The 144,179-nt window shown below is 43.9% G+C and overlaps 3 protein-coding genes across 5 annotated transcripts; 2 read left to right on the top strand and 1 right to left on the bottom strand.

Moving 5' to 3' along the window:
- Positions 1 to 6,267: 6,267 nt before the first annotated feature.
- Positions 6,268 to 25,879, bottom strand: LOC311146549 (uncharacterized protein). Of its 3 annotated transcripts, none has more exons than XM_084183067.1 (5): positions 25,137 to 25,879; positions 16,932 to 17,027; positions 16,344 to 16,449; positions 8,591 to 8,690; positions 6,268 to 8,407 (listed from the first exon to the last, which is right to left on the bottom strand). In XM_084183067.1, exons 1-4 carry the CDS (start codon positions 25,651 to 25,653, stop codon positions 8,633 to 8,635), a joined length of 777 nt encoding a protein of 258 aa, XP_084039193.1. In that variant the 5' UTR covers positions 25,654 to 25,879; the 3' UTR covers positions 6,268 to 8,407; positions 8,591 to 8,632. The 3 variants fall into 3 exon arrangements, with proteins under 3 accessions (XP_084039193.1, XP_084039192.1, XP_084039191.1); XM_084183066.1 differs by having other exon boundaries at positions 6,268 to 8,431; positions 25,137 to 25,858; XM_084183065.1 differs by lacking the exons at positions 6,268 to 8,407; positions 8,591 to 8,690 and adding an exon at positions 12,264 to 14,090 and having other exon boundaries at positions 25,137 to 25,858.
- A 7,299-nt stretch (positions 25,880 to 33,178) lies between these two features.
- On the top strand, positions 33,179 to 80,064 carry LOC311146665 (uncharacterized protein). Its single transcript, XM_084183196.1, has 21 exons — positions 33,179 to 33,210; positions 33,428 to 33,484; positions 64,968 to 65,039; positions 65,137 to 65,190; positions 65,273 to 65,344; positions 65,608 to 65,685; positions 65,771 to 65,842; positions 65,988 to 66,062; positions 72,782 to 72,832; positions 72,958 to 73,035; positions 73,295 to 73,372; positions 73,453 to 73,512; positions 73,633 to 73,722; positions 74,014 to 74,067; positions 75,320 to 75,400; positions 75,596 to 75,655; positions 77,761 to 77,823; positions 78,438 to 78,512; positions 78,699 to 78,741; positions 78,816 to 78,867; positions 79,009 to 80,064. The coding sequence occupies exons 1-21, from the start codon at positions 33,208 to 33,210 to the stop codon at positions 80,045 to 80,047; spliced, it is 2,307 nt and encodes a 768-aa protein (XP_084039322.1). The 5' UTR covers positions 33,179 to 33,207; the 3' UTR covers positions 80,048 to 80,064.
- A 15,111-nt stretch (positions 80,065 to 95,175) lies between these two features.
- On the top strand, positions 95,176 to 124,802 carry LOC311146779 (uncharacterized protein). Its single transcript, XM_084183359.1, has 38 exons — positions 95,176 to 95,330; positions 103,932 to 103,991; positions 104,101 to 104,187; positions 104,363 to 104,422; positions 104,530 to 104,574; positions 104,745 to 104,810; positions 104,938 to 105,033; positions 105,160 to 105,231; positions 105,340 to 105,399; positions 105,654 to 105,722; positions 105,818 to 105,892; positions 106,363 to 106,431; positions 106,508 to 106,579; positions 106,730 to 106,786; positions 106,875 to 106,946; positions 107,199 to 107,267; positions 107,391 to 107,462; positions 107,566 to 107,634; positions 107,779 to 107,850; positions 107,936 to 108,001; positions 108,119 to 108,193; positions 108,307 to 108,375; positions 108,475 to 108,546; positions 108,655 to 108,723; positions 108,815 to 108,883; positions 118,325 to 118,372; positions 118,457 to 118,540; positions 118,636 to 118,704; positions 118,800 to 118,871; positions 118,973 to 119,032; positions 119,187 to 119,261; positions 119,453 to 119,512; positions 119,643 to 119,705; positions 119,793 to 119,876; positions 119,954 to 119,993; positions 120,112 to 120,163; positions 120,282 to 120,696; positions 120,829 to 124,802. The coding sequence occupies exons 2-38, from the start codon at positions 103,977 to 103,979 to the stop codon at positions 122,575 to 122,577; spliced, it is 4,488 nt and encodes a 1,495-aa protein (XP_084039485.1). The 5' UTR covers positions 95,176 to 95,330; positions 103,932 to 103,976; the 3' UTR covers positions 122,578 to 124,802.
- Positions 124,803 to 144,179: the final 19,377 nt, after the last annotated feature.

The raw sequence follows: 144,179 nt of genomic DNA, 5'->3' as shown, positions 1-144,179 counted from the left end.
CAATAAGAAAGTAGGTCAAACCACTGGGACAAACTGAATTCAGAACTTAAAATATCTTTCCTGCTAAAAATATTATAATTTTATTTTTTATTTACAAATGACAACTGGAAAACTAACCCAAAAAGGTGAAATCACTTATTTTACTGTAGCATTCATACACAATTAAATCAAATGTTTGCGTTGTCCAATTCATCATCAGATGGATCTTATTTCATTATTTTGTCCAAACTGGCACATCATCCGCAACAACTGGAGATTTTTGACAACCCCAAAATTCTGTCATCTTAGTTCCGTCAATGAAGTAGTAGACGAATTAGGAGATGACTAACTGAGCACTTACCTTCTTTATACCTGGGTTTCACTTGTGCTGAACTTCAATTCCCACACTGTACTTCCTGTGTAGTGGAGTGATGATCAAGCGGCTAGCCTACACACAGACTGGCACTTTGCTGTTTGACTCAGACTGAGAAACTGGAACTTCTAACTTCACCTTTAGAAGCCTGTGCCCTTTTGGGTTATTTCCAGAACTGAACTGTCCCTGACAGTGATGGTGAACTAAAGCCTTGTTCTCACTGCAGGCCTAATGCTCAAATCAATTTTGTTTTTCAAATCCATTTTGGACTACTCACTGTCCAAACAGCAAGTTACAAGTGACCAAATAGGATTTGTGTGTGTTCAGATAGCATTAATTTGCTGACAAGGCTACGCTAGTTGTCATAATAACGACAGGTGTGTGTGCAGTGGGGTAGGCTGACTGGTGGTGGTGACTTGTGCTTCCTATCACTCAGAAGTTATGTAGCAAACAAAGGTGACAACAATGCCTGCCATGGATGTTCCCCAGTTGCTTTGAATGTTCAAAATCATAGGGTAAGAACACTTTTAAAGCCTCAAAGGATAAGATGATCCAACTTTCAAAACAAGTCTTTTTTGGCTAGCCACAGCAGTCAACTAGCTAGCTAGGTAGCTAGCTGTTTAGCTTTCTAGCACATTCACTAATTTGTTTGTAAACCATTCAGACTTCAGGATGAAGAACAGATTTGAATCGGATATGCAAATATATAGGATTTGAGTCACTGCCAATGTGAACATGGCTTAAGTGATAGATCAAACTAACATCCAGTGCCTTCAGAAAGTATTCATACCCCTTGACTTATTCTACATTTTGTTGTGTTACAGTCTGAATTCAAAATTGATTAAATTATTTTTTTTCTCTCACCCATCTACACACAATACATCATAATGATAAAGTGAAAACATGTAAGACATTTTTGCAAATGTATTCAATGAAATACAGAAATATCTCATTTACATATGTATTCCTGTAGAAGCACCTTTGGCAGTGATTACAGCTGTGAGTCTTTTTGAGTAAGTATTTCTGGTGACTGAGCCTTCCACACCTGGATTGTGCAACATTTGTCTATTATTATTATTTTTTAATTCTTCAAGCTCTGTCAAATTGGTTGTTGATCATTGCTACACAACCCTTTTTTACATAGATTTTCAAGTAGATTTAAGTCAAAGCTCCAGTGTAGATTTGGCCTTGTGTTTTAGGTTATTGTCCTACTGAAAGGGGAATTCATCTCCCAGTGTCTGGTGGAAAGGAGACAACCAGGTTTTCCTCAAGGGTTTTGCCTGTGTTTAGCTCCATTTAGTTTCTTTTTTATCCTGAAAAACTCCCCAGTCCTTAACGATTACAAGCATACCCATATAACATGATGCAGCCACCAAAAAGTAAATTCCTTTGCAAATCTTTTTGCAGTATTACTTTAGTGCCTTGTTGAAAACAGGATGCATGTTTTGGAGTATTTTTATTCTGTACAGGCTTCCTTTTCACTCTGTCTATTTGGTTAGTATTGTGGAGTTACTACAATGTTGTTGATCCATCCTCCGTTTTCTCTTATCACAGCCATTAAACTCTGTAACTGTTTTAAAGTCACCATTGGCCTCATGGTGAAATCCCTGAGCGGTTTTCTTCCTCTCCGGCAACTGAGTTAGGAAGGACGCCTGTATCTTTGTAGTGACTGGGTGTTTTGATACACCACCTAAGTGTAATTAATAACTTCACCATGCTCAAAGGGATATTCAATGTATGCTTTTTTTTACCAATAGGTGCCCTTCTTTGCGAGGCATTGGGAAACCTCCCTGGTCTTTGTGGTTGAATCTGCGTTTGAAATTCACTACTCGACTGAGGGACCTTACAGATAATTGTATTTGCGGGGTATAGAGATGAGGTAGTCATTCAAAAATACTTGTTAAGTACATTTGTACTCCTGAAGTTATTTAGGCTTGCCATAACAAAGGCTTTGAATACTTATTGACTCAAAACATTTCAGCTTTTCATTTGTAAAAATGTCTAAAAACATAATTCCACTTTGACATTATGGGGTATTGTGTGTAGGCCAGTAACAAAACATCTCAATGATCTGTAATCATTTTAAATTCAGGCTGCTTGAGGCGAAGTGGAAAAATGGAAAACCAGTTTCTCCACTTTTCTTTTTCACAAATGTAATCAGAAGAGCATGTAGCCTACTTGAATTGTTGATTTTGTTTGTACATCACTTGTAGTTTCTAGCAAAGTGGTGTACTAAATAGGCCTAAAAAAGATCAACAGGATATGCAATAACATAATCGGGTGCTTGTAAAGGCTCAGACACACCAAGAGCCTGCCGAGAGTACTTAGCACCTCTGAACAGATTGCTGGCTGTAATTTGCAAACCGATTTTACATGTAGAATCGTGCGAAAATGTCGGCAGTCAGACGGCAACAGCATGCTGAACGATCGGTAGGCAAACAGGAGATCCACATTTGGTACAATGTGTGCAACAAACAATTTTGCTCAAAACAGTGTTTTACCCTTTTTGTGTGTATTTTACTTTATTTATACTTGATTGCTTTTCAACAGGAAAAGTTTTAGTTTTTTTTTATCACCAGAGGACATCTTTAAAGGATTGAGTAACCAGTACCATATTTTGTAAATCTAATGAATGCAGGAAGGAATACAAAATGTCACATGGTTGCAAAAAAATAAAAATGCTTGTTTTCCATGTAGGCTAGTCGTTTATCGTAGATAACTTAACTGTAGAAATCAGTATATCAAAATGTGAATCTGTCACAGCAGTCAGCATTGCCTCTTTGGCAAAATCCATTAATAACAAACATGCCATAAAACACGTATTAACAGTGCTCAAACACCTAAACAAGGACATTGACAAACAGGGCTTAAAAGTATATTTATTGTAAAAAATACATATAAAAACAACTTTGAGACATAGAAAAGATTGGAGCTTAGAAACAGTATAATGAACAGACAAAGACCAAGCTAGTTTGAATTGCAATACATATTTACACTTTAATAAATAAACATAATTGTTCTATTATACCAAAGAGGAGGCAGATTGTCCATATCTTGGGATGCAGATATCGCTGTGGTGACCTTAAACATTCTCATTGAATATATCAGCATAACCATCACAAAGCTCAGGGTCTAGGAGGAGCAGAACCCTGTGATTAAATGCCAAGAATGCAATACATAGAAAATATCATCCTTGGAGAATAGCTATGCTGCCAAGTAATAGCGTTTGTAAAAATTGAGGTATTGCACCTCACAGTTAAAAAGGGAGAGTAGTAAAGTAACATAGGGCTTCAGATTGTCCAGATTTCCACTGACAACCCCTCCACTCCCCGCTCAAAGTTCACAACATAAATTATTCATCATATTCACCACACATTTTTTTTTTTTACATTTAGGTCTAATGATCCATTTCTATTTTCCACACACATCCCCTACCACTGTTTCATGTACACAGACATACATACTTTTGGCGTAATAGTTTCTTTTTTGAAGTCGAAAGAGTAACATGCACAGGGCTGCCAGGGCACGACAGGTCGTAGCACCTCGGAATGCAGGATGTGGTGCAAGATCATTCAATAGGAATGCTGAACAGGGCTGATCCTCATGCTGGTCTACAGCAGTCTGGCCGTGCTTTGATAAACTCACTGTAGCGTCACCACTGATCCCCAGACTAGACTACACCAGATAAGCCTGGACAGACAAACCTCTCACCAGGCAAAGGCAGCCAACAAAGGCAACGGTAGCTGTTTAACACATTTAGTAATAATAATGGCAATAATACAATGTCTAAAAATCCTCTTATGGGGAAGGGTGGTGGGTTAATACAGCTGTTCATTGCCTCCAGCGATGGGAATCATGTGATAGGCGAGGCAGCTGCCTCATGGCGTAATCATGCCCTAAAATACATCATCCCTCACATTGACATGAATGCAGGCAGATGGCCAGACAAGTGCACAGGGTCTGGTCAAACATTCTGGACTACACCCCAGACAGAGCGAGAGAGGGGGACGATGACCCCCACACACCACCACGTGCCTTCAGCACGACAGGCAGGGTTGGTCTCACTGAGGGGAGGGCCATGTCTTCGTAGCAGTATGTTCCTAAAGTAGTGTGATAAAACAAAGTTGCACTATGGGGTCGTTCCACCTCAAAAGGCAGAAGGAGGAGGGTTGACACCAACCATCATAGATTGTTCTGAAATCGTTTCTGTTAGAAACATCAGATTAGCATTCCTGCAACATTATCTTTTTGAAAGCTAATTGATTGCATCCAAATTGGGCACTATAATTTATAGGATTCATATAATATTTATTAAATATAGTACCTAACATCCGAATTGGGCCAACATTTTTTCTAACAATGTGTTACACATGAGGAATCCAAAGGAATGGTCAAAAGCCACCCACTGACCCCACACACCCCACGCCAGTCCCACCCCAACAACGAGTATATACAGTGCCTTCGGAAAGTATTCAGACCCCTTGACATTTTATAATAATATAATATGCCATTTAGCAGACATTTTCCACATTGTTAGGTTACAGCCTTATTCTAAAATTGATTTTTTTTTAAAGAATCCTCAATCTACACACAATACTCCATAATGACAAAGCAAAAATAGGGTTGTAGAAATTTTTGATAATTTATAAAAAAAAAAAAAAACGGAAATATATAATTTACATAAGTATTCAGACCTTTTACTCACTACTTTGTTGAAGCACCTTTGGCAGCAATTACAGCCTCGAGTCTTCTTGGGTATGACACTACAAGCTTGGCACACCGGTATTTGGAGAGTTGCTCCCATTCTTCTCTGCAGATCTTCTCAAGCTCTGTCAGTTTGGATGGGGAGCGTTGCTGCACAGTTATTTTCAGATCTCTCCAGAGATGTTCGATCGGGTTCAAGTCCGGGCTCTGGCTGGGCCACTCAAGGACATTCAGACACTTGTCCCGAAGCCACTCCTGCATTGTCTTGGCTGTGTGCTTAGGGTTGTTGTCCTGTTGGAAGGTGCACCTTCTCCCCAGTCTGAAGTCCTGAGTGCTCTGGAGCAGGTTTTCATCAAAGATCTCTGTACTTTGCTCCGTTCATCTTTGCCTCAATCCTGACTAGTCTCCCAGTCCCTGAAAAACATCCCCACAGCATGATGCTGCTACCACCATGCTTCACCGTAGTTATGGTGCCAGGTTTCCTCCAGACGTGATGCTTGGCATTCAGGCCAACGAGCTGAATCTTGATTTCATCAGACCAGAGAATCTTGTTTCTCATGGTCTGAGAGTCTTTAGGTGCCTTTTGGCAAACTCCAAGCAGGCTGTCATTTGCCTTTTACTGAGGAGTGGCTTCTGTCTGGCCACTCTACCATAAAGGCCTGATTGGTGGAGTGCTGCAGAGATGGTTGTCCTTCTGGAAGGTTCTCCCATCTCCACAGAGGAACTCTAGAGCTCTGTCAGAGTGACCATCGGGTTCTTGGTCACCTCCCTGACCAAGGCCCTTCTCCCCCGATTGCTCAGTTTGGCCAGGCTGCCAGCTCTAGGAAGAGTCTTGGTGGTTCCAAACTTCTTCCATTTAAGAATGATGGCGGCCACTGTGTTCTTAGGGACCTTCAATGCTGCAGACATTTTTTGGTACCCTTCCCCAGATCTGTGCCTCGACACAATCCTGTCTTGGAGCTCTTCAGACAATTCCTTCGACCTCATGCCTTTGTTTTTGCTCTGACATGCAACTGTGGGACCTTATATAGACAGGTGTGTGCCTTTCCAAATCATGTCCAATCAATTGATTTTTACCACAGGTGGACTCCAATCAAGTTGTAGAAACATCAAGGATGATCAATGGAAACAGGATGCACCTGAGCTCAATTTCGAGTCTCATAGCAAAGGGTCTGAACACTTACCTTATTTACGTATGTTTTTTTTTTTTTGAATAAATTCGCAAACATTTCTAAACCTGTTTTTGCTTTGTCATTATGGGGTATTGTGTGTAGATTGCTAAGGATTTGTTTTTTAAAAATCCATTTTAGAACAAGGCTGTAACGTAACAAAATGTGGAAAAAGTGAAGGGGTCTGAATACTTTCCGAATGCACTGTAGTATCAGTTCTCTTTGTCTGACAAGTAGAGTATGGAGCTGTGGCTCGGAGTATTGTTTATTCATCCTATGTAATGTGTTCCCAGTGAATTTGGTAAATGGGTTTTTTCCCCCTGTTCAGAGAAAATAGTCATTGAAGTTGTTAGGATTATGTCCCATCCTACATTCTGATATTACAAGGTTCTGACCCCTAGATGGTGCTGTTACTGCTATTAGGTGAAAAAAGTTTGAAGTTTATCCCCTCAATGTTAGCGGGATAGTTCACCCAAATTACAAAATGACATTGGCTTCCTTACCCTGTAAGCAGTCTATTGACAAGGTATGACTGCAATCCATGCTTTGTTTTTGTTTACCTGGCCACTGTTTCAAATGCTAACTTTTTTGCATTTGTGGGACAAATCCAATGAAAGTCAAATGGTACAAATATTAGCACTTTCACGCTTCATGTTCAAATGATCCTAAAGTATAAAAAAATGGATTGTGTAACTCAATGATGTTACTTACAGATGATTTGGATATGAAGCGCAAAAATGCTAATATAGGCACCATTGGATTGGATTGCATTGGATTTGTGCCACAAATGCTAAAAGGTTAGTGTTTGAAACAGTGGCCAGGTAAACAAAACCAAAGCATGGGTTGCTGTCATACCTTGTCAATAACCTGCCTGCAGGGTAAGGAAACCGTTGTTGCTGGGTTGGGATTGGTTTGGGGGATCCGTGGGTGGCTTTTGACAATGTCCTACTCATTGTTAGAAAAAGGCTTGGTACTATATTTATTGAATATATGAATCCTATACATTTAAATGGCCAATTTGCGTGCAATCAATTCGCTTAATTTCTCAGAGATCAAATTATATTTCAACAAAATGTGTCAGGAATGCTTCTTATCTGTTTCTAACTACAGAAACAATTTCAGAACAATCTGAGATGGTGGGTGTCATGGCTTGCTGAAATGACATGTAATGACCCTATAATTAAAACTCTCTCACCCAGACGGTATCAGGGCACTAAGAACACACACACACCTCTCATTTACACAGCCAGTGAGAAGTCTGCAGTTCGCCTCTGCTGTCCAGAGACGGGCGCTGTCATCAGGACATTAATCCGCACCGCTATCACACACACACACACACACAACTGTTGTTACTAAATTAGCAACTGTGGTTCAATCAAGCAGACCTTATCTGAGAAGGTTCAGCCTTGAGGTTAAAAGTGCTCAGTATGGGCATGACACCAGTACTATGGCCTGGTAAATACCAACAACCTGCTTAAGCTGCGGTAAAGGCGTTAACACAGCGGGTTCAGCACCATCCAACCACACAAACTGACATAATCAGTTTTTAACTCAACAATCAACTCACACCCACCATCCCTCTCCTGAAATGTATCATGGTGACAATAGAAAAAACACCTACAATCACTACTACAGCAACCCCATTCACAAAATACAGCCCTGCTTTCCAACATCAGGCTATTAAAAACAATGCACTGCAATATTTACGCATGAACAGTTAACATTTTCAGAGCTGGGTTGTTTTTTATGGACAGAAACATTTATTCACTGGAACGTGAATCTCTGCACAATATTGTTGTGCTGCATCATGAAAGATAAAATGAGCTATCCCATATGGAAGGTCCACATTAGAGGTGGAGGAATGCATGGGCAACAGAAATACACATTTTTCCTCTCCTCCTCAAGTTAAAGGTCTTTCAGGGGACTGTCAACCTGGTATGATAATATATTGATTTACCTTTGATGTTTTTCTGAGTGCAGCAGTTTATAGTTTGGGCTATGTTCACAGAGGAGAGGTGGCCGTCTATTCCAGCAGTAGTTATAGTGGTCTGAGTTGAGCTCAAATGGACAACCAGGTCGAAGAGGGAAAAGTGGCCTGCGGTCCCATCCTTTTGGGGCTGTGTCTGGTTCAGTAAAATTAGGAGGCTTGCCTCTGGTATTTTTCATTGCCGTAATATATTTGCTGCAATTATAGAAACAATGCAGTCTGAGGGGGAAAAAAGTACATAAAATATTTATACTTTCCTCACATGTGGAATGTAATCCTTCATATTTTACATAATATTTTGTCCACACTAACTTCTACCCAGTTGGCTAGTGTGACATCATGGGGTTGGAATAAATGGGGTCATGAACACATACGTACCCAAGTCAGGTGTATCACTGAGCAGGACATGTGACCCATGAGTCAATCAAAAGGGTGTTCGGGACAGCAGGGCTTCACCTTGGACCAGGAGTCAATACAGCTGGACAGAGAAATAGAGAGACACAAAGACATGTAATGACACATACAGAAATGTAATGGCTATTTTCCCTTTTGATTATCACTTATTCACTTATTTTGGACCATGTATTACAGCAGTTTTAGTTACATAACTCAATCCCATCTGTGGTCCCAGGGTGGGATTTAACTACGACCATGGTGCAGGCAGCTGACTGACTCACTGTGAGACACCCAGATTAGAAACACTTGTTGTGGTTACTGTATTTCTTGCAAAATATGTTCACACCTTAAAATACTTCTTAGTCAAACAGAGGTGAATGACTTGCGATAAGGTTAGGTCATTCTGGTAAAGAAATTGAGGTTATAGCCGCTGGCTGTTTGATGCTCCCACAAGTGTTCTTCAAAATCAAAAATCAAATAAACTGTGAAATGGGCCCTTTCCAATAATGCAGAGAGAAATAGAAAAATAAGAAATATAATAACACGAGGAATAAATAACAATAACTTGGCTATACACAGAGTATACCAAACATTAGGAACTCCTTCCTAATATTTAGTTGCACGCACCCCCCAGAAATGTTCCATACGCACAAAAAGCTTATGGTCTCAAATTTTGTGCATTAATTTGTTTATATCCCTGTTAGTGAGCATTTCTCCTTTGCCAATATAATCCATCCACCTGACAGATGTGGCATATCAAGAACAGCATGATCATTAAACAGCATGATCATTACACAGGTGCACCTTGTGCTGGAGACAATAAAAGGCCACTAAAATGTGCAGATTTGTCACACAACACAATGCCACAGATGTCTCAAGTTGAGGGAGTGTGCAATTGGCATGCTGACTGCAGGAATGTCCACCACAGCTGTTGCCAGAAAATTGAATGTTCCTTTCTCTACCATAAGCCGCCTCCAACGTCATTTTAGAGAATTTGGCAGTACGTCCAACCGGCCTCACAACCGCAGACCACGTGTAACCACCCCAGCCCAGGACCTCCACATCCTGCTTCTTCACCTGCGGGATCGTCTGAGACCAGCCACCAGGACAGCTGATGAAACTGAGAATAATTTCTGTCTGTAATAAAGCCCTTTTGTAGGGGAAAAACTCATTCTGATTGACAAGTCCTGGCTCCCCAGTGGGTTGGCCTGGCTCCCAAGTGGGTGGGCCTATGCCCTCCCTGGCCCATCCATGGCTGCGCCCATGTCCAGCCATGTGAAACCCATAGATTAGGTCCTAATGAATTAATTTCAATTGACTGATTTCCTTATGAATTGTAACTCAGTAAAATCATTGAAATTGTTGCATGTTGTTGTGTTTATATTTTTGTTCAGTATACATATGGGAAGGGGTAAAGTGACAGGAAACAGGATAGATAATAAGCAGTACCAGCAGCGCATGTGATTATTTAAAATAGTTAGTGCAAAGGGGTTCAATGCAAATAACCAAATAGCTACCCAGACTAACTATTTAGCAGACTTATGGCTTGGGGGTAGAAGCTGTTCAGAGTCCTGTTGGTTCCAGAATTGGTTCATCGGTACCACTTTCCGTGCCGTGGCAGAGAAAAGAGTCTATGACTTGGTTGGCTGGAGTCTTTGATCATTTTAATTTTAAGGCTAAACCCCACCTATTTCTACAATTTCTCTTTTTAAAATCTGATTTTAAACCTAACCTTAGCCAAAAGGTTTATGAATTTTTACAATATAGCCAATTCTGACTGTGGCAACCTGCGTGTTGTTGTTGCTTTCCTTTCGCTATCATTGTTTTGGTCTCACATGCTGAGTGCTCATTGGCTATTAGCAGTGGTCCTTGTCCAATCGCATTGTAGCACCGCTCAGACTACAAGATGGACAACCAACACATTTTCGGGACATCCAATAGGGAGATTTAATCTGGAGAACTGAACAGTCATCATCGGTGCGGCCTTGACCCGCTCAAACTATGCTAGTCCAGACGTACTGATCCTAGCCAAGATCATAAGATTTCACCCTGATCATGAAAATTTGTCTGGGACGGCAAAAACGTAGCAAAATCGTGTAGTGTATGCACGGCATTAGAGATGTGGACACTGAGGAACTTGAAGCTCTCGACCCGCTCCACTACAGCCCCGTCGATGTGGATGGGGTGTCCTCGGCCCTCCGTTTCCTGTTGTCCACCATCAGCTTCTTTGTCTTGCTGACGTTGAGGAAAAGGTTGTTGTGCTGGCACCACACTGCCAGGTCTCTGACCTCCTCCCTGTAGGCTGTCTCATCATCGTTGTTGATCAGGCCTACCACAATCTTGTCGTCAGGAAACCTAATGAGGGTGTTGGAGTCGTGCTCGGCCACGCAGTCATGGGTAAACAGGGAGTACAGGAGGGGACTAAGCATGCACCCCTGAGAGGCCCCCGTGTTGAGGGTCAGCGTGGCGGATGTGTTGCCTAACCTCATCACCTGGGGGCAGCGCGTCAGGAAGTCCAGGATCCAGTTGCAGAGGGAAGTGTTCAGTCCCAGGGTCCTGAGCTTAGTGATGAGCTTGGAGGGCACTATGGTGTTGAACGCTGAGCTGTAGTCAATGAACAACATTCTAAATGATTAAATTGAGCTTTTAGTGATATCAAAGATGACTTGCGGGAGGAGAAAAACATTACTGTTTTTTTTTGGCAGTAAGCAGTGACAAAATAACCATAACATTTCACATAGACCGGAAGGCATATTACTAAATGAGAGTTCCAAAGAATGCAACTCATGATTGCATCACAACTTTTTTGCACAGATCTGTGCTTTGTTCACCCTTTGTCTCCTGCGCCACATGTACAGTGCTTTCAGAAAGTATTCACAACCCTTTACTTTTTCCACATTTTGTTGTGTTACAGCCTCATTTTAAAATGGATTAAATTGAGATTGTGTCACTAGCCTATACACAATAACCCATCATGTCAAAGTGGAATTATGTTTTTCTACATTTTTACAAATTATTTAAAAATGAAAAGCTGAAATGTCTTCAGTCAATAAGTATTCAACCCTTTGTTATGGCAAGCCTAAATAAGTTCAGGAGTAAATATTTGCTTAACAAGTCACATAATAAGTTGCATGGACTCACTCTGTGCAATAATAGTGTTTAACATGATTTTTGAATACCTCATCTCTGTACTCCATACATACAATTATCTGTAAGGTCCCTCAGTCAAGCAGTGAATTTCAAACACATATTCAACCACAAAGACCAGGGAGGCTTTCCAATGCCTCGCAAAGAAGGACACCTAAAGCAGATGTTAAATATCCCTTTGAGCATGGTGAAGTTATTAATTACACTTTGGATTGTGTATCAATACACACAGTCACTACAAAGATACAGGTGTCCTTCCTAACTCAGTTGCCGGAGAGGAAGGAAACCGCTCAGGGATTTCACCATGAGGCCAATGGTGACTATAAAAACAGTTACAGAGTTTAATGGCTGTGATAAGAGAAAACTGAGGATGGATCAACAACATTGTAGTTACTCCATAATACTAACCTAAATGACAGAGTGAAAAGAAGGAAGCCTGTACAGATTAAAACAATCCAAAACATGCATCCTGTTTGCAATTAGGCACTAAAGTAAAACTGCAAAAAATGTGGGTAAGAAATGAACTTTATGTCCTCAATACAAAGCATTATGTTTGGGGCAAATCCAACACAACACATCACTGAGTACCACTTCATATTTTCAAGCATGGTGGTGGCTGCATCATGTTATGAGTATGCTTGTCATCGGCAAGGACTAGGGAGTTTTTTTTAGGATAAAAAGAAACGGAATAGAGCTAAGCAAAGGCAAAATCCTTGAGGAAAACCTGGTTTAGTCTGCTTTCCAACAGACACTGGGAGACAAATTCACCTTTCAGCAGGACAAAACTAAAACACAAGGCCAAATATACACTGGAGTTGCTTACCAAGATGATACTGAATGTTCCTGAGTGGCCTAGTTACAGTTTTGACTTAAATCGGCTTAAATCTATGGCAAGACATGTCTAGCAATGATCAACCACCAACTTAACAGTGCTTGAATAATTTAAATAATAAATGTGCAAATGTTGCACAATCCAGGTGTGCAAAGCTCTTAGAGATTTACCCAGAAAGACTCACAGCTGTAATCGCTGCCAAACGTGATTCTAACATGTATTGACTCAGGGGTGTGAATACCTATGTAACTGAGATATTTCTGTATTTCTTTTTTAAAAATACATTTGCAGAAATGACTTTGTCATTATGGGGTATTGTGGTCGATTGATAAAAAAATACAATATGTAATCCATTTTGAATTCACACTAACAAAACAAAATGTGAAGTAAGTCAAAGGGTATGAATATTTTCTGAAGGCACAAAATCCTCAGTAGGCGTGTATTAAAATCTCAGTAGGCCCGTTCACACTGCACATTAGCCCAGGGCTAAAGGGTTTATCATAGTCCAAAAAACATGTACTCGTACACACAGCAGCATTCTGGAATATCATTTTACATTTACATTTTAGTCATTTAGCAGACGCTCTTATCCAGAGCGACTTACAGTTAGTGAGTGCATACTTTTCATTTTTATTTATTTTTTCATACTGGCCCCCCGTGGGAATTGAACCCAAAACCCTGGTGTTGCAAACACCATGCTCTACCAACTGAGCTACATCCCTGCTGGCCATTCCCTCCCCTACCCTGGACGACACTGGGCCAATTGTGCGCCGCCCCATGGGTCTCCCGGTCGCGGCCGGCTACGACAGAGCCTGGAATATTGTACCATTGGCTTTCATACTATTCGAATTGTCAGTGCAGCTCAAGCAATTTCTCAAATTTCTGTCAACACATTCAAATGAATAGAGGATGCGTACCGGAGACGACTATCGCGTCTCAGGACTATGATTTACACTTAAGAGCCTCCTTAGCCCTGCCCTTATGAAAAAAGATTGCAGTCAGAGTGCAGTATAACTGCAGTATACAACTGCATTATGCTGCAAATTCTGCGTCCAAGAGAAAGAAAATACACTACCGGTCAAAGGTTTTACAACACCTACTCATTCAAGGGGTTTTTCTTTATTTTTACTATTTTCTACATTGTAGAATAATAGTGAAGACATCAAAACTATGAAATAACAGATATGGAATCATGTAGTAACCCAAAAAGTGTTAAACAAGTCAAAATATATTTTGCCTTGATGACAGCTTTGCACAGTCTTGGCATTCTCTCAACCAGCTTCACCTGGAATGCTTTTCCAACAGTCTTGAAGGAGTTCCCACATAAGCTGAGCACTTGTTGGCTGCTTTTCCTTCACTCTGCAGTCATACTCATCCCAAACCATCTCAATTGGGTTGAGGTCGGGTGATTGTGGAGGCCAGGTCATCTGATGCAGCACTCCATCACTCTCCTTCTTGGTCAAATAGCTCTTACACAGCCTGGAGGTGTGTTGGGTCATTGTCCTGTTGAAAAACAAATGATAGTCCCACTAAGCGCAAACCAGATGGGATGGCGTATCGCTGCAGAATGCTGTGGTAGCCATGCTGGTTAAGTGTGCCTTGAATTCTAAATAAATCACAAACAGTGTCACCAGCAAAGCACCCTCACACCTGCTCCTCCATGCTTCACGGTGGGAACCACACATGCAGAGATCATCCGTTCACCTACTCTGCGTCTCACAAAGACACGGCTGTTGGAACCAAAAATCGCAAATTTCTTATTGGTGTCCTTTAGTAGTGGTTTCTTTGCAGCAATTGGACCATGAAGGCCTGATTCACGCAGTCTCCTCTGAACAGTTGATGTTGAGATGTCTATTACTTGAACTCTGTGAAGCATTTATTTGGGCTGCAATTTCTGAGGCTGGTAACTCTAATGAACTTATCCTCTGCAGCAGAGGTAACTCTGGGTCTTCCTTTCCTGTGGCGGTCCTCATGAGAGCCAGTTTCATCATAGCGCTTGGTGGTTTTTGCGACTGCACTTGAAGAAACTTTTAAAGTTCTGGATTGACCTTCATGTCTTAAAGTAATTATGGACTGTCGTTTCTCTTTGCTTATTTGAGCTGTTCTTGCCATAATATGGACTTGGTCTTTTACCAATTAGGGCTATCGTCTGTATACCCCCCTACCTTGTCACAACACAACTCATTGTCTCAAACGCATTAAGAAGAAAATAAATTCCACAAATGTACTTTTAACAAGGCACACCTGTTAATTGAAATGCATTCCAGGTGACTACCTCATGAAGTTGGTAGAGAGAATGCCAAGAGTGTTCAAAGCTGTCATCAAGGCAAAGGGTGGCTACTTTGAAGAATCTAAAATAAACACTTTGTTTTTGGTTACTACATGATTCCATGTGTTATTTCATCGTTTTGATGTCTTCACTATTATTCTACAATGTAGAAAATTGTACAAATAGAAAAACCCTTTAATGAGTAGGTGTGTCCAAACTTTTGACTGGTACTGTATATATTCTTTTAAATATATTTTCCTTCATTATTTTCCCCTAACCCTACCATCCCTCCCCTAATTGGAGTAAACTAAATGGGCAACAACTCTTAGGCTTCTACTTCCAGCTTATACATACTATTTACATTTTACGGACACAGTATAGTTTACAATAGTTATCTTTTGTTTGTTTTTAGTCCCATCCTTCAGCTCCATTCAACCTGTCCCATCTATCTCTGAACACCATCCAGTTTTGATTTCTATTTGCCATATATTTTTCAACTGTGCTGTGATGTTTAAAAAAAGTTCTGAACCTTTCTATTCTCATAGATTCTATATATTGTAAATTAAAGATAAACATTTTTGCGAAGAGTATTATGAATCGATTGACTATGACTTTTTAAGTCACCCAGCAGTGCTAGTGGCAGTGTTAGCTCCAGGTAAATGTTACAATTCAAACCATCACTGTTGGAAATACAATTATAGTTAATGCATGCCTTATTGCTTATAACATTGGTCGCGTGGCTGAGATGGGTACAAGCACTGTCCATGACACAAACGGTTCACACCCCTGGTTGGCGGAGAGAATATTTTGCAGGTTTAACGGCACTGTCCATGACACAAACTGTTCACACCCCTCGTTTGCGGAGAGAACATTTTGCAGGTTTAACGGCACTGTCGATTGACACAAACTGTTCACATCCCTCTTATTGGCGGAGAGAACATTTCAGGTTTAACACTTGTTTCCTGCTATTCTATACATTTCCCCATGGGGTGGAGATACAATTTTGCACTTTTAAAGCTAATTTCCTGCAATTCTACAAACTTTGCCATGTCTTATGTGTGTTCATGTGATATCTGAGTGACTAAAAAATTACAACAAAATCAATGGGCTAAAAAACGTTAGCTGACATGGGCTAGTTGATCTGGACATTTCTGACAAGTTATAAATAGCTCTCTAAGGTCTGTAATGACAAGAGGAAAACTGCTGATTTGAAATTGCACCTTGTGCATTGTAATATTACAACTTTCAGGAGTAAGTTGAAAGCCTGACTGAGTTCCTTACAAAAAAATTGATGAAAAAAAATGTTTACTCCTCACGCCCAGTTTGGGAACCACTGGCCCAGGGCTTTGAGAAGTGTGAATCCTTAGCCCTGAGCTAAAGATTAGCCCATGTTAACAAATGCTTGGTGAACACAGGATAAGCTATCCCAGGGCCAGTCATAGCCTGAGGCTAAGAACAATGCGTGTGAAAAGGCCTAGTGCTATTACCTCTTGTGGTAGACACATAGGCAGGCCAGCCGGGCAATGGTCTCTCCCTGCTGCAGCTCCTCCAGACAGATGGAACACTCACCGCTGTCCTTACTGAGCACATCCGCTGAGAACACCACACACACCACAGCATGACAGTTAGACGTTAAAGTGTCGTCACAAACCAAGGGAAGGGACTTTTAACATACATACTTTCAACACACATTATGCCTGAACTTTCATATAGGCTACTGTTTGTGTAAAACACTGTAATAATAATAATAATAATAATGTGGTGGGTGCTTATATTTGTCCTATTTCAAACATGTACAAGTGTGTATTAATATGTGCGAATTGGAAATGCGTTTTCTTGCATATCCCTCGGAGAGTGGGGTCACAGCCAGGGTCTGCCATTCAAAGGCAACCCTGGAGCAATTAGGATTAAGTGCCTTGTGCAAGGGCACAGACATATTTTTCACCTTGTCGGCTTGGGGATTTGAACTAGCAACGCTCTAACCGCTAGGCTACCTGCCACCATTATAACACCACTGTTTACCATACAATGTCAACCCTCTCTCTGCTCTGAGTTTTTGTTGCACTCATACTCACTGTTGTAAGGGAGAGGTGGAGATGTGAGGCAGCTCAACAGGTGATCCTCAATCTTGCCCCCTGGGAAAGGCTTGGAGCAGAACGGACAGCGGATATCTGGGGATGACATGACAAAAACAACGAAACATAAGAAAAACAAAAGCGGGGAGAAGATCTAATCAACTTGTCCATCATGCATGCCATGGGTCTTTAGTAGATGTTGACATTTGCATTTGTGTGATCTGAGTATCATCCTGACAATGATGAAGTCAGGTCAACTAACTCGTGCTTAGTTTTCCAGTCATCATCATTCCACCAGACCAGACAAGCCAACACGCATAACAAGAGGAGTCCAGCCTCAGGGATGGGACGACATGGGGGAGAGCGTGCCCAGTTGGCCTACATTTCCCCTCCCTCTCTGGCCCTGCTGTCAGCTGTGCCAGCGTGAGGACTTTGACCCATTTCCTAGACTTGCTTGGGGGCTTGGTTTGGGTAGGGGTCTCACTGACATACAACCACTTCTGTCCATCTGTCTGATAAATAATGGAGGCCTACACAGAGATTCTTCCTTGTCAGTCAGGACCTGGCCATTCAAAGAAAGCTTCTTTTAAAAAATAGCTGTGGATTGTTTCAGATCACAAGCTCGTAGGCCTACAGTGAGGGAAAAAAGTATTTGATCCCGTGCTGATTTTGTAAGTTTGCCCACTGACAAAGAAATGATCAGTCTATAATTTTAATGGTAGGTTTATTTGAACAGTGAGAGACAGAATAACAACAAGAAAATCCAGAAAAACGCATGTCAAAAACGTTATAAATTGATTTGCATTTTAATGAGGGAAATAAGTATTTGACCCCTCTGCAAAACATGACTTCGTACTTGGTGGCAAAACCCTTGTTGGCAATCACAGAGGTCAGCTGTTTCTTGTAGTTGGCCACCAGGTTTGCACACATCTCAGGAGGGATTTTGTCCCACTCCTCTTTGCAGATCTTCTCCAAGTCATCAAGGTTTCGAGGCTGATGTTTGTCAACTCAAACCTTCAGGTCCCTCCACAGATTTTCTATTGGATTAAGGTCTGGAGTCTGGCTAGGCCACTCCAGGACCTTAATGTCCGTCTTCGTGAACCACTCCTTTGTTGCCTTGGCCGTGTGTTTTGGGTCATTGTCATGCTGGAATACCCATCCACGACCCATTTTCAATGCCCTGGCTGAGGGAAGGAGGTTCTCACCCAAGATTTGACGGTACATGGCCCCGTCCATCGTCCCCTTGATGCGGTGAAGTTGTCCTGTCCCCTTAGCAGAAAAACACCCCCAAAGCATAATGTTTCCACCTCCATGTTTGACAGTGGGGATGGTGTTCTTGGGGTCATAGGCAGCATTCCTCCTCCTCCAAACACAGTGAATTGAGTTGATGCCAAAGAGCTCCATTTTGGTCTCATCTGACCACAACACTTTCACCCAATTCTCCTCTGAATCATTCAGATGTTCATTGGCCAACTTCAGACGGCCCTGTATATGTGCTTTCTTGAGCAGGGGGACCTTGCGGGCGCTGCAGGATTTCAGTCCTTCACGGCGTAGTGCATTACCAATTGTTTTCTTGGTGACTATGGTCCCAGCTGCCTTGAGATCATTGACAAGATCCTCCCGTGTAGTTCTGGGCTGATTCCTCACCGTTCTCATGATCATTGCAACTCCACGAGGCCGAGGGAGATTGACTGTTGTCACCTTCTCACCAAGCTGCTTGGCGATGGTCTTGTAGCCCATTCCAGCCTTGTGTAGGTCTACAATCTTGTCCCTGACAACCTTGGAGAGCTCTTTGGTCTTGGCCATGGTGGAGAGTTTGGAATCTGATTGATTGATTGCTTCTGTGGACAGGTGTCTTTTATACAGGTAACAAACTGCCTTTAAGAGTGTGCTCCTAATCTCAGCTCGTTACCTGTATAAAAGACACCTGGGAGCCAGAAATCTTTCTGATTGAGAGGGGGTCAAATACTTATTTCCCTCATTAAAATGCTAATCAATTTATAAAATTTTTCTGGATTTTTGTTGTTGTTATTCTGTCTCTCACTGTTCAAATAAACCTACCATTAAAATTATAGACTGATCATTTCTTTGACAGTGGGCAAACATATAAAATCAGCAGGGGATCAAATACTTTTTTCCCCTCACTGTATGCCTATTTGGGAAGCTCGCAATTTGGGCAGCGCGCATGGCAATAGGCCTAGATGATTATTGCGTTTCGGCTGTCAGTGAAAAGCATCTAAAATATGTGTGAAGATGTATAATTTTAAAATGTTGACTCAAGACACAAGAAGAACGGAGGGGTGTTTCGAAGAAAAAGGCGAGACTCTTTCCAGAATGGCTCAGCTGTCTCCCGTCAATTCTTGAGCATTCATTGTTTTATTGTGTGAACTGTTTGCCCTTTGATTGTTTATTTTGATCAATTCCCCATTACATGTCACCAGTAGTAAATGTACAGTTAATCCCCATAATTTAGTTACACTAATTTCTGTTACAGTCATTTACCGATCTCATTCTCGGAGTGGAAACGTTTTTGCAGAGTTCACAACCTGCTACACAACCTGAAACACGTTTTGGTTTATTTCATAATCGAGAAGTTGCCAATTTTCATTGTCTTTTGTTTGGAGTGTCCTGTTAATGTTGAGGGAGCCTTACGTTACAGCCTTATTCTAAAATTGATTAAATTGTTTTTTTCCCCCTCATCAATCTACACACAATACCCCATAACGCCAAAGCAAAAATAGGTTTTTAGACATTTTTGCAAATGTATGAAATTTAAAACTGAAATATCACATTTGCTTAAGTGTAATTAGAGCCTTGAGTTTTCTTGGGTAGGACGCTACAAGCTTGGCAAACCTGTATTTGGGGAGTTTCTCTCATTCTTCTCTGCAGATCCTCTCAAGCTGTCAGGTTGGATGGGGAGCGTCGCTGCACAGCTATTTTCAGGTCTCTCCAGAGATGTTCGATAAGTTCAAGTCTGCAGTTCTGGCCGGGTTACTCAAGGACATTCAGAGACTTGTCCCAAAGCCCCTCCTGCGTTGTCTTGGCTGTGTGCTTAGGGTCGTTTTCCTGTTGGAAGGTGAACCATCGCCCCAGTCTGAGGTCCTGAGCGCTCTGGAGAAGGTTTTCATCAAGGATCTCTCTGTACTTTGCTCCGTTCATCTTTCCCTCGATCCTGACTAGTCTACCAGTCCCTGCCGCTGAAAAACATTCCCACAGCATGATGCTGCCACCACCATGCTTCACCGTAGGGGTGGTGCCAGGTTTCCTCCAGCCGTGACGCTTAACATTCAGGCCAAAGAGTTCAATCTTGGTTTCATCAGATCAGATAATCTTGTTTATCATGGTCTGAGAGTCCTTTAGTGCCTTTTGGCAAACTCCAAGCGGGCTTGGAGTGGCTTCCGTCTGGCCACTGAGGAGTGGCTTCCGTCTGGCCACTCTACCATAAAGGCCTGATTGGTGGAGTGCTGCAGAGATGGTTGTCCTTCTGGAAGGTTCTCCCATCTCCACAGAGGAACTCTGGAGGAATTCTGGAGCTTTGTCAGAGTGACCATCGGCTTCTTGATCACCTCCCTGACCAAGGCCCTTCTCCCCTATTGCTCAGTTTGGCCGGGCGGCCAGCTCTAGGAAGAGTCTTGATGGTTCCAAACGTCTTCCCTTTAAGAATGATGGATGCCACTGTGTTTTTGGGGACCTTAAACGCTGCATAAATGTTTTGGTACCCTTCTCCAGATCTGTGCCTCGACACAATCCTGTCTCGGAGCTCTACGGACAGTTCCTTCGACCTCATGGCTTGGTTTTTGCTCTGACATGCACTGTCAACTGTGGGACCTTCTATAGACAGGTATGTGCCTTTCCAAATCATGTCCAATCAATTGAATTTACCACAGGTGGACTCCAATCAAGTTGTAGATACATCTCAAGGATGATCAATGGAAACAGGATGCACCTGAGCTCAATTTCGAGTCTCATAGCAAAGGGTCTGAATACTTATCTAAATAAGGTATTTGGTTTTTTATGAATTTGCAAGAATTTCTAAAAACCTGTTTTTGCTTTGTTATTATGGGGTATTGTGTGTAGATTGATGAGGAATGTATTTTATCTATTTTAGAATAAGGCTGTAATGTAACAAAATGTGGAAAAAGGGAATGGGTCTGAATACTTTCCGAATGCACTGTATATTCAGTGGAAACACTTTTCCCTTGGGCAAAACAGCTGTCTGTCCCGAGCTCACTGGCGCAGGAAACTCTAAGGAATAGGCTAGTTGATAAGATGTTGCAAGTTCGCTAGCGAAAGCTTCGGGCCGGACACAGTTGATTGATTTGATACAAATGTTGCATTTCACTATAGCGATAGTTCAAGTCAAGACAGATCGCAAGGGAGGCAGACAGGCTGAATAGAGAGATGAATGCGATTGAAAGAAACTGAAATTATTATATTTTCTACTGTTTTTATTTGTCTGCTTTATGTATTTTGACTTAGTTGACAATTGAAGTTATAGGCCTACTGCTGCATTGGCCTATAGGCTATGAGTTCCCTGCGCTCATTTCTAGCCAATTGATCACGGTGTATCAATGTGTCCATATGGCAGAGGTTAGTGCTCTTGCATTAGTTTCATTTAAACTTTTAGATTATCATTTTAATTCAGATTTGTATGATTAACCATGTGACACTGATTTTAAGAAAGGAAAAGGTTATTATTGAAATGTTCCACGTAAATGTGCATACGAAAATCATAACTGGCACCCAGATCGGTAGAAATGGTAGGATAAATTGTGTGCTTTCCCAAACTTGAAACTCACGCGCTGCCTATTAACTATTTATAAAATAATTGTCTCCATGTTTGCATGGTCGGATTTTGCCTATAGGCTACTTTGAAGCAAGGTAAGACATGCCTCATAATATGAAGTAAAACACGCAGGTTTCAAACAATTAAGTGCATTTTCAAAATGCATACTGCCTCCAGCTCACATGATATCCTGTTGCCTGCACTTAAAATGGTGAATGGGAGGCTCGCTTTAATTACCAGTTGAGAAATAAAAATATAGTAGCCATTTTTAAATTGTGCACCAAAACTGTTTTTAACACGATTACATTTAGAATTGTTGCGCAATTCTTATAAAAGCAAGTTTTACTCCAGAATCAACCAGCTGAGGAGCTGCAGGAGAAATCCTGATAAAACAGGCTATGTATGCTCTGCGCGTGTGATAACGGTGTTGAATACATGAAAAAATACATGAAAAAATACACACGGCAATTTAATTACACTAAATTATGCAAATTAACCTATAGATGGATAAGCATGACGGTCAAATGTATTTCCATCAACTGGTATTTCCATGAATTATTTTGCAATGGGATTTTTTTCCCCTTCCGTTCATTTTGGCCGGCAACGGTTTTATTTATCGTCTTTTCATATTATTATTTTTTTGGGGGGGGGACAAAAACCGGCAAGAAACCCTGCTTTGCCTATTTTATCTGGTTCTAATATAGGCTTACAATACTGTTATTGTAAAAAAAATCTCATCTTTGCTTCAGAACAAAAAAAATGCACGTCTTGATTGTTGACCAATGACCAGTCATCAAGATTTGCACGCAAAGGCGGGCGCTTATATCCAAAGATTAGTGACCAGAAAGCACTTGCTTCATTTTCTCCAGATTTGCCTGACAAAACAGAGCTGGCCTACGTTTACATTATCCATATAAAATACAGTTTAGAAATCTACTACAAAGGCATCTTTTCCAAAACAATAATAGGCTGCCTGGCGATTTCATTTATCATTTTCTATATTTCTAAAGATAGCTGTAACATTGCACTGCCTTCAATATTACGGGATGAAGATGTAACATATTCTGGCAAATTAATCACAGTATTTGTGAGGAAGAAAAGGGCTACCCAGATGGCAACAAGTATTCTGCAGGCAGGCGGCCCTCCAAAGTGATAGCGTACGGTGCAGACAGACCATGCTTTCCACCGTATCCTGCAACCTCCACATAATATAGTGTATTCGGAAAGTATTCAGACCCCTTCCCTTTTTCCACATTTTGTGACATTACTGCCTTATTCTAAAATGGATTGAATACATTTTTTCCTTAATCAATCTACACACAATACCCCATAATGACAAAGTGAAAACAGATTTGAGATTTTTGCAAATAAAAAATAAACATATATATATCTATATACCTTATTTACATAAGTATTCAGCCCCTTTGAAATGAGACTCGAAATTGAGCTCAGGTGCATCCTGTTTCCATTGATCATCCTTGAGATGTTTCTACAACTTGATTGGAGTTCACCTGTGGTAAATTCAATTGATTGGACATGATTTGGAAAGGCACACACCTGTCTATATAAGGTCCCACAGTTGACAGTGTATGTCAGAGCAAAAACCAAGCCATGAGGTCGAAGGAATTGTCTGTAGAGCTCCGAGACAGGATTGTGTCGAGGCACAGATGTAAGGATGGGCACCAAAAAATGTCTGCAGCATTGAAGGTCCACAAGAACACAATGGCCTCAATCATTCTTAAATGGAAGAAGTTTGGAATCACCAAGACTATTTCTAGAGCTTGTCGCCCGGCCAAACTGAGCAATCGGGGGAGAAGGGCCTTGGTCAGGGAGGTGACCATGAACCTGATGGTCACTCTGACAGAGCTCCAGAGTTCATCTGTGGAGATGGGATAATCTTCCATCTTCCAGAAGGACAACCATCTCTGCAGCACTCCACCATTTTATGGTAGAGTGGCCAGATGGAAGCCACTCCTCAGTAAAAGGCACATGACAGCCCGCTTGGAGTTTGCCAAAAGGCACCTAAAGGACTCTCAGACCATGAGAAACAAGATTCTCTGGTCTGATGAAACAAGAGTGAACTCTTTGGCCTGAATGCCAAGCGTCACATCTGGAGGAAACCTGGCGCCATCCCTACGGTGAAGCATGGTGGTGGCAGCATCATACTGTGGGGATGTTTTTCAGGGACTGGGAGACAAGTCAGGATCGAGGGAAAGATGAACAGAGCAAAGTACAGAGAGATCCTTGATGAAAACCTGCTCCAGAGCGCTCAGGATCTCAGACTGGGGCGAAGGTTCACCTTCCAGCAGGACAACGACCCTTAGCACACAGCCAAGACAACGCAGGAGTGGCTTCGGGACAAGTCTCTGAATGTCCTTGAGTGGCCCAGCCAGAGCCCGGACTTGAACCCGATCGAACATCTCTCGAGAGACCTGGAAATAGCTGTGCAGCGACGCTCCCCATCCAACCTGACAGAGCTTGAGAGGATCTGCAGAGAAGAATAGGATAAACTCCCCAAATACAGGTGTGCCAAGCTTGTAGCGTCATACCCAAGAAGACTCGAGGCTGTAATCACTGCCAAAGGTGCTTCAACAAAGTACTGAGTAAAGGGTTTGAATACTTATGTAAATGTGATATTATTTTATAGATTTTCAAAAATGTCTAAACCTGTTTTTGCCTTGTCAAACATTGAGTCACCATCAGTCGATTTTTGTAAAATTGGCTATTCTGAAAATGCTTCACTGTACCTGTTTGTTCTGTACAACTGCGGTCCTTCTGCAGGGTGCTGAAATTCATACTTCTAATAAAAACTTTTAGCGAACATTTACCGACTTTTTCCTTGTACTATGTAAACTGAGATTAAATTGGGCCCGTGCTATCCCGAATCCTTGGTATGTCCCGACCATAAACCCTAACCAAACCTTAACCATAACCCTTAACGTAACCATTTAAAATGTCAACTTCAATGGGGTAGGGACATCCCAAGCATCCCATCCTCTGTCTCTTTCTAACTACAGAAAACATTTCAGCACAATCTGAGATGGTGGGTGCCGAAATCCTCTTGTGCTTTTTGAGGTGGAACGACGCAGCAGCCTGATTGTCACAACTTAATACAATGGGTTCAGCTGCAAGTCAAGTAGCTTGTATGCACGAGAAGATCATCCCTCCAAGAATTCCGGTTCAGTAGTAAGCCTGGCCAATTTGTGTCACGTCTCACATATTAGCGTACTAATTATTTTTGCGCCCCAGTCAAATAACGTTACTACCTAGGGGACATTTTAGTGTTTTTGTTCGACCTGACTGTCTGTCTCTGTGATGCAGTGTATGGGAGTCAAATCTGCCAAAAGTGAATAGGAACTGCAACTTAATAAAACAATACATAAAAAAAACACAAAAAGGGTGGTCACTCATAAACTTACTGCCATGTCGGTTGTTGACACGGTAGAGGCCAATCCAAGCCTCCGATACCGGGCGCTGATTGATGCCTCTCATCCGTGCAACTCTTGCGCTGACGTTGCGCCCGGAAGAGTGTCGATTACCGGGTAAACGTTCAGAGAAAGTGCGGTGAGGCACGCGGCCTGTCTCCTCTCCAGGCAGATGTTCCCCGTTGACAGCACCCTCGGGACTGCTATTACTGTCTTCCTCGCGCTTGCATTCGCTGTTGTCTTCCGCTGGTGATGCCTGGCTGATGGATGGGTGGCTGTTGTGGTCGGCGGGGCTTCCATCGGCGCTCGCCTGTTGCCCTATGTCCGAATCGCTGCCCTCTTCCGATCGGCTACGGTTGGTCTCCGAATCGTCAAAACTCCCCAAAAAGTCTATCATAAGACTGGTGGGCCTACTGCAGCGGGGTCGTTGATAGGAATCCCGCTTTATGCCATCTTTGACGAAAGCCGAAGACACTGGGTCCTCTTGTAAACGACTAGCTCTTGTCCCCATCTCATTCGTTGAAAGCAATTACCCACAAAACAGGAGATTTCGCTAAAAATGTGTTATTTTCGAAACGTGTATTTAAATTCTTTCCACGATCTCTTAAATTATCTTTGTTCTATAAATAGAGTATTGTCAAACGGTTCCTTTCCTGTTTCTGAATCGGCTCTAATCTCCACATTCTCCTTTCTTGACGTCCAGGACGTCTGACTGCTCTTTGCAGCAGCTGCCAGCTGAAGTTAATTCAGTTTCTTCTTCTTCGTCAATGGGGTTTATCAGCGATTGGCACCCAACGTTGTGGTGCATTACCGCCACCTACTGTACTGGAGTGTGGGCCAGAGACGGATAAACTAAATCCTACCTGCCAGCCCCGTTGCTCTTAAAAAAGATAACAAAATATTTTAGACTATATCTAACGACGTTCTACTCAATATACTCTTTAAACTAATTTCCTGTATCCCCTTCTCCCTCATACTAGACATCATCCTCTCTCTTTCCCGCTGATACTGCCCACACTGTAGCAAAACATGCTCCACGGTCTCTGTTTCCTAACAATAATCATACTTTCCTGTTGGATGCTTTCCTATCACATTTAATGTCTTATTCAACTGGCTGTGTCCCACCCTTAATCTAGTAAAAATAGCCTCCTCTCTTCTGTCCCTTCCTGCCATCCTCCCCTCCCCGACTTTCTTCTGTACTTGAAATAAATGCCTTCCCTTATTATCTCTATTCCACTGCTCCTGCCATCTCTGCACCATCACTGTATATATCAGTCTTTTTGCCTCTGCCTTGCTCATTGAAACTTCAACATCAACATCCCCACTACTAAGTGCTTGTTTAGCCAATTCATCTACCGCCTCGTTCCCCTCGTAAATCTTATCTGTATACCCATCTGTTTAATCCTGCCATGGGTTTGTAGCACCTCATTACATTTACATTTTAGTTATTTAGCAGACGCTCTTATCCAGAGCGACTTACAGTTAGTGCATACATCATTTAAAAAAAAAATCATACTGGCCCCCCGTGGGAATCGAACCCACAACCCTGCCGTTGCAAATGCCATGCTCTACCAACTGAGCTACATCCCTGCCGGCCATTCCCTACCCTACCCTGGACGACGCTGGGCCAATTGTGCGCCGCCCCATGGGTCTCCCGGTCGCGGCTGGCTACGACAGAGCCTGGATTCAAACCAGGATTTCTAGTGGCACAGCTAGCACTGCGATGCAGTGCCTTAGACCACTGCGCCACTCATAAAGCAGGTCTTGTCTACTACGTGAGCTAAAGGACTGGAGATTCATCTTCTTCTTTGTCTTCTTTCGGTTTTATTGCGAACTACGCGCAAAAAGGTGTATCGTCGCTTCAAACTGGACGGGGGTGAAGAAATTCACAAAAGAAAAGTAAATTCCATTATGGGGAAGAGAAAATGTTAATTCATCCACACAAACTACAAAATAATTTGAAAAATAATAATAATATACACTACCAGTCACAAGTTTGGACACACCTACTCAGTCAAGGTTTTTTCTTTATTTTTACTATTTATTACATTGTAGAATGTCATCAACTCGAGTGAGGCCCAACACATGTTCCTTCTGATCAGCAGAAACACAAGAAATCAAAACATGCGTGCTCCTCGTAATCTTCACTGATGGTACTTTACCCAAAGCTTTCATCACCATTTTTTATATTTTCAACGTATTCATCAAGTTGGGGACCAATACTCCCAGAAAACATAGGCTACTAGATACTGTACAATGGGGTATTATCAACACTGGACGTTTTCTCTCCCACAACAATTTTGTTTATTTTTCCATTATTTTGGACAAAAGTCTATTCATCCTTATTTCCACCGCCATCAGATTCAAACTCCATATCCACTTCTGCCATTGACTCATCGCCCGCTGAATGTCAAATGCTAATGCTCTGCCGCCCAGAGTTCAGTTTCCATTTGCGCTTTTAGAATTACATTTACTGTAGGGCAGGCCCCGTTTGAATACTTTTAAGCACACCCTTCCTTCTCCCCTACCTTGAAATATCACTGGTCTGATGACTGGACAGTAAATTTGATTTAAATTGTATACCCTCTCCATATCCCTCTCATCTCTGCTAGTTGATGAGAGAGGTCGAAGGAGAATGGCAAGAATCGTGCAAGCTAACAGGCGGGCCACAAACAGACAAATAACGGTGCAGTACAACAGTGGTGTGCAGAACGGCATCTCGGAACGCACAACTCGTTGATCCTTGTCACGGATGGGCTATTGCAGCAGACGACCACACCAGGTTCCACTCCTATCAGCTAAAAATAAGAAGAAGCGGCTTCAGTGGGCACGCGATCACCAACACTGGACAATTAAGAAGTGGAAAAACATCACCTGGAACATGACAGCGAGGGGGGTCCATTTCAATATACTGTTGAGGAGCCCCTCCACCCCACAAAAGGGGACATTTTCCCATGGACATTACATGCTGATTGATTATTATTATCCCATTATTGAAAATATTTATTTCATGTACGTTTTCATTTCAGGAAATTATGAAATATATAGGCCATATAAAGTTGGTTTTAAAGCTATAATCCTTAGTTCAAACAATAACGAAGCGGGCCCTGTCAGCCCCTGTTTTGGTAAAAAGCTGAGGGATGTGCCTGGAGAAATGTAACCACTCTCAAATTCATTGACAGAGCTATGGATGCAAGGACTGACCATCCATGATATAAAAATTATAGTTTTAACCATGTTTTGAGGCTATACAGTGTTTGTTTACATTTACATTGTTTACATTGGAGAAAAACAAGCGTATATTTTGGGTTCTGATGGGGTACGACAGTTGAACTAATTAAGCTCATGAGGCATTTATAAGTTATATTCTTTAAGAATCAATAGGTATATATCATTAAGATTGATGTAGCAATTAAGGAATCTAGATTTAACACGTGCGTTAAAAATCTGTCAGTGTGGGTCCCCTGGGCAGCTGGGGCCCGTTTCAATTGAAATCCCTGAAACATATCAAAGCCAGCCCATGGAAATATAGGGCAGGCCTAGTTCTATCACATTATTTTGTCATTTTCTTACCGTTATTAGGAGAGTTGGGAGACTCAACTCTCTTATTGTGACCTATTTATTATATGTTAAAACTTTGATGTCCTCTATTGACAAGATACAGATCTTTATGTCTCCAGGGTTGAATCTCAATATAGCTTCCTCTCCACTTCCGCTTTAATAATGTACACTGATTGAAATAACTGAACAGGTGAAACCAAAATCCCAGTATCCACCATATTGCTTTCACCTGTCCAGTGTTTTCAGGTCTGCGCAGCTGAAGGGAAGGAGCCAAGGAGATGAATCCAAGAGTATTGAGATGCACCCAGTTTTAATACAATGTTTCTGAAAAATATGCTCTTCCCAGTGTAAGTGTATGAAAAGGACTCAAATGAAGTAGGCTTAGTATGCTGCCTGCCAATTATTCTTATCAGCAGTTCATAGATAAATACCAACTTCAGTTTGCAGGTGACGAACGCGCCCTATTTCAGCCAACCTTTCTTGGTGAGGTAAGAGGAACCCACCTTACTGGTTTGATCGCTTGCTTATGTTCTTCAAGAGAAATAGTCAATAAAGGGAGGTGAGGGAAGTAGATTACGTTTTACAGCCTAGCTCAAATAATCAATGGTTAGTGCTATCTGGGACATCCCTACCTTAAACCCTAACCCCTACCCTAACCCTAACCCTAACCTTAACCTTAACCATAACCCTTACCTAAACCTAACCTTAACCGTTCTAAATGTCAGCTTCAATTGAGTTTGGACGTCCCAAGGATCCCGTTTAGACTTTTCAAAGAATCAAGTCCAGACAAAAAAACAACTATTCGGCACACCCTCCCTTTCAGCAACAACAGCAACTGCTTTTACAATCGGTTCAAAGACGCTTTTACAAAAAAGTTCAAAGACAAACAACCACCGCAGGCAGTCCTAATGGTAAGAGGTGGAGCGCTGCTCTCGCTCGATGCATAGCCGCGGGAAGTAGTTTGGGAGTGGGGGTGCTGCGATTTTTTGAGGGGGAATGAAGAAAAAAAAAAGCCCATGCTGAAGATATCTATTTTGGTCTCTAATACAGGACTAGTAAAGGCCCAGTGCACTACTTTTGTGAACAAATTTAAACTAAATGTATTTAAATGTTTACCAGCATTTGGAACTTGAGTCTGATCATTATCTGTACAAAAAAGTGAATATGATAATAGTTGTGGAATATAAAAATACTTGCTTGATATATGGTTTCCAGTTTCTTTAAATACTTTGCAAATGCAGCTTATTTCTCTGTGAAAACTGAAATGGTCTATTCAATCCTTTTCCATTTTAGTAGACACTTTTATCCAGAACAACTTACAGTAGTGAGTGCATACATTATCATATTTTTTCGAACTGGTCCCCCATGTGACTTCAACCCACAACCCTAGCATTGCAAGCACCATGCTCTACCAACTGAGCCACATCATCACATCACATCACATCATCACATCACATCACATCATCACATCACATCACATCATCACATCACATCACATCACATCATCACATCACATCACATCATCACATCACATCATCACATCATCACATCACATCATCACATCACATCATCACATCACATCACATCATCACATCACATCATCACATCACATCACATCATCACATCACATCATCACATCATCACATCACATCACATCACATCATCACATCACATCACATCACATCATCACAAACTAACTTTGCACCGTTTGATGTAGCCTAAATGTTTGAGGACAGGGTTTTGTTCTTTCTGGATTCCATTATAATGACAATCGCAGAGAAGGGGACAAGGCAACAACTCTTACAATTCCAACTATTGAATCGTGCAAGATACTGTTCTTAATTATGCAACTACCTTTTCTGCCAAAGCTGAGATGCGGAAAGATGACAGCGCTACAGATGTATATATCGTCCGCTAATACTAGTAAAGGCAAAGTGCACTACTATTGGAATGTTTTTAATATATATATATATATATATATTTTTTTTATAAGCACCCTCAGCACCCCTACTTCCCGCGGCTATGGCTCGAAGGGATGTTGTTGTGAATATTGGAACTATTTTGGTTATAAGTTTAAGTGATGTTTTGATCTGTGGTGTCAGCCGAGATGGATTATTGATTGGGGGAAATACAATGCTGTAAATTGTAAACTGATGGTAAATTGCTCTTGCGTTATTATGGGAGATTAATAACATTGGTTAACATTTGTCTTGACAGGATCAGAAAGGGCAATATGATGCCATGGTGGATTTGGAGTGTGAGAGAGAAGTTATGGTGACACTTGTGCTGTTGAATAGCATCATTATATTCTAATCTGAGTAGACTTCATATGTTTTCTTGAATCCAAGAGCCAGGACCAATCCTTCTGTGTAATTTTATAAATCCTCTGTGAATGAATGCACATAGGCTACCTAGCCCAAGAATGTACTGTTAAGAAGTGTAGCCTACCCTTCCCAGTGGGCAAAACCTGATTTGAATTATGACATATCATCTTGGACATAAAAAAAAAAAAAATACTGACCATAATATGACTTACACTATATGACCAAAAGTCTAGAATGTCATTGTATGCTGTAGCATTAAGATTTCCCTTCACTGGAACTAAGGGGCCTAGCCCGAACCATGAAAAACAGCCCCAGACCATTATTCCTCCTCCACCAAACGTTACAGTTGGCACTATGCATTGGGGCAGGTAGCGTTCTCCTGGCATCCGCCAAACCCAGATTCGTCCGTCGGACTGCCAGATGTTGAAGGAGGTGAGGGCTCTGGGAGTGTGGTGCCAGGAAAATAACCTCTCACTCAACATTAACAAAACAAAGGAGATTATCGTGGACTTCAGGAAACAGCAGAGGGTGCACCCCCCTATCCTCATCGACGGGACCGCAGTGGAGAAGGTGGAAACGCAGACAGTGTGGTGAAGAAGGCGCAACAGAGTCTCTTCAACCTCAGGAGGCTGAAGAAATCCGGCTTAGCACCTAAAACCCTCACAAACTTTTACAGATGCACAATTGAGAGCATCCTGTCGGGCTGTATCACCGTCTGGTACGGCAACTGCACCGACCGCAACCGCAGGGCTCTCCAGAGGGTGGTGCGGTCTGCCGAACGCATTACCGGGGGCAGACTACCCGCCCTCCAAAACACATACAGCACCCGATGTCACAGGAAGGCCAAAAAGATCATCAAGGACATCAACCACCCGAGCCACTGCCTGTTCACCCCGTTATCATCCAGAAGGTGAGGTCAGTACAGGTGCATCAAAGCTGGGACCAAGAGAATGAAAAACAGCTTCTATCTCAAGGCCATCAGACTGTTAAATAGCCATCGCTAGCACATTAGAGGCTGCTGCTGCCTATTGAAATCACTGGCCACTTTAAGAAATGGAACACTAGTCACTTTAATATTGTTTACATATCTTGCACTACTCATCTCATATGTATACACTGCATTCTATTCTATAATATTCTTCTGTATCTTAGTCCATGTCGCTCTGTCATTGCTTGTCCATATATGTATATATTCTTAAATCCCATTCCTTACTAGTTTTGTGTGTATTAGGTATATGTTGTGAAATTATTAGATACTACTTGTTAGATATTACTGCACTGTCGGAGCTAGAAGCACAAGCATTTCACTACACCCGCTATAACATCTGCTAAACACGTGTATGTGACAAATACAATTTGATTTGATTTGATTTGCAGCGTGTTTCATCACTCCAGAGAACGCGTTTACACTCCAGCCGACGCTTGGCATTGCACATGGTGATTTTAGGCTTGTGTGCGGCTGCTCAGCCATGGAAACCCATTTAATGAAGCTCTCAACGAACAGTTATTGTGCTGACTTTGCTTCCAGATGCAGTTTGAAACTCAGTAGTGAGTGTTGCAACCGAGGACAGACGATTTTTACGCGCTACACGCTTCGGCACTCGGATGTCCCGTTCTGTGAGCTTGTGTGGCCTACCACTTCGCGGCTAAGCCGTTGTTGCTCCTAGACGTTTCCACTTCACAATAACAGCACTGACAGTTGACCGGGGTAGATCTAGCAGGGCAGAAATTTGACGAACTGACTTGTTGGAAAGGTGGCATCCTATGACGGTGCCACGTTGAAAGTCACTGAGCTCTTCAGTAAGGCCATTCTACTGCCAATGTTTGTCAATGGAGATTGCATGGCTGTGTGCTCGATTTTATACACCTGTCAGCAACAGGTGTGGCTGAAATAGCCGAATCCACTAATTTGATGGCGTGTCCACATACTTTTGTATATATAGTGTATTTTTCTGACCACCATACGACCTGTGCTGTTTGTGCTGTATTTTGTAGCCTACTGGGCATAGGGGTGACGTCAGAGTTTGGACGTCCCAAGGATCCCGTTTAGACTTTTCAAAGAATCAAGTCCAGACAAATAAACTATTCCGCACACCCTCCCTTTCAGCAACAACAGGCTAGGCTGGCAAATCGTATATTGCCACTAGTTCACAGACAAACAACCACCGCAGGCAGTCGTAATGGTAAGCGGCGGAGCGCTGTTCTTGCTCGAAGCGATTCATGTCATTGTGAATATTGGAACTATTATGGTTATACATTTAAGTGATGTTTTGATCTGTAGTGTCAGCCGAGATGTATTATTGGTTAGGGGAAATACAATGCTGTAAATTGTAAACTGATGGTAAATTGCTCTTGTGTTATGGGAGATAGCCTGACATTGGTTAACATTTGTCTTGACAGGATCAGAAACGGCAATATGATGCCATGGTGGATTTGGAGTGTGAGGGAGAAGTTATGGTGAGACTTGCACTGTTGAATAATATAATTATATTCTAATCTGAGTAGACTACATCTGTTTTCTTTAATCCAAGAGCCAGGACCAATCCTCTGAATGAATGCACATAGGCTACCTAGACCAATAATGTACTGTTAAGGTGTGTAGCCTACCCTTCCCAGTTGGCAAAACCTGATTGAATTATGACGTATTATTATTATTCTGGTTGCAAACTGGTTGAATTTAAATTAGATTTTTTTCAGCTGGTCATAATTCTGATTTTCAAGGAGAAAAAGGTGTTGATTCACGCGCAGAGCGCGGTAGGTGTTTATTTCGCCTTCGCAGAAGGCAGGAATCGTGGTCACAGGCAGGCAATGGTCATACGCAAACAGGCAGGTGAATCAAAACTAGGACTGAAGACTATAACTGGGTCTCACAAACGAGCTAGGAAAAGGCTTAGTAGAGTAAAAACGAACAATACCTCACAAGGCACAAACAGAATGAACTGAACTAAATAAGGAGCTGATGAGACCAGGTGAGTAACACAGGTGAAATCAATGAACAAAAATGAAAGACAGGGCTACGTTCAAGAACACAAAGAAACAAGGCTACGTTCAAGAACACAAGGTTGACTAAGAAAATAAATACAGAACCTTACACCCATAGACTTCCAGTCATTGCGCTAACCCTAGTCTGACTCTGGGGAAATATATAAAGGGCCTGAAGTATCATTTGAAAAAGAAAAGGTAAAGAGGCAATAAAGCGACAAAATATAATATTTTTCAAAAGTTATGTGTCTGTCATATCATTCCTGCAACAAACATTGTCAGAAATGGGTGTAATTGGAAAATCTCTTCCTCTTCTCTTCAACTGCACGTGTGTGAGTTTGAGTGAGCGAAAGGGAGAATGAGCTAGAGAGAAATGGGATACATTTTACATGACTTACCAAGGGAGGTGTCTGTTGAATCAAGACACAAGGGTTTTGCACCTGAAAAAAAAAAAAAGGCGAGTTAAAATAGGATTTTATTTGCTTTACAAACGTATATTATTAGAAGCGGTGCTATTTCAATTGGATCTACTTACACTACACTCTTATATAAAAGGGTTCCAAAAGGGTTCTAAAGCTGTCCCCATAGGAGAACCCTTTTGGGTTCCATGTTGAACTTTCTGTGGAAAGGGTTCTACATGGAACCAAAAAGGGTTCTTCAAAGGGTTCTCCTTTTTTTTTTAGAGCGTAAGATCAGGCAATCATGGGCAGCTGAATAGCATGTCTCTTGGGAAATCCAGTCTCAGTGAGACCTGATGCAGAGAAAAAACATTAGTGATCCTCAGCATAGCTAGTAAAAACGTAGCTCTTACAAAGCTGGTTAGTAGGAATTAATACACATTGAAGATCAGAGTATCAAACAGAAAAAAACACAATATTGCACAAAAAAACACTGTCAATGACTATGGATTTAAGGAGTAGTGGTGCTGCTCTCTCCTTTCCCTAAGAAGTGGCAGAATAGGTCACTGGTAACTGAGTGTGTGGCCAAGCATTGCTGTAGAGGCCATGCATCAGGTCATTGACATGTTTGAGGAACTGTAAAGACAGAGACAAAACATGACTAACCATTACCTAAGGTCTTCACTAAGTTAGACTTAGCCTACAAGTACATTGAATATGTTGCCCCTCAGCAATCTGGCAGTCAGGCAGACATACGGAGAGAAAAAAAAAAAAAAAAAAATATATATATATATATATATATATATATATATATATATATATATATATATATATATATATATATAAATATACAGTGAGGGAAAAAAGTATTTGATCTCAAGAGACATATTCCAACATCTGTAAAATGTAATACTTCTACCCAAAAAACAAATCCTCCTCCAAATATGGTATTTTACAGATGTATGTTTGCCCACTGACAAAGAAATGATCAGTCTATAATTTTAATGGTAGGTTTATTTGAACAGTGAGAGACAGAATAACAACAACAAAATACAGAAAAACGCATGTCAAAATTTTTATAAATTGATTTGCATTTTAATGAGGGAAATAAGTATTTGACCCCCTCTCAATCAGAAAGATTTCTGGCCTCCAGGTGTCTTTTATACAGGTAACGAGCTGAGATTAGGAGCACACTCTTAAAGGGAGTGCTCCTAATCTCAGTTTGTTACCTATATAAAAGACACCTGTCAACAGAAGCAATCAATCAATCAGATTCCAAACTCTCCACCATGGCCAAGACCAAAGAGCTCTCCAAGGATGTCAGGGACAAGATTGTAGACCTACACAAGGCTGGAATGGGCTACAAGACCATCGCCAAGCAGCTTGGTGAGAAGGTGACAACAGTTGGTGCGATTATTCGCAAATGGAAGAAACACAAAATAACTGTCAATCTCCCTCGGCCTGGGGCTCCATGCAAGATCTCACCTCGTGGAGTTGCAATGATCATGAGAAGGGTGAGGAATCAGCCCAGAACTACACGGGAGGATCTTGTCAATGATCTCAAGGCAGCTGGGACCATAGTCACCAAGAAAACAATTGGTAACACACTACGCCGTGAAGGATAGAAATCCTGCAGCGCCCGCAAGGTCCCCCTGCTCAAGAAAGCACATATACAGGGCCGTCTGAAGTTTGCCAATGAACATCTGAATGATTCAGAGGAGAACTGGGTGAAAGTGTTGTGGTCAGATGAGACCAAAATCGAGCTCTTTAGCATCAACTCAACTCGCTGTGTTTGGAGGACGAGGAATGCTGCCTATGACCCCAAGAACACCATCCCCACCGTCAACCATGGAGGTGGAAACATTATGCTTTGGGGGTGTTTTTCTGCTAAGGGGACAGGACAACTTCACATTTTACATTTACATTTTAGTCATTTAGCAGACGCTCTTATCCAGAGCGACTTACAGGAGCAATTAGGGTTAAGTGCCTTGCTCAAGGGCACATTTGCGTCATTTAGCAGACGCTCTTATCCAGAGCGACTTACAAATTGGTGCATTCACCCTATAGCCAGTGGGAAAACCAATTTACACTTTTTTTTTTTGGGGGGGGGGGGGGGGGGGGGGTTAGAAGGATTACTTTATCCTATCCCAGGTATTCCTTAAAGAGGTGGGGTTTCAAATGTCTCCGGAAGGTGGTGAGTGACTCCGCTGTCCTGGCGTCGTGAGGGAGCTTGTTCCACCATTGGGGTGCCAGAGCAGCGAACAGTTTTGACTGGGCTGAGCGGGAACTATGCTTCCGCAGAGGAAGGGGAGCCAGCAGGCCAGAGGTGGATGAACGCAATGCCCTCGTTTGGGTGTAGGGACTGATCAGAGCCCGAAGGTACGGAGGTAACGTTCCCCTCACTGCTCCATAGGCAAGCACCATGGTCTTGTAACGGATGCGAGCTTCAACTGGAAGCCAGTGGAGTGTGCGGAGGAGGGGGGTGACGTGAGAGAACTTGGGAAGGTTGAACACCAGACGGGCTGCGGCATTCTGGATGAGTTGTAGGGGTTTAATGGCACAGGCAGGGAGGCCAGCCAACAGCGAGTTGCAGTAATCCAGACGGGAGATGACAAGTGCCTGGATTAGGACCTGTGCCGCTTCCTGTGTAAGGCAGGGTCGTACTCTCTGAATGTTGTAGAGCATGAACCTGCAGGATCGGGTCACCGCCTTGATGTTAGCGGAGAACGACAGGGTGTTGTCCAGGGTCATGTCAAGGCTCTTCGCACTCTGGGAGGAGGACACAACGGAGTTGTCAACCGTGATGGCGAGATCATGGAACGGGCAGTCCTTCCCCGGGAGGAAGAGCAGCTCCGTCTTGCCAGGGTTCAGCTTGAGGTGGTGATCCGTCATCCATACTGATATGTCTGCCAGACATGCAGAGATGCGATTCGCCACCTGGTTATCAGAAGGGGGAAAGGAGAAGATTAGTTGTGTATCGTCAGCGTAGCAATGATAGGAGAGGCCATGTGAGGATATGACAGAGCCAAGTGACTTGGTGTATAGGGAGAATAGGAGAGGGCCTAGAACTGAGCCCTGGGGGACACCAGTGGTGAGTGCATGTGGTGCGGAGACAGCTTCTCGCCAGGCCACTTGGTAGGAGCGACCGGTCAGGTAGGACGCAATCCAGGAGTGAGCCGCGCCGGAGATGCCCAGCTCGGAGAGGGTGGAGAGGAGGATCTGATGGTTCACAGTATCAAAGGCAGCAGACAGATCTAGAAGGACAAGAGCAGAGGAGAGAGAGTTAGCTTTAGCAGTGCGGAGAGCCTCCGTGACACAGAGAAGAGCAGTCTCAGTTGAATGACCAGTCCTGAAACCTGACTGGTTTGGATCAAGAAGGTCATTCTGAGAGAGATAGCAAGAGAGTTGGCTAAAGACGGCACGCTCAATAGTTTTGGAAAGAAAAGAAAGAAGGGATACTGGTCTGTAGTTGTTGACATCAGTGGAATCGAGTGTTGGTTTTTTGAGAAGGGGTGCAACTCTCGCTCTCTTGAAGACGGAAGGGACATGGCCAGCGGTCAAGGATGAGTTGATCAGCGAGGTGAGGTAGGGGAGAAGGTCACCGGAGATGGTCTGGAGAAGAGAGGAGGGGATGGGGTCAAGCGGGCAGGTTGTTGGGCGGCCTGCAGTCACAAGTCGCAGGATTTTATCTGGAGAGAGAGGGGAGAAAGAAGTCAAAGCATAGGGTAGGGCAGTGTGAGTAGGACCAGCAGTGTCATTAGACTTAACAAACGAGGATCGGATGTCGTCAACCTTCTTTTCAAAGTGGTTGACGAAGTCATCCACAGAGAGAGGGGGGGGGGGGGGGGGGGGATTCAGCAGGGAGGAAAATGTGGCAAAGAGCTTCCTAGGGTTAGAGGCAGATGCTTGGAATTTAGAGTGGTAGAAAGTGGCCTTAGCAGCAGAAACAGATGAAGAAAATGTAGAGAGGAGGGAGTGAAAAGATGCCAGGTCGGCAGGGAGTTTAGTTTTCTTCCATTTCCGCTCCGCTGCCCGGAGCTCTGTTCTGTGAGCTCGCAATGAGTCATCAAGCCACGGAGCTGGAGGGGAGGACCGAGCCGGCCGGGAGGATAGGGGACACAGAGAGTCAAAGGATGCAGAAAGGGAGGAGAGGAGGGTTGAGGAGGCAGAATCAGGAGATTGGAGGGAGAAGGATTGAGCAGAGGGAAGAGATGATAGGATGGAAGAGGAGAGAGTAGTGGGATAGAGAGAGCGAAGGTTGCGGCGGCGCATTACCATCTGTGTAGGGGCAGAGTGAGTAGTGTTGGAGGAGAGCGAGAGAGAAAAGGAAACAAAGTAGTGGTCGGAGACATGGAGGGGAGTTGCAGTGAGATTAGTAGAAGAGCAGCATCTAGTAAAGATGAGGTCAAGCGTATTGCCTGCCTTGTGAGTAGGGGGGGACGGTGAGAGGGTGAGGTCAAAAGAGGAGAGGAGTGGAAAGAAGGAGGCAGAGAGAAATGAGTCAAATGTGGACGTAGGGAGGTTGAAATCCCCCAAAACTGTGAGGGGTGAGCCATCCTCAGGAAAGGAACTTATCAAGGCGTCAAGCTCATTGATGAACTCTCCAAGGGAACCTGGAGGGCGATAGATGACAAGGATATTAAGCTTAAATGGGCTAGTGACTGTGACAGCATGGAATTCAAATGAGGAGATAGACAGATGGGTTAGGGGAAAAATTGAGAATGTCCACTTGGGAGAGATGAGGATTCCTGTGCCACCACCCCTCTGACCAGATGCTCTCGGGGTATGCGAGAACACATGGTCAGACGAGGAGAGAGCAGTAGGAGTAGCAGTGTTTTCAGTGGTAATCCATGTTTCCGTCAGCGCCAGGAAGTCGAGGGACTGGAGGTTAGCATAGGCTGGGATGAAGTCAGCTTTGTTGGCAGCAGAACGGCAGTTCCAGAGGCTGCCTGAGACCTGGAACTCCAGGTGTGGGGTGCGTGCAGGGACCACCAGGTTAGAGAGGCAGCAGCCACGCGGTGTGAGGCGTTTGTGTAGCCTGTGCAGAGAGGAGAGAACAGGGATAGGCAGAGGCATAGTTGACAGGCTGTAGCAAATGGCTACAATAATGCAGAGGAGATCGGAATGAAATGAGCTAAACATCTGGGAGAGGAGAGAGCAGGGCCTCCCTCACCAAAACTTCCACCTCAGAAACTATAATTGTTTCACTGAACCACCCGAGCAAAAACTCTCCCAACTTCCACCTTTAGAAATCAGAATTGTTGTGAACCACAGCGGTTCAATGTTTCAAGGAATAGACTCAACCCACTTTATTCAGCTAGCTAACTATGACACCATAGCTAACTAGCATGCTAGCATCCAATAACACACAGTTTAGCACCAACACTTGGTCACAACAAACCACCAATAGTGTGTTAACACACTAAACAGATAATTCGTGTCCGTGTCTAGTTCCTTTCATAACGCAGCAATAATTAAACGTTGGCTAGCTAGCACAAATAAATTGTATTTAGCTGCCACAGTACAGCACACAATGGCTACTGTGTTGACTCTGTTCGAAAAACGGCTAGCTAGCTAGCTTCGTGCTACACCCGGCACCGCCGAAAACAATGCTAACCTACAATAACTACCCACAACAGCCCACAATGCCTAACTATGACACCATAGCTAACTAGCATGCTAGCATCCAATAACACACAGTTTAGCACCAATACTTGGTTACAACAAACTACCAATAGTGTGTTAACACACTAAACAGATAATTCGTGTCCGTGTCTAGTTCCTTTCATAACGCAGCAATAATTAAACGTTGGCTAGCTAGCACAAGTATATTGTATTTAGCTACTACAGTACAGTTAGCTGGTCGTGTTGGCTAGCTAGCAATGGCTACTGTGTTGACTTTGTTTGAAAAACGGCTAGCTAGCTAGCTTCGTGCTACACCCGGCACCGCCGAAAACAATGCTAACCTACAATAACTACCCACAACAGCCCACGATGCCTAACTATGACGCCATAGCTAACTAGCATGCTAGCATCCAATAACACACAGTTTAGCACCAATACTTGGTTACAACAAACTACCAATAGTGTGTTAACACATTAAACAGATAATTCGTGTCCGTGTCTAGTTCCTTTCATAACGCAGCAAAAATTAAACGTTGGCTAGCTAGCACAAATATATTGTATTTAGCTACTGCAGTACAGTTAGCTGGTCGTGTTGGCTAGCTAGCAATGGCTACTGTGTTGACCGCATCAAAGGGACGATGGACGGGGCCATGTACCGTCAAATCTTGGGTGAGAACCTCCTTCCCTCAGCCAGGGCATTGAAAATGGGTTGTGGATGGGTATTTCAGCATGACAATGACCCAAAAAACACGGCCAAGTGGCCTAGCCAGTCTCCAGACCTTAATCCCATAGAAAATCTGTGGAGGGAGCTGAAGGTTCGAGTTGCCAAACGTCAGGCTCGAAACCTTAATGACTTGGAGAAGATCTGCAAAGAGGAGTGGGACAAAATCCCTCCTGAGATGTGTGCAAACCTGGTGGCCAACTACAAGAAACGTCTGACCTCTGTGATTGCCAACAAGGGTTTTTGCCACCAAGTACTAAGTCACTGTTCTGTGAAGGGAGTAGTACACAGCGTTGTATGAGATCTTCAGTTTCTTGGCAATTTCTCGCATGGAATAGCCTTCATTTCTCAGAACAAGAATAGACTGACGAGTTTCAGAAGAAAGTTATTTGTTTCTGGCCATTTTGAGCCTGTAATCGAACCCACAATTGCTGATGCTCCAGATACTCAACTAGTCTCAAGAAGGCCAGTTTTGTTGCTTCTTTAATCAGCACAACAGTTTTCAGCTGTGCTAACATAATTGCAAAAGGGTTTTCTAATGATCAATTAGCCTTTTAAAATGATAAACCTGGATTAGCAAACACAACGTGCCATTGGAACACAGGAATGATGGTTGCTGATAATGGGCCTCTGTACGCCTATGTAGATATTCCATTAGAAATCAGCCGTTTCCAGCTACAATAGCCATTTACAACATTAACAATGTCTACACTGTATTTCTGATCAATTTGATGTTAAAAAATTGCTTTTCTTTCGAAAACAAGGAAAGTGACCCCAATCTTTTGAACGGTAGTGTATGTGTATACAGTGAGGGAAAAAAGTATTTGATCCCCTGCTGATTTTGTACGTTTGCCCACTGACAAAGAAATGATCCGTCTATAATTTTAATGGTAGGTTTATGTGAACAGTGAGAGACAGAATAACAACAAAAAAATCCAGAAAAACGCATGTCAAAAATGTTATAAATTGATTTGCATTTTAATGAGGGAAATAAGTATTTGACCCCTCTGCAAAACATGACTTAGTACTTAGTGGCAAAACCCTTGTTGGCAATCACAGAGGTCAGATGTTTCTTGTAGTTGGCCACCAGGTTTGCACACATCTCAAGAGGGATTTTGTCCCACTCCTCTTTACAGATCTTCTCCAAGTCATTAAGGTTTCGAGGCTGACGTTTGGCAACTCGAACCTTCAGCTCCCTCCACAGATTTTCTATGGGATTAAGGTCTGGAGACTGGCTAGGCCACTCCAGGACCTTAATGTGCTTCTTCTTGAGCCACTCATTTGTTGCCTTGGCCGTGTGTTTTGGGTCATTGTCATGCTGGAATACCCATCCACGACCCATTTTCAATGCCCTGGCTGAGGGAAGGAGGTTCTCACCCAAGATTTGATGGTACATGGCCCCGTCCATCGTCCCTTTGATGCGGTGAAGTTGTCATGTCCCCTTAGCAGAAAAACACCCCCAAAGCATAATGTTTCCACCTCCATGTTTGACGGTGGGGATGGTATTCTTGGGGTCATAGGCAGCATTCCTCCTCCTCTGTCACGGATTCAGCCGAGGCTGCTCCTCCTCCTTGCTCGGGCAGGCTTCAGCGTTCGTCGTCCCCGGAATACTAGCTGCTACCGATCTATGTGTCGGTGGTTGTCTTCTCTGGTCTTTATTGTTTACACCTGTTTCCAATTATGTTGTATTTTATTCCCTTTATAACCCTCTGTCTCACATTGTGTTTTGTGTGTGATTGTTTTTCGTCATTTTTGGCTGTTGCTATTTTGTGTGCGGGTTAGTTGTTCCTCTCTGTTTGGAGGTTTGTTTTGTTACTTTGTATTTACTGTGTACAGTAAAGTACGTGCCAGTAGCTCGGTGTCCTGCTCTTGACTTCACCCACCGCATACACGTCGCACTGACAGAATCACACACCAAGACATGGAGTCAGCAGGAGCGGCGGTGCCAGCTGGATCAATGGAAGAACGAGTAGAACAACAAGCGGCCATGATCCAGGCTCTCGGCACCGCCATGGAACGGGTGGTGAGCACCATGGAGCGATGGGAAAGAGGAGGTTTGCCTTCACCTCCTCCGACGATACCATCACCATCAGCGATGCCCATCGCTTCACCTCCGGGGTCCAGTGGGATTCGGCTCTCGCTCCCGAGGGCTTATGATGGCACAGCTACCGGGTGTCAGGGTTTCCTGCTCCAGGTCGAACTCTACCTGGCAACCATCCACCCGGTGCCCTCGGGATACGAGAGCGTGTCCGCCCTCATCTCCTGTCTGTCCGGCAAGGCGCTGGAGTGGGCCAACGCCGAGTGGGGGGGAATAGACGCCGCTACTGTCAAATATGCAGAGTTCACCCGCCGCTTCAGGGCAGTATTCAATCATCCACCAGAGGGTAAAGCGGCGGGTGAGCGTCTATTCCACCTCAGACAGGGGAGGAGGAGCGCGCAGGAGTTTGCACTGGACTTCCGGACGCTGGCTGCCAACGCGGGATGGAATGAGAGGGCCCTCATCGACCACTACAGATGTAGCCTGAGGGAGGACGTGCGTTGGGAATTGGCCTGCAGGGACACCAACCTTCGACCAACTGGTGGATATGTCGATTCGCCTGGATACCCTGTTGGCTACCCGCGGACGTCCGGACTCGGGGCCGTCCATTCCATCCCCCAGCACCTCCGAGCCGACCCCTATGGAGCTCAGAGGTGCTGGTACTAGGAGAGAAACCGGAGAGAGGCCGTCCCCTGCACCAACTGTGGCCGCAGAGGACACACTGCTGGTCGGTGCTGGGGAGGGTCTCCTAGGAATTGAGGCAGTAGGCAGCGCACTGAGGAGTCATTCCAGGTGAGTAGGCACCCAACTCACCCAGAGCTCCCTGTTGCGCATATGTGTATTAAAGTTGTGTTTCCCGAGGTTTCTCCTCATTCCCAGCATAAGGCGCTAGTAGATTCAGGCGCAGCTGGGAATTTTATCGATCGCCAGTTCACCTATAAGTTAGGGATTCCTATTGTTCCAGTTGATGTGCCCTTCCCTATCCATGCCCTAGATAGCCGCCCTTTGGGGTCTGGGTTGATTAGGGAGGTCACGGCGCCTCTCAGGATGAAAATGCAGGAGGGCCATGAGGAGATAATTTGTTTGTATTTGATTGATTCTCCTGCGTTTTCAGTGGTGTTGGGGCTTCCCTGGTTAACTTCTCATGACCCCAACATTTCATGGCAACAGAGGGCTCTCAAGGGATGGTCTGATCAGTGTTTTGGGAGGTGTGTAGGTGTTTCCGTAGGGGCAACGACGGTGGAAAGTCCGAACCAAGTTCCCACCATGCACATTCCACCTGAATATGCCGATTTGGCTCTCGCCTTCTGTAAAAAGAAGGCGACTCAATTACCACCCCATCGACAGGGGGATTGTGCGATAAACCTCCAAGTAGGCGCTGCACTTCCCCGAAGTCATGTGTATCCTCTGTCTCAGGAGGAGACGGCGGCTATAGAGACATATGTCACCGAATCTCTGAGACAGGGATACATACGGCCATCCACTTCCCCTGCGTCATCGAGTTTCTTTTTTGTGAAGAAGGATGGGGGTTTACGCCCGTGTATTGACTACCGTGGTCTCAACCAGATCACAATCAAATACAGCTATCCTCTCCCTCTGATTGCTAGTATGACGGAGTCATTACACGGGGCGCGATTCTTCACAAAATTGGATCTCAGGAGCGCGTACAACCTGGTGCGCATTAGGGAGGGAGATGAGTGGAAGACAGCATTCAGTACCACCTCGGGTCACTATGAGTACCTCGTCATGCCATATGGGTTAATGAATGCTCCTGCAGTCTTCCAATCGTTTGTGGATGAGATTTTCCGGGACTTGCATGGACAGGGTGTAGTGGTGTATATTGATGACATTATAATATACTCCGCTACACGAGCCGAGCATGTGTCCCTGGTTCGTCGGGTGCTTGGTAGACTGTTGGAGCATGACCTGTATGTGAAGGCGGAGAAATGTATGTTCTTCCAGGAGTCCATCTCCTTCCTGGGACACCGGTTGTCCGCATCAGGGGTGGAGATTGACCGCATTTCAGCCGTGCGCAATTGGCAGACTCCCACCACGGTGAAGGAGGTGCAGCGGTTCTTGGGTTTTTCCAATTACTACCAGAGGTTTATCCGGGGCTTTGGGCAGGTAGCAGCTCCCATTACCTCCCTGCTAAAGGGGGGTCTGGTGCGTCTGCAGTGGTCGGCTGAGGCGGACAGAGCTTTTAGGCATCTGAAGGACCTGTTTACCTCGGCTCCAGTGCTGGCACATCCGGATCCCTCTTTGGCATTCCAAGTCGAAGTGGATGCGTCCGAGGCTGGGATCGGTGCAGTACTGTCTCAGCGCTCGGGGACGCCACCTAAACTCCGCCCCTGTGCTTTCTTTTCTAAGAAGCTCAGTCCGGCGGAGCACAATTATGATGTGGGGGACAGGGAGCTGTTAGCTGTGGTTCAAGCCCTGAAGGTGTGGAGACATTGGCTTGAGGTGGCTAAACACCCTTTTCTCATTTTGACTGACCATCGTAACCTGGAGTACATCCGGGCGGCGAGGAGGAAGAACCCTCGCCAAGCAAGGTGGGCTATGTTTTTCACTCGATTTGTATTTACGCTCACCTATAGACCAGGGTCACAGAACGCTAAGGCAGACGCCCTGTCCCGACTATATGACACAGAGGAGAGGTCCATTGAGCCCACTCCTATACTTCCGGAGTCTTGTCTGGTGGCACCGGTGGTATGGGAGGTTGATGCGGACATCGAGCGGGCGTTACGTACCGATCCTACTCCCCCACAGTGTCCAGAGGGTCGGAAGTACGTGCAGCTCGAGGTTCGTGATCGATTGATATATTGGGGTCACACGTCACCCTCCTCTGGTCATCCTGGGATTGGTCGGACAGTGCACTGCCTTAGTGGGAAGTACTGGTGGCCCACTTTAGCTAAGGACGTGAGGGTTTATGTTTCCTCCTGCTTGGTGTGCGCCCAGTGTAAGGCGCCTAGACACCTGCCCAGAGGGAAATGACAACCCCTACCCGTTCCACAACAGCCGTGGTCTCACCTATCGGTGGATTTTGTCACGGACCTTCCCCCCTCCCAGGGGAACACAACGATCTTGGTCGTCTCATTCCTATGCCTGGTCTCCCTACAGCCCTACAAACTGCTGACGCCCTGTTTACACACGTCTTCCGGCACTACGGGGTACCTGAGGATATAGTGTCTGATCGGGGTCCCCAGTTCACCTCTAGAGTCTGGAGGGCGTTTATGGAACGTCTGGGGGTCTCGATTAGCCTTACCTCAGGCTTTCACCCCGAGAGTAATGGGCAGGTGGAGAGAGTGAACCAGGATGTAGGTAGGTTTCTGAGGTCCTATTGCCAGGACCGGCAGGGGGAGTGGTCGGGATATATATCCCCTGGGCAGAGATAGCCAAAAACTCACTCTGCCACTCCTCAACTAACCTTATGCCTTTCCAGTGTGTGCTAGGTTATCAGCCGGTCCTGGCACCTTGGCATCAGAGCCAGATCGAAGCCACTGCGGTGGGGACGAGTGGTTTCGGCGCTCGGAAGAAACCTGGAACGCTGCGCATGTCCATCTGCAGCGGGCCATCAGGCGGCAAAAGGCGAGCGCCGATCGCCACCGCAGTGAGGCTCCGGTGTATGCACCGGGAGATCGGGTCTGGCTCTCAACCCGAAACCTGCCCCTTCGCCTGCCCTGCCGGAAGCTGGGTCGGCGATTTGTGGGGCCATTTAAAGTCCTGAGGAGATTGAATGAGGTATGCTATAGGTTACAACTGCCCATTAATTACTGCATTAACCCCTCGTTCCATGTGTCTCTCCTCAGGCCGGTAGTAGCTGGTCCACTCCAGGAGAGTGAGGTACGAGAGGCTCCTCCGCCCCCACTGGACATCGAGGGGGCTCCGGCGTACTCAGTCCGTTCCATCTTGGATTCGAGGCGTCGGATGGGGGGCATGCAGTATCTCGTGGAGTGGGAGGGGTACGGTCCGGAGGAACAATGCTGGGTCCCTAGGAGGGACATCCTAGATCTCCATGTTGAAGCATTTCCACCGGAGTCATCCGACTCGCCCTGCTCCGCGTCCTCCTGGCCGTCCCCGAGGCCGGGGTCGGCGCACGGCTGGAGCCGCACGTCAAGGGGGGGATACTGTCACAGATTCAGCCGAGGCTGCTCCTCCTCCTTGCTCGGGAAGGCTTCGGCGTTCGTCGTCCCCGGAGTACTAGCTGCTACCGATCTATGTTTCGGTGGTTGTCTTGTCTGGTCTTTATTGTTTACACCTGTTTCCAATTATGTTGTATTTTATTCCCTTTATAACCCTCTGTCTCACATTGTGTTTTGTGTGTGATTGTTTTTTTCGTCATTTTCGGCTGTTGCTATTTTGTGTGCGGGTTAGTTGTTTCTCTCTGTTTGGAGGTTTGTTTTGTTACTTTGTATTTCCTGTGTACAGTAAAGTACGTGCCAGTAGCTCGGTGTCCTGCTCTTGACTTCACCCACCGCATACACGTCGCACTGACATCCTCCAAACACGGCGAGTTGAGTTGATGCCAAAGAGCACCATTTTGGTCTCATCTGACCACAACACTTTCACCCAGTTCTCCTCTGAATCATTCAGATGTTCATTGGCCAACTTCAGACGGGCCTGTATATGTGCTTTCTTGAGCAGGGGGACCTTGCGGGCGCTGTAGGATTTCAGTCCTTCATGGGGTAGTGTGTTACTAATTGTTTTCTTGGTGACTATGGTCCCAGCTGCCTTGAGATCATTGACAAGATCCTCCCATGTAGTTCTGGGCTGATTCCTCACCGTTCTCATGATCATTGCAACTCCACGAGTTGAGATCTTGCATGGAGCCCCAGGCCGAGGGAGATTGACAGTTCTTTTGTGTTTCTTCCATTTGCGAATAATCGTACCAACTGTTGTCACCTTCTCACCAAGCTGCTTGGCAATGGTCTTGTAGCCCATTCCAGCCTTGTGTAGGTCTACAATCTTGTCCCTGACATCCTTGGAGAGCTCTTTGGTCTTGGCCATGGTGGAGAGTTTGGAATCTGATTGATTGATTGCTTCTGTGGACAGGTGTCTTTTATACAGGTAACAAGCTGAGATTAGGAGCACTCCCTTTAAGAGCGTGCTCCTAATCTCAGCTCGTTACCTGTATAAAAGACACCTGGGAGCCAAAAATATTTCCCTCATTAAAATACAAATCAATTTATAGCATTTTTGATATGCGTTTTTCTGGATTTTTTTGTTGTTATTCTGTCTCTCACTGTTCAAATAAACCTACCATTAAAATTATAGACTGATCATTTCTTTGTCAGTGGGCAAACGTACAAAATCAGCAGGGGATCAAATACTTTCTTCCCTCACTGTATATATATATATATATATATAGCGAGAGAGAGAAAGACATCAAAACATAGGCTATTTAAAAAAAATTGTCAGCAGGCTGGATAACTTTTGTACTTCCCTTTGTTCCCTCCTCCATCCTTCCATCCAAGCTAGAAGATTCCTGCAAAAACAGAGAATCAAGAATTGAAAAAAGCAGTTGAGAGTTGTAACGTTAGAATGAGTGTTGAGGGGGAGCAGGGATAGGCAAATTGTATCCTATTGTCAAATACAAAATTAACAAAAATACAAGGATCCCTGATGAATCAAGAAAAACTTCATATTGGGGGTTACACGTTTCAAGAATAAGGCTAGTTTACAATGTCTCTCTCACACACACACACAATCAAGGTTTCCAGTATGTATATTCATCAGGAACTGATATGCATACCTCCTTATTTATCTACTGAAATGTAAATAAAATTACTGCACGTATTATGTTAATTGCTTAAAATCTTTAAGGGAAAATATAATAGTCATATTTTCAGGGTCAAATTCAGGTGCAATCATTTTTGACTGATTATTGATGGAAATAAATGTGATTTAAAATAGGGTTTTGTAAATCCTGGTGGATTGTAGTAGGATGTTGAAATAAAAGACATAGGCCTACGTGTTATTTATAAATGGCATATTATTTATTTGTTCAATTCTGAAAACAAATTTAGATAGTCATATTAGAACATCAAAACAGCATTCAGTGGAACAGAAGAAAAGGTACAGCACTATAAACAGTGCAATTAGCTAACACTGACAAAATATTACCATTAGAAGCCAACACACACAGCAAGCTACCAGATATCATTAATTAAACAACCATTATTTAATTGTACTGCAGTTTTACTGCATTTTAATGGCAGTGATTTTTTTGTAAGGGTATCCTGTATTATTGTACATGTTTATCTTACATGCTGGTAGCCTAGAACAAATGTTATGGAAGTGAATGTGCACTTTTCAATTGGGTGGACTGAAGTTATGAAAAACACTGCCATAGCCTGTAGTAAAAGTAAAAGCATTTATAGCATCAGAGATTTTCTAAATTAGGGACCCTTTCTGATAGCTATAGGATCACACAGACTGTCACAAATGTTTGCTTTTTATTAACTATCAAATGCGATGATTTGTAGGTGAAATATCACATTTCTTTGTTTTTCGAAATAGTATTTCATCACCTGCCGAATGAAAACCTAAAATGGCCCTACTCCTGAAAATATTAATCTGTCCGGATAAGCTGAAGTGGACTCGGCCTGAGTTCAATTATCAAATCAAATCAAATTTTATTTGTCACATGAACCGAATACAACAGGTGTAGACCTTAGCGTGAAATGCTTACTTACAGGCCCTTAACCAACAATGCACTTGTTGGCACAAATAAGAGTTAAGAAAATATTTACTAAATAAACTAAAGTATATTTTAAAAAAGTCACACAATAAAATAACAATAACAAGGCTATGTACAGGTGGTACCGGTACTGAGTCAATGTGCGGGGGTACAGGTTAGACGAGGTAATTGATGTAATATGTACATGTAGGTATGGGTAAAGTGACTATGCATAGATAATAAACAGCAAGTAGCAGGGGTCAATGCAAATAGTCCAGGTAGCCATTCGATGAACTGTTCAGCATTCTTATGGCTTGGGGTAGAAGCTGTTAAGGAGCCTTTTGAACCTAGACTTGGCGCTCTGGTACCGCTTGCCGTGCAGTAGCAGAGAGAACAGTCTATGACTAGGGTGGCTGGAGTCTTTGACAATTTTTAGGGCCTTCCTCATACACCGCCTAGTATAGAGGTCCTGGATGGCAGGAAGCTTGGCCACAATGATGTACTGGGCCATACGCACTACCCTCTGTAGCGCCTTGCGATCGGATTCCGAGCAGTTGCCATACCAGGCGGTGATGCAACCAGTCAGGATGCTCTCGATGGTGCAGCTGTATAACTTCTTGAGGATCTGAGGACCCATGCCAAATCTTTTCAGTCTCCTGAGGGGGAATAGCCATTGTTGTGCCCTCTTCACGACTGTCTTGGTGTGTTTGGACCATGACAGTTTGTTGGTGATGTGGACATTTACATTGTTGACACTGGAGCACCTGTCAGTACATCAGGAGTAAATGTCACTTGGCTTTTCATAGCCGGGCATTTAAAGGTTGAAATAGCAGGTGCGGTAGAGAAAGAGAGTTGAAAACAGGAGGTCTGATTGTGAAGTCGTATTTTTGTAGTTGAAGGATCATTCTCTGTAGCCTTGGTGTAGCTGCGGCTAGCAGTTTTCTCATGATTGACTCGAGGGGCTTGTGGTCGTATTCTACAATTACTTGTCATCCATAGACATACTGATGGAAACGGTTACATCCAAACAGAATGGCGTACAGCTCCTTTTCGATTTTAGTGTAGTTGTTTTCACAATCTGTGAGAGATTTGGAAGCGTAGCCGATGGGCTTTCCTTCTTGCAGTAGCACTGCACCTACTTGGGGTCGTAGTAGGCAAGGATTCATCCTGGTTCTCTCGTGAACAAGTCTTACACTTTCTGGAAAGCCATGTTGTGTTGCTTGCCCCAGAGAAACTTGTTGGACTGCTTTAGCAGCTGACGCAGGGGTGCGTTGGCATTGGAGAGGCTGGGTGCGAACTTGGCTAAGCAGTTGACGATGCCAAGCACTGTTTCCAGCTCTGCGTGGTTCTTTGGTGGCTCCATCTCCTTTATGGCTGAGATCTTCTGTGGATCTGGCTTGATTCCATTCACTGTGAGACGATGTCCAAAGTAGCTGACCTCTGTAGCGCCGACTGTGCTCTTCTCGGGGTTGAGCCGGACTCCTCTCTCGCGGGACCTTTGCAGCATCGCGACCATAGACAAGAATGTCGTCCACAATTGCCACAACTCCGTCGAGTCTTTCGTACATCTTATCGATCTTTTGCTGAAACTCGTCTTGGGCTGAGATAATCCCAAAAGCCAGGCGACGAAACCTGTAGCGTCCAAACGGTGTGTTGAACGTTGTGAGCTTAGATTACTCTTCTGTGAGCATGAAAGCCCAGTAGCCTGATTTGGCGTCCATGACACTGAAATAGCGTGCTCCCGCTAGCTTGTGTGTGATGTCATCTAGTGTCAGTAAGGGATAATAGGGGTGTTTGATAGCCTTGTTCAAGTCTCTTGGATCGAGACGTACTCTGAGCTTGCCTGTGCGTGGTTTCTCCATCACCACTAACGCGTTGACCTAATCCGTCGGTTCAGTAACCTTGGTGCTCCATGCTTTCCAACTCTTTCTTCAGACGGGCACGGAGAGCAAGGGGAATCTTTCTCTGTGGGTAGACCACAGGGGTTGCGTCTGGGTCAAGGTGAATGGTATATTCTCCTGGGAATAGTCCTATTCCTGTAAAAACATTTGCAAACTCCTCCATGACCTTCTTTGTCTCCACTGGTGCTGTCACTGATAGCACTAGCTTGATGAGGTCCATGTCGAAACATGCTTTAAGCCCTAGCACTGCAGGTGCTCCAGTGTCAACAATGTAAATGTCCAACATCATGTCACTTTCCTTGTATTTGCATTTGAAAGTGCATGTGCCTTTTACTGTGAGCTGTTCACCACCATAACCAGTCAGTGTGCGAGTGGTGGGTTTTAGCTCGCACTCAGATGTCAAGCTGCAGTACTCATTCAATAACGTTTACTTGTGCACCAGTGTCTAGTTTGAACTTTAGATCTGTGCCTTGTGTTCCTATCTCAATGTCAGCAAAGGCTTGCTCCGTCTCTGATATCTGACTTTTCTGTGTCACTGAACTAATAAACAGTTCATCAGCATTTGACTCTTTGATTTCATCTTCATTCACTGTGTGTACTGTTTTCCCATGGTGAGCTCTGCACACCTTTGCAAAGTGATTCCATTTTCCACATTTAGTACACTGTTTGCCTTTAGCTGGGCAATTTTCCTGTTCGTCATGCTCTTTGTATCCACAATATCCACATGGTTTGGGGCGTTTTGAGTCTCTGTCACTGTTTTGGAGTTCTGTCTCTCTCCGTTCTGAAGCGCGCTCTCTGGGCACCCGAGGTGTGCTTTTATGTCTGCCTGACTGCTTGCACTGTTTGTTCATGTGATGCGCTCGTGCTGCCGCCCAAAATGGTTTTCATCTGAGCCTGTGCTAGCTCGTGAGATCTGGCTATGTCGATAGCTTTGTCCAGCGTTAGCTCAGACCAATCATTCAAAAATGTCTCTCTCACTCGCGGTGAGTGTATTCCAAATACAATACGGTCCCTGACCATCTCATCTTTGTTTGCATAATCACAGTCTTTCACATGCAGACGCAGCTCAGTCACAAACTGTTCAGATGATTCGCAAGCTCTCTGTACTTTCTCATGGAATTTGTACCTAGCAAAAATCATGGCCCGAGACCTCTGTTTCAGGAAGTGATGTCACTGAGTACTGCCCCTATATATAGAACCTTCCACCCCCACCTGGGATATGGATGCCTGGTGAATACCTAAGGGTCGAAACGTTCTTAGAAATAAAATCACCTGGAAGCATGAGCAGCACTGTGCGGCATTTCCCAATCTGTTTTCCATGAATTTGCCTACAACTCCAGCACCTGCGGAAAGTACCAGGATGTGCTACGACTGCGGAATCTTCAGCTTTTGGCTTTGAGACAGCTGTCGGCTAATTGTGATTTTGGACAATATCTTGGAGATGCACTGAGAGATTAGCTTGTAAGTAGGACTCTGCTCTGAATCTTTACCGCACAAGATGCTAGCAGAGAAGGATCTAACATTCAGAAAGGCATGTGAGATGGTTTTGTCAATGGAGTTAGCTTCTAAGAACACCAGGGAGTTTTCAGGGAAAACAAAAGAGGCTCAATCAGTAAATGCAGTGAACAAAAATGCAAAAACATTTCCCATGAGAGGAAAAGGTCAGTTCAAGCGCAGCAATGACACTGGCAAGGAACAGTATCAGAGAAATGACAAGGCAAGAGAATGCAGGTCAGCAACCATGCTACAGGTGCAGAGAAAACATTCTGCTGGTGATTGCAGATTGAACAATTTGAAATGCCATGTCTGTTCTAAAGTTGGACAGATAGCCTGTGCATGTAGGAACCACAGAGCGGGACAGATACAGTATGTTGAAACTACTGAGAAAAATGACAACAAGAAAAACGAGGATGATTTAGAGCTGTTTGGGGTGTATACAGTTTACACTACCTACAATGGGAAAAAGGGCATTACAGTGAATGTCACTTTGTATGGAAAGGAGTTGCATATGCAGTTAGACACAGGGGCCGCTGTCTCTCTGATCTCAGAAGTGTGTTACCAGGATGCTCTGTCTCACCTCCCGTTAAAGAAAACGCAGTTACAGCTGAATACCTACTCAGGTGAGAAAATCCCTTCGCTAGACAACCTAGACCTACTCCAATTCCCATACCGCCCCAACAGATCCACAGGTGATGCAATCTCTATTGCACTCCACACTGCCCTTTCCTACCTGGACAAAAGGAACACCTACGTGAGAATGCTGTTCATTGACTACAGCTCAGCGTTCAACACCATACTGCTCTCCAAGCTCATTAGTAAGCTAAGGACCCTGGGATTAAACACCTCCCTCTGCAACTGGATCCTGGACTTCCTGACGATGGGCCGCCCCCGGGTAGGCAACAACACATCCGCCACATTGACCGCCAACACGGGGGGTGTTGCTTAGTCCCCTCCTGTACTCCCTGTTCACCCACGACTACGTGGCCGCACACAACTCCAACACCATCATTAAGTTTGCAGATGACACAACGGTGGTAGGCCTGATCACCGACGATGATGAGACAGCCTACAGGGAGGAGGTCAGAGACCTGGCAGTGTGGTGCCAGCACAACAACCTCTGCCTCAACGTCAGTAAGACCAAGGAGTTGATTGTGGACTACAGGAAACAGAGGGCATAGAAAGCCCCCATTCACATCCACGGGGCTGTAGTGGAGCAGGTTGAAAGCTTCAAGTTCCTCGGTGTCCACATCACTAAGGTCCTATCATGGTCCAAACACACCAACACAGTCATGAAGAGGACAACGCCTCTTCCCCCTCAGGAGGCTGAAAAGATTTGGCATGGGCCCTCAGATTCTCAAAAAGTTATTTAGCTGCACCATTGAGAGCATCTTGACTGGCTGCCTCACCGCTTGGTATGGCAAGTATGGCCCAGTATATCACTGGGGCCAAGCTCCCTCCCACCCAGGACATCTATACCAGGCAGTGTCAGAGGAAGGCCCTAAAAAAGGCATCTTGACTGGCTGCCTCACCGCTTGGTATGGCAAGTATGGCCCAGTATATCACTGGGGCCAAGCTCCCTCCCACCCAGGACATCTATACCAGGCAGTGTCAGAGGAAGGCCCTAACAAAGGCTCCAGCCAAGTCAAAGACTGTTCTCTCTGCTACCACATGGCAAGCGGTACCGGAGAGCCAAGTCTGGGACCAAAAGGCTCCTGAACAGCTTCTATACCCAAGCCATAAGACTGCAGAACAGTTCATCAAATGGCTACCCAGACTATTAGCATTGACCCCCTTTTTTTTTTTCACTGACTCTCTTGCACTGGCTCTCTGCACACTCACTGGACTCTACCCCACACCCTCACACATACTACACTGACACTCCAACACACACATACACATACACACACGCTCACACACACACACACACACACAGACACACTTTTACACTCTTCACACGCTGCTGCTACTCTGTTTATTATCTCTCCTGATTGCCTAAGTCACTTTTACCCCTACTTCTATGTACATATTATTTCAAATTAATTGTGTGTCGTCTGCGTAGCAATGATAGGAGAGACCATGTGAGGATATGACAGAGCCAAGTGACTTGGTGTATAGAGAGAATAGGAGAGGGCCTAGAACTGAGCCCTGGGGGACACCAGTGGTGAGCGCACGTGGTGCAGAGACAGATTCTCGCCACGCCACCTGGTAGGAGCGACCTGTCAGGTAGGACGCAATCCAAGAGTGAGCAGCGCCGGAGATGCCCAAATCGGAGAGGGTGGAGAGGAGGATCTGATGGTTCACAGTATCAAAGGCAGCAGATAGGTCTAGAAGGATAAGAGCAGAGGAGAGAGAGTTAGCTTTAGCAGTGCGGAGAGCCTCCGTGATACAGAGAAGAGCAGTCTCAGATGAATGACCAGTCTTGAAACCTGACTGGTTTGGATCAAGAAGGTCATTCTGAGAGAGATAGCAGGAGAGTTGGCTAGAGACGGCACGCTCAAGAGTTTTGGAGAGAAAAGAAAGAAGGGATACTGGTCTGTAGTTGTTGACATCGGAGGGATCGAGTGTAGGTTTTTTGAGGAGGGGTGCAACTCTCGCTCTCTTGAAGACGGAAGGGACATAGCCAGCAGTCAAGAATGAGTTGATGAGCGAGGTGAGGTAAGGGAGAAGGTCTCCGGAAATGGTCTGGAGAAGAGAGGAGGGGATAGGGTCAAGCGGGCAGGTTGTTGGGCGGCCGGCCATCACAAGTCGCAAGATTTCATCTGGAGAGAGAGGGAAGAAGTCAAAGCATAGGGTAGGGCAGTGTGAGCAGGACCAGTGGTGTCATTTGACTTAATAAATGAGGATCGGATGTCGTCAACCTTCTTTTCAAAATGGTTGACGAAGTCATCCACAGAGAGGGAGGAGGATTCAGCAGGGAGGAGAAGGTGGCAAAGAGCTTCCTAGGGTTAGAGGCAGAGGCTTGAAATTTAGAATGGTAGAAAGTGGCTTTAGCAGCAGAAACAGAGGAAGAAAATGTGGAGAGGAGGAAGTGAAAAGATGACAGGTCCGCAGGGAGTCTAGTTTTCCTCCATTTCCGCTCGGCTGCCCGGAGCCCTGTTCTGTGAGCTCGCAATGAGTCATCAAGCCAAGGAGCAGGAGGGGAGGTACGAGCTGGCCGGGAGGATAGGGGACATAGAGAGTCAAAAGATGCAGAAAGGGAGGAGAGGAGTGTTGAGGAGGCAAAATCAGGAGATCGGAGGGAGAAGGATTTAGCAGAGGGAAGAGATGATAGGATGGAAGAGGAGAGAGTAGCGGGAGAGAGAGAGCGAAGGTTGCGACGGCACATTACCATCTGAGTAGGGGCAGAGTGAGTAGTGTTGGAGGAGAGCAAGACAGAAAAGGATACAAAGTAGTGGTCGGAGACATGGAGGGGAGTTGCAGTGAGATTAGTAGAAGAACAGCATCTAGTAAAGATGAGGTCAAGCGTATTGCCTGCCTTGTGAGTAGGCGGGGACGGTGAGAGGGTGAGGTCAAAAGAGGAAAGGAGTGGAAAGAAGGAGGCAGAGAGAAATGAGTCAAAGGCAGACGTAGGGAGGTTAAAGTCACCCAGGACTGTGAGGGGTGAGCCATCCTCAGGAAAGGAACTTATCAAGGCGTCAAGCTCATTGATGAACTCTCCAAGGGAACCTGGAGGGCGATAAATGATAAGGATGTTAAGCTTGAATGGGCTAGTGACTGTGACAGCATGGAATTCAAATGAGGAGATAGACAGATGGGTCAGGGGGAAAAGAGAGAATGTCCACTTGGGAGAGATGAGGATTCCTGTGCCACCGCCGCGCTGTCCAGATGCTCTCGGGGTATGCGAGAACACATGATCAGACGAGGAAAGAGCAGTAGGAGTAGCAGTGTTTTCTGTGGTAATCCATGTTTCCGTCAGTGCCAAGAAGTCGAGGGACTGGAGGGTAGCATAGGCTGAGATGAACTCTGCCTTGTTGATCGCAGAACGGCAGTTCCAGAGGCTGCCGGAGACCTGGAACTCCACGTGGGTCGTGTGCGCAGGGACCACCAGATTAGAGTGGCAGCAGCCGCGGGGCGTGAAGCGTTTGTATGGCCTGTGCAGAGAGGAGAGAACAGGGATAGATAGACACATAGTTGACAGGCTACAGAAAAGGCTACAATAATGCAAAAGATATCGGAATAAAATGAACTAAACATCTGGGGAAGCGACAGAGCGGGGCCTCCCTCACTTACCCTTCACTGAAACACTCAAATATAACTCTCCCAACTTCCACTTAGAAATTATAATTGTTGTAAACTACAGTGGTTCAATGTTTTCTAGGGATAGACTCTAACTTAGTTTATTCAGCTAGCTAACTTGGTACAGTATTCTTCCGTGAAAACCGCCCAGGGCACCGTATCCTATGACGCCATAGCTAACTAGCATGCTAGCATCCAATAACACACGGTTTAGCACCAATACTTGGTTACAACAAACTACCAATAGTGTGTTAACACACTAAACAGATCATTTGTGTCCGTGTCTAGTTCCTTTCATAACGCATAAATAATTAAATGTTGGCTAGCTAGCACAAAGTCAGTCTTGCTAGCTACACAAGTGGACTACACATCTCGAATGTTCAGAAAGTGAAGTTTTACGTTGCAAAATTCTCATTGACTAAAATGATATTGTATTTAGTTGCTACAGTACTGCTAGATGGTAGTGTTGGCTAGCTAGCAATGGCTGCGGTGTTGACTTTGTTTGAAAAACGGCGTCGCTGCGAACGAATGTACCTGGCTAGCTAAACTCGATAGTTTCTCTATACTACACCTTTATCTTTGATACAAAGACAACTATGTAGCTAGCTAACATTACACTAATCAAATCGTTCCAATGTAATGTGTGTCATATTACCTGCGGAGTGAAGTACAGCATGACTACTCACTCCAACTCCAAAATCTCAACAAACAAAAAAAACATATATACCATGCACAATGCACATCCACTAATGATGACAACTTCTGGTAGCAGGTATTATAGAAAATTAACACAGGTCTCATAAATAATCTCTCAAGCACAAGCCCACAGCTAGTGAGTAGCCAGCTAATCTTTATATTTAAAGTCTAGCCAACTTGGATCTATTTGCTTGCTAACAAGGTAGAATAGTTGAACTGTTATGAATACACACTCCTGTCCATCTCCAACTGTTTGAACAACATAGCCTGTTCACTTTGTTTAGATGTTGAAAGCAAGTGGTCTACCTGGATAAGAATATGCTTATTTCTCAGAATGAGAATGACAGTTGTGGCTAGACAGAACATAAGTCTGTGGCTAAAATGCTGCTAGCGGTACATGGAACCGCAATGCCGCACACTACAGAAACTGAGCATAAATTTTCCACAATCAAGTTAATTGATACTCATTTTACATTTACATTTTAGTCATTTATCAGACGCTCTTATCCAGAGCGACTTACAGTTAGTGAGTGCATACATTATTTTTTTAATACTGGCCCCCCGTGGGAATCGAACCCACAACCCTGGCGTTGCAAACGCCATGCTCTACCAACTGAGCTACATCCCTGCTGGCCATTCCCTCCCCTACCTTGGACGACGCTGGGCCAATTGTGCGCCTCCCCATGGGTCTCCCGGTCACGGCCAGCTACGACAAAGCCTGGATTTGAACCAGGATCTCTAGTGGCACAGCTAGCACTGCGATGCAGTGCCTTAGACCACTGCGCCACTCGGGAGCTTATACTCCCGTCTGCTCTGTTAAAAATGTTGGGAGTTGAGACAAAAAGGGTATCGTTACAAAGGTTAGGTTCTCCTTTATTACAGTACAATAATGTCTCAATGTGTTTTGGTGTCCATATGACCGATTATGTCGTACCAAACCTCAAATGCAAATAGCGAGTTGAAACTGCTTGTTGTCAGAGAGGATGAAGGTGATCTTTCGTCTCTTTGTTGTTGTGAGTGGCAGGGGGAGGGGCTTGGTGTCTGTGTGCGAGTGGGAAGGTGCACAGTGCACACAGCACAGAAGGGTCGAAGGAGACGAGACCAAAAAGACAAACACTCATAAAAACTGAAAAAATTTAAACCTCGATTCTTGCGATACAGGCGTTTGGAACATAGCACAAAAACATTAATTCGAAATAATTAAATATATCGCCCAGCCCTACATCAAAGATTTCAAGTAACGATAAGGACACGCCCTGACACTCATTTTCCAGAAGGCAAGAACAGTGCCATACGCATTGAAGGAAGCTGTGGACAAAAGTTGGATATGTTCGAGGAGACAAAGATCATCACCAAATTGACTGTCGTTCCAAAGAGTGTAGCGATTATAAGGCCACCAACAACCAGTGTGGAAGAGGAGACTTATCCCTTACCAAACAGTGAGGACTTAATCGCTCAACTAGCTGTATGGACATCAGTCAGCAAGTTGGATCTCTCGCACGCCTACCAGCAGCTCCAGAAGGATGCAGATTCTGAGAAAAATCTGACAAACAACACTCACCGTGGGCTGTACAAGTATCATCGCCTTAGCTACAGTGTCTCAAGTGCTACTTACATTTTTCAGTTGGTCATGGACCTACAAGGAATCACTGTACGGTGTGGACACTGTGATCTCCCACATCATTGACAATTGAGAAGAAAAACCCATTGTGTTTGCTTCGCAGACACTATCAGACACAGAAATGAACTAGGCCCAGATTGAAAAAGAGGCCCTGCCCCAATCATCTTTGGAGTCAAGAAGTTATCTATACGGACGAAAGTTCACGTTGATCACATACCACAAGCCTTTTCTGGCTATCTTGGGACCCAAGTCTGCAGTTCCAACCTTAGCAGCATTGAGAATGCAAAGATGGGCACTCATACTCATGGCGAACAACTACGACATCGAATACAGAAAGTCAACTGATCACATTAACGCGGACGTGTTGTCAGGACTACCAAGAGAAGACAAAGACATCACAGCTGAGGAGGGAAGCATATTCTACTTCTCACATGTGGATGAGCTGCCAATTTGTTCAAAAGACATTGAGCAAAGTACAAGTAAATATCCTCTACTCAGCAAAGTGTGGATCACAGTAAATGGGTGACCGTGCTACGTGACCGATGAAACCATACTTCATGAGAAGAAACGAGTTGTCTAAAGACCAAGGCTGTGTACTCTGGCGCTTACAAGTGATCAACATTCTGGCACCTGTCGTATGAAGGCCTTAGCCCGTAGTTACATCTGATGGCCAGAGTTGGACAGTGACATTCGGAAGAAAGTGCAGAGTTGCCAAATCTGCCAAGCAGTACAGAAGATGCCAGCTGTCGCATCACTTCACCCTTGGAGATGGCCCAAGAGGGTGTGGCAGAGAATTCACATTGGTTTAGCTGAAAAAGACAAGCAGTACTTTTTAGTGATCATCGACAGCTATTCAAAGTGGTTGGAAGTTATTCACATGACTTCAATGACATCAGCGAACCTCATCGGAAATCTACGAAGCCTACTCGCATCCTATAGATTGTGCGAAGAAATCATCTCAGACAATGGACCCCAGCTGGTCTCTTCAAATTTCAAACAATTCATGAAAAACAATGGAATCAAGCAGACCCTTCTTCCCGCCTACCATCCTGCCTCGAACAGCCAGTGCTTAATTTGTGCCGGTGTAACAATATACACTGGGAGTCAGGAACCAGGTGCAGAAGGTGAGTTTAATGATAAGAATAAGGCAGATTCACAAAACAGGAGAAGTGTACTGAACGTGACCAAAACTGCCTGATGACTGAGGCTACTGAGGGCTAAATAAAGGGAGAGCAATCAAGGTGATGATGAGGTCCAGGTGTGCGTAACGATGGGGAGCAGGTGTGCATAATGATGGTAGCCAGGACCGGTGGTTAGTAGACCGGCGATGTCGAGCATTGGAGCGGGGGAGAGGGAGTAGAGCTCCCTAGGTCACCACCCTCTCGCGCTCACATTTTGCTCCGGCACCTCCCGATTTACAAATTAGGCACTGCGAACAGCGCAGCAGAAAGGTCAGTCCAGATACTCAACCGAGCTCTGATGAAAACGTCATGGAGGACAACTGACAATCTAATGTCGCTCTCAAGCATCGCCTAGACAACTTTCTTCTCAATAACCTTTTTTTCTTTTTTTTTTTCTTTTTTTCTTCAAGCTCTATCAAATTGATTGTTGATCATTGCTAGACAGCCATTCTCAAGTCTTGCCATAGATTTTCAAGCCAATTTAAGTCATAACTAAGCCACTCAGAAACATTCAACGTCGTCTTGGTAAGCGCTACATGATGGAAATGGTGGTCACACCAGATACTGACTGGTTTCCACGCCCCTACTTTTTTTTTAAAGGTACTATATCTGTGACCAACAGATGCATATCTGTATTCACAGTCATGTGAAATCCATAGATTAGGGCCTAATGAATTTATTTCAATTGACCGATTTCCTTATATGAACTGTAACTCAGTAAAATCTTTGAAAATGTTGCATGTTGCGTTTATGTTTTTGTTCAGTATATTTTCAAACCCTAGCGCCAGGATTGATAATGTACCTGTTTTATATGAGCTCACTTGCGCTGAGGTGAGAGGGGTGGCAATATCTGAGGTGTATCCTCAAAAACGTGTGCCAAAGTTCCAATTTCAGTATTCCTGGTGGGGATATTTAAAACCAACCGAAAGCTTGTCTTAGCGGTAACGTGGTTGGTTATGGCATGGATTTTGACAACGGAAGCGCAACCTTTCCAGACGTGACGCATAGTGCCCATATGCACATGGAGAGATGTGCTTTTTTATGCCCGTAAACATAAAACATTTCCCATTTCGTTTCATTTGATTAAAAACCAAGCATAGCCTCCCCTCCTCTCAGTGAAGGCTGTTTTTTTTGGTCATGGCCAATCCATTCGCCAAGTAGTCAAGACTATCAACAATAAAGTGTTTAGCTCAGTATACAACTTTGAAAGAAATCTTAATCACCAAAGCTTTATTAAAAGATCAAGTTTTGCAGCAGCCAAACATCCCCTTTTTATCTATGTAGGCTATTACATTATTGTAGGATGTGCGTAAAAACCTCCATGTTGGCCACAAGTGTCAAACTCATTCCACCTAGGGCCCGAGTGTCTGCGGGTTGTCGCTCCTCCCTTGTACTTGATTGATGAATTAAGGTCACTAATTAGTAAGGAACTCCCCTCACCTCGTTGTCTAGGGCTAGCCAAAAACCCACAGACACTAGGCCCTCCATGGAATGAGTTTGACACTCCTGATGTAGGCTATATGCCCATCATGGAACGAGATATGATATAATCTGGGGACAATGGTATTTGGAAACATTGAAGTTATTTTCCTGTAACAATTGTTTGTTTTCCATTTCGTTTGATTACAAAACAAGCCGTTAGTAGGCTACCCTTACCCCACTATAACGAAAGCTGGTTAAACAGCAATGCGTCTGGTGTCTTTCTTATCCTAGCCATGCATTAGCCAAATAGCCGATCCATAAAAGGTTTTTAAATGGTCTACTCGTGAGGCTTTTGCAGACATACTTTTGCATTATTGACAATTCACATAGGCCTACCTGCAGTGCATACTCCATTCGGCTTGAATCCATCCCCATTTCCAAAGAGCGCCTCTTGTCTTGGTTACCAAAGACACGCTTGTCCAAACATAGGCTATTCAAAATGTTCAGTCCTAAACGGCATATCAACGGTAGGCCTACTATATTTTGCTTATTGAGAACATGCCTCACACATACAATACAATTTACGGGAGCCTAGTATTTTTTATTTGAGGAGAAGTGCGATGTGTAAAGGTTTATTCTTGTTGAAATCAATTACAATAATGTTGACTGTCAACACTCCAAACATATTGAGCAAACACTGGATGTTTTTTTTTTTACTGTTGCTCTCACTCGTTACTGTAGCCTATGTGATTTAATAGACTGTAGTATCAATCCACAATGGACTAGGACGAGAATATTCCGTGCCCCCAGCCAAATTGGAGTTGATGACAACGCAAAGACTGTCAATAACCTACAGAACTTGATACAAACACATGCATTATTAAGCCATGGAATGCCTTGATTGGCCAGTGAGTGGCCAAGTCCTCCTCACACCTACAACTTGTTTATTAATCAAAACCCAGAGCTTTTGCACCACCGCCAGCTATTGCGCTCATAATAATGGCTGTGAAATGAGCAAAAATATTTCTGACACACCCCCGGACCTATAGCGCTACCGCCAGTGGTTAGATTTACCATTATGTTAGGGTTGTTAAAATAGAGCCCTATAGGTCATTAACCAATCACAGCCCTCCTTTAGAATTGCACATTCAGCAAATCACAAGCAGAGGGAGTTCCCTTTGAATCCATTTTCCCATTCAATGTGTTGGTGGTGCTCATAAAATGTATCATACCTTCAGAATTAGCCAAGAGCCAACTCTTGTAGAGTATATTGTTCCAAACAATCTTGAAAGTCTTAAAATGAACACAAAAAATAGTACATTTGAGATATTAATATTTTTTATGTTGAATAAATGAATGTGAAAAATTGTATTTCAGAATCAAGACATACTCCATATTTTAGAGCACACTATAAGGAGTATAATGACACCAAGATGTTGTTTGTATCATGTACAGTAAGGTTCAAATATCATAGGGTCTTACAGGAGGCACGTATAGGTCTAAAAACAGCCCAAAATGTCCACTTTCATCATGATTTCCTAAAAAATGCTGACACAATGTATATTTCTACCAGGGGACAACTACTGTCCCCTCTCATTGAAGCCATGGAAGTTGAAGGCTGACCGCGGTACTGCAGGTATTGTTAGCGGAAAACAGGATCCCTCATTATAGTGAATGGAAAAATGGCAATCTTCGTGAGAAAAAAAAGATGTATCAAAACAATCATGGTACCAATAATTGCTTGTAATACACCAGATGTATGTCCTTGAACGGATTATTTTAAAATTGCACACAGATGAAGTTATAAGGATAATTTAGTTGCTAATGGCAGCCTGCAGTACCCCGGTCGGTCTTCAACTTGAGTTATTCAATGAGAGGGTGCAGCACTGAGCTAGCCTGCAACGTCACTTCCTGGAGTAGCTCAAACTGAGCATGTTATGTCTCCATGAGACGCCATCTTACTATGCCATTTAGCAGACGCTTTTATCCAAAGCGACTTACAGTCATGCATGCATAAATTTTTTTTGTGTGTATGGGTGGTCCCGGTGAGCGAACCCACTACCCTGGCGTTACAAGCATCGTGCTCTACGACTTCATTTGGCTTCAATGCGCTATTGGCTGCAGTCCAAACGCAAAGTAGATAGCCCTCGGCCCCTGAATGACATTTTACATCGTCACATCCGAGTGTACTTCAAATGTCCCTTGCCCAAGAGAGGGAGATTGATGATCGGAGAGGCAATGTCCTTGGTGGAAATCTTGAAACTGAGTTTAAAAACAACCAACCTAAAGCTATTAATGTACCTAGCAAGCTAACGTAGCTAGCTACAGTTACCAATAGCTGGCTAGCTAGTTTTATAGTTTGGGTAATTTATTCCAATACATTTCAGAATTCCCCAAGATATGTTTATGAAGCTAGCTACTTTTTATAAGTTCCTCACTACGAGACTAAGCCAATTTGAGCATAATTCTCATTTGCCAATGCTAAAATCAATGTAATCTATATATATATATTATATATATATATATATATATTAGCAAGCTAGCTTCATAATTATGTCTCACATGCTGAAAATGCAGCGGTGTTGATTAAATTTCACACTTCGTGGGCACCGGAGTTTGACACGTGACTACTGTTTGCATTAAACTGTGAGTCATATCAACCCCACAAGTGATCAAAATTCTTCACTCGCTCCCTCTGTGGGCCGAGGGGGCAACGTTTGTGAATTGGACCTCCACTTAAGATGGCAATCAAACTGCATCCGGTTTCGACAGCGATCCCCCTGAGGGAAAGTAGCTAGCGCGACGGCTGAGGGGGTAAAATTAACGTGTTTAGACTGCAGCCATTGAGTCTTCGCATAGGAATGAATGGTGTCACGTGATCGATGGCTTTCTCCATTCATATATACAGTCATTGATTTCTACTCTTCCCCCACTCTTTCCCAGAAAAAAGGAGGAAAATTCAGTGGGATGTTCAAAAGATCCTCTAAACCAGCAGAACGCTCAGTACCTGTGCAGGTGATAGTGATGTCAATATATTAAACTATTACAATGTATCTACATCTTGATTTGATGAAGTCTGACTGTATTGACTTAACATACATCCTATTGATAGGATCATTTGTCTGTAAACACTGAGCTCTCAGCCAGCAATGACAACAACACTAAGGTGAGTATGAGGCTGGGGGAGACTTTCATCAATGCTCATTGATCAATGGGCATAATTATCAACTTACCTCCTACTTTGTTAGTTGTTGTTTTTTCAGGAAAAAGGCATTTTAAAGAAGTCTCCCAAGCCTTCCCAAGATGTAACACATGCTCAGGTGTGTGTGTCCATGTCTCAAGGCTTAGAAATAATTGTTTAACTGATTGAAGTGGATTTAACAAGTGACATCAATAAGGGATCATACAGTAGTTTTCACCTGGATTCACCTGGTCAGTCTATGTCATGGAAAGAGCAGGTGTCCTTAAGGTTTTGTATACTCAGTGTATATTATCATAACTGATATTTTTCAGTATTTGGAGGATATTGTATGAAAAATATTTATATGCAGAAGTATTTTTATAACACTTTACTGTGTCTCAGGATCATTTGTCAATAGACGGTGAGCTTTCATCCAGGCGAGGCAGTAATTACAGTCTCGTTGACAACATCAACACTAAGGTTAGTCTTCAGTCAACAGATTCCTAATTGGACTATTTCCAATGGTATACAGTAGGATCCCCACTGACCTGCCCTTGTTTTACAGGAGAAGGGAGGAGTGTTCAGTGGAATGTTTAGAAAATCCCCCAAGCCCCTGGGGACTAGGACACATTCTCAGGTGAGTGTGGTGTCTCTTCAGAGGTATACTTTACCTAACAGAAAAAGTAAACAACCTTGTAATGGAATACTATTGTTTTTAACATGGCAACATTGATAGTCACAGGTAAATCTAAAACGCATGTTATCATCTTTGTGTCTTTTAGGATAATCTGTATGACCTATCTACTCACAGTGGTCTCTCAGCCAGCACTGACAGTCTTTCGGAAAATACCTCAAAGGCGAGTCTTGCCCATAAACTTATCCCAGTCCTCATATTGCTTTTATAATTTCTACTTAACGTTGATTTATCCTATTTGCTTGTACCTGCACTAATTCTCTGTATAATTGTCTTTTAGGGTGGAAAGATGGGGAAGATAAAAAAAAATCAATTTAACTCTTCAACTCAGTTAGTCCATTACTATATGTAGGGTGTCCACCCACTCTATCCAAAGCGGGTGAAACCACGCTTTTATGATATTTTACTTCCTTATGTTATAAAATACCTTTTCCAAGACAAATATGATTATTCATGTTCTGAATCGTTCATTGGGGTCTTTCTCTAACATTTCATTAACATTATATCCCAAAATTAGGATTTCATAACCTAATAAATCGATATCTGATCTTTATGTGGTTTTATGTCCTGCAGATTTGAGAAGAAAGATTACGAGTTCAACGGGAAAGTAATGTGATCTGATTATAATAGACCAATGACTGTTCGTCTGGGTAAGGGGATGGGCTCTAGACCATCCTATCAGGGCTGTGTATGTAAATGTCTTCAAATTAGTTTCCTAATGCCCACACAATCAAATTGAGCATTTCAAGGGCCAAAGGAGGCTCAGGGAAATAAAATATTGCAAATATATTTTGGAATTATTTTAATTAAATAAACAAATACAGTGATTTATTAGACATACAGTGCATTCGCAAAGTATTCAGACCCCTTCACTATTTCCACATTTTGTTACATTACAGCCTTGATTAAATAGTTTTTTTCCCTCATCAATCTACAAACAATACCCCATAATGGTTTTTATAAATTTTTGCAAATGTATAAAAAATAATTAAACTGAAATATCACATTTACTTAAGTATTCAGACCCTTTACTCAGTACTTTGTTGAAGCACCTTTGGCAGCGATTACATCCTCGAGTCTTCTTGGGTATGACGCTACAGGCTTGGCACACCTGTATTTGGGGAGTTTCTCCCATTCTTCTCTGTAGATCCTCTCAAGTTCAGTCAGGTTGGATGGGGAGTGTCACTGCACAGCTATTTTCAGGTATCTCCAGAGATGTAAGTCCGGGCTCTGGCTGGGCCACTCAAGGACATTCAGAGACTTGTCCCGAAGCCAGTCCTGCGTTGTCTTGGCTGTGTGCTTAGGGTCATTGTCCTGTTGTAAGGTGAACCTTCGCCCCAGTCTGAGGTCCTGAGCGCTCTGTAGCAAATTTTCATCAATGATCTCTCTGTACTTTGCTCCGTTCATCTTTCCCTCGATCCTGACTAGTCTCCCAGTCCCTGCCACTGAAAAACATCCCCACAGCATAATGCTGCCACCACCATGCTTCACCGTAGGGATGGTGCCAGGTTTCCTCCAGACGTGACACTTGGCAATCAGGCCAAAGAGTTCTATCTTGGTTTCATCAGACCAGAAAATCTTGTTTCTCATGGTCTGAAAGTCCTTCAGGTGCCTTTTAGCAAACTCCAAGCGGGCTGTCATGTGCCTTTTACTGAGGAGTGGCTTCCGTCTGGCCACTCTACCATAAAGGCCTGATTGGTGGAGTGCTGCAGCGATTGTTGTCCTTCTGGAAGGTTCTCCCATTTTCCACAGAGGAACTCTGGAGCTCTGTCAGAGTGACCATCGGTTCTTGGTCACCTCCCTGACCAAGGCCCTTCTCCCCCGATTGCTCAGTTTCGCCGGGCGGCCAGCTCTAGGAAGAGTCTTGGTGGTTCCAAACTTTTTCCATTTAAGAATGGTGGAGGCCACTGTGTTCTTGGGGACCTTCAATGCTGCATACATTTTTGGTACCCTTCCCCAGATCTGTACCTCGACACAATCCTGTCTCGGAGCTCTACGGACAATTCCTTCGACCTCATGGCTTGGTTTTTGCTCTGACATACACTGTCAACTGTGGGACCTTATATAGACAGGTGTGTGCCTTTCCAAATCATGTCCAATCAATTGAATTTACCACAGGTGGACTTCAATCAAGTTGTAGAAACATGAGGGATGATCAATGGAAACATGATGCAACTGAGCTAAATTTAGAGTGTCATAGCAAAGGGTCTGAATCCTTATGTAAATAAGGTATTTCTGTTTTGTATTTTTTATAAATTTGCTAAAATTTCAAAAAACCTGTTTTTGCTTTGTCATTATGGGGAATTGTGTGTAGATTGATGATGATTTGTTTTTATTTAATCTATTTTGGAATAAGGCTGTAACGTAACAAACATTTTGAATGTGGAAAAGGTGAAGGGGTCTGAATACTTTCCGTGATGATTTAAAAAATACAATTACAAAGACTGCTTGGAGGTTTTAATTTTAGCTGACATAATGCTGTGCAATTTTCCTTATTTTTGACAACTTTTTTTCTGGCCTCCATTGATTTAGTCACCCTAATTGTGGCCATCCTCCAATAACTTTGGAACAAATTATGATATAGACATGAGGTTTGGACCATTGGTTTTCTTAGAGGAGTATCTACACCAGGGGTGTCAAACATCCGGCCCGTGGGCCGGATCAGGCCCGCAAACGGGTTTAATCCGGCCCGCGAGATGATTTTATAAAGTATAAAAATGAGCTGCAATTTTTCAATAAAAGAAACTGCTGTTCCAATTGTGTCCACTGGATGGCGCAATAGCAATTGTGTTAAGCAAGCAAACTGTTAATACCGGGGCAGAGCAAATAGGTCAAGCAAGTGCAGCCAGTCCGGATGAGCTACTTTGTTTTGCCCGCGATATTTATTACGGCTTCTACTTTTAACATTATGTGCTTTGGCACCCTCATTGCCCCAATATGTCTCTGTCAAAAAAGAGAAAAGTGGTGGCAGAGTGCAGAGTGTTCCAAGAAAAATTGTCATCCTTCTATTTATTCACGGAATTGAATGGGAAAGCTGTATGTTTGGTGTGTTCACAGCATGTTGCAGTGCTGAAAGAATATAACCTTCGTCGCCACTATGTGAGTCTTCATGCCGACAAATATGAAAACTTTCAAGGACAGCGGAGAAGAGAGAAGGTGAATGAACTGTTGGTGGGTCTGAAGAAACAGCAGTCTGTGTTTACTCACAGCCGAGACATCAGTGACGCTGCAGTGAAAGCTAGCTACCTCATTGCTAATGAAATCGCAGTGGCTTCAAAACCATTTAGTGAGGGTGAATTTGTAAAAACATGCATGATGAAGGCAGCAGAGATTGTGTGCCCTGAAAAGCACCAGGCTTTTGCAAATATCAGCCTGACAAGAAACACAGTTGCAGACAGGATTTCCGATCTTTCAGTGGATTTGGACAGCCAGTTGAAGCAAAAAGTAAAGTCATTTATTGCGTTTTCGGTTGCAATTGATGAAAGCACGGACATTACAGATGTTGCACAACTGGCCATTTTCATCCGCGGAGTTGATGACACATTGACCGTCACCGAGGAGTTCGTGGAGTTGGTGCCGATGACAGATACAACGACAGCAGCTGATATTTTCACTGCACTCGTCGGCGCGCTGGACAGGGTCGGAGTGGACTGGTCCCGCGCTGTCAGCCTGGCTACAGATGGTGCGCCCTCAATTATCGGGAAAAAAGCAGGCGTTGTGACAAAGTTCAGAGAGAAAGTGCAATCTGCAAATGGAGGACGTGATTTTTGGACTTTTCACTGTGTTTTGCACCAGGAGGCTTTGTGTTGCAAGTCATTAAAGATGGATAACGTCATGAATAAAACAAAGCTGCGCTCAAGGCTCACGCACAAGCACTTTAATCACATCCTGAAGTTGGCTGCCACTCAGGATGTGACGCCTGATATTGATGCGCTGGTGAAAGCTAAAAGATGCCAGGTATCAGGAGTCAAATAAACTATGCAACCCCACTTAAAGTGCTGCATGAGACACCCTGATATAGTTCTGTGATCTGTGATATACTTCTGTGAATCACTGAGGCATTGTGTGTTTGTGTGTTGTTTGTCCTCAGAATTTCAAATAACTTGAGGTGTTTTATGATTAATAGTGATGTTGTGCTTTTGGACACACTGTCCTCAGGCTCCAGCTTTATGTTTATATGTTTTTATGTTGATGTGCTATTGTTTTTAATTGATTTTATTTTATTTGTATATTTAACCTATTCTTGACTCTGTGGTTCTTGCACTTGTTTGGGGAACAGGATTTCATTATTTGTATCTACATTTCTGCCTGAGAAATGACACCCTGATATAGTTCTGTGATCTGTGAAACAGTTATGTGAATCACTGAGGCATTGTGTGTTTGTGTGTTCTTTTTCTTTAGAATTTTCAAATAAACTTCAGGTGTTTTATGATTAATAGTGATGTTGTGCTTGTACTATTTTGGACACACTGTCCTCAGGCTCCAGCTTTATGTTTTATGTTGATAGTATTAAAACAAAGAAAACAATCTGAAGTTGTTGTTTTTAAGTTATATATACCATGATTTTACTGGTCCGGCCCACTTGGGAATTTCCTCCATGTGGCCCCTGAGCTAAAATGAGTTTGACACCCCTGATCTACACAATTAACATACCCATTGGTCTAAATATACATTTTTGATTGGACACCCTACTATATGAAAAGGACAAGGCTTTCACTCCTTTAGATGCTTTTGATGTTGATGAGTGATGACATTTTATACTTTATTGCAGGATAAGGAAAGGGATGAAGACCTATCAGACTCTAGGGAGAAACTCACCTTTTATGACAAACGCTTTGAAGTCATGCAGTTGAGGATTTTGATGGGGTTTATTTTTGTACTATCTTTGGTACATTTACATGTACATTTAAGTCATTTAGCAGACGCTCTGGGTTTGGCGAATCTGGGTTTGGCGGATGCCAGGAGAACGCTACCTGCCCGAATGCATAGTGCCAACTGTAAAGTTTGGTGGAGGAGAAATAATGGTCTGGGGCTGTTTTTCATGGTTTGGGTTAAGGCCCCTTAGTTCCAGTGAAGGGAAATCTTAACGCTACAGCAAACAATGACATTCTAGACGATTCTGTGCTTCCAACTTTGTGGCAACAGTTTGCGGAACTTCAGTCCTCAAAATGTACTTAGTATTTCTTTTTCATATGGCAACCTTGGTGTTCAGGTCAAGTCTTAGGTACTTGTTCTCTCTCTGCTTGTGTCAGGACGACCTGTCTACAAATAGTGATCTCTCAGCCAGCAATGACAGTTTATCAGAAAAGACCTGCCCACCAACCTACACCAGTCCTTACATACACTATATATACAAAAGTATGTGTACACCCCTTCAAATTAGTCGATTCAACTATTTCAGCCACAGCTGTTGCTGACAGGTGTATAAAACTGAGCACACAGCCATGCAATCTCCATAGACAAACATTTGCAGTAGAATGGCCTTACTGAAGAGCTCAGTGACTTTCAACGTGACACCGTCGTAGGATGACACCTTTCCAACAAGTCAGTTCGTCAAATTTCTGCCATGCTAGAGCTGCCCCGTCAACTGTAAGTGCTGGTGTTGTGATGTGGAAACATCTAGGAGCGACAACGGCTCAGCGGTAGGCCACAAGCTCACAGAATGGGACCGCCAAGTGCTGAAGCGTGTAGCACTGTCCTAAGTTGCAATTTGTTTTTGATTTAACCTTTATTTAACTAGGCAGGTCAGTTAAGAACAAATTCTTATTTACAATGACGGCCTACCCCTGACAACGCTGGGCCAATTGCGCGCCACCCTATGGGACTCCCAATCACGGCCGGGTTGTGATACAGCCTGGAATCGAACCAGGATCTGTAGTGACGCCTCTAGCGCTGAGATGCTGTGCCTTAGACCACTGCGCCACTCGGCAGCCGCTCGGAAGCAACACTCACTACCGAGTTCCAAACTGTCTCTGGAAGCAACGTCAGCACAAGAGCTGTTCGTCAGGAGCTTCATGAAATGGGTTTCCATGGACGAGCAGCCGCACACAAGCCTAAGATCACCATGCGCAATGCCAAGCGTCGGCTGGAGTGGTGTAAAGCTCACCGCCATTGGACCCTGGAGCAGTGGAAACACGTTCTCTGGAGTGATGAATCACGCTTCACCATATGGCAGTTCAACAGATAAATCTGGGTTTGGCAGATGCCAGGAGAACGCTACCTGCCCGAATGCATTGTGCCAACTGTAAAGTTTGGTGGAGGAGGAATAATGGTCTGGGGCTGTTTTTCATGATTCGGATTAGGCCCCTTAGTTCCAGTGAAGGGAAATCTTAACACTACAGCATACAATGACATTCTAGACGATTCTGTGCTTCCAACTATGTGGCAACAGTTTGCGGAAGGCCCTTTCCTGTTTCAGCATGACAATGCCCCCATGCACAAAGCGAGGTCCATACAGAAATGGTTTGTCGAGATCGGTGTGGAAGAACTTGACTGGACTGCACAAAGCCCTGACCTCAACCCCATTGAACACCTTTGTGATGAATTGGAATGCCGACTGCGAGCCAGGCCTAATAGCCCAACATCAGTGCCCGACCTCACTAATGCTCTTGTGGCTGAATGGAAGCAAGTCACCACACAGAAGAGTGGAGGCTGTTATAGCAGCAAATGGGGGACCAATTCCATATTAATGCCCATTATTTTGGTATGAGATGTTTGACGAGCAGGTGTCCACATACTTTTGGTCATGTAATGTACCTTTATATAATTTAAATATATATAATAATAAATAATATTGATGTATCTTATTTGCTTAGAAACCCATGCAGATTTGAGGGAAGGATATACGTGTTTATATGGCTATTCAATCTTGTTCTGTTTTAGGGTGGCATAATGGGGAAGATGTTCAGGAATCCATTTAACTCCTCAACTCAGGTAATCAATCACTATATACAAATGACTAGACTGTATGACCCAGTAGGCTATCACTCTTCTGGATGCTTCGAGTAATGGTATTGATGATGATGATGAGATTGATAACATTCCTTCTTCAATCGCAGGATAAGGAGAGGACTGAAGACACATCAGGATCAAGGGACAAACTCACGTCGTCTGAAAAACATTCCAAAGCCAAAGATGTAAGCATTTTAGTGGAATGTCTTTCAGTACTCTTAAATTCTTCAATATGGAATCTCAATGCTGAATATATACTATTACTTACCTTTGATAGAGTATATTTCTCATGGCAATATAAACATTCAAAGGTAAAAAACAATGAGTTTGTTACATAATTTATACGACACACACACATACACATTCCCACCAGTCTTTGCTTCTCTCTATCTCCCACAAAGAGGCAGGACCAGAACAGTGAGTGATTGTGCATGTCATTGTCAGGTCAAAAGCAATCTGATCCAGAGAGAGAGGAAGGAGAGAACTGAAACACCGGCAGTTCCTCCTACACCCACTGAAGAGGTAGGCAGATGGATCAAACTGTATGTATGTCTAATTTTATAATATCTCTGCTAAGGTTGTCTGTCACCTCTCCTCCATAGGAGCTGAAGGGTACAGCCTTACATGACCGACTGAAGAAGAGAGAGACGGGCGACAATCAGGTACAGTTTACACCAATCATGTTAATTTGTTGATGTATGTGTAATAACCCCCTATATGTAGCGTACCGGTATCTCTGTAAATTAATGCACAGCTTAGAGTGACTATATTTGTCCTTCTAGCTAATTCAGGCTAACAGGAATATGATCCTGAGAGAGAGGACAGGGAAAACTGCTGAAACTCCAGTGGTTCCTCCCAGACCAACAGAAGAGGTAGGCTAGGAGTATTCTGACTGATCAGGATTGAAATTCATATCTAAATTATCTGTAGCTATCAGTTGTCCTGTGTAATGGTGGCTCATAGGCTGCGTTTAGACAGGCAGCCCAATTCTGATCTTTTTTTCACTAATTGCCTCTGGTCTTTTGACCATTCAGATCTGAAAAAGGTCTGATGTGAAAAGATCTGATGTGATTGGTCAAAAGACCAATTAGTGGAAAAAATATCAGAATTGGGTTGCCTGTCTAAATGCAGCAGTATAGGAGGATTTGGTCTTCTTATTCCAGGAAATGAACAGACCAGCCAGACGTGGTCAGCAAAAAATTCAAAAAGACAATCAGGTACACACACAACTATCCTTGTCGGAACCTACAATGTATTTCCATTCAAAATCCTATTTTCCTTAACCCCTAACCCTAACTCGTAACTCTAATTCTAACTGTGATGAGGCAGCCTTTGACTGGCCTCATCACCACTTTTAAATGTATTTCATGAAGTTAATATTATCTAAAATGCTTAAGTATATACATGTGTGGTTTGGATAAAGTGCACTAGTCCATTGCCATGCATACCGTAGTTATCCACCAGTTTAGGTGTGCCTGACCTTAATTATTTGCTAACGAGTTGATTGCGCTGGTTTAAGACAGGTGTGGTGGGTTAGATAATTAGTGCGTAGTTCACCCATGCTTTCAGTCTCCCTGATTAGTAGTTCTAATCATGTTCTATTTAATGTAGCTCTGTCTTTGAAACTAAAGTGTAGTTGACTAAATATGGTAATTTAAACTAATGAATGCAATTAACTTAAATCATGTTTTCCATAGTATTGCCCGGTCTAATTAACAAAGTAACATTCAGCTAATTAAATGTACAGTACATTCGCATTGGTTAATCGTTATGGGCAAAGTTTATGTGCAAATGCTGTTCTTTTCTCTCAACTTGGTTAGAACACCATTTTACAATATGCTCCTTAGCAGTTTGTTTGTTACATCCTGTACAGTCAGTTGAGTTTAGCTGTCCTGGTAGACTCTCTTTAGTCCCAGTAAGGGGGAGAGTAAGGCTCTGTTTAGAGCTAGAAAAGGGGTAATCCCTAGTTATGCTGTTTAACATTTAGGCCTCGTTTTAGCTGCAGTAGAAACCCTATTGAGGGGCTGAGCTTTAGACTCGCCATCATCCTTGTCAGTTTTCGTATCCTGAATGTTGCTGCTATGGACAACTGTTTGTCAAGCCAAGCCATGTTTCCTAAAATCGTTCATCTGCAATAAATCAAGTACTATTTTTCTACAACCATGGCTCCTCCTCATTCCCACCTATCACCTCCCTTGGCTACTCTGGGTCCACTATTCTACACTAACCCTAACCCTAATTGTAACCCTAAACCTAAGCCCTAAGCCTAAAATAGCCTTTGTCCTCGTGGAAACCTGGGAAATGTCCCCAAAAGGGAGAATTTTTTGTTTTACTAACTTTGTTGGTATTTCCAGTACCTACGATGATAGTAATACAAGCCCACACACATCACACACTCTGTCATATTTTCTGTAATATGATTTCGCCTGACAATCTATCGGAATGACATTTGTTTGTTGGTTATTTCAGGACCAATCTGATGAATGCCTTAAAGAGGGTGAATCTCTCCTCACTGGGGAGAAGGAGGAGGGAGAAGACAAGGACAGAGAGGTGGTGGTTAACCCTACGGATAGCACAGCTTCCACTAGACCAGTGTTCCTTACTATGGCCATGCAAATATCAGGGTTTCGCTTTAATTTAGTTGGTTATTATTCCATTGTAAAATGCTGGTACTTTCCAGATTTTCTCACAAGGTTTCTCACTTCCCCTTGCATTAATGTGTACTTTTTATTCTATTGTTCTTAGGCAAAGATTAAAAAACCTAAGAGACACAATCCGTTCATGCCACACGGTGCTGGAGGCAAGGTAACATACAAACCTCTATTTTCATATGTACAGTCGTATGAAAAAGTTTGGGCACCCGTGACAATTTCCATTTATAAATAATTGGGTGTTTGGATCAGCAATTTCATTTTGATCTATCAAATAACTGATGGACACAGTAACATTTCAGTAGTGAAATTAGGTTTATTGGATTAACAGAAAATGTGCAATGTGCATCAAAAACGAAATTAGACAGGTGCATACATTTGGGCACCCCAACAGAAAAATCACATCAATATTTAGTAGAGCCTCCTTTTGCTAAAATAACAGCCTCTAGACGCTTCCTATAGCCTCTAATGAGTGTCTGGATTCTGGATGAAGGTATTTTGGACCATTCCTCCTCACAAAACATCTCCAGTTCAGTTAGGTTTGATGGTTGCCGAGCATGGACAGCCCGCTTCAAATCATCCCACAGATTCTCAATGATATTCAGGTCTGGGGACTGGGATGGCCATTCCAGAACATTGTACTTGTTCCTCTGCATAAATGCCCGGGTAGATTTTGAGCAGTGTTTTGGGTCATTGTCTTGTTGAAATATCCAGCCCCGGCGTAACTTCAACTTTGTGACTGATTCTTCAACATTATTCCCAAGAATCTGCTGATATTGAGTGGAATCCATGCGACCCTCAACTTTAACAAGATTCCCAGTACCGGCACTGGCCACACAGCATGATGGAACCCCCCACCAAATTTTACTGTGGGTAGCAAGTGTTATTCTTGGAACGCTGTTTTCTTTTGCCGCCATGCATAATGCCCCTTGTTATGACCAAATAACTCAATCTTTGTTTCATCAGTCCACAGCACCTTATTCCAAAATGAAGCTGGCTTGTCCAAATGTGCGTTTGCATACCTCAAGCGACTCTGTTTGTGGCATGTGTGCAGAAAAGGCTTCTTCCGCATCACTCTCCCGTACAGCTTCTCCTTGTGCAAAGTGTTGAACGTTGCACAGTGACACCATCTGCAGGTGGCTTGTGTGCGGCTGCTCGTCCATGGAAACCCATTTCATGAAGCTCCTGACGAACAGTTCTTGTGCTGACGTTGCTTCCAGAGACAGTTTGGAGGTGGTCTGTGGGCTGTTTTTGACCGTTCTCACCATCCTTCGCCTTTGCCTCTCCGATATTGTACTTGGCCGTCCACTTCTGGCCTTAACAAGAACTGTGCCTGTGGTCTTCCATTTCCTCACTATGTTCCTCACAGTGGACACTGACAGCTTACATCTCTGCGATAGCTTTTTGTAGCCTTCCCCTAAACCATAATGTTGAACAATCTTTGTTTTCAAGTCATTTGAGAGTTGTTTTGAGGCCCCCATGTTGCCACTCTTCAGAGGAGAGTCAAAGAGAACAACAACTTGCAATTGGCCAACTTAAATACCTTTTCTCATGATTGGATGCACTTGTCTATGAAGTTCAAGGCTTAATGAGCTCACCAAACCAATTGTGTGTTCCAATTAATCAGTGCTAAGTAGTTACAGGTATTCAAATCAACAGAATGACAAGGGTGCCCACATTTTTGCATAGTCTATTTTTCACATCTGATTTAATTTCATACAACTTAATATTGCTACACTAAAAATATTTGTCTGGACAATACCCCAGTACTCAGCTTTTATTAGAAAATGAATGGCATGCCACTGTGATCATTTTCTGTGACGACAGAGTAAATTATTATGCAGCCTCAGAGGGGTGCCCAAACTTTTTCATACGACTGTATCTGTTGATCTCCCATCATATTGTGTACATTACATTTAACTTCCTCCAGGTGTTAACCATAGTTTGTGTCTGGGTTTACAATATGTATGTTATGGTTGCGTTGTGGGATAACTGTATAATACTGTAGAGTAAAAGTTGTATATTTGATTTAAAGCTGAGATCCGCGATAGGCGAAACAGCGCCACTTGCCCCCCTAAGCGTATTTGTTTATAGTTTTTGTTTTGAGGAAATGAGCATCCAGCATCATGGTTCTATCGCGCGTGCAATGATGTCCAAGTTTGTTGTTTGAAGTAACGTCTTTGTTGTTGTAATATAGCAAACGTACGTGGCAGTTTCACCGCTATGGATTCCACCTTTTTAACTGAGTGTCTGTTTCAGGGTAAAGCCATGCAGAAGAAGGGTGAAACCCAGCAGGGAGCTACAGGCAGTGACTCAAAAGAGGTAGCTCTGCTCCATGATTGTCCTACTAACACTGTTCTTCCACATACCGGTACCATTGTAATGGATACCTAGGTTTTGTTTTTGTATCTGAAGGCTTGACTGCCACGGCTGACAGACTGAAAAGTGGTCCAGGATTGCAAAATGGCCGTTACATTGGCCGGTCTATTAGGTCCTTTTTCTAGCTCTTTGACTCCTAACTAAGAAGATTATGTTCAAGTGGTGTTTTTTTCTCTCCTGTTCTTTTTATTTATTTCTCTACCTACCAAACCGCCACCCACACCACCACTTCCAGATTGTTGTGCTCGTTCCTTTGTACTGCGGATTAGATTAGATTGCTATGTGCCCAAACTTGTTCCCCTGCTTCCTTGTTCTTTGAACCCAGGAATATTTTAATGTCCCACTTCTGCAAAACAGCAGAGCTAATATGTGCGATTTCCCTCTTTGTCAGTCTGCTCATGAAATCTGAAATTGTCCACACATTTTCATTTTTGGCCTGTGAATCTGGCATGACAAACATTGTTTTGCCAAGACATATTCTATGTTTCTTTACTGTGTAGAATGTATAGACAGACCTACATAACAGCATGTATTCATCACCCCCCTTCCTATCTCAGAATGATGGTGGAAATAAATCTTTATTCGACCAATTGGAGGAACTCCGTATTAATCCAGCAGAGCCAGAGGAGCAGGTTGGTTGCTGTAAACAATGTTAATAATGTCAATCTGTACTCTTAAGATGACTTTTCAAACTTGGTTTCCACTCACTAACTGCTAACTGCCATCGAGTTTTGCATTTGATTGAAATAGAGTTTTGATTGAAAAGTATGACTTTCTAAAGTGGTGATTCAAAGCTGACTTAGAGAAATGTCTCTCAGCAGGATATGTATGGCCTGATGGAGTGGTGGGGCACAGTGGAGCGTGAGTCCAACACACACACACACACACACACACACACGCTTCATCCAAATGATGCCCTTTTTCTTTTGCTACAGAGTGGGAAGACATGCCTCAAGATGATGACTTGACTGAAAAAGAGGAGGCCAAGTAAATGATGCTATAGTTGGGTCTCATTTTGTGTACATGCACACACGTACAGAAGAGCCTTGTTATAAAGCCCCTGGGTAAACAGGTAATTCACACTGTAGTAAGCGTTGATGATGATGATTATATGAACTTGTTTTCCAGGGCATTTGCAGTGACAGCTGAGAAGGTGCAGAAAGGTATACGTGTGTTCAACAAGCTGTTCTCAGAGCGTGCAGAGAGCCTGTGGCAGCATGTCATTAACCTGAACAGCATTGCAGACGCCCTCGACTGCTTCAACAAGAAGACCAAGATCGCCCAAATCACTGGCGGCTCCACCAGCGCTGTAGGAGGCGTGTGTACCATTGTAGGCCTCGCCCTGGCCCCTGTCACCATGGGAGCCTCCCTGATCGTCACGGCGGTGGGACTGAGCGTGGCCACAGCGGGCGGCCTGACCTCAGCCGGAGCCGGACTCTCCAACACGGTCAACAACTCCATGGACCGTAAGAAGGTGGAGGCCATCGTGGTGGACTACCAGGAGAAGATGACCGACATCAACAAGTGCATGCTGTTCATCAAGCAGGGGATTGAGAGCTTGCGCAGGTTCGACCTGCTGAAGATGAAGAAGCACGCGTACAACCGTGACTTCCCGGGCCTCAACAACATCTATGAGGACGGTGCCATGGCTGGGAAGGCCATCCTCATCAACGCCAACGAGATCATGCGTGTGGTGCAGATAGCCAACGTGGCTGGCAGCACCGCGGCCAGAGCTGTCCAGATTGCCAGCATGGCCACCGGAGTGCTCACCGGCCTCTTTGTGGGCATGGACATCTACTTTGTGGCGAAGGACTCCAAGGAGCTGAAGAAGGGAGCCAAGTCTGAGTTTGCTGCCAAGATCAGGGAGGTGGCGACCCAGCTGCATGATGGACTGGTGGAGCTTAATTGCATACGGGTTGAGCTGCAGTCCACAAATCCACCAATGACACCAGCATTAAGACCAACAATGACACCAACACCCCAGACAGTACCAATAATAGAAAAAAGCTGGACAGTGATGATGATGCAGACAATTATAAAACTTCTGACAGCAAAAGCATTGTTGATAACAGCAATACTTCAGATAACAGCCATAAGACCAGCAAAGCCTAACTGTATTTCATTCCAACCCATCTCTACAACTACACAAACTATCCTGTCAGAATAAAAAATACTAGAATCCGGAACTCTGAGGATCTGATTCATATGTCTCTCTTTGATGGCACAAGCACCAATGCATGAAACTTTTGTTTTACATAGACTGTGCATGGGCAGGTTAAAAGATGACATCACCAGTCATCACTGGCTAGGGAGAAGAATTGTTATTAAAACTTTTCTCTCTGTAATATCGGGGGAAATTATATGTTGTACGACAAGCCCATTTCCACATTTTGTAATTGTAGTTGTGTGCATTGAGCCTGTCTTGACAACACTATCTACAGTACTTTATGAACAGTAAGGGTTGTGAGCTAAAGCTGTTTGTTCATGGAGGCGGGAAACTGTTCAGAGATGCGAATTATGAAATGAGGTTACAAAATGTTACAAATACATTCTCATGCACATTATTGAAGGGATCATGCTAACAATCTTTTCCTAAGAGCCACATTTATTTTGATGGTTTAGATTTTTGATAGGCTACACTACCGGTCAAAAGTTTTAGAACACCTACTCATTCAAGGGTTTTTCTTTATTTTACTATTTTCTACATTGTAGAATAATAGTGGGCATCAAAACTATGAAATAACACATGGAATCATGTAGTAACCAAAAAAGTGTTAAACAAATAAAAATATATTTTTCAAATAGCCACTCTTTGCCTTGATGACAGCTTTGCACACTCTTGGCATTCTTTCGACCAGCTTCATGAGGTAGTCACCTAGAATGCATTTCAATTAACAGGTGTGCCTTGTTAAAAGTTAGTTTGTGGAATTTCTTTCCTTCTTAATGCATTTGAGCCAATCCGTTGTGTTGTGGCAAGGTAGGGGTGGTATACAGACGATAGCCCTATTTTGTAAAAGACCAAGTCCATATTATGGCAAGAACAGCTCAAATAAGCAAAGAGAAACAACTGTCCATCATTACTTTAAGACATGAAGGTCAGTCAATATGGAAAATTTCAAGAACTTTTAAAGTTTCTTCAAGTGCAGTCGCAAAAACCATCAAGCGCTATGATGAAACTGGTTCTCATGAGGATTGCCACAGGAATGGAAGACCCAGAGTTTCCTCTGCTGCAGAGGATAGGTTCATTAGAGTTACCAGCCTCAGAAATTGCAGCCCAAATAAATGCTTCACAGAGTTCAAGTCACAGACACATCTCAACATCAACTGTTCAGAGGGGACTGTGTGAATCAGACCTTCATGGTCGAATTTCTGCAAAGAAACCACTACTAAAGGACACCAATAAGAAGAAGAGACTTGCTTGGGTCAAGAAACACGAGCAATGGACATTAGACCGGTGGAAATGTGCTCCAACCGCCGTGTCATTGTGAGACGCGGGATGGGTGAACGGATGATCTCTGCATGTGTATTTCCCACCGTAAAGCATAGAGGAGGAGGTGTTATGGTGTGGGGGTGCTTTGCTGGTGACACTATCTGTGATTTATTTAGAATTCAAGGCACACTTACCCAGCATGGCTACCACAGCATTCTGCAGCGATACGCCATCCCATCTGGTTTGGGCTTAGTGGGACTATCATTTGTTTTTCAACAGGACAATGACCCAACACACCTCCAGGCTGTGTAAGGGCTATTTTACCAAGAAGGAGAGTGATGGAATGCTGCATCAGATGACCTGGCCTCCACAATCCCCCGACCTCAACCCAATTGAGATGGTTTGGAATGAGTCGGACGGCAGAGTGAAGGAAAAGCAGCCAACAAGTGCTCAGCATATGTGGGAACTCCTTCAAGACTGTTGGAAAAGCATTCCAGGTGAAGCTGGTTGAGAGAATGCCAAGAGTGTGCAAAGCTGTCATCAAGGCAAAGGGTGGCTATTTGAAGAATCTCAAATATAAAATATATTTTCATTTGTTTAACACTTTTTTGGTTACTACATGATTCCATATGTGTTATTTCATAGTTTTGATATCTTCACTATTATTCTACAATGTAAAAAAAAATAAAGAAAAAACCTTGAATAAGTAGGTGTTCTAAAACCTTTGACCGGTAGTGTATGTATTTACAGTATGAAGGGTAGGGGTTTAGTCACTATTTGATTCCTAAGAGTATTGCTTGTTGCATTGCTTTGTTATATTTTTAGGTTGGTAGGGGAATGTTAGTTCATATTGAAACGTTCAAGCTTTTATGAAGTCTAATTTGTATTTTAGATTAGGAATGTATGTTCTATTACTGAGGAGTGCCTTCCTCATTTATATGATGCCTTTCAAGCACTTTAGGATTGTTCTATTTCCCTGCATGGTCAGTCCTTGCATCTTTAGCTCCATCTATGAATTTGAGATTAGTTACATTTCTCTAGGCCTATCCCTCAGCCCTAACCAAAACAGAGGCAGGGTGACCGGTTTGTTATTGTTTCAAATAAGGATTCTAGTTTTAATTCTAGTCTTTTTTTGTTGTTCTTTTTTTAATGAGCAGGAGTACTTTTCCATTGGTCAACTTTAGTAACAGTTTTTTGTGCCAATTGAGTATTTATCTAAAGATATATGAAATGTAATAAGTTGCCAATAAACTTTTAAAAGTATATTAACATACGGTTCTTTGAATTAAATGAACAGGGTTGCAGATATTTCCTTCTTTCTGCCACTGCTGCTGTGTCAATAAGCCTTTGATATTGTATTTGTTCAACAAATCGCTGAGCTCATTTGTCAAATTGCCCTCTATAGCAATGTTTGCTGTGGCAAGGCAGTATATATCTGTATGTGCTGCACTTGAAAGGCAAATATTGTAAAAAGAGAAGCCATTGATTTAGTGGCTGCAGGGAAGGGGCAATTGATTTAGTGGCTGCAGGGAAGGGGCAAAGGCAAGGGGGTTGTTTTTATTGACTAACACTATTTTCTGCTTCTGAAAATCTAAAATAAGGTCACACGATCCACAGACCTAGTTTTAACAGAACATAGGATCAGAAGTACAGTACAATTCCCACCTGGTCACCTGTGGGCCAGTGAAACAGATGAGCTAGGTTTCCTATGTGACTCTGACTCATAACTGGAGTTTCACTGTCTGCCATCTACACAATGGATTATGTCTGAAAACTACATTAACAATAAGAAAGGTCTTATCAGGAATAAATAACTAGATGAGATTTTAATAGACAAGATTTAAAGCACAAGTGTAAATTAACAGTAGTTGAAACATCACTTTTCCTGGCTAGATTAAAGGGCTGGGAATAGTTTGTCTTGGTACCAAAATGAGAGACCATCTGGGAAAATGGAAATCAAATGGTAGAATTGTTGGCAAACCAGTGAGCACATACAGTGCCTTCGGAAAGTATTCAGACCCCTTGACTTTTTCCACATTTTGTTACATTACAGCCTTATTCTAAAATTGATTAAATACATTTAAAAAAAACTCTGCAATCTACACACAATACCCCATAATGACAAAATGAAAACAGGTTTTTAGAAATTGTTGCATAAGTATTCAGACCCTTTGCTAAGAGACTCAAAATTGAGCTCAGGTGCATCCTGTTTCCATTGATCATCTTTGAGATATTTCTACAACTTGATTGGAGTCCACCTGTGGTAAAAATCTATTGATTGGACATGATTTGGAAAGAAACACACCTGTCTATATAAGGTCCCACAGTTGACAGTGCATGTCAGAGCAAAAACCAAGCCATGAGGACGAAGAAATTGTCCGTAGAGCTCTGAGACAGGATTGTGTCGAGGCACAGATGTGAGGAAGGGTACCAAAAAATGTCTGAAGCATTGAAGGTCTTAAATGGAAGAAGTTTGGAACCACCAAGACTCTTCCTAGAGCTTGCCGCCTGGCCAAACTGAGCAATCGGGGGAGGAGGGCCTTGGTCAGGGAGGTGACCATGAACCCGAGGGTTACTCTGACAGAGCTCCAGAGTTCCTCTGTGGAGATGGGAGAACCTTACAGAACGACAACCATCTCTGCATCACTCCACCAATCAGGCCTTTATGGTAGAGTGGCCAGACGGAAGCCACTCCTCAGTAAAAGGCACATGACAGCCCGCTTGGAGTTTGCCAAAAGGCACCTGAAGGACTTTCAGACCATGAGAAACAAGATGTTCTGGTCTGATGAAACCCAGATTGAAATCTTTGGCCTGAATGCCAAGCGTCTCGTCTGGAGGAAACCTGGCACCATCCCTATGGTGAAGCATGGTGGTGTTGTGGGGATGTTTTTCAGCTGCAGGGACTGGGAGACTAGTCAGGATCGAGGGGAAGATGAACAGAGAAAAGTACAGAGAGATTGTTGATGAAGACCTGCTCCAAAGCGCTCAGGACCTCAGACTGGGGCGAAGGTTCACCTTACAACAGGACAATGACCCTAAGTACACAGCCAAGACAACGCAGGAGTGGCTTCAGGAGAAGTCTCTGAATGTCCTTGAGTGGCCCAGCTATAGCCCGGACTTGAACCCGATCGAACATCTCTGGAGAGACCTGAAAATAGCTTTGCAGCGACGCTCCCCATCCAACCTGACAGAGCTTGAGAGGATCTGCAGAGAAGAATGGGAGAAACTCCCCAAATACAGGTGTGCCAAGCTTGTAGCGTCATACCCAAGAAGATTCAAGGCTGTAATCGTTGCCAAAGGTGCTTCAACAAAGTACTGAGTAAAGGGTCTGAATAATTGTGTAAATGTGATATTACTATTTTTTTATACATTTGCAAAAAATTCTAAAAACCAGTTTTTGCTTTTTCATTAAGGGGTATCTCTGATGGGAGAGCATAATATACAAGGAAATTCTCAAAGCTGCTAATGAGAACCTTGACGACCTTTTACCTAGCCGGTGGGGATTCCGGTGGGGTACGCCCACCCAGGTAGTGGCAGTGCTGGCAACACTGGCTGCAGTAACCCATGGGGAGGGGGTCACACTCGGACAATCAGAGAGGGGGTTTATCATTGTGGCCCAGGTGGCACAAAATAATCAAAGGTCTGACCGCATGGAGATGCTTGGGAAAATGGTTACAACAGGGGATCAGAGTGTTTGTGTCTCAGGTGAAGAGGGTGGATCTGATCTCCATCACCTAGGACTTGACATAGATTAAGTAGATTAATCAAATCTCACATTGTTATCAATTTCTGCTCAATCTGCATGCTTTCTCAATCAGCTTTAACTGTATGTCCACTCGTAGATCAAGTTATTTCTCGAGTTGGGCTCTGGGATATAACAGCCGTTGAGTATCGGATTTTATGGTGGATTGTGGAGGAGGGGGGTTGAGTGTGTTGGAGTATGTGAGTATGTGCGTGTGTGCTTGTCTGGCATCTGTTGTGGGGGGGGTGGGGATGTTGGGGGGGGGGGGGGGGGGGGGGGGGGTATGGGATGGACCGCGGGAATTATTTGCTAGGATAATAATTGCTTGTCAATGAATTAAATGTAATACAATGGCAATCCTGGTTATATGTTAGAATCCTATGCGTGAACTGCCGACATTATTACGCATATTAATTGATAATGATGGAAAATAGGATATGCATAATAAAAAATAAAAAAATAGTTATATAGATATATATATATATAGAGGTGAAAGCATTGGAAATGCTTTTGGCGGTTAACCTGCTTCTGTTTTGTGGGTGGCACTGTGTGCTGTTTTCGATGGATGGGTCCTGGCCTCTCGGGGCCTTAGGGATACGGAGGGACGTGGGTGGGATGCTGATCACTGGGATGACGGCTCAACTTGGGATGGGGAGGGGCTTTAGCGGGGGAATTAGTGGAGAACAATTGAAGGGTTACTCCGTAGCAATGCAAATATCACGGTACAGCTATATGGACACTCAATCATTACGCTATTTTTTATTGGTAAATTTACAAACATATATAATGATAAATAGACTTGAAACTTGTATCTCATTATGGTGTATGGTGAAATAAGTATAGCCAGTTATAATTGTAATGGCTTAGCTGATAATAACAAAAGAAGAACAATATTTACATGGCTCAAAGAGAAGGAGTATAATATCTATGGTATACAGGAAACTCATTCAACAATTCGAGATGAAGTAGCGTGGAAAAAAGAATGGGGGGGGGGGGAAATATACTTCTCCCATGGGCAAAGAAATTCAAAAGGGGTGATGATATTAATTAATAGTAATTTCGATCCGAATGTGCAAATTGTCCAAATAGATACGCAAGGTAGATGGATTATTTTAAATATGGTATTGGACCATAAACAGATATGGCTCATTAACCTTTACGGACCAAATAATGATGATCCACAACTCTTTGACAATATATATAATAAATTATCAAGCCTGCAAGCAACTCAAGACAATATTATTATGGTGGGGGATTATAATACTGTTTTAAATAGCTCAATGGACCGAAAAGGAAATCACACCACAAACAATCACCCACATGCTCTTAAGGAAATTGTGAATGTCATGGATACATTAGAACTAGTAGATATATGGAGGCTTAAATATGCTGATCTAGTGAGATATACATGGCGGAGACTGAATCTGCAAAGCGAGCGTCGCTGCAAAGCGAACGTTTAGCAACGGTCGCTGCAAAGCGAACGTTTAGCAACGGTGGAGAGCTGTTTCCAATGTTAATGTGCTGCTAGCCAACGTTTAATTTTTGCTGCGTTATGCGTTATGAAAGGAACTAGACACGGACATGAATTATCTGTTTAGTGTGCTAACACACTCTTGGCAGTTTGTTGTAACCAATTATTGGTGCTAAACTGTGTGTTAATGGATGCTAGCATGCTAGTTAGCTATGGCGTCATAGCTAGGCATTGTGGGTTGTTGTGGGTAGTTACTGTAGGTTGGCAGTGTCTTCGGCCGTGCCGGCTGTAGCACGAAGCGAGCTAACTAGCCGTTTTTCGAACAGAGTCAGAGTCAACACAGTAGCCATTGTGTGCCGGGTGTAGCACGAAGCTAGCTAGCTAGCCGTTCTTCAAACAAAGTCAACACAGTGGCCATTGCTAGCTACCCAACATGACCAGCTAACTGTACTGTAGTAGCTAAATACAATATACTTGTCCTAGCTAGCCAACGTTTAATCATTGCTGCGTCATGAAAGGAACTTGACACAGACACGAATGATCTGTTTAGTGTGTTATCACACTATTGGTGGTTTGTTGTGACCAAGTGTTGGTGCTAAACTGTGTGTTACTGGATGCTAGCATGCTAGTTAGCTAGTTAACACACTATTGGTGGTTTGTTGTGACCAAGTGTTGGTGCTAAACTGTGTGTTATTGTTATTGGATGCTAGCATGCTAGTTAGCTATGGTGTCATAGTTAGCTAGCTGAATAAAGTGGGTTGAGTCTATTCCTTTAAACATTGAACCGCTGTGGTTCACAACAATTCTGATTTCTAAAGGTGGAAGTTGGGAGAGTTTTTGTTCGGGTGGTTCAGTGAAACAATTTTAGTTTCTGAGGTAGAAGTTTTTGGTGAGGGAGGCCCTGCTCTCTCCTCTCCCAGATGCTTAGCTCATTTCATTCCGATCTCCTCTGCATTTTTGTAGCCATTTGCTACAGCCTGTCAACTATGCCTCTGCCTATCCCTGTTCTCTCCTCTCTGCACAGGCTACACAAACGCACCACACCGCGTGGCTGCTGCCTCTCTAACCTGGTGGTCCCTGCACGCACCCCACACCTGGAGTTCCAGGTCGCAGGCAGCCTCTGGAACTGCCGTTCTGCTGCCAACAAAGCTGACTTCATCCCAGCCTATGCCAACCTCCAGTCCCTCGACTTCCTGGCGCTGACGGAAACATGGATCACCACTGAAAACACTGCTACTCCTACTGCTCTCTCCTCGTCTGACCATGTGTTCTCGCATACCCCGAGAGCATCTGGTCAGAGGGGTGGTGGTACAGGAATCCTCATCTCTCCCAAGTGGACATTCTCAATTTTTCCCCTAACCCATCTGTCTATCTCCTCATTTGAATTCCATGCTGTCACAGTCACTAGCCCATTTAACCTTAATATCCTTGTCATCTATCGCCCTCCAGGTTCCCTTGGAGAGTTCATCAATGAGCTTGACGCCTTGATAAGTTCCTTTCCTGAGGATGGCTCACCCCTCACAGTTTTGGGGGATTTCAACCTCCCTATGTCCACATTTGACTCATTTCTCTCTGCCTCCTTCTTTCCACTCCTCTCCTCTTTTGACCTCACCCTCTCACCGTCCCCCCCTACTCACAAGGCAGGCAATACGCTTGACCTCATCTTCACTAGATGCTGCTCCTCTACTAATCTCACTGCAACTCCCCTCCATGTCTCCGACCACTACTTTGTTTCCTTTTCTCTCTCGCTCTCCTCCCACACTACTCACTCTGCCCCTACACAGATGGTAATGCGCTGCCGCAACCTTCGCTCTCTCTCTCCCACTACTCTCTCCTCTTCCATCCTATCATCTCTTCCCTCTGCTCAATCCTTCTCCCTCCAATCTCCTGATTCTGCCTCCTCAACCCTCCTCTCCTCCCTTTCTGCATCCTTTGACTCTCTGTGTCCCCTATCCTCCCGGCCGGCTCGGTCCTCCCCTCCAGCTCCGTGGCTTGATGACTCATTGCGAGCTCACAGAACAGAGCTCCGGGCAGCGGAGCGGAAATGGAAGAAAACTAAACTCCCTGCCGACCTGGCATCTTTTCACTCCCTCCTCTCTACATTTTCTTCATCTGTTTCTGCTGCTAAGGCCACCTTCTACCACTCTAAATTCCAAGCATCTGCCTCTAACCCTAGGAAGCTCTTTGCCACATTTTCCTCCCTCCTGAATCCCCCCCCCCCCCCCCCCCCCCCCCCTCTCTCTCTGTGGATGACTTCGTCAACCACTTTGAAAAGAAGGTTGACGACATCCGATCCTCGTTTGTTAAGTCTAATGACACTGCTGGTCCTGCTCACACTGCCCTACCCTATGCTTTGACTTCTTTCTCCCCTCTCTCTCCAGATAAAATCCTGCGACTTGTGACTGCAGGCCGCCCAACAACCTGCCCGCTTGACCCCATCCCCTCCTCCCTTCTCCAGACCATCTCCGGTGACCTTCTCCCCTACCTCACCTCGCTGATCAACTCATCCTTGACCGCTGGCCATGTCCCTTCCGTCTTCAAGAGAGCGAGAGTTGCTCCCCTTCTCAAAAAACCAACACTCGACCCCACTGATGTCAACAACTACAGACCAGTATCCCTTCTTTCTTTTCTTTCCAAAACTATTGAGCGTGCCGTCTTTAGCCAACTCTCTTGCTATCTCTCTCAGAATGACCTTCTTGATCCAAACCAATCAGGTTTCAGGACTGGTCATTCAACTGAGACTGCTCTTCTCTGTGTCACGGAGACTCTCCGCACTGCTAAAGCTAACTCTCTCTCCTCTGCTCTTGTCCTTCTAGACCTGTCTGCTGCCTTTGATACTGTGAACCATCAGATCCTCCTCTCCACCCTCTCCGAGCTGGGCATCTCCGGCGCGGCTCACTCCTGGATTGCGTCCTACCTGACCGGTCGCTCCTACCAAGTGGCGTGGCAGAAGCTGTCTCCGCACCACGTGCTCTCACCACTGGTGTCCCCCAGGGCTCAGTTCTAGGCCCTCTCCTTTTCTCCCTATACACCAAGTCACTTGGCTCTGTCATATCCTCACACGGCCTCTCCTATCATTGCTACGCTGACGATACACAACTAATCTTCTCCTTTCCCCCTTCTGATAACCAGGTGGCGAATCGCATCTCTGCATGTCTGGCAGACATATCAGTATGGATGACGGATCACCACCTCAAGCTGAACCCTGGCAAGACGGAGCTGCTCTTCCTCCCGGGGAAGGACTGCCCGTTCCATGATCTCGCCATCACGGTTGACAACTCCGTTGTGTCCTCCTCCCAGAGTGCGAAGAGCCTTGGCGTGACCCTGGACAACACCCTGTCGTTCTCCGCTAACATCAAGGCGGTGACCCGCTCCTGCAGGTTCATGCTCTACAACATTCGGAGAGTACGACCCTGCCTTACACAGGAAGCGGCACAGGTCCTAATCCAGGCACTTGTCATCTCCCGTCTGGATTACTGCAACTCGCTGTTGGCTGGCCTCCCTGCATGTGCCATTAAACCCCTACAACTCATCCAGAATGCCGCAGCCCGTCTGGTGTTCAACCTTCCCAAGTTCTCTCACGTCACCCCCCTCCTCCGCACACTCCACTGGCTTCCAGTTGAAGCTCGCATCCGTTACAAGACCATGGTGCTTGCCTTTGGAGCAGCGAGGGGAACGGCACCTCTGTACCTTCGGGCTCTGATCAGTCCCTACACCCAAACGAGGGCATTGCGTTCATCCACCTCTGGCCTGCTGGCTCCCCTTCCTCTGCGGAAGCATAGTTCCCGCTCAGCCCAGCCCCCCCCCCCCCCCCCCCAAATTTTTTTTTTTTTTAAAGTGGTTATCCCACTGGCTATAGGGTGAATGCATCAATTTGTGAGTCGCTCTGGACTAGAGCGTCTGCTAAATGACGTAAATGTGCCCTTGAGCAAGGCACTTAACCCTAATTGCTCCTGTAAGTCGCTCTGGATAAGAGCGTCTGCTAAATGACTAAAATGTAATGTAAATGTAGTCGTCTTGACTTCTTTCTTATCTCATTCTCGTTGGCACCAAAAGTAAAAAAAAGTGTTGATAGGGGACAGAATGCGGTCGGACCATCATATAATAGGCATATACATTACTCTGACTGAATTTCCACGTGGGCGAGGATATTGGAAATTTAATCAAAGCCTATTAGATGATAATTTATTTATAATTAGAACAAAGGAATTTATAACTGACTTTTTCCAACATAACATAGGTACAGCGAATCCCCTTATTGTATGGGACACCTTTAAATGTGCCTTTAGAGGCCATGCAATTCAGTACTCATCTCGAAAACAAAAGCAATTTAGGTCAAAAGAGTTTATACTAAGAAAGGAAATAGAAAGTCTAACAGAACAGATAGATGGCAATAAAAACTGTAACATAGAGGCTCAGAATAAATTAGAGGAAAAACAAAAAGAAATGGAAAAACTTATTCAAGAAAGATCAAGTGTAATATATTATAAAAATAAAGCAAACTGGATGGAATATGGGGAAAAATGCACAAAATTCTTTTTTAATCTTCAACATAGGAATGCTACCAAAAAGAACTTAATGAAACTGGTTACAATTGACGGAGTCACCCATAATTCACCTAATGATATTTTGAAGGAAGAAACAAAGTATTTTAAGCATATGTTTTCTTTTCAGTCGCCTCCATCTCCTCTAACTGAAGCTAATTGTAGAGATTTTTTTTCTATTGATAATGTCAAATTAACAGCCACACAGAAAGACTCATGTGAAGGTGAAATTACAGAGGAGGAACTTCTGGATGCAATTAAAGACTTTAAGTCCGGGAAAACTCCAGGGTTGGATGGCATACCAATCGAGGTATACCAAACCTTTTTTGATATACTAAGAGGACCGTTATTAGCATGTTTTAACCACTCCTATGTAAATGGTAGATTATCTGACACTCAAGAAGAAGGTCTGATCTCATTATTACTGAAACAGGATACAAGTGGAAAATATAAAGATCCAGTCCATTTACAAAATTGGAGGCCCCTTACACTTCAGTGTTGTGATGCAAAAATCCTAGCAAAATGTATAGCGCATAGAATTAAAAAGGTATTGTCGGATATTATTCATTCTAATCAGACAGGTTTTTTACATGGAAGATACATTGGAGATAATATAAGGCAAGTATTGGAAACAATAGAACACTATGGAAAATATGGGAAACCAGGCCTGCTATTCATAGCAGACTTCGAAAAGGCATTTGATAAAGTTCGACTGGAATTTATATATAAATGCCTGGAGCATTTCAATTTTGGAGAATCTCTTATAAAATGGGTCAAAATCATGTATAGTAACCCTAGGTGTAAAATAGTAAATAATGGCTATTTCTCAGAAAGTTTTAAACTGTCAAGAGGAGTGAAACAAGGTTGTCCACTATCGGCATATCTATTTATTGTGGCCATCGAGATGTTAGCTATTAAAATCAGATCCAATAATAATATCAGAGGATTAGAAATACAGAGCTTAAAAACAAAGGTGTCATTGTACGCAGATGATTCATGTTTTCTTTTAGATCCACAACTAGAATCCCTCCACAGCCTCATAGAGGATCTAGATACATTTTCTAACCTCTCTGGATTAAAACCAAATTATGACAAATGTACTATATTAGGTATTGGATCACTAAAAAATACAATTTTTACATTACCATGTAGTTTACCAATAAAATGGTCTGATGGTGATGTGGATATACTCGGAATACATATCCCAAAGGAAATAAATGATCTCACTTCAATAAATTTTAATAGAAAGTTAGCAAAAATAGATAAGATCTTACTACCATGGAAAGGAAAATACCTGTCAATTTGTGGAAAAATCACCCTGATTAACTCTTTAGTATTATCCCAGTTTACCTATTTGCTTATGGTCTTGCCTACGCCTAGCAAACAGTTTTTTAAATTATATGAGAAAAAAATATTCAATTTTATTTGGAACGGCAAGCCAGACAAAATTAAAAGAGCATATTTATATAATGAATATGAATTCGGAGGACAGAAATTATTAAATATTAAAGCATTAGACCTATCACTAAAATCTTCAGTCATCCAAAAGTTATACTTAAATCCGAACTGGTTCTCAAGCAAATTAGTAAGATTGTCTCACCCACTGTTCAAGAAAGGCCTTTTTCCCTTTATTCAGATTACAACCTCTCACTTTCAGTTATTTGAAAAGGAAATAATCTCCCAAATGTCACTATTTCTAAAACAAGCCATAGAAAGTTGGTTGCAATTTCAATTTAATCCTCCAGAAACGACAGAACAAATAATGCAACAAATATTGTGGTTAAATTCAAATATACTAATTGACAAAAAACCTTTATTTTTTGACAGAATGTTTAAAAAAGGTATAATCTTCGTAAATGATATCATCGGTAGGACTGGTGGAGTTATGTCGCACATGCAGCTAACAAAAACATATGGAAATGTCTGCTCTACCCAAAATTACAACCAAATAATTGCAGCCTTACCGCAAAAGTGGAAGAGGAAAGTTGAAGGGGGAGAAAGTAAGGAACTTGTCTGTCGGCCTTGCATTAAAGAACATAATTGGTTAAGGAAAACAGTGATAAATAAAAAAGTATATCAGTTTCACTTAAGGACCAAAGGATTGACAGCCGTCCCATATAGATTGCAAAATAGTTGGGAAGAGATCTTTGACGTACCGATCCCATGGCATAGTGTTTATGAACTGACACGCAAAACGACACCGGATTCAAAAATTAGAATCTTTCAATTTAAATTATTATATAAAATTCTTGCTACCAATAGAATGTTATTTATATGGGGGATACAATCTTCCCAGCTCTGCAGATTTTGCTGTGAAGAGATAGAATCATTAGATCATTTGTTTTGGTTCTGTCCATTTGTAGCTTGTTTTTGGACACAGGTCCAGGAATGGCTAAAGGATTGCAATATTTACCTGGAACTAACCTTGCAGATAGCATTACTGGGTGATCTGAAAAGTCATAGTCAATCAATCAATAATATAATAATACTTTTAGCAAAAATGTTTATTTTTAATTCACAATCTGTAGAAGCAATGAGAATAGAAAGGTTCAGAACTTTTGTAAAACATCACAGTACGGTTGAAATATATATGGCAAATAGAAATCCTATATGGATGGTGTGAAGAGATAGATGGGAGGTATCGAATAGAGTTGAAGGATGGGACTAATAACAAATAACAACAAATAATAACAAAGATAGCTAATAATGTAAGCATACTGTGTCCATAATAAGTATATAGGTTGTATGTTGGGAGCTTTTGGGAAAGAGCACAGTTAGAAATATATGGCATTTAGAAGCAAACCGGATGGACATCATGAAAATGATCGGAGAGGTTGAGAGTAGAAGAAGTTCAGGAGCAAAAAAATAAATAAATATATATATATATATATATATATATATATATATATATATATATATATATATATATATATATAGAGATATAGAATTATTGTAAAATTAACTCTGTCCATAAGGTGTAGATAGTAAGTATAGACCGGAAGTAGAGGCCTGGGCGTTGTTGTTCACTAATTTACTCCAAGTAGGGAAAGGATGGTGGGGTTGAAAAGTAATAAAGGGGAATATATATATAAAAAATAAAATAAAACATGGGGGATTGGAAGTGATGCAGACAATTACATTGATAGAAGATACAATCTATCTGCAATATTAAGCTGATCCATCCCCAAAAAAAAAAAAAAAAAAAAAAAAAAAAAAAAGGGGTATTGTGTGAAGATTGATGAGCATTTTTTAATTTTTTTTAATACATTTTAGAATAAGGCTGTAACGTAACAAAATGTGGAAAAAGTCAAGGGGTCTGAATACTTTCAAAATGCACTGTATAACACACATTTCTATGTGAATTTGGTCGGGTCGCCTAAAAAGTTACATATTGCAGCTTTAAGTCAAAACAGAAGGAGGGTGGTTGGTTGGGTGGACGGGTTAGCGTATAGCGATAACGCGTAGCAACCCAAAGGTTGCGTTTTCTAATCTCATCACAGACAACTTGAGCATTTTAGATAATTAGCAACTTTGCAACTACTTACTACATTGCAACTACTTTGCAACTAGCATGTTAGCCAACCTTAACCCTTTAACCTCATTCTTAACCTTAACCCTAATCTTAACCCCTAACCCTAACCCCTAGCGTAGCTAACGTTAGCCACATAGCTAATGTTAGCATTAGCCACCTAGCTAACATTAGCCACAACAAATTGGAATTCGTAACATATCCCACAGGAGGCTGCTGAGGGGAGGATGGCTCATAATAATGTTTGGAACGGCGCAAATGGAATTGCATCAAACACATGGAATTGATACTATTCCACTCCAGCCATTACCACAAGCCCGTCCTCCCCAATTAAGGTGCCACCAACCTCCTGTGTCTCACATGTATTGCAAATTCGTAACATATTGTATGAATTGCAATTTGTAACATACTATATGAATTGTAATTTGTAATATATCATACAAAATGGTTGATGGACTTCCACAAATTAATACCCACCATATGAAACGCTAAATACTAAATGGAGGGAGAAAGATTTACGTTTACTATGTTACGTCTACCCCTGACTCCATGTTGCAGCAGGCAGCCCAACCCATTCCCAGGTGAATTGGGACTGCAAGGCACAGAGGTAAGAAAAACAAAAAGGTGAGTTTCGTGTCTCACACCCTCATCACCAGAGAGGAACAAGAAAGAAAGCGTTTTGACGAGTTTCGGACTGGGATCCCTCTTCACTGGATAGCGACCCTTTCCTGTGTGTAAGTCACTTCTAAAATAATCAAATGTGCAGTGGTGTAAAGTCCTTAAGTATAAATACTTTAAAGTACTACTTAAGTAGTTTTTTGGGGTAACTGTACTTTACTATTTATATTTTGTACAACGTTTACTTCTACTCCACTACATTCCTAAAGCAAATATGTAAATTTTACTCCAATACAGTTTCCCTGACACCCAAACCTCCATGTTACATTTCGAATGCTCAGGCAGGACAGCAATATGGTCTAATTCACGCACCTACCAATATAACACGTTGTCATCCCTACTGCCTCTGATATGGCGGAATCATTCAACACAAATACTGAGTTTGTAATTTATGGCTGAGTGTTAGTGTGCCCCTCCTTGTCTGTCCGTAAAAAAATTAAATAAAAAGGAAATTGTGTTGTCTGGTTTGCTTAATTAATATAAGGAATGTGATGTATAGCATTTACTTTAACTTTTAACTTTTACTCAAGTCTGAAACCAGATACTTTTACTCAAGTAGGCTAGTATTTTACTGGGTGACTGACTTTTACTTGAGTCATTTTCTATTAAGATATCTTACTTTCATTTCAATATGACGATTGAGTACTTTTTCCACCACTGCAAATGCGCTATAGTATTATGCAAAGGACTGGCTTGTTTTTTAAAGCAAGATTAGGCTATTTGACAAGGCGTTTTGTTATAAGAATGTGTTGCTTGTTGCCGTGGGTTGGTTTGACTTAACGCAATACAGATGTGCCGGGCTGTCGGGCAGTTGCTGTTGGTATGAGCTCCTGAAAAAGATGAGTGTTGCTGAAATTCTGGGAGTTGCCTCCCACTGAGATATATATATATATATATATATATACAGTTGAAGTCGGAAGTTTACATACACCTTAGCCAAATACATTTAAACTCAGTTTTTCACAACTCCTGACATTTAATCCTAGTAAAAATTCCCTGTCTTAGGTCAGTTAGGATCACCACTTTATTTTAAGAATGTGAAATGTCAGAATAATAGTAGAGAGAATGATTTATTTCAGCTTTTATTTCTTTCATCACATTCCCAGTGGGTCAGACGTTTACATACACTCAATTAGTATGTGGTAGCATTGCCTTTAAATTGTTTAACTTTGGTCAAACGTTTCGGGTAGCCTTCCACAAGCTTCCCACAATAAGTTGGGTGAATTTTGGCCCATTCCTCCTGACAGAGCTGGTGTAACTGAGTCAGGTTTGTAGGCCTCCTTGCTCGCACACGCTTTTTCAGTTCTGCCCACACATTTTCTATAGGATTGAGGTCAGGGCTTTGTGATGGCCACTCCAATACCTTGACTTTGTTGTCCTTAAGCCATTTTGCCACAACTTTGGAAGTATGCTTGGGGTCATTGTCCATTTGGAAGACCGATTTGCGACCAAGCTTTAACTTCCTGACTGATGTCTTGAGATGTTGCTTCATTATATCCACATAATTTTCCTTCCTCATCTATTTTGTGAAGTGCACCAGTCCCTCCTGCAGCAAAGCCCCACCACAGCATGATTCTGCCAGCCCCGTGCTTCACGGTTGGAATGGTGTTCTTCGGCTTGCAAGCCACCCCCTTTTCCTCCAAACATAACGATGGTCAATATGGCCAAACAGTTCTATTTTTGTTTCATCAGACCAGAGGACATTTCTCCAAAAAGTACAATCTTTGTCCCCATGTGCAGTTGCAAAACGTAGTCTGGCTTTTCTATGGTGGTTTTGGAGCAGTGGCTTCTTCCTTGCTGAGCGGCCTTTCAGGTTATGTCGATATAGGACTCGTTTTACTGTGGATATAGATACTTTTGTACCTGTTTCCTCCAGCATCTTCACAAGGTCCTTTGCTGTTTTTCTGGGATTGATTTGCAGTTTTCGCACCAAAGTACGTTTATCTCTAGGAGACATACTTCCTGAGAAGTATGATGGCTGCGTGGTCCCATGGTGTTTATACTTGCGTACTATTGTTTGTACAGATGAACGTGGTACCTTCAGGCGTTTGGAAATTGCTCCCAAGGACGAACCAGACTTGTGGAGGTCTACAATTTATTTTCTGAGGTCTTTGCTGATTTATTTTCATTTTCCCATGATGTCAAGCAAAGAGGCACTGAGTTTGAAGGTAGGCCTTGAAATACATCCACAGGTACACCTCCAATTGACTCAAATTATGTCAATTAGCCTATCAGAAGCTTCTAAAGCCATGACATCATTTTCTGGAATTTTCCAAGCTGTTTAAAGGCACAGTCAACTTAGTGTATGTAAACTTCTGACCCACTGGAATTGTGATACAGTAAAATAATATGTCTGTAAACAGTTGTTGGATAAATTACTTGTGTCATGCACAAAGTAGTCCTAACCGACTTGCCAAAACTATAGTTTGTTAACAAGAAATTTGTGGAATGGTTGAAAAACAAAGTTTTAATGACTCCAACCTAAGTGGATGTAAACTTCCAACTTCAACTGTATATATATATATATATATATATATATATATATATATATATATAGAGAGAGAGAGAGAGAGAGAGAGAGAGAGAGAGAGAGAGAGAGATATTACACACACTGAACAAAAATATAAATGCAACAGGCAACAATTTCAAAGATTTTACTGAGTTATAGTTCATAGAAGGAAATCAGTCACTTTAAATATATGTATTAGGCCCTAATTTATGGATTCCACATGATTGGGCAGGGGCACAGCCATGGGAGGGCACAGGCCCACCTACTCGGGAGCCAGGCCCACCCACTAGGGAGCCAGGCCCAGCCAATCAGAATGCGTTTTTCCCCACAAAAGGGCTTTATTACAGACAGAAATACTCCTCAGCACCAACCCCTGCCATCCTCAGACGATCCCGCAGGTGAAAAAGCTGGATGTGGAGGTCCTGGGCTGGCGTGGTTACACGTGGTTGTGAGGCCAGTTGTAAATACTGCCAAATTCTCTAAAACGACGTTGGAGGCAGCTTATGGTAGAGAAATTAACATTAAATTATCTGGCAACAGCTCTGTTGGACATTACTGCAGTCAGCATGCCAATTGCAATCTCCCTCAAAACTTGAGACATCTGTGGCATTGTGTTGTGTGACAAAACTGCACATTTTAGAGTGGCCTCCAGCACAAGGTGCACCTTCTGTTTAATCAGCTTCTTGATATGCCACAGCTGTCAAGTGGATGAGTTATCTTGGCAAAGGAGAAATGCTCACCAACAGGGATGTAAACAAATGTGTGCCAAAAATTTGAGATAAATAAGCTTTTTGTGCGTATGGAAAATTTCTGGGATCTTTTATTTCAGCTCATGAAACATGGGACCAACACTTTACATGTTGCGTTTTATATACAGTAGGAGACAGGAATTGGGGTTCACAGCATGATCTCTCTTTGAATTGTCTCCATAGCGAGACTTTATACCACTTTGTGCAGCCACAGTCGGTATTTTGCGTAGTTTCAACAGTCACTGTTATTTTAGAACTTCTCCTACTTTTAGGGAAGAAGTGGTCTCTGTGGGTTTCCTCTGAACTAAATTGTCATTTTTTGGGATTGACTGATAAGATAATGATCTTGGTTGAGTTGTCTGTTGTGAGATCTGAGCGTCTTAATCGGATCCTATTCCCCTCCCTTTCTTTTTTGGACTGACATTCTTGCTGCTTGCCCTGGGAGGGGGCATGAACTGGGGCATGAACTGACATGTTGTCTACCCAATCAAAGGAACAGAGAATGAATTTAGTACTAAAAGAATAAGCTACAGATAGCTAGCACTGCAGTGCATAAAATGTGGTGAGTAGTTGACACAAAGAGAGAGAAAGACAATAGTTTAACAATTTTGAACAAATTAATTTCTTCAAAAATGAAGGAGAAGCAAGAGAGAGATCGAGAGAGCTATATTTCATATTTTTTTTCAACATTCACTTACTTAGCTAGCAAATGCAGCTAACATTAGCTAGCTAGTTTAGCCTACTCAAACACCCGGCTCAAACAGAGAGATGCTATTTACCTAGCTGGCTATGGCTATCCAACACTGGAACTCTTCCAAGTCAAGGTAAGCTTTTGGTTTGATTAATTTATTGCCACCGGGGCCCGCCGGTGTAACTGCTAAACTGCTTGCTAACTGTACACTCTACTGCATGATTGTAGCTGGTTTACTAACGCATTAGTTCTAGTAGCTACAGTGGGGGGGGGGGAAGTATTTAGTCAGCCACCAATTGTGCAAGTTCTCCCACTTAAAAAGATGAGAGAGGCCTGTAATTTTCATCATAGGTACACGTCAACTATGACAGACAAATTGAGAAAAAAATCCAGAAAATCACATTGTAGGATTTTTAATGAATTTATTTGCAAATTATGGTGGAAAATAAGTATTTGGTCACCTACAAACAAGCAAGATTTCTGGCTCTCACAGACCTGTAACTTCTTCTTTAAGAGGCTCCTCTGTCCTCCACTCATTACCTGTATTAATGGCACCTGTTTGAACTTGTTATCAGTATAAAAGACACCTGTCCACAACCTCAAACAGTCACACTCCAAACTCCACTATGGCCAAGACCAAAGAGCTGTCAAAGGACACCATAAACAAAATTGTAGACCTGCACCAGGCTGGGAAGACTGAATCTGCAATAGGTAAGCAGCTTGGTTTGAAGAAATCAACTGTGGGAGCAATTATTAGGAAATGGAAGACATACAAGACCACTGATAATCTCCCTCGATCTGGGGCTCCACGCAAGATCTCACCCCATGGGGTCAAAATGATCACAAGAACGGTGAGCAAAAATCCCAGAACCACACGGGGGGACCTAGTGAATGACCTGCAGAGAGCTGGGACCAAAGTAACAAAGCCTACCATCAGTAACACACTACGCCGCCAGGGACTCAAATCCTGCAGTGCCAGACGTGTCCCCCTGCTTAAGCCAGTACATGTCCAGGCCCGTCTGAAGTTTGCTAGAGTCCATTTGGATGATCCAGAAGAGGATTGGGAGAATGTCATATGGTCAGATGAAACCAAAATAGAACTTTTTGGTAAAAACAACTCGTCGTGTTTGGAGGACAAAGAATGCTGAGTTGCATCCAAAGAACACCATACCTACTGTGAAGCATGGGGGTGGAAACATCATGCTTTGGGGCTGTTTTTCTGCAAAGGGACCAGGACGACTGATCCGTGTAAAGGAAAGAATGAATGGGGCCATGTATCGTGTGATTTTGAGTGAAAACCTCCTTCCATCAGCAAGGGCATTGAAGATGAAACGTGGCTGGGTCTTTCAGCATGACAATGATCCCAAACACACCGCCCGGGCAACGAAGGAGTGGCTTCGTAAGAAGCATTTCAAGGTCCTGGAGTGGCCTAGCCAGTCTCCAGATCTCAACCCCATAGAAAATCTTTGGAGGGAGTTGAAAGTCCGTGTTGCCCAGCGACAGCCCCAAAACATCACTGCTCTAGAGGAGATCTGCATGGAGGAATGGGCCAAAATACCAGCAACAGTGTGTGAAAACCTTGTGAAGACTTACAGAAAACGTTTGACCTGTGTCATTGCCAACAAAGGGTATATAACAAAGTATTGAGAAACTTTTGTTATTGACCAAATACTTATTTTCCACCATAATTTGCAAATAAATTCATTAAAAATCCTACAATGTGATTTTCTGGAAAATGTTTTCTCATTTTGTCTGTCATAGTTGACGTGTACCTATGATGAAAATTACAGGCCTCTCTCATCTTTTTGGTGGCTGACTAAATAATTTTTTTCCCCACTGTATGTTGTTGACTTGAAGTTAGCTAATGGTGACAACGATGTAGGCTGTATGTAGCAGTTAGTGTTTATGATATGTGTCACGATCGTCATAGGGAACAGACCAAGGCGCAGCGTGATGAACAAACATACTTTAATTAGTTAAAGTTTAAACATGAATACAAAACAAGAAACGACTCGTGACGTCCACGGTATCAATGACCGAACACGGAACAAAAACCCACAAACACAAAGGGAAAACAGACAGTTTAAATATGGCTCCCAATCAGAGACAACCAGCCAACAGCTGACACTCGTTGCCTCTGATTGGGAGTCACTCAGGCAAACATAGAAATCAACAAACTAGAACCCCCAACATATAAATAAACACATAGAATAAACACACCCTGGCTCAACAAATAGAGTCCCAGAGCCAGGGTGTGACAGTACCCCCCCCTAAAGGCGCGGACTGCGACCGCGCCTCAACTAAACAAAACAGGGGAGGGCTGGGCGGGCATACCTCCTCGGCGGCGGTTCTGGCTCCGGCCTTGACCACCACCCTCCAATACACCCCCCATAGCGCCCCTGGTCCAGTCTGGCCCCGCCGGCTGGAGCCGAACTGGACTTAGCAGGAGCGGTTAGCTTCAGCTCCATCGTGGAGCAGTTGACCGGTACCTTACCAGGCACCGGTGACCCAGGCACGGGTTGTGCTGGACTGACGACGCGCACCCCTGGCTTGGTGCGTGGAGGAGGAACGGGCCTTACCAGGCTGACGACGCGCAACCCTGGCTTGGTGCGTGGAGGAGGGACGGGCCTTACCAGGCTGACGACTCGCACCCCTGGCTTGGTGCGAGTGGCAGGAACAGGCCGGGCCGGGCTGGCGACGCGCACCGTAGACTTGGTGCGAGTGGCAGGAACAGGCCGGGCCGGGCTGGCGACGCGCACCGTATACTTGGTGCGAGTGGCAGGAACAGGCCGGGCCGGGCTGGCGACGCGCACCGTAGACTTGGTGCGAGTGGCAGGAACAGGCCGGGCCGGGCTGGCGACGCGCACCGTATACTTGGTGCGAGTGGCAGGAACAGGCCGGACCGGGCTGGCGACGCGCACCGTATACTTGGTGCGAGTGGCAGGAACAGGCCGGGCCGGGCTGGCGACGCGCACCGTAGACTTGGTGCGTGGAGCAGGGACAGGCCGGACTGGGCTGGCGACGCACACCGTAGGCTTGGTGCGTGGAGCAGGGACAGGCCGGACCGGGCTGGCGACGCACACCGTAGGCTTGGTGCGTGGAGCAGGGACTGGCCGGACTGGGCTGGCGACGCACACCGTAGGCTTGGTGCGTGGAGCAGGGACAGGCCGGACCGGGCTGGCGACGCACACCGTAGGCTTGGTGCGTGGAGCAGGGACTGGCCGGACTGGGCTGGCGACGCACACCGTAGGCTTGGTGCGTGGAGCAGGGACAGGCCGAACCGGGCTGTGGAGACGGATAGGAGCCCTGGAGTGAAGAGCGGCCACAACCCGTCCTGGCTGAATGCCTACCCTCACACACTCTGTGTGAGGCATCCGCACAGGACGTACAGGGCGGTGTATCCATAACCTGGTGGCCTCCAGAATCCGCCCCTTCTTTGCCTCCGTCAGCCCCGTCGTCCATGCCGTGTGCCCCCCCTAAAAATTTTCTGGGGTTGCCTCTCGACCGCCCGACGACGACCCTGATCACGCCGTTGCTCCTCTCTACGGCGCGCCTCCACCGTCTCTTCTCCCGGCGCTTCCTCCCATGTCCAGCCCAAGAGCTGCCCCTGGACACGCTGCTTGGTCGTTGCATGGTGGGTTTTTCTGTCACGATCGTCATAGGGAACAGACCAAGGCGCAGCGTGATGAACAAACATACTTTAATTAGTTAAAGTTTAAACATGAATACAAAACAAGAAACGACTCGTGACGTCCACGGTATCAATGACCGAACACGGAACAAAAACCCACAAACACAAAGGGAAAACAGACAGTTTAAATATGGCTCCCAATCAGAGACAACCAGCCAACAGCTGACACTCGTTGCCTCTGATTGGGAGTCACTCAGGCAAACATAGAAATCAACAAACTAGAACCCCCAACATATAAATAAACACATAGAATAAACACACCCTGGCTCAACAAATAGAGTCCCAGAGCCAGGGTGTGACAATATGAAGGTTTGGCTTGGAAAGGTTTTTTCGCCTGGTCACAGACAGCTTATGTTTTGTGCACTGAAGTCCACAAGCGAAGGGAAAAGGTGAGAGGAGGAGAGCGCATAGATGCGAGAAGGAATTATACGATGATCTGGCTTCTATGAAAGTGAACTGATTTTCATGTGATCAGGCGTGTATTCATTCCTCCGATTCTGTTGGAAACAGAACGAAAGGCGATAAACATACCTGAATGTGTCCAGTAGAAACTCTTGTTTGCAACTGTTGGACTAATGATTACGCCCTAAATCAGCTAGATGCAGGCAAGATTGTGCAAAGCGGTATTGAATGCGTCAATGTCTGTCACCTTGATTATTCAAATCTCTCTCGACCTATGTTGTAAACTTTCATTCATAGGCTAGGTTGTAGCAACCTCATGATGGGTATAGGTAAAGTTTGAGTATCATGCAGTAAGTTGCCTAAACATATCCATGTTACATTGAGCTGGGTGAACGGAATATGAATGACAGTTATCGAATATGCTGTAATATAAATAAAGCCATGCTCATAAAAAGATAATCGTCCTCCCTCATCTGAAAAGGTACCGACCACCACTGCTTGAATTCAGACATTGATTTATGTGGGATGTGTCTACCTCCTGGTTATATTTCATATATTACATTTAATTTAGCAAAGATATAACGTTTTTGACCTGACAAAGATTTTTCTCATTAGGAACTGAACAACATAACCACACTGAGCCGGATCAGAAGGGCTGCAATGGATGATAATCAGGTATACACCTTTAATGTATTTGTGTCTGTGAGTGTTCAAATGTCCCCATCAGTTGGATCGGGTATTCACTTAAGCTGAAAATAAAAGAGGGACTATTTTTGGCCGTCAGGCCAACAGGAACTTGATCCAGACAGAGACTAGAGGAAAACAAGCCAGAACTCCAGTGGTTCCATCCAGGGTCAGACCCACTGCAAAGGTAGTCCTATCTGCTCCCACCATAACCACCACACTACTGCATCCCCTTACACACTGCTGGCATAAACGTGTACTGGCAGAGAGATTCCATAGAGAGACATGGCCAGTAAATCTAAATGTTTCATACCTCAGTGAATTCTTATCTTTTTTGCTCATGGGTATGCGGGTAATATCAGGAACTGAATGTTATGGCCAGAAACAGCAGTCGCAAGAGGACGCAGGCAGAGCACATAAAGGTACATGCACACACGCACAGATTTCAACAATGACGTGTCATGTTCCTCTGCCTTAGTTTGAACCGTCTCAGGCCTTTAGTCTCAAACCAGAAATTGACATTTCACAGATTAAGGCCTCTGATCCCCAAGAAGATGAGACCGACTTCAAGCACGTATGTGTTTGGTGGTTCTGGTTTCATTTAAGAGAAATGTGTCATAGAATAAAACTATGTTTTCTACAGGTCTCTCTTGTAAAATAAATTTGATCTCAATTAGAATAATCTGTATAAATAAAGGTTGAATACAAATGCACCACTCTCTTTATCATGGATATCTTTTTTAGGACAAATTTGGGGGTCTTGGTGGAATGTTTCAGAAATCACAAAAAGAGCCAACCCCTACCTTCACAGTGAGTGGACAGACCTGTGTCTGATTATCTTTGTAATGGTGGATGCAGAAACACCTGTCAGTTAGTTTGCTCACCAATCACCCATGTTTTCCTTATGATCGATCTTATAGTTTCTCTTCTCTCTCAGAGCTACCTGTCAGATAACGAGAAGCCTGAAGAGCCCACCCTAGAAAAGGAGCAGTCCTCAGAGAACACCAAGAAGAGACTGACTCAGGCCAAACAAGTGTGTGTGAGAGAGGAGAGTGATATCTATAGACTACTAAACATATGCGATTGTATTAGAGAAACAATGAGAGACAAAGTTTGCTATTAAATAGTTGAAGTTTTTCAACATATATCACTCTTTCAGGACAAAGGAGGACTGATGGGAGGAATGTTCCGGAAAGCAACTAAAGACAAACTCTCTTCTCCTTCACTGACGGTAACATTTTCCTCTTGTTTATCTGTTGTTAGCTTCTCTGGTTGGGTGCTCTAATACAACTATGATTTTGAAGCGCTTACAAGGTGTCATTGTTTTCATTGGTCCTAGGTCAGCAGAGTAAATAGTGATCCCAATGACACACAAGAAAAGACAGCTGAAAGCACTCATGTATGTATCATGCTAGGATGATTAAAAAAACACTTCAAGCCTGGGTATTTTGTCATCTTGAAATATGCAAATAGGTCTAACTGCATTCATGTATCTCCTCTATTGTTCTGGAGAAGTGGGGTTGTTTAGTGGAATCCTCAGAAAATCCCCCAAACCTGCTGGAGAAGGGACACCTGCACACGTGTGTAGCATATGTAGATACCCAGTTGTGCACTAATCCTTTTTTGTACTGAAATAGTAATGTTCTGTTCCAGGACAATCTCTCAGTTCACAGTAAGCTTTTAGCCAGCAACAACAGTCTCTCTGACCACAACGACACCAAAGTAAGCTGGTTTAAGGAACGTTAAACTCTATTAATTAGATCCTCTGATAACTTCATGTTGATGTTCTGTGTAAACGGTCCCTCTGTGTGTTTCAGGAGAAGGGAGGTATCTTCAGTGGAATGTTCAAGAAGTCTTCCAAACCTGCGGAAGAACCACCTCAAGCAGAAGAGGTCAAGTAATACGGTATACTATTTACCTGTAGTGGATAGGATGTATAAGATTTCTGTTCTCTTGAAAATCTACAATCACAACACTAAACCACTATTGTAGTGACTTAGGAATGAAAAGGTGCTGTATTTTATGTTGCCATTAAACTTGATTTAATATCAATGAACTGTAAAGCGAACAGATGAATAATTCAATTGTTCATGAATTGTCACTGTGCAGGTAACATCAGCTTAAAGAAAAAAGGGAATCAGGTGCTGAGGGACTTGAAAATTCAAAAAACATTCCTTACCCCAGGACACTTCAACTGGTGACTCTCCAAGAGAATAAAAGGAAAAGGATCACTCAGTTTCTGCATAAATCTGATAGATTTATTGACGGGACAAACAAACAATAGGCTTACGTTTCGGAATGAATCGACTTCATCAGAGCATAACATAATTTCCTCTTTGTGTTTCCTGTCATTGTCATACAGGACCAGCAGTCACTACACAGTGAGCTCTCAGCCAGCAATGCCAGTCTCTCTGACAACAATAACCCTAAGGTAAGGCAGAGTTGAGAACTATTCACTTGCTCAGTAAGAGGGTTATGACTAAAGTATGATGTTCTGATGCCATTAGGCAAAAGGAGGACTTTTCAGTGGAATCCTCAAAAAATCCCCCAAAGCTCCTCAAGAGGGCACACTTGCAGAGGTGAGTGTTCTGGAGATCAACACGTGACTCTAACTATTATTTCCGACCTACTTGTAAATATGCTGACTTGTGTAGCAAATGTACCCCATAGCAAATGTTATTATGCATTCTCACTGGCTGAACAGGTATCTCGATCTGTTTCTCAACCAGACATTACACAGTGAACTATCAGCCAGCAATGACAGTCTTTCTAACAACAACAGTAAAGTGAGTAAGGTTTGACAGTTCTTTACATCTGCTGAAGTGTCCTTCACAAAATAGCCTCTGTTATTTATTGCAAACTATTGTGTTTCAGGAGAAAGGAGGCATATTCAGTGGAATGTTCATAAAATCTCCCAAGCCTGCTGCTGATGCTTCTCAACCTGAGGTAATATAGCGAAGTCAAGTGTTTGGCTTGGACCAGTCTTACATTTTCTATTTGTTCAGCTTATGATATGCGAACATACTACTGGTAGCTAGTTACGTAACCTGAGTTTGCTCATGTTACAACACACTTGTGTGTGCAAAACAACTCAATGTGCGTACAAAACAAATTAACTCAACTAGAAGGGTGTATCTTAAATTGGAGCACTGTTGTTTAAGTAACTGTTGTTCATAACTCTTCCCTGTTATGTCCCAGGACAAGCGGTCATTACACAGTGAGCTCTCAGCCAGCAACGACAGTCTGGCTGACAACAACAACCCTAAGGTAAGACAGAGTTACTGCATTTAGACTTTGAAACCACTTGGGTCTTCTGCACATAAATATCGTTATGAACATGAGTATACAAGTGATTTACGATCAATTGAAATGACAGTCTTCTTCTAACAGGAGAAAGGAGGGATGTTTAGTGGAATCCTCAGGAAAAAAATGAAAGCGTCTGGAGATGGAACACCTGCACAGGTGAGTCTAAGTTCATCTGGTGACCAACATGTGTCTGTTTGTTTCAGTTACTTACAGTAAGAGTCTGATCATTTTCTAAGTGCTCTACTGTTTTCTGTTCCAGGAAAACCTCTCTACATATTACGAGCTCTCAGCCAGCGATGACAGCCTGTCTGAAAACAACAAAAGTACAGTGAGTCAGAGTTACTGCATTTAGAAGATTAGAAAACCACTTGGGTCACTGGAAAGATTATAACCATTATGAACATGACATAAGTAACCACATTTTTATACTTATTCAAATGGCAATTCAAATGACACTGTCTTCTCCTATAAGGAAAAAAAGGGGCTATTCAGTGGAATACTCAAAAAGACCCCCAAAGCATCTGGAGATGAAACACCTGCACAGGTGAGCTCTAACATGTCTGTTTGCTTTAGTTACTTACTGCAAGAGTCTGTTAATTGTCTAACTACAGTACTGTGTTCTGTTCCAGGACAACCTTGCAACACGCAAGCTCTCAGTCAGCAACAACAGCATTTCTGATACCAACAACACCAATGTGAGGAGGTTTGGTGGAGTATTGTCTACAGACAAAACAATATGTTTCCAGATAACATTATATGGCAACACGGTAAAAAAAAAAAAACGGTTTCTAAACTGTCTTTTTGTATTTCAGGAGAAAGGACGTTTCTTCAGTGGAATGTTCACAAAATCTCCTAAACCTGTCGATGAAGGCTCTCAACAAGAAGAGGTAAGGTATCTAGAGATGACTATATTGGCTCTTAATTTGACCATGATTAATTATATTTATCAGTCTATTATTAACCGTTGTTATTGTTAAAATAGAACTTAATTGTCTCATAGGACAAGCGGTCATTACACAGTGAGCTCTCAACCAGTAATGACAGTCTCTCTGACAACAACACTATTAAGGTGAGCTGGTTTGTTGAGTATTATCTATGGTCAGTAGAATAGATGTCCAGATACCTGTAGCAGGATATTACCATTATCAGTTATCGCTGTGTGTTTCAGGAGAGAAGTAAATTCAGTGGAATGTTCAAGAAATCTCCTAAACATGCTGCTGAAGGCTCTCAACCAGAAGAGGTAAAGTATCACTACACATGACTACATTAGCTCTTAATTTGACCATGACTAGTCAGTCATATTTATAACTTTTGGTGATTGTTATAGTAACACTTGATTGTCTCATAGGACAAGCAGTCATTGAACAGTGAGCTCTCAGTCAGTAATGACAGTCTCTCTGACAACAACAACCCTAAGGTAAGACTGTGTATGAAGAGAACTCCGCTAACTTGATCTCCAGATGACATGATTTTAGTTACACTTTCTAAACTGCATCCGTGTGTTTCAGGGTAAAGGTATATTCAGTGGAATGTTCAAAAAGGCTCCTAAAACTGCTGAAGCCTCCCAACCAGAAGAGGTAAACATGTTAGTCCTGAGATTGAATATAAATTCATCTCTATGGGATATACAGTGCATTCGGAATGTATTCAGACCCTTTCCCTTTTTCCACATTTTGTTACATTACAGCCTTATTCTAAAAAGGATTAAATAAATAAATATCCTCATCAATCTACACACAATACCCCATAATGACAAAGCGAAAACAGGTTTTTAGACATTTTTGCAAATGTATTCAAAATAAAAAACAGAAATACCTCGTTTACATAAGTATTCAGACCCTTTGCTGTGAGACTCGAAATTGAGCTCAGGGGCATCCTGTTTCCATTGATCATCCTTGAGATGTTTCTACAACTTGATTGGAGTCCACCTGTGGTTCATTCAATTGATTGGACATGATTTGGAAAGGGACACACCTGTCTATATAATTTCCCACATTGACAGTGCATGTCAGAGCAAAAACCAAGCCATGAGGTCGAAGGAATTGTCCGTAGATATCCAAGACAGGATTGTGTAGAGGCACAGATATGGGGTAAGGTACCAAAACATTTTTGCAGCATTGAAGGTCCCCAAGAACACAGTGGCCTCCATCATTCTTAAATGGACAAAGTTTGGAACCACCAAGACTCTTCCTAGAGCTGGCCGCCCGTCCAAACTGAGCAATCGGGGGAGAAGGGCCTTGGTCAGGGAGGTGACCAAGAACCCGATTGTCACTCTGACTGAGCTCCAGAGTTCCTCTGTGGAGATGGGAGAACCTTCTAGAAGGACAACCATCGCTGCAGCACTCCACCAATCAAGCCTTTATGGTAGAGTGGCCAGACAGAAGCCACTCCTCAGTAAAAGGCACATGACAGCCTGCTTGGAGTTTGCCAGAAATGCACCTAAAGGACTCTCAGACCATGAGAAACAAGATTCTCAGGTCTGATGAAACCAAGATAGAACTCTTTGGCCTGAATGCCAAGTGTCACGTCTGGAGGAAACCTGGCACCATCCCTACGGTGAAGCATGGTGGTGGCAGCATTATGCTGTGGGGATGTTTTTCAGCGGCAGGGACTGGGAGTCTAGTCAGGATCGAGGGAAAGATGAACGGAGTAAAGTACAGAGAGATCCTTGATGAAAACCTGCTCCAGGGCGCTCAGCACCTCAGACTGGGGAGAAGGTTCACATTCCAACAGGACAACGACCCTAAAAACACAGCCAAGACAAAGCAGGAGTGGCTTCGGGACAAGTCTCTGAATGTCCTTGAGTGGCCCAGCCAGAGCCCCCCCTTCCCTGATACATGTGTCAAAAGTGTGGACACAGCTACTAATTTAAGGGTTTTTCTTTATTTCTACTATTTTTTACATTGTATAATAATAGTGAAGACATCAAAACTATGAAATAACACACATGGAATCATGTAGTAACCCAAAAAGTGTTAAACAAATCAAAATATATTTTAAATTTGAGATTCTTCAAATAGCCACCCTTTGGGGGAGGGGGGGGGGGGGGGTAAAAGACCAAGTCCATATTATGGCAAGAACAGCTCAAATAAGCAAAGAGAAATGACAGTCCATCATTACTTTAAGACATGAAGGTCAGTCAATCCAGAAAATGTCAAGAACTTTGAAAGTTTCTTCAAGTGCAGTCTCAAAAACCATCAAGTGCTATGATGAAACTAGCTCTCATGAGGACCACCACAGGAATGGAAGATCCAGAGTTACCTCTGCTGCAGAGGATAAGTTCATTAGAGTTACCAGACTATGAAATTGCAGCCCAAATAAATGCTTCACAGAGTTCAAGTCACAGACACATCTCAACATCAACTGTTGAGAGGGGACTGTGTGAATCAGGCCTTCATGGTCAAATTGCTACTAAAGGACACCAATAATAATAAGAGACCTGCTTGGGCCAAGAAACATGAGCAATGGACATCAGACCAGTGGAAATTTGCCCTTTGGTCTGGAGTCCAAATTTGAGATTTTTGGTTCCAACTGCCGTGTCTTTGTGAGACGTGGTGTGGGTGAACGGATTATCTCTGCATGTGTAGTTCCCACCGTAAAGCATGGAGGAGGAGGTGTTATGGTGTGGGGGTGCTTTGCTGGTGACACGGTCTGTGATTTATTTAGAATTCAAGGCACACTTAACCAGCATGGCTACCACAGCATTCTGCAGCGATATGCCATCCCATTTGATTTGGGCTTAGTGGGACTATCATTTGTTTTTCAACAGGACAATGACCCAACACACCTCCAGGCTGTGTAAGGGCTATTTTACCACAAAGGAGAGTGATTGAGTGCTATATCAGATGACCTGGCCTCCACAATCCCCCGACCTCAACCCAATTGAGATGTTTGGGATGAGTCGGCCGGCAGAGTGAAGGAAAAGCAGCCAACAAGTGCTCAGCATATGTGGGAACTCCTTCAAGACTGTTGGAAAAGCATTCCAGGTGAAGCTGGTTGAGAGAATGCCAAGAGTGTGCAAAGCTGTCATCAAGGCAAAGGGTGGCTATTTAAAGAATCTCAAATATACTTTGATTTGTTTAACACTTTTTTGGTTACTACATGATTCCATATGTGTTATTTCATAGTTTTGATGTCTTCACTATTATTCTACAATGTAGAAAATAGTAAAAATAAAGAAAAACCCTTGAATGAGCAGGTGTGTCCAAACTTTTGACTGGTACTGTACATCACATGCGACTTGTAATAAGACTAAGTGTTATGATGAGTTTCTCGGGTATCAAGTAATTAAGGATATACTTAGAGACTTTTGATGGGGAGTTCATATGAGTATTTAATAGGTATCATGGTTCGTTATAACAACAGAAGGACATAGCTTTGCCTCTTGCTTTTCCGAACTCTCTGAACACAGAAGATATATCAGCTTATATACACTCTGTTACACGTTTCTTCAACACATCTGGTACCCATCAGTGGGCACTCCCTTCTTTGATGTTATTACCCTTTACCCCAAGTCAGTATATCCTGTCCATCAATCATTCTAAAATCAACATCAGTAATCTCCTTTGACTTAAGGAATGCAGACTCTGTAGCACCAAGTCACTTATCCACTAACTCTACCTTGGTTTCCCACAACACTATAAAAACCTCATATCACTAAGCAATTAGCCTATTCAAATGTTTATCTGACTCCATAAAGATAATTAGCTATTTGCAAGGGACTATGGTTGAGTTACAGTAATAAGCAATGAAGAAATATCTGAGAACAGAATTCTAAATACAAGTGTATTGTAGCTTAAGTTACAAGGCATTAACAAGCATTACAAGTCATTATTCTAAGCATGGTCAGAGAGAGAGAGAAATCATAGCCTGAAAGGCCATGCCCCAAAAGTCCATGGGGTGGAGAGAGAAAGAAACAGAGAGAGTATCTCACCACAGCAGTTCAGGAACAAAAAATAAATAACAACGAATTGGAGACCCTTTTATAAGCATCTGAGATGTTTGGATTCAAAAACTGATTTGTAGACCAATACTATTACTGTAAAGTTAACCTCCAATCAGATATCAGACTTATAGGATGTAACCTCTGCATCTCAGAGGTGACACAATGGGGGTTGGAGAGATAATACAGAAAATGCTGAATTCCTAAGACAACATAGAGGAAATTCTTGCATACAGTTGATAAGAAGAGTAACTTCGGGGTCTGCCCTACAATGTCACCTTGGTTTTCTTGGGCGCTGGGATGATGGTGGTCTCCTTGAAGCAAGTGGGGACTACAGCCTGGGACAAGGACGGGTTGAAGATGTTTGGTCAGCGAACACTCTAGCCTCGTTTATACCTGGTGCTAACATGCTTCCTTTGTCCTGATATTATCCACATTCTGATCGTGCACGTCACATCTTATCTGTCCACTGTGTCCTTATTGTGACCAAATATCCTGGTCCCCCCCTGTATGCAAATTGTTTGACAGATATTATTTCAAAATAATATTTATTGATTTATTTTAAGACATTGATGCCTTAAGTCAATGGCATCACCTGTCCATGATTTTAGAGGGTGGGATAATGATGATTTAAATAGTTTCACTGTCCAGATCCGTCTACACTTCTAAGTCTCCTGAGTGGCGCAGTGGTCTAAGGCACTGCATCACAGTGCTAACTGTGCCACTAGAGATCCTGGTTCGAATCCAGGCTCTGTCGCAGCCGGCCGCGACCGGGAGACTCATGGGCGGCGCACAATTGGCCCAGCGTCGTCCGGGGTAGGGGAGGGAATGGCCGGCAGGGATGTAGCTCAGTTGATAGAACATGGCGTTTGCAACGCCAGGGTTGTGGGTTTGATTCCCACGGGGGGCCAGTATATTAAAAAAAATAAAAATAAAATAAAAAATTCACTAACTGTAAGTCGCTCTGGATAAGAGCGTCTGCTAAATGACTAAAATGTAAATGTAAGATATCCAAATACAATGCGTGTCTGTCTACCTCTTGAAGTGGTCAGGAAGATCTGATCACAATCAGATCACAATTAGTCTTTTTATCGTCTACACCTGTCCAAAAATGTGGGCAGAATCAAAATGTGGACAAGATCAGAATAAAGGACGTATGTTAGATCCAGGTATAAATGGGGCTTCTGAGGACATGGCCATGGATTTTTGTTGGGGTATGTCTGAATTGTTATTGTGGGTACAACATCAACACATTTCCTAATGAAGCCTGTGACTGAAGATGTATATTCCTCAGTGTTGAAGGATGAGTTCTGGGTGGATGAATCTTTGAACATATTCCAATCAGTATTCTCAAAACACTCCTGCAGCATTGAGTCTGCCTCCTCTGTCCAGGGCCTCATTATTCTCTGTGTTGGTGGCTCCCTCTTGAGTTCCTGCTTGTAGGCGGGGGGTAGGAACAGAGAGATGTGATCTGATTGGCCGAAGTGGGGGTGGGGGATGGTTTTGTATGCATCACAGGTGTTTGTGTAGACATGGCCCAGCACGTTGTTTCCTCTCATGGGGCACGATACACGTAGGCAGAGTTGTGGAGTCTGACTGGAGTCACAAATCTGATGACTTGAGGCTCGACTTGATTGAAAATAAATTAGAGACTTGACATGGACTTGGAGCCTCAAGACTTGGGACTCGACTTTGACTTGAGACTGATGACTTGAAATTATCTGGTCAGGTTTTGTAATGTTTTGTCACTCATTCTATGGCACAGAGTCTCTGTGGATTACTCTCCACGAAGCCAAAGACAGTAGCCGCAGCATCGCCCTTGCAAAAAGAACATGCACAAGGCTAGTGAAATGCACACTCTGCCCTCGGATTGGACCAGCAAACTGTCAATCAACACAGGTCGGGTGAGCTAGTGAACAGATTGCTGATTTGCTGTACAGCTATAGGATCAGGTGCAGCGCAAACATGAAATTGTAGGGAGAGAGGATTGCTGAAAGAGAGCGACCCGGCTCTACGTATTTTACTGGTTTATGACACCGCCCCCGGTTAGAGGGGAATAAAGCAGCCCAAGAGTTAATACACACAGGAATTTTATTTAAACACACTGAGGAAGATGAACATGGGGATGTACATGGGGATGGTTCTGTAATGGACAGAAACGGAGAGATAATGAATATGATATACAGGAGATAAATACACTGGCCTGAATAGATACAGCCAGACAGGCCAATTTGACCCCCTCAATAATATACCATGATGAATTTGATGGATTGGAAATAAGTTTCCCACTAAAGCTACTGGCTTTCTGTGACTTTACACTACACAGTACTACTCAATTCCTCATTTGATTATGCTTTTGGTTTGGCCCGGTGCTCAGAGGCCATGGTTTGTGAAGGGGGAAAAAAGTTGCATAAGGCTTATAAGTGAAATGGAGCAATAGCTCCTCTCTTTCTCTCTCTCTCCTCTCTCTTCTTAACAAACCCTTAATTATGTGAGCTAACTTGAAACAAATAATAAGTACAGTCACATTTAACATGGTCAATTCATAACAATTATATAGAAAATTATATTTTTCAAATGGAGAAAGTTTCTATTGCAAGATGATGAGATGTGTATCTCGAGTGTGAGCAGTATTTCTAAAACAAATAGTGATAATTGGTCATGGTTATATTGGGCTCAATTTTGTGTGTTCAAAGACAACTTTGCTAGTATTATAACAACTGGTTTCCAGTAGGCTACATAATTGGAAAAGGCCTGTTTCTCTGAAACTCAGGCCTGTTTCTCTCACCAGTCAGAGGCAGCATGCCTGTCTCACAGACTCTGACCAGCAGCAGCAACCTATCCTCCTTATTTAAAGTGCATTCGGAAAGTATTCAGACCCCTTCACTTTTTCCACATTGTGCTACGTTACAGCCTTATTCTAAAATAGATTTTTTTAAACAAATCCTCAATCTACACACAATACCCCATTATCACAAAGCGAATAGGTTTTTATAAATATTTGCAAATTTATAAAAAATAAAAAACATACCTTATGTACATAAGGATTCAGACATTTTGCTATGAGACTCGAAGTTGTGCTCAGTTGCATCCTGTTTCCATTGATCATCCTTGAAATGTTTCTACAACTTGATTGGAGTCCACCTGTGGTAAATTCAATTGATTGGACATGATTTGGAAAGGCACACACCTGTCTATATAAGGTTGACAGTTGACAGAGTATGTCAGAGCAAAAACCAAAGCATGAGGTCGAAGGAATTGTCCGTAGAGCTCCGAGACAGGATTGTGTCGAGGTACAGATCTGGGGAAGTTTACCAAAAAATGTCTGCAGCATTGAAGGTCCCCAAGAACACCGCGGCCTCCATCATTCTTAAATGGAAGAAGTTTGGAACCACTAAGACTCTTCCTCTTCCTAGAGCTGGCCGACCCAGCCAAACGGAGCAATCAGGGGAGACGGGACTTGGTCAGGGAGGTGACCAAGAACCCAATGCTCACTCTGACAGAGCTCCAGAGTTCCTCTGTGGAGATGGGAGAACCTTCCAGAAGGACAACTATCTCTGCTGCACTCCACCAATCAGGCCTTTATGGTAGAGTGGCCAGATGGAAGCCATTCCTCAGTAAAAGGCACATGACAGCTGCTTGGTGTTTGCCAAAAGGCACCTAAAGGACTCTCAGACCATGAGAAACAAGATTCTCAGGTCTGATGAAACCTAGATTTAATTATTTGGCCTGCATGCCAAGCGTCACGTCTGGAGGAAACCAGGCACCGCTCATCACCTGGCCAATACCATCCCTGCAGTGAAGCATGGTGGTGGCAGCATCATGCTGTGGGGATGTTTGTCAGTGGCAGGGACTGGGAGACTAGTCAATATCAAGGGAAAGATTAACAAAGCAAGGTTCAGAGAGATCCTTGATGAAAACCTGCTCCAGAGCGCTCAGGACCTCAGACTGGGGCAAAGGTTCACCTTCCAACAGGACAACGACCCTATGCACACAGCCAAGACAATTTAGGAGTGGCTTCGGGACAAGCCTCTGAATGTTCTTGAGTGGCCCAGCCAGAGCCTGACTTGAACCCGATCGAACATCTCTGGAGAGACCTGAAAATAGCTGTGCAGCGACGCTCCCGATCCAACCTGACAGGGCTTGAGAGGATCTGCAGAGAAGAATGGGAGAATCTCCCCAAATACAGGTGTGCCAAGCTTGTAGTGTCATACCCAAGAAGACGCAAGGCTGTAATCGCTGCCAAAGGTATAGATTGTGTATAGATTGATGAGGGAAAAAACAATTTAATCCATTTTAGAAGAAGGCTGTTACGTAACAAAATGTGGAGAAAGTGAAGAGGTCTGAATACTTTCTGAATGCACTGTATGTTTAGAAAACAAATTTGAAAGCCAAAATTGAGGGGGGAAAGTACTCATCATGTTTATGCAACCTAATAATCAACCCATAAGAATACTTCCAGAACCACCTTTATATTTTATTTCAATTGAGAAAATCGACGAGGTGAGGAGGAGGATTATTTAAGATACTGTTTGAAGAGGTAGGATTTCAGATGTTTTCTGAAGATGGGCAGGTACTCTGCTGTCCTAGCTTCAGGGGGAAGCTGGTTCCACAATTGGGCTGCCAGGACAGAGAAGAGATTGGACTGGGCTGAGCGGGAGCTGCCCTCCCGTAAGGGTGGGAGGGCCAAGAGACCTGAGGTGGCAGAACGGAGTGCTCGGGTTGGGGTGTAGGGTTTGAGCATAGCCTGAAGGTAGGCAGGGGCAGTTCCTCTTGCTGTTCCATAGGTAAGCACCATGGTCTTGTAGTGGATGCAAGCTTTGACTGGAAGACAGTGGATTGTGCGGATGAGTGGGGTGACATGAGACAACTTGGGAAGGTTGGACACCAGGCGGCCTGCAGCGGTTTGCAGGGGTTTGATGGCACAAGCGGGAGAGAACAAGTGCCTGGATTAGGACCTGTGCCGCTTCCTGTGTGAGGTAGGGTCATACTCTACGGATGTTGTAGAGCATGAACCTGCAGGAGTGGGTCACTGCTTTGATGTTTGCAGAGAATGACAGGGTGTTGTCCAGGGTCACGCCAAGGTTCTTTGCACTCTGGAAGGGCGACACTGTGGAGTTGTCAACCGTGATGGAGAGGTCTTTGAGCGGGCAGGCCTTCCCCGGGAGGAAGAGCAGTTCCGTCTTGTCGAGGTTGAGCTTGAGGTGGTGGGCTGACATCCAAGTTGAGATATCTGCCAGGCACGCAGAGATGTGTGTCGCCACCTTGGTGTCAGAAGGGGGGAAGGAGAAAAGTAGTTGAGTGTCATCCGCATAGCAATGATAGGAGAGACCATGTGAGGGTATGATGGAGCCAAGTGACTTGGTGTATAGAGAGAAGAGGAAAGGGCCTACGACCGAGCCTTCTGGGACACCAGTAGTGAGAGTACTCCACGTCACCTGGTAGGAGCGGCCTGCCAGGTAGGAAGCAATCCATGAGTGTGCAAAGCCTGAAATGCCTAGCCCTCAGAAGGTGGAGCGGAGGATCTGATGGTTCATGGTGTCGAAGGCAGCGGATAGATCTAGGAGGATGAGTACAGAGGAGAGTCAGCTTTGGCAGTGCGGAGAGCCTCCGTGACACAGAGAAGAGCAGTCTCAGTTGAGTGACCCGTCTTGAAGCCTGACTGGTTAGGGTCAAGAAGATCGTTCTGAGAGAAATAACGAGAAAGTTCATCAGAGACAGCATACTCAAGTGTTTTGGAAAGAAAAGAAAGAAAGGATACAGGTCTATAGTTTTTGACGTCAGATGAGGGAGTGTTGGTTTCTTGAGGAGGGAGAAACTCAGGCCATTTTGAAGTCAGAGGGGACACAGCCAGTCGTCAGGGATGAGTTGATGAGGGAAGTGAGGAATGGGAGAAGGTCTCCAGAGATGGTCTGGAGAGGGGATGGGGTCGAGCGGGCAGGCAGGTTGTCGGGCGGCCAGACCTCACTAGTCGCAGGATGTCATCTGGAGAGAGAGGGGAGAAAGAGGTCTCTGCTTCAAGATATCTCTGATTCATTCACATTGGAGGCTTACTGTACTTTTGTTTTGAATTCAGGATTCAAATTTGGGAACAGACTGTAATGACAACCGCTCAGAAAGCAAGGTAATCTACTCTGAAAGGGTTGCCTCTGTTGTCTGGAACTTCTAGTAGCTGTTAGTGTATTAACTCCCTCTGTATCTGATGTAGGACAAAACAGGAGGACTCACTGGGATTTTCAAAAGGTCTCCAAGGCCGTCGCCAAAGCCATCCCCACGATCCACTGTTACTAAGGTAGTAAAGTTGTCACTCTTCTGGTGTTCTTTGTAACAGTATCAATGTACAATCAAATTAATGTTTATGGTGACCCTGTGTTCTACATTTGTCAGGACCCTCTCACTGAGTACAAGGAACTCTCTGCCAGCAATGACAGCCTCTCAGACTTCACCACAATTAAGGTAAGATTTTGTATACTTACATTTATGTATTAATACATTTTGATTTCATATAATTAAGTATGTTTTAGAAAATGACACCTTTATCTTTTTTGTAGAAAAATCTCTCTGCACAAAGAGGACTTTCAGCCAGCAATGATAGTCTTTCCGACACTACAACCACCAGCAAAGTGAGTCTTTCACCTTATTTTACCTACACCTACCTTTATCATCACTTTGTTAACCCACCAATTTGCCTTGTGTGTTTACTGTGTATGTCTTTTTGACACAGGATAAAAAAGGAGGGTTTGGAGGAATCTTCAGGAGAACTCCTAAACCTGTCGAGCAACAGGTAATTACAGACATGTAACATGAGCATTAGCATGTAGCATTAGCAACTGTAGCCAACTAATACATGTTACTATGCAGTTTACACACTTGTCAGAACAGAGAACAATGTACACAACATGTCATGTTAACACGTCCTATCTTTCTCTCTCTATTAGGACAGTACGGACACAGAGACACCTGTGGGAGGTAGTCAGCTGAGGCGCCGGAGGACAATCAAGAGGAAGAGACGGGTGAGTGATCAGTTATTTAGGTGAATCGACCCATGATTGACCCATGATTTCAGAGATTTCACTCATGTCACTACTCAATACAGTTGCTTAACTGGTCCCAGTTGGTTTTAATTGAGGCCATACTTTTACTATGTACTATTAATTATTTTGTTATTTGTTATGTTGAATATTAAATCAAAGTTGCTTCTCAGGTTGTGTCATTCCAAGTGAAAAGAACACTCCCAAGGATTCCAAAACGTACTGCTGCTCGGGTATTGCTATTTCTTCTTACGTTCCTCAACCCCTCCAACTCAGTCCATCACTTAATACCCCTATATGTAAAATCGTTTGTAATACCGTAGTAGTAAAATAGATGCTGTGTTTTTATGATTTCCCCCTCAGGACTCTGATAAGGATCCTATCATTGAGGAGGCTGTGGAGATGCAGTGGCTGGCCCCACTGCAGGTCAGCTATAGAACATGTGTATCATGCATACTGGTGCTGTATATGTTGCCTGTGTCCAGTGGTCTGATGTGTGTCTGTCTGTTTCAGGAGAGCACAGTAGAGATCCAGCCTGTGGAGATGGCAGCATACCCCACTGACGGAATCAACCTTTTGGAGTCTGAAGAGATATCTGTGTGTCTGTCACTCATTCACACTCTCACTCTCTGATTTGGAAATTACATGTTTTCTCATTGTTGTTTCTTTTCCAGGAGAGTGATGGCCTGTTGGACTGGTGGAGAGCAGTCGAAGGTGTGTTTCCACATCAAACTATTTCTGTATGTCTGTGCGTGCATTTAAGTGGCTGAGGGAATATTTATGTGTTGGAGAAGTGTGATAAAAGTCTAACTCTTGTGTTGTGGGTTACCAGGTTGGGAGCAATGGAATGAAACATCCAATTTCCAAGAGGATGAAGCAGATATGTGAGTCATTCATCTCTCTGTCTCTTACGCTTAAGTTCAAAAATTAATTGTCCATCTTCTGTTGAAATGGAAAGTTCATTTTAAAACGTCTTTGTCTCTCCCTCCTTCCCTCCCGCAGGGAGGTGGAGCAGGTGGCTGACCGTGTGTTCATGGCGGCTCAGCTGTTTGTGCGTCTCTTCAACCAGCGGGGAGCGTCGCTGCAGGGCCGTATCCTGGAGCTGCTGGCCCAGGCCGATGCTGCTGACCAGTTCCACAAGAGGACGGTGGCGGCCGCTGTGGGGGGAGGCGTGGCCAGCGTGTGTGGCAGTGTGGCCACCATCACCGGCCTCATCCTTGCCCCCTTCACCTTCGGAGCCTCCATCATCGTCACCGCTGTAGGCATCTCCGTGGCGACCGCTGGAAGCATCGCCTCGGCAACGGCCAACATCACGGATACAGTGCACTCCAACATGGACTGCAAGAAAGTGGAGAAGATGATCCAGGGCTACCAGGAGGAGATCAAGGACATCAGGGAGTGTATGGAGTTTGTACAGGTAGGTTACTGTTCTTTCTCTCTCACTTACTCACTAACTGGCACACGCATGCATATTCACATACTGTATACACATACACACTCCTCCCCCTCCTCTATCTCTCAAATGTCCTTTATCTCTGTGTGTCTGCAGGAAGGTATGGAAGCTCTGCAGGAGGGGAACTTTGAAAAGTACACTGAGAGTGCCAACAAGAAGGCTCTGAACCACAACATAAAGCATGTGATGAAGGAGGGGGGGCGGGCCGGAAAGAAACTGATGATCAACACAGACAAGCTCATCAGCACCGTGCAGGTTCTAGGCGCGGCAGGTGGGGCCGCCAAAGCTGTTAAGGCCATCAGCGTCACCACAGGCGTCATGTCGGCTCTCTTCCTCGCACTTGACGTCTTCTTCCTCGCCAAGGACTCTCACGAGCTGTCCAAGGGCGCCAAGACAAAGTTCGCCACCAAGATCCGAGAGATGTGCAAGGACCTGCAGGACGGGCTACTGGAGCTGAACAAAGTGAAAGCCCAGCTGCAGAAAACCATAGATGGGATCGAGCTGGAAGAGTACGAGGAGGAGGAGGAAGTGGAGGTGGAAGTGGATGATGACCTAGAGTCAGACCCAGTTAAACTAGCTCAGCTGGAGCAGGACCTGGACCAGTTAGAGGAGAAGTTGAACAAGAAGGTCCAGGAGGAACAGAAATTGAATAAAAGCAAGAAGGAGTCAGATAAGAGTGAGGAAAGGGAAATTAAGGAGGAGAAGAATAGTAAAAAGAAGGATAGTAAGAAAGAGAACAGAGAGGAGGAGGCGAGAACTAAAAGTAAAACAATCGAATTGGAGACGTTGTGTGAGACTGAGAAAGTGGAGATGGAGAAAGAGCGGACGAGTGAGAGTGGAGACACTAGTGGTAGTGTGAAAGGTGATAATAGCAGTGTTCCTAATAAAAAAGGATCTGAGAAAGGGAAAAAGAAAGAGGAAGGAATAGAGAGTAGAAACGCCAATGAAAAAGGAAATGTTGAGAGCAAAAACGAGAAAGGAAATAACAGAGGCAGTACGAATGAGGAGGGTGAAGAAAAGGCAAACGAGATTGAAAAACAAAAAGGTAGAGGGAATAAAAATGAGCCAGCTGATACAAAGAGAGGGATTTCGAATGAAAATGTAGAGTCTGAAAGGGGGAAGAGTGAAAGATTGAAGGAACAGAAAGTAGCTGGATTGGAGACTAAGATACAAGTGGTTGTGGTGAGGGAAACTTCTGAAAGAGGAAACTCAAGCAGACATAGCAGCAAGACTGACAAAGAGAAAATCCAGAAGAGGAGTCAGAGGGAGAGAGGCAGTAGAGATGAAATACCAGAGATTGTTCCAGGGAGAAGACGCAGTAAAGATCTGAAGAGTGGGAGCATAACTGAAACAGGTGAAATGGAGAGAAGGAGGAAGACTCAAAGGGGGGAGGTAGAGAGGGGGGTTAGGAACTGGAGAGCAGAGATGGATAGGGGAAGTAAAGATAAGTACAGTGCTGACTTAAAGGGAGACTCGGAGAGGGGGAAGACAAAGGAGGAATCTGAGGTGAAAAGAAAGAGTGGGGTTGAGAGAGAGACAGCTAAAGGGGCCTTTAAGGAGGAAGGAGTGACAGAGAGCATGTCCAGGAGGGAAAACAAAGACAGGGAGTTGGGGAGTAAGCGGGAAAGAGCTGAGCAAAAGCGTGGGAGTAAGATTAAGAAAATGCAAAGAAAATGTGGTAGCGAGGGGGGCATCAGAAATGAAGATGGGGAGGTTCATCAGAGTGAAAGGGACAGGAAGGAGGGTGATGTTGAAAGGAACAAGAGAGATTGTGATGCTGAGCAGAAGCCTCTACGCCAAGGCTCTCGTCCACGCTCCAAACCTATCTGCCAATTTTACATCTGATGCATTATTAACTGAGTACTTAAAGAAGTATTCTAAAAGGGATTAACCTAGTGTTTGGTTTTATATGATTTATTTGGGGACATATTAAGAGAAAGACAGTCATTGTGTTTTTAATATTTGATAGAGCAATGGAACTCCAAAATGTGCCTTTTTATACAAATTTTTCATGACAATGTGATTTTCTAAACTTTTTTTAAACAAGTTCATTGTAAAGATTGTTGTATGATGAAGTGTGAATATTTCTGCCACCCACATACAGGAAAACGGTTCCAAATAAATGACATTATTACATGCTCCACCACCCATGTTATCTACATGATTAAATGTCCATGTGGGCTTTGTTATGTAGGTAAAACCTCTCGTTCTCTCAAACAGAGAATTTGTGAACATAAAAGTTCAATCAGGAGAAATGACAGGGATTATCCAGTCGCAGTACATTTTTGTCACGCCCTGACTCAGGGGACTCGTATATGTTGAGTCAGGGTGTGTATATTCCTTGTTGTGCTTTTCTATGTGTGGTATTCTAGTATGTGTATTTCTATGTTGGCCGGTGTAGTTCCCAATCAGAGGCAGCTGTCGCTCGTTGTCTCTGATTGGGGACCATACTTAGGCAGCCTTTTGGCACTGTCTAGTTGTGGGAGCTTGTTCCGTGTAAGGTTTGTTGTGTTGTACCTTTGGACTTCACGTTTCGTTTCCTTTGTTGTTTTGTCGTGTGTTTATCGTTAAATAAACATGTACGCATATCACGCTGCGCCTTGGTCCGACCCGTCTTTAAACGAACGTGACAGAAGATCCCACCAAACGAGGACCAAGCAGCGTGCCCAGGAGCAGCAGACACCCTGGACACAGGTGGAGGAGCAGAGAGTATGGACTTGGCGGGAGATAAGAGATTAACTGGCAAGGCAGATGGAGGCCCTGAAAGGGATCAGGGTGGAGAAGGAGAGACAGCCCCAAGAAAAAAAAATGTGGGGGCTAAAAGGGTGGTCGGGGAGCGACAGAGAGGAGCCCCGACCACTGCACTCATGGGGGCTCAAGGAGGAGTCCTCACTGGAGGAGGATGGGGCGCGGAGTGTAAAGGACGGAGACAGTCATAGACCTCCAGCGCCGGTTCCCAGTCCGGTACGCCCCGTACCTGCTCCCCGCACCAAGCCAGTGGTGCGTGTTCCCAGTCCGGCCCGGCCTGTTTCTGCTCCTCGCACCAAGCCAGTGGTGCGTGTTCCCAGTCCGGCCCGGCCTGTTCCTGCTCCTCGCACCAAGCATGTGGTGCGCGTCGCCAGTCCGGCCAGGTCTGTTCCTGCTCCTCGCACCAAGCCAGTGGTGCGTATTCCCAGTCCGGCCCGGCCTGTTCCTGCTCCTTGCACCAAGCCAGTGGTGCATGTTCCCAGTCCAGCCCGGTCTGTTCCTGCTCCTCGCAGCAAGCCAGTGGTGCGTGTTCCCAGTCCGGCCCGGCCTGTTCCTGCTCCTCGCACCAAGCCAGTGGTGCGCGTCGCCAGTCCGGCCCGGCCTGTTCCTGCTCCTCGCACCAAGCCAGTGGTGCGCGTCGCCATTCCGGCACGGCCCGTGCCCGTTCCACCGGTGCCTGGTTCGGCACCGGTCAGCGGCTCCACTCCGGAGCCAGAGCAGTCCGCTCCACCGGTGTCCAGCTCCGGTCAGCGGCTCCAGTCCAGACCATGACGTCAGCCCCTCTCCAGGTTCGGGGTCTCCCACACCAGGGTCCAGACGTGGCCTGGCGTATCACGGGAGGAAGGAGAGGGGAAGCAGCGCGCCGAGGTCCAGACCAGACCAGGGGCGAAACAGGGAGGCGGAGAGTAAGAGGTTGTCACGCCCGGAGCCGGATCCGCCTCCGAGGCGGAATGCCCACCCGGCCACTACCCTGTTATGTTTATGTTGTGCGGTCGGAGTCCACACCTTTGGTGGGGGGGTACTGTCACGCCCTGACTCGTATATGTTAAGTCAGGGTGTGTATATTCCTTGTTGTGCTTTTCTATGTGTGGTATTCTAGTATGTGTATTTCTATGTTGCCGGTGTGGTTCCCAATCAGAGGCAGCTGTCGCTCGTTGTCTCTGATTGGGGCCCATACTTAGGCAGCCTTTTGGCACTGTCTAGTTGTGGGATCTTGTTCCGTGTAAGGTTTGTTGTGTTGTACCTTTGGACTTCACGTTTCGTTTCCTTTGTTGTTTTGTCGTGTGTTTATCGTTAAATAAACATGTACGCATATCACGCTGCGCCTTGTTCCGACCCGTCTTTAAACAAACGTGACAATTTTAATGACCTAAAACATTACATTTCTACCTTTGTGGCATGGAGAAAGTTAAGATATCAGACAGGGGAGATTATATAAATAATACTCTGAGCAAAAGAGAATGTTTTTGGATTTTCAACCTTCAGACATTATTTCCTAAAGGTCTTAATGATGAAATGCCTATGTATGTTGTGAATATGAATTAATGCCCCCATTTCAGATTACTCTGATGTATTTCTTGCGCTGTACCCAATGATTTATGAAAACTTGTTTAGTGGGTCAATGTCCTCATTGGTGTTTAATACGTTTATGTATACACTATTAGAATATTTATGAAATGCACATTGTTATATTTGGTAGCACTTACTTGTTTTCCCTCAACTCCAAGACCATTCAATGCGTGAAACGGATGTGGGTGGGGCTATGTCTACATAAGGGTGCTAATTAAAAAAACTCACAAAAGCTCTGATGAAGGCCTTGAGGCTGATACGTAAAGCTTATTAAAGAGCAGTGATACTATCAAGAGCAGTGTGCAGGTTTCTTCTTTTTTTGTCTCAAAGATTGTTGTATGAAAATTAATTTCTCGTGGACAGATCTACGTAAACATAACTGTGGGGAAGGAATGGGATGCGTGGGATAACAAGCAGCAGAAGTTCCGGTGTTTGGGTTTTTCGGCACTGGTTATTTGGACAAATCACGATTTCACAGGTGTTTGCATCTTTAGATTTTCGGAAGTGGAGTGGACATTCTGCCATAACTTTCAAAGAGATAGGGTGGAGCTCCTTGTTCCGCTCCTCATTCTAGCATCTCTTAATCTCTTCTCTTAACATGTATGGACCCAGAACTTAATCAAGCAGCTGACCAATTGCTGGGGACTTTAGTTCTCGGTTAACCGACATTATATGAACAAATCGCTGTCCGAAAGCTGGTAGCCATTCATACAGATGTCCATTAACTCCATAAGAAGAGTCACACTGACTCATAGCACTTTATAGAACAATGCCTGCTGCTCATGGGTCCGATTCTGACCTGAATTAAGAGCACATAAATGGAACGTAATTCCCTTTTTATGTACTTTTCTCTCTATGAGAAAAGCATGCTATTCACCCGCTATTTGTTCAGGGTGGAGATCTAAGAAATGGAGGTGTGGCGGAGGTGTGTCCACAGATACGCCATATTCTGACTTTGACTTAATTCCCTCATAATTCCACCACCTTTATGCCAAGGAAACCATGAATAAGGTCGAACGAATCTGCCGGTTTCAAGTGGGAAAAGTATCTACTTTTTTTTTTTTTTTATAGAAATAACAGCATTCTCCATGCACTGTAATTTATAAAATGATAAGAGCTATTGATAAGAGCCAGGTAAGTGAGTAATCCGTTTAGAGAAGGGGATTGTAAATACACATAGCAATTGTTTTAGATTATTTATCCTTATGATCCCTGGAGAAGAATGTGAAGCCAGTCATATGGAAGCAAACTGAAAACATATCAACATGACATGTATTGCAGCCCCATTTCCACAGTGAAATAGGCTATAAATAGCTGTGCCGTTATTCCGAATTTTAATTGTGTGCCCTCATAATTTGCGTCAATGAAATTTGAAGAAACAAGCTATAGGCTTCTGTAGAGCTGAACCTGCCGAGTTGATTTATGCGCTTTCTAATGTTTTAATTGTACAGTTGAAGTCGGAAGTTTACATACACCTTAGCCAAATACATTTAAACTCAGTTTTTCACAATTCCTGACACTTAATCCTAGTAAAAATTCCCTGTTTTAGGTCAGTTAGGATCACCACTTTATTTTAAGAATGTGAAATGTCAGAATAATAGTAGAGATAATGATTTACTTCAGCTTTAATTTCTTTCATCACATTCCCAGTGTGTCAGAAGTTTACATACACTCAATTATTATTTGGTAGCATTGCCTTTAAATTGTTTAACTTGGGTCAAACGTTTCGGGTAGCCTGGTTTGTAGGCCTCCTTGCTCGCACACGCTTTTTCAGTTCTACCCACAAATGTTGTATAGGATTGAGGTCAGGGCTTTGTGATGGCCACTCCAATACCTTGACTTTGTTGTCCTTAAGCCATTTTGCCACAACTTTGGAAGTATGCTTGGGGTCATTGTTCATTTGGAAGACCCATTTGCGACCAAGCTTTAACTTCCTGTCTGATGTCTTCAGATATTCACATAATTTTCCTTCCTCATGATGCCATCTATTTTGTGAAGTGCACCAGTCCCTCCTGCAGCAAAGCACCCCCACAGCATGATGCTGCCACGCCCGTGCTTCACGGTTGGGATGGAGTTCTTCGGCTTGCAAGCTGCCCCCTTCTTCCCTCCAAACATAACGATGGTCATTATGGCCAAACAGTTCTATTTTTGTTTCATCAGACCAGAGGATATTTCTCAAAAAAGTACGATCTTTGTCCCCATGTGCAGTTGCAAACCGTAGTCTGGCTTTTTTATGGCGGTTTTGGAGCAGTGGCTTCTTCCTTGCTGAGCGGCCTTTCAGGTTATGTCGATATAGGACTTGTTTTACTGTGAATATAGATACTTTTGTACCTGAACCAGACTTGTGGAGGTCTAAAAAAATTTTTCTGAGGTCTTGGCTGATTTCTTTTGATATTTCCATGATGTCAAGCAAAGAGGCACATAGTTTGAAGGTAGGCCTTGAAATACATCCACAGGTACACCTCCAATTGACTCAAATTAGCCTATCAGAAGCTTCTAAAGCCATGACATCATTTTCTGGAATTTTCCAAGCTGTTTAAAGGCACAGTCAATTTAGTGTATGTACATTTCTGACCCACTGGAATTGTGATACAGTGAATTATAAGTGAAATAATCTGTCTGTAAACAATTGTTGGAAAAATTACTTGTGTCATGTACAAAGTAGATGTCCTAACCGACTTGCCAAAACTTGTGGTTGAAAAACAAGTTTTAATGACTCCAACCTAAGTGTATGTAAACTTCTGACTTCAACTGTATGCCCGGGCTTTTCTTTTTCGTTTTCTTTTACAATTTGTATCATGTTAAATATTAGCCACTATCGGTAACCACCGTCAGTAATACCCTCATACATTTATAACTGTCACTTTAGTGTTCGTTTTCTTCAATTTGTAGCTTACATTTTGCATCATTCCATTCTGTTTACCTTTCTTTCCTCTGTCACGTCTGTGGAGTTGTTCCTGAGGGTTGCTAGTATTAGTGGATCATATTAGGCTAATGTTGTGCAATAATTTGGGACATGTAGCCTATTTGAATCATTATGTAACTCAGACCACACGTAGCAGGTTAAACCTGGAGCCTGGCACACGGTTCACGACTGGACCATTGTCATACAGTTCCATGATTAGTGAGGAATAGGGTAGATTTATATCATTATTGTTCAACTCTTATTGTGCACTTTTCCCCACCTTCCAATATTTAATGGATTGAACTTGAATATGACAACTTTCAGGATGTATTTTTGATTCATCAATATATTCCCTGCGTAAAGGCTCTCCAATTTTTTTTTTTTTTATGATTAAATCATACTTTCCAATCCCTAAAATGGGCCTTAATAATCGGAGTATTTTTTAATCTACCAGTTGGTGCTGAAACGGAGACAAATATGCATATATTTAGATGGCTTTCTTTTATTGATCTCTATATTCCGAACCCGTTCTCTCAATGTATTCTAGTCAGTCTGTTGACAGAATTCGAATTAAAAAGGTACACAGTATTTAAAGGGATGGCTTAAAATGAACGTAGGATACTGAAAACCCTATTGAATGAAAACTCCACAAGAAAATCTGTTGACCAGGAAGTGGGGGGGTTTTCAGCAGTTGAATTAACCTTTTCATGTATCTTTAACGGTCCCCCCAGTGTGAGTTTTTTTTATGCAAGTGATGTCAGAATGCACTCACTAGCTTGGTTTCCATCCAATTGGCGACAGATTTTCATGCAAATATTCTAAAATCAGCATAAAGAAAATATGCGCATTTTCACACCGGTGGTGTTTCTACCAAATGGACTTGTTGTGGATAAAAATCAGTGCGTGATGACGTAGGGCAGACAAAATGTACCTGTTTACTTAAGTTTTCATGTACTGAATAAAAATCTAAAGTTCAATGTGTTTCCATTGCATTTTAAACTCTACCGATAGTTTTGTCACAGAAAACTTGTGTTAAATAGCAAATGTACAGCTGGCAGGGAGGGCACAATGAGTAGCTACAGCGCAGGCTGCTATGGAATGTTGAGTGGAAGTTTATGTGGAATGACTAGATAGTGTAGTCCAGGAAATTGAATGGAAGGTAAGAGGTCGGATGTTGTGATCGCGTGCTGCTAAAATTGCTTAATTATTTTGGTTGGTTGGTTCAGCATTGTAATTTGTTTGTTATTGCTAGATAGCTACCTAACGAGCTAACTGTAGCTAGCTATATGCTAACAGCAGCTAGTTAAACTAGCTAGTTAGCTAGATTACATTCAATTCGGCTCCATTGTGGCTACCTAGCTAACTCTCTCTCACTAACGTTAGCTAGCTAGCCAAGCTAAACTGAAGTCTATCGTAAATCATGGAGTTGAGTTAGCTAGCTGTTCGATGCTGACCAGATGGGCCACTTCGCTTTTCTAGCTAACCTAGGTAGCTAGCTAGCTATATAGCAAACACAAGGGCTAATGTAACCCACTGAATTATGTTTCCTAAGCTTGCTAAATTGAAGCCATCATTGTGTGTCTGAGAGAGAGAGGAGGAGCTAGCTAGTATGAGAGGGAGAGAAATAATGAATCTGGAGAATAACTTTGCCTCACATTGAATCTGATGACCACAATACTGTAGTTTATGCATGGCAACACATGATGTCATGACACATTCTTATGAGGTATAGCTGAGCTAAGTTATCAGTTACCTGGGCTGATTCCAGACCAGCTAGACAGGACATATTTATATCAGACTTCAAGGGGAACCCATCTTCAGCTTTTATCAGGTCACACATACAGTGGGGAAAAAAAGTATTTAGTCAGCCACCAATTGTGCAAGTTCTCCCACTTAAAAAGATGAGAGAGGCCTGTAATTTTCATCATAGGTACACGTCAACTATGACAGACAAAATGAGAAAAAAAAATCCAGAAAATCACATTGTAGGATTTTTTATGAATTTATTGGCATATGATGGTGGAAAATAAGTATTTGGTCAATAACAAAAGTTTCTCAATACTTTGTTATATACCCTTTGTTGGCAATGACACAGGTCAAACGTTTTCTGTAAGTCTTCACAAGGTTTTCACACACTGTTGCTGGTATTTTGGCCCATTCCTCCATGCAGATCTCCTCTAGAGCAGTGATGTTTTGGGGCTGTCGCTGGGCAACACAGACTTTCAACTCCCTCCAAAGATTTTCTATGGGGTTGAGATCTGGAGACTGGCTAGGCCACTCCAGGACCTTGAAATGCTTCTTACGAAGCCACTCCTTCGTTGCCCGGGCGGTGTGTTTGGGATCATTGTCATGCTGAAAGGCCCAGCCACGTTTCATCTTCAATGCCCTTGCTGATGGAAGGAGGATTTCACTCAAAATCTCACGATACATGGCCCCCTTCATTCTTTCCTTTATACGGATTAGTCGTCCTGGTCCCTTTGCAGAAAAACAGCCCCAAAGCATGATGTTTCCAACCCCATGCTTCACAGTAGGTATGGTGTTCTTTGGATGCAACTCAGCATTATTTGTCCTCCAAACATGACGAGTTGAGTTTTTACCAAAAAGTTATATTTTGGTTTCATCTGACCGTATGACATTCTCCCAATCCTCTTCTGGATCATCCAAATGCACTTCAGACGGGCCTGGACATGTACTGGCTTAAGCAGGGGGACACGTCTCTCACTGCAGGATTTGAGTCCCTGGCGGCGTAGTGTGCTACTGATGGTAGGCTTTGTTACTTTGGTCCCAGCTCTCTGCAGGTCATTCACTAGGTCCCCCCGTGTGGTTCTGGGATTTTTGCTCACCGTTCTTTTGATCATTTTGACCCCACGGGGTGAGATCTTGCGTGGAGCCCCAGATCGAGGGAGATTATCAGTGGTCTTGTATGTCTTCCATTTCCTAATAATTGCTCCCACAGTTGATTTCTTCAAACCAAGCTGCTTACCTATTGCAGATTCAGTCTTCCCAGCCTGGTGCAGGTCTACAATTTTGTTTTTGGTGTCCTTTGACAGCTCTTTGGTCTTGGCCATTGTGGAGTTTGGAGTGTGACTGTTTGAGGTTGTGGACAGGTGTCTTTTATACTGATAACAAGTTCAAACAGGTGCCATTAATACAGGTAACGAGTGGAGGACAGAGGAGCCTCTTAAAGAAGAAGTTACAGGTCTGTGAGAGCCAGAAATCTTGCTTGTTTGTAGGTGACCAAATACTTATTTTCCACCATAATTTGCAAATAAATTCATTAAAAATCCTACAATGGGATTTTCTGGATTTTTTTTTCTCAATTTGTCTGTCATAGTTGACGTGTACCTATGATGAAAATTACAGGCCTCTCTCATCTTTTTAAGTGGGAGAACTTACACAATTGGTGGCTGACTAAATACTTTTTTTCCCCACTGTAAGTTTACATACACAAACTTACAACATGTCTGCATCATAAATTACAGTGTCTTCCCCAGCCCAATCTAGTGACCACCATCCTCTGGACTCAGCCAGCCTAAACGGACAGGTATACACATCACTGGGACATTGTTATTACTAGGGCTGTCCCTGACTAAAACAAATCTTGGTCGACCGAAAGTCGTCTGTTCTTTTGACCAATCGTTTGGTTGAAATTTTAAAACGTGTATTTTTCCATTTGTAGACACACTCTACAGTGCCTTGCAAAAGTACTCATCCCCCTTGGCGTTTTTCCTATTTTGTTACATTACAACCTGTAATTTAAATGGATTTTTATTTGGATTTCATATAATGGACATACACAAAATAGTCCATATGGACAAAATAGTTATGTACATACACAAAAATAAATAACGGAAAGTGGTGTGTGCATATGTATTCACCCCCTTTGCTATGAAGCCCCTAAATAAGATCTGGTGCAACCAATTACCTTCAGATGTCACATAATTAGTTAAATAAAGTCCACCTGTGTGCAATCTAAGTGTCACATGATCTCAGTATATATACAGTGGGGAGAACAAGTATTTGATACACTGCCAATTTTGCAGGTTTTCCTACTTACAAAGCATGTAGAGGTCTGTAATTTTTATCATAGGTACACTTCAACTGTGAGAGACGGAATCTAAAACAAAAATCCAGAAAATCACATTGTATGATTTTTAAGCAATTAATTTGCATTTTATTGCATGACATAAGTATTTGATAACCTACCAACCAGTAAGAATTCCGGCTCTCACAGACCTGTTAGTTTTTCTTTAAGAAGCCTTCCTGTTCTCCACTCATTACCTGTATTAACTGCACCTGTTTGAACTCGTTACCTGTATAAAAGACACCTGTCCACACACTCAATCAAACAGACTCCAACCTCTCCACAATGGCCAAGACCAGAGAGCTGTGTAAGGACATCAGGGATAAAATTGTAGACCTGCACAAGGCTGGGATGGGCTACAGGACAATTGGCAAGCAGCTTGGTGAGAAGGCAACAACTGTTGGCGTAATTATTAGAAAATGGAAGAAGTTCAAGATGACGGTCAATCACCCTCGGTCTGGGGCTCCATGCAAGATCTCACCTCGTGGGCCATCAATGGTCATGAGGAAGGTGAGGGATCAGCCCAGAACTACACGGCAGGACCTGGTCAATGACCTGAAGAGAGCTGGGACCACAGTCTCAAAGAAAACCATTAGTAACACACTACGCCGTCATGGATTAAAATCCTGCAGCGCACGCAAGGTCCCCCTGCTCAAGCCAGCGCATGTCCAGGCCCATCTGAAGTTTGCCAATGACCATCTGGATGATCCAGAGGAAGAATGGGAGAAGGTCATGTGGACTGATGAGACAAAAATAGAGCTTTTTGGTCTAAACTCCACTCGCCGTGTTTGGAGAAAGAAGAAGGATGAGTACAACCCCAAGAACACCATCCCAACCGTGAAGCATGGAGGTGGAAACATCATTCTTTGGGGATGCTTTTCTGCAAAGTAGACAGGACGACTGCACCGTATTGAGGGGAGGATGGATGGGGCCATTTATTGCGAGATCTTGGCCAACAATCTCCTTCCCTTAGTAAGAGCATTGAAGATGGGTCATGGCTGGGTCTTCCAGCATGACAACGACCCAAAACAGCCAGGGCAACTAAGGAGTGGCTCCGTAAGAAGCATCTCAAGGTCCTGGAGTGGCCTAGCCAGTCTCCAGACCTGAACCCAATAGAACATCTTTGGAGGGAGCTGAAAGTCCGTATTTCCCAGCGACAGCCCCGAAACCTGAAGGATCTGGAGAAGGTCTGTATGGAGGAGTGGGCCAAAATCCCTGCTGCAGTGTGTGCAAACCTGGTCAAGACCTACAGGAAACGTATGATCTCTGTAATTGCAAACAAAGGGTTCTGTACCAAATATTAAGTTCTGCTTTTCTGATGTATCAAATACTTATGTCATGCAATAAAATGCAAACGAATTACTTAAAAATCATACAATGTGATTTTCTGGATTTTTGTTTTAGATTCCGTCTCTCACAGTTAAAGTGTACCTATGATAAACATTACAGACCTCTACATACTTTGTAAGTAGGAAAACCTGCAAAATCGGCACCACTTAAAAAGATGAGAGAGGCCTGTAATTTTCATCATATGTACACATCAACTATGACAGACAAATTGAGAAAAAAAAATCCAGAAAATCACATTGTAGGATTTTTAATGAATTTATTTGCAAATTATGGTGGAAAATAAGTATTTGGTCACCTACAAACAAGCAAGATTTCTGGCTCTCACAGACCTGTAACTTCTTCTTTAAGAGGCTCCTCTGTCCTCCACTCGTTACCTGTATTAATGGCACCTGTTTGAACTTGTTATCAGTATAAAAGACACCTGTCCACAACCTCAAACAGTCACACTCCAAACTCCACTATGGCCAAGACCAAGGAGCTGTCAAAGGAAACCAGAAACAAAATTGTAGACCTGCACCAGGCTGGGAAGACTGAATCTGCAATAGGTAAGCAGCTTGGTTTGAAGAAATCAACTGTGGGAGCAATTATTAGGAAATGGAAGACATACAAGACCACTGATAATCTCCCTCAATCTGGGGCTCCACGCAAGATCTCACCCCGTGGGGTCAAAATGATCACAAGAACGGTGAGCAAAAATCCCAGAACCACACGGGGGGACCTAGTGAATGACCTGCAGAGAGCTGGGACCAAAGTAACAAAGCCTACCATCAGTAACACACTACTCCGCCAGGGACTCAAATCCTGCAGTGCCAGACGTGTCCCCCTGCTTAAGCCAGTACATGTCCAGGCCCGTCTGAAGTTTGCTAGAGTGCATTTGGATGTTCCAGAAGAGGATTGGGAGAATGTCATATGGTCAGATGAAACCAAAATATAACATTTTGGTAAAAACTCAACTCGTCATGTTTGGAGGACAAAGAATGCTGAGTTGCATCCAAAGAACACAATACCTACTGTGAAGCCTGGGGGTGTAAACATCATGCTTTGGGGCTGTTTTTCTGCAAAGGGACCAGGACGACTGATCCGTGTAAAGGAAAGAATGAATGGGGCCATTTATCGTGAGATTTTTAGTGAAAACCTCCTTCCATCAGCAAGGGCATTGAAGATGAAACGTGGCTGGGTCTTTCAGCATGACAATGATCCCAAACACACCGCCCGGGCAATGAAGGAGTGGCTTCGTAAGAAGCATTTCAAGGTCCTGGAGTGGCCTAGCCAGTCTCCAGACCTGAACCCAATAGAACATCTTTGGAGGGAGTTGAAAGTCCGTGTTGCCCAGCGACAGCCCCAAAACATCACTGCTCTAGAGGAGATCTGCATGAAGGAATGGGCCAAAATACCAGCAACAGTGTGTGAAAACCTTGTGAAGACTTACAGAAAACGTTTGACCTGTGTCATTGCCAACAAAGGGTATATAACAAAGTATTGAGAAACTTTTGTTATTGACCAAATACTTATTTTCCACCATAATTTGCAAATAAATTCATTAAAAATCCTACAATGTGATTTTCTGGATTTTTTTCCCTCATTTTGTCTGTCATAGTTGACGTGTACCAATGATGAAAATGACAGGCCTCTCTCATCTTTTTAAGTGGGAGAACTTGCACAATTGGTGGCTGACTAAATACTTTTTTCCCCACTGTATATACACCTATTCTGAAAGGCCCCAGAGTCTGCAACACCACTAAGCAAGGGGCACCACCAAGCAAGCAGCACCATGAAGACCAAGGAGGTCTCCAAACAGGTCAGGGACAAAGTTGTGGAGAAGTACAGATCAGGGTTGGGTTATAAAAAAATATCTGAAACTTTGAACACCCCACGGAGCACCATTAAATCCATTATTAAAAGATGGAAAGAATATGGCACCACAACAAACCTGCCAAGAGAGGGACGCCCACCAAAACTCACAGACCAGGCAAGGAGGGAATTTAATCAGAGAGGCAACAAAGAGACCAAAGATAACCCTGAAGGAGCTGCAAAGTTCCACAGCAGAGATTGGAGTATCTGTCCATAGGACCACTTTAAGCCGTACACTCCACAGAGCTGGGCTTTACGGAAGAGTGGCCAGAAAAAAGCCATTGCTTAAAGAAAAAAAATAAGCAAACACGTTTGGTGTTCGCCAAAAGGCATGTGGGAGACTCCCCAAACATATGGAAGAAGGTACTCTGGTCAGATGAGACTAAAATTGAGCTTTTTGGCCATCAAGGAAAACGCTATGTCTGGCACAAACCCAACACCTCTCATCATCCCGAGAACACCATCCCCACAGTGAAGCGTGGTGGCACCATCATGCTGTTGGGATGTTTTTCATCGGCAGGGACTGGGAAACTGGTCAGAATTGAAGGAATGATGGATGGCGCTAAATACAGGGATATTCTTGAGGGAAACCTATTTCAGTCTTCCAGAGATTTGAGACTGGGACGGAGGTTGACCTTCCAGCAGGACAATGACCCTAAGCATACTGCTAAAGCAACACTTGAGTGGTTTAAGGGGAAACATTTAAATGTCTTGGAATAGCCTAGTCAAAGCCCAGACCTCAATCCAATTGAGAATCTGTGGTATGACTTAAAGATTGCTGTACACCAGCGGAACCCATCCAACTTGAAGGAGCTGGAGATGTGGCTAGATGTGCCAAGCTTATTTTGTACGTTTGCCCACTGACAAAGACATGATCAGTCTATAATTTTAATGGTAGTTTTATTTGAACAGTGAGAGACAGAATAACAACAAAAAAATTCAGAAAAACGCATGTCAAAAATGTTATAAATTGATTTGCATTTTAATGAGGGAAATAAGTCTCAGATAGAGTTCAATGTGTCAAATCGGAGGGCCTGTTGTCTGGACCTATGGCAGTCTCTATGGGGGTGCCACAGGGTTCAATTCTTGGGCCGACTCTTTTCTCTGTGTATATCAATGACGTCGCTCTTGCTGCTGGTGACTCTCAGATCCACCTCTACGCAGACGACACCATTTTGTATACATCTGGCCCTTCATTGGACACTGTGTTAACAAACCTCCAAACGAGCTTCAATTCCATACAACACTCCTTCAGTAGCCTCCAACTGCTCTTAAACACTAGTAAAACTAAATGCATGCTCTTCAACCGAACGCTGCTTGCACCCGCCCACCCGACTAGAATCACTACTCTCGACGGGTCTGACCTAGAGTATGTGGACAACTACAAATATCTAGGTGTCTGGTTAGACTGTAAACTCTCCTTCCAGACTCACATTAAGAATCTCCAATCCAAAGTTAAATCTAGAATCGGTTTCCTATTTCGCAACAAAGCCTCCTTCACTCATGCTGCCAAACATGCCCTCGTAAAACTGACTATCCTACCGATCCTTGACTTCGGCGATGTCATTTACAAAATTGCCTCCAACACGCTACTCAGCAAATTGGATGTAGTCTATCACAGTGCCATCCGTTTTGTCTCCAAAGCCCCATATAATACCCACCACTGTGACCTGTACGCTCTTGTTGGCTGGTCCTCACTACATATTCGTCGCCAAACCCACTGGCTCCAGGCCATCTATAAATCACTGCTAGGCAAATCCCCGCCTTATCTTAGCTCATTGGTCACCATAGCAACACCCACCCGTAGTCTGCGCTCCAGCGGGTATATCTCACTGGTCATCCCCAAAGCCAACACCTCCTTTGGCCGCAATTCCTTCCAGTTCTCTGCTGCCAATGACTGGAACAAATTGCAAAAATCTCTGAAGCTGGAGACACTTATCTCCCTCACTAACTTTAAGCATCAGTTGTCAGAGCACCTTACCGATCACTGCACCTGTACACAGCCCATCTGAAATTAGCCCGCCCAACTACCTCATCCCTATATTGTTATTTATTTTGCTCATTTGTACCCCAGTATCTCTATTTGCACATCATCTCTTGCACATCTATCATTCCAGTGTTAATACTAATTGTAATTATTTTGCACTATAGCCTATTTTATTGCCTTACCTCCATAACTTGCTAAATTTGCACACACTGTATATTATATGTATTTCTGTTGTATTTTTGACTTTGTTTTGTTTTACCCCATATGTAACTCTGTGTTGTTGTTTTTATCGCACTGCTTTGCTTTATCTTGGCCAGGTCGCAGTTGTAAATGAGAATTTGTTCTCAACTGGTTTACCTGGTTAAATAAAGGTGAAATAAAAAAAAATAAAAAATAAAAAGTTTTTGACCCCCTCTCAATCAGAAAGATTTCTGGCTCCCAGGTGTCTTTTATACAGGTAACGAGCTGAGATTAGGAGCACACTCTTAAAGGCAGTTTGTTACCTGTATAAAAGACACCTGTCCACAGAAGCAATCAATCAATCAGATTCCAAACTCTCCACCATGGCCAAGACCAAAGAGCTCTCCAAGGATGTCAGGGACAAGATTGTAGACCTACACAAGGCTGGAATGGGCTACAAGACCATCGCCAAGCAGCTTGGTGAGAAGGTGACAACAGTTGGTGCGATTATTCGCAAATGGAAGAAACACAAAATAACTGTCAATCTCCCTCGGCCTGGGGTTCCATGCAAGATCTCACCTCGTAGAGTTGCAATGATCATGAGAACGGTGAGGAATCAGCCCAGAACTACACGGGAGGATCTTGTCAATGATCTCAAGGCAGCTGGGACCATAGTCACCAAGAAAACAATTGGTAACACACTACGCCGTGAAGGATTGAAATCCTGCAGCGCCGCGCAAGGTCCCCCTGCTCAAGAAAGCACATATACAGGCCCGTCTGAAGTTTGCCAATGAAAAACATCTGAATGATTCAGAGGAGAACTGGGTGAAAGTGTTGTGGTCAGATGAGACCAAAATCGAGCGTCAAATCTTGGGTGAGTACCTCCTTCCTCAGCCAGGGCATTGAAAATGGGTCGTGGATGGGTATTCCAGCATGACAATGACCCAAAACACACGGCCAATGCAACAAAGGAGTGGCTCAAGAAGAAGCACATTAAGGTCCTGGAGTGGCCTAGCCAGTCTCCAGACCTTAATCCCATAGAAAATCTGTGGAGGGAGCTGAAGGTTCGAGTTGCCAAACGTCAGCCTCGAAACCTTAATGACTTGGAGAAGATCTGCAAAGAGGAGTGGGACAAAATCCCTCCTGAGATGTGTGCAAACCTGGTGGCCAACTACAAGAAACGTCTGACCTCTGTGATTGCCAACAAGGGTTTTGCCACCAAGTACGAAGTCATGTTTTGCAGAGGGGTCAAATACTTATTTCCCTCATTAAAATGCAAATCAATTTATAACATTTTTGACATGCGTTTTTCTGGATTTTTTTGTTGTTATTCTGTCTCTCACTGTTCAAATAAACCTACCATTAAAATGATAGACTGATCATGTCTTTGTCAGTGGGCAAACGTACAAAATCAGCAGGGGATCAAATACTTTATTCCCTCATTGTACAAACCCCCCAAAAATCCATTTTAATTCCAGGTTGTAAGGCAACAAAATAGGAAAAATGCCAAGGGGGTGAATATTTCGCAAACCACTGTATGGGTTTGAATAAAATCAACTCTATGCATTCAGCTTGTCTGATGCTTTAAGGTTACTGTTTGATGAAATAAGACACAAATGACTCAAGAGGGTGCCCAGAGATCAAGATAACCAGAAGAAAAAAACCTTAACCTGACCCAACCATTCTCCTCCTACTCCTGCTGGCTTTCGCAGATTCTGCCATTACTCTCCTGAAGTTGCCTGTAATAGGCTACACGAGGAGTCGGCAACCTTTCTCATGTTGAATGCCAATTTATCTTAACATTTCTACCAATCTGTGTGCCAGTTATGGTTTTCATTTGCACATTTTCGTGGAACAGTTTAATTTAATTTATAATAGCCTAATGTCTTCATATCTCAAGATCATTGTGATGTGATTAATCAAAATTCTATCAAATTCTAAATAAAAATGATAAACCTAAAAAGTTACTTCTATTGCCATTGTCAACTATGTAAAAATAGACTACATAAAGCCAACAAATAAAAACATTGCAGCCTGCAGGTAGAAAGTATCCTGATAAAAATAAATATCCTATAAATCACATTGGCTATGCATGTGTCACGGTTTCGGCCGAGACTGCTCCTCCTCCTGGTTCGGGCAGGCTTCGGCGTTCGCCGTCCCCGGAGTACTAGCTGCCATCGTTGAATGTTTCGTGGTGTGATTGCTTTGGTCTGTCTTGTACACCTGTGTCTGTTTGTGTTCTGATTACGTGTCCTATAAGTTCCCTGTTTGGTATTGGTTAGATTGTGTGTTGTTGTCTGCCTGTATTTCCGGAGCTGCGTTTTGACGCTCTGTTTGTTTGTTTAGTGTTTACGCATGGTTTACGTATTCACTCGCCTCTGTTTGTTTTCGAGGCCGTGTATTGTAATTTAGCACTTTTGACTAGTAAAGTCTGTTGGACGAAGCCTCTGTGTCCTGCGCCTGACTCCTCCACCACATCCACATCGGTTCTACTGACAGAACAACACACCAACTATGGAGTCAGCAGGAGCAGCTGCGACACCCAAGTCGCTGGAGGAACGGATCAGCTATCAGGACACCATGATCCGGCAACTTGGGTCCGCCATGGACGAGGTGTCCAACACTCTGCGCCGGTTGGTTACTGGGGAGGTTCCCACGTCTTCTTACACCATCCCATCACCAACGGCCAGTCCTCCTCTCTCAGCACCAGAACCCAGGGGCATTCGGCTCTCGCTCCCGAGGGCATATGACGGTTCTGCAGCCGGGTGTCAGGGGTTCCTCCTGCAGGTGGAACTTTACCTGGCTACCCTACACCCAGCGCCCTCGGGATACGAAAGCGTCTCCGCCCTCATGTCCTGTCTATCCGGCAAGGCGTTGGAGTGGGCCAACGCCGAATGGAGGGGAATAGACGCCGCTACCATCACTTACGCGGAGTTCTCCTGCCGCTTCAGGGCTGTCTTCGATCACCCACCTGAGGGAAAGGCGGCGGGGGAGCGTCTGTTCCACCTCCGACAGGGGAAGAGGAGCGCACAGGAGTTCGCCCTGGAGTTCCGGACTCTAGCGGCGGATGCGGGGTGGAATGAGAGGGCCCTCATCGACCATTACCGGTGTAGCCTACGAGAGGACGTTCGTCGTGAGCTGGCATGCAGGGACACCAACCTATCCTTCGACCAGTTGGTGGACATCTCCATCCGTCTCGACACCCTGCTGGCTACCCGCGGACGTCCCGAGTGGGGGTCGTCCATTCCACCCTCCAGCACCTCCGAGCCGATTTCCATGGAGCTCGGGGGTGCTGGCACTAGAGAGAGGAGGAGAGAGAACCCGAGGGGGGCCATCCCCTGCACCAACTGTGGCCGTGGAGGACACACCGCGGCCAGGTGCTGGGGAGGGTCTCCTGGGAGAGGGGACAACAGGTCACGCACTGGGGAGTCATTTCAGGTGAGTAGGCGCCCCACTTACCCAGAGCTCTCTGTTGGTCACATGAGTATTCCTGTGAGATTTCCACAGGTGGCACCTCATTCCCAGCATAAGGCGCTAGTAGATTCAGGCGCAGCTGGGAATTTTATTGATCGTGCATTTTGTCATAGGTTAGGAATTCCCCTTCGGCCGGTAGAAGCCCCCTTTCCTGTCCACGCCCTAGACAGCCGGCCGTTGGGGTCGGGGCTGATCAGAGAAGTCACAGCACCACTTAAGATGACGACGCAGGGGGGTCATGAGGAGATCATTCAGTTTTATCTGATTGACTCTCCTGCGTACCCCGTGGTGCTGGGGCTTCCCTGGTTAAGCGCCCATGATCCTACCATTGCGTGGCAACAGAGGGCTCTTATGGAGTGGTCTGCCCAGTGTGTAGGGAAATGTCTAGGTGTTTCCTTAGGGGCGACCTCGGTAGAGAGTCCGAACCAAGTGCCCGCAATGCGCATTCCCCCTGAGTATGAGGACTTAGCACTTGTGTTCAGCAAAACGAGGGCAACACGGCTACCACCTCATAGACAGGGGGACTGTGCGATAAATCTCCAAACAGGAGCGGCACTTCCGCGGAGCCGTGTGTATCCCCTGTCTCAAGAGGAGACTGCGGCTATGGAGACTTACATAGCCGAGTCCTTGGCACAGGGATACATTCGGTCCTCCACTTCCCCGGTTTCCTCGAGTTTCTTCTTTGTGAAGAAGAAGGACGGGGGTTTGCGCCCGTGTATTGATTACCGTAGTCTCAATCAGATCACGGTTAAGTACAGTTACCATCTTCCACTGATTGCGACTATGACGGAGTCATTACGCGGAGCGCAGTTCTTCACAAAGTTGGATCTCAGGAGCGCGTACAATCTGGTGCGTATTAGGGAGGGGGATGAATGGAAAACGGCATTTAGTACCACCTCGGGTCATTACGAGTATCTCGTCATGCCATACGGGTTAATGAATGCTCCTTCAGTCTTCCAATCCTTTGTTGACGACATTTTCCGGGACATGCATGGGCAGGGTGTGGTAGTGTACATCGACGACATCCTAGTGTACTCTTCTACACGAGCCGAGCATGTAGCCCTGGTGCGCCGAGTGTTGAGAAGACTGTTGGAGCATGACTTGTATGTCAAGGCAGAGAAATGCCTGTTCTTCCAGGAGTCTGTCTCCTTTTTGGGTTATCGGTTGTCCGCGTCTGGTGTGGAGATAGAGGTAGACCGTGTGTCGGCCGTGCGTAATTGGCAAACTCCAACCACTGTAAAAGAGGTGCAGCAGTTCTTGGGTTTTGATAATTACTACCGGAGGTTTATCCGGGGCTTTGGACAGGTTGCAGCTCCCATAACGTCCCTGCTAAAGGGGGTCCGGTTCGTTTGCAGTGGTCAGCTGAGGCGGACAGGGCATTTGTCAAACTGAAGAACCTGTTCACCTCGGCCCCGGTGCTGGCGCATCCGGATCCCTCTTTACCATTCCAAGTAGAGGTAGACGCGTCCGAGACCGGTATTGGGGCAGTCCTGTCACAACGGTCCGGCACGCCACCTAAGCTCCGCCCCTGTGCGTTCTACTCCAAGAAGCTCAGCTCGGCGGAGCTCAATTATGACTTTGGGGACAGGGAGTTGTTAGCTGTAGTCCAGGCCCTAAAGGTGTGGAGGCATTGGCTTGAGGGGGCTCAACACCCTTTCCTCATTCTAACTGATCACCGTAACCTGGAGTACATCCGGGCAGCTAGGAGATTGAACCCTCGTCAGGCTAGGTGGAACATGTTCCTGACCCGGTTTGTTTTTAAGATCACATACATCCCAGGGTCCCAGAACGGTAAGGCAGACGCCCTGTCCCGGCGGTATGACACAGAGGAGAGGGCCATTGAGCCTACTTCCATACTGCCGGAGTCTTGTCTGGTGGCTCCGGTGGTATGGGAGGTCGATGCGGAAATCGAGCGGGCACTGCGTACCGACCCTACTCCCCCCGAGTGTCCTGTGGGGCGGACGTACGTTCCGCTCGAGGTTCGTGATCGTCTTATTTATTGGGCTCATACATCACCCTCCTCTGGACATCCAGGTATTGGCCGGACAGTGCACTGCCTTAGCGTGAAATACTGGTGGCCAACGTCAGCTAAGGATGTGAGGGTTTATGTCTCCTCCTGCTCGGTGTGTGCCCAGTGTAAGGCGCCTAGACATTTGCCCAGGGGTAAGTTACATCCCCTGCCCGTTCCACAACGACCATGGTCCCACCTCTCGGTGGATTTTGTAACCGACCTACCCCCTTCCCAGGGGAATACCACCATTTTGGTCGTTGTGGATCGGTTCTCCAAGGCCTGTCGTCTCCTCCCAATGCCGGGTCTCCCTACTGCCCTACAGACCGCCGAGGCCCTATTTACCCACGTGTTCCGGCACTATGGGGTCCCCGAGGATATTGTGTCTGACCGAGGTCCCCAGTTCACCTCCAGAGTCTGGGGGGCGTTCATGGAACGCTTGGGGGTCTCGGTGAGCCTTACCTCGGGGTACCACCCAGAGAGCAATGGGCAGGTTGAACGAGTCAACCAGGATGTGGGTAGGTTTCTGAGGTCCTATTGCCGGGACCGGCCGGAGGAGTGGTCTAGGTATATCCCCTGGGCAAGGTTTGGCCCAGAACTCTCTCCGCCACTCCTCCACCAACTTAACACCTTTCCAGTGTGTTTTAGGGTATCAGCCGGTCCTGGCACCGTGGCACGAGAGCCAGATCGAGGCCCCTGCGGTGGACGAGTGGATTCGGCGCTCGGAGGAGACGTGTGACGCTGCCCATGTCCATCTGCAGCGGGCCATCCGTCAACAAAAGGCGAGCGCCGATCACCACCGCAGTGAGGGACCGGTGTACGCACCGGGAGATCGAGTCTGGCTCTCGACTCGAAACCTGCCCCTCCGCCTGCCCTGCCGGAAGCTGGGTCGGCGGTTTGTGGGGCCCTTTAAAGTGTCTCATGCAGCACTTTAAGTGGGGTTGCATAGTTTATTTGACTCCTGATACCTGGCATCTTTTAGCTTTCACCAGCGCATCAATATCAGGCGTCACATCCTGAGTGGCAGCCAACTTCAGGATGTGATTCAAGTGCTTGTGCGTGAGCCTTGAGCGCAGCTTTGTTTTATTCATGACGTTATCCATCTTTAATGACTTGCAACACAAAGCCTCCTGGTGCAAAATTCAGTGAAAAGTCCAAAAATCACGTCCTCCATTTGCAGATTGCACTTTCTCTCTGAACTTTGTCACAACGCCTGCTTTTTTCCCGATAATTGAGGGCGCACCATCTGTAGCCAGGCTGACAGCGCGGGACCAGTCCACTCCGACCCTGT

This window comes from Coregonus lavaretus, assembly GCF_964263955.1.
Source record: "Coregonus lavaretus genome assembly, chromosome: 19".
NCBI classification, from domain to species: Eukaryota; Metazoa; Chordata; class Actinopteri; order Salmoniformes; family Salmonidae; genus Coregonus; species Coregonus lavaretus.
The sequence above is the reverse complement of the archived record's forward strand: the minus strand, read 5'-3'. Positions and strand labels throughout refer to the sequence as shown.

Bases quoted from the DNA above. Each gene is read 5' to 3' on its own strand.
- LOC311146549 (XM_084183065.1), bottom strand. From the start codon at position 25,653: ATGGGGACAAGAGCTAGTCGTTTACAAGAGGACCCAGTGTCTTCGGCT. The intron at 16,450-16,931 runs GTGAGTATGAGT...TGGTGTTCTCAG, and splicing joins TCCACCTCTCCCTTACAACA to CGGATGTGCTCAGTAAGGAC. The intron at 14,091-16,343 runs GTAATAGCACTA...GTTTTTCAACAG, and splicing joins CTATGTGTCTACCACAAGAG to GACAATGACCCAACACACCT.
- LOC311146779 (XM_084183359.1), top strand. The intron at 104,423-104,529 runs GTACATGCACAC...GACATTTCACAG, and splicing joins CGCAGGCAGAGCACATAAAG to ATTAAGGCCTCTGATCCCCA. The intron at 104,811-104,937 runs GTGAGTGGACAG...CTTCTCTCTCAG, and splicing joins AGCCAACCCCTACCTTCACA to AGCTACCTGTCAGATAACGA.
- LOC311146665 (XM_084183196.1), top strand. The intron at 66,063-72,781 runs GCGAGTCTTGCC...GTTCTGTTTTAG, and splicing joins TTTCGGAAAATACCTCAAAG to GGTGGCATAATGGGGAAGAT. The intron at 78,868-79,008 runs GTAAATGATGCT...CTTGTTTTCCAG, and splicing joins ACTGAAAAAGAGGAGGCCAA to GGCATTTGCAGTGACAGCTG.